The sequence below is a fragment of the Spea bombifrons genome, chromosome 3 (assembly GCF_027358695.1).
Source record: "Spea bombifrons isolate aSpeBom1 chromosome 3, aSpeBom1.2.pri, whole genome shotgun sequence".
NCBI lineage: Eukaryota > Metazoa > Chordata > Amphibia > Anura > Pelobatidae > Spea > Spea bombifrons.
This window is the reverse complement of record NC_071089.1, coordinates 25065548-25180322: the sequence shown is the minus strand read 5'-3', so window position 1 is coordinate 25180322 and position 114775 is coordinate 25065548. Positions and strand designations below refer to the sequence as shown.

The 114775-nt window shown below is 39.6% G+C and overlaps 4 protein-coding genes across 5 annotated transcripts; 2 read left to right on the top strand and 2 right to left on the bottom strand.

Moving 5' to 3' along the window:
• The first annotated feature begins 10575 nt into the window (after nt 1-10575).
• Nucleotides 10576-75425, top strand: RIN2 (Ras and Rab interactor 2). Of its 2 annotated transcripts, none has more exons than XM_053459840.1 (12): nt 10576-10782; nt 27426-27518; nt 47969-48069; nt 55540-55735; nt 57074-57185; nt 58331-58403; nt 62281-62372; nt 63898-64992; nt 71322-71627; nt 72091-72222; nt 73146-73309; nt 74290-75425. In XM_053459840.1, exons 2-12 carry the CDS (start codon nt 27471-27473, stop codon nt 74611-74613), a joined length of 2643 nt encoding a protein of 880 aa, XP_053315815.1. In that variant the 5' UTR covers nt 10576-10782; nt 27426-27470; the 3' UTR covers nt 74614-75425. The 2 variants fall into 2 exon arrangements, with proteins under 2 accessions (XP_053315815.1, XP_053315816.1); XM_053459841.1 differs by having other exon boundaries at nt 73146-73318; nt 74290-74426.
• An 8065-nt stretch (nt 75426-83490) lies between these two features.
• NAA20 (N-alpha-acetyltransferase 20, NatB catalytic subunit) lies at nt 83491-89333 on the top strand. Its single transcript, XM_053459855.1, has 6 exons — nt 83491-83623; nt 84467-84491; nt 84804-84894; nt 85636-85771; nt 88150-88295; nt 89135-89333. The coding sequence occupies exons 1-6, from the start codon at nt 83571-83573 to the stop codon at nt 89218-89220; spliced, it is 537 nt and encodes a 178-aa protein (XP_053315830.1). The 5' UTR covers nt 83491-83570; the 3' UTR covers nt 89221-89333.
• Nucleotides 89334-93645: 4312 nt separating this feature from the next.
• Nucleotides 93646-98335, bottom strand: LOC128483610 (heme-binding protein 2-like). Its single transcript, XM_053459854.1, has 4 exons — nt 98157-98335; nt 95961-96090; nt 94758-94923; nt 93646-93993 (listed from the first exon to the last, which is right to left on the bottom strand). Exons 1-4 carry the CDS (start codon nt 98301-98303, stop codon nt 93819-93821), a joined length of 618 nt encoding a protein of 205 aa, XP_053315829.1. The 5' UTR covers nt 98304-98335; the 3' UTR covers nt 93646-93818.
• Nucleotides 98336-107881: 9546 nt separating this feature from the next.
• On the bottom strand, nt 107882-112843 carry LOC128483608 (heme-binding protein 2-like). The gene is made up of 4 exons (XM_053459853.1): nt 112647-112843; nt 109571-109700; nt 108959-109130; nt 107882-108463 (listed from the first exon to the last, which is right to left on the bottom strand). The coding sequence occupies exons 1-4, from the start codon at nt 112797-112799 to the stop codon at nt 108289-108291; spliced, it is 630 nt and encodes a 209-aa protein (XP_053315828.1). The 5' UTR covers nt 112800-112843; the 3' UTR covers nt 107882-108288.
• Nucleotides 112844-114775: the final 1932 nt, after the last annotated feature.

The following is a 114775-nucleotide window of genomic DNA, read 5'->3' as shown; positions in this document are numbered from 1 at the left end:
ACTGCCCATATCAGATTCATACCGTAGTTGAAAAAAAACATGTCATCTTTAGTCAAATTGATTAAAAAAAAAAACATTAAAGTTAAGAAACTTTCAGGACCTCAGAGGTCAATTCTTCAGATGAATGCGCAACTGTAATTCTCTTTCATTGTGCTCTGTGACATGAGATCAAACCAACTCAATGGACATTTTTATATATTGTTTGTAATAGTTTATGCTCCTGATAAAGCTAGCCTTGGGTTTTTCCAGCAAACTCTGAGATTCCAGCTTCTTTTCACCCCCTGGTGCAAATGCTGATGTCTTCTGATGACAGATCAACAACAGAACTTTCTGTTGTCTTTTTCACCTTGATTTGCTGAATCAGATGGCTTCATACGTTTATTTTTTATTTTTTTTTAAATAGATCCCTTCAATCACATATGGTTTTGGTGCGGGGATAAAGTGTATAGAGTCACACCCCATGTCCCCATCCTCTGCTCATTGGGATGAGATATTAAAACATCATAAATGAAGTAACAGGAAGAAAAGGGCCCAACCCTTCCTCCTGCCCCATCTTATGCCTAGTGGGATGGAGCCATTAAAATCTAATAAAATGCCCTTACTGTAGGTGTCCCTCGTCCAACTTGTTTTAATACTTAGCCTCCTCCACCCCACAGAACAGGAAAGGGCAGGCAGAAAAGAAGCAAATGAGCTCCTTACCTTTATTCCCCAAAGAATAAAACATACTTTTCATGATGTAGGATGTAGGAGATGGGCTTTGTGTCTACCATAGGGTTTTTGGTGAGCATGTGATGTGGGTGAGGAAGGGCATAGCTTGCAGGGCGAAAGTTTTCACCCCGTATATATATATAGGTTGCGGGATTGGCTCTATCAAACCAGCGATGCAATTCTTAAGTATTTTTAGCTAGGCAAGAGACTGTTAAAAAAACATTTGAAAGCTGATAGGCCTCCAGTTGGATTAAAATGCTTAGGGCAGCATGAATAATCGTTACATGACTATGTGAATTAACTTTGCTTTACTCTAAAATTACATTACTGACACTACTAAAAGTTGAATATTCCCTGTTGGCCATCAGTACATTTGAAAAGATTTCCATGGTGCGCACCGGAGCAATGAAACATAACATGTGGAGCAATCGATGATTCTCTATCTACATGGGTTTGATGATGATGACCCTACTTCCCAGGGTTACTCCTCTGGATCTCTCAACCTCCCGCTCCTTATAAGTGGCACGAATAGCTGTGTGTGGTGGTGTGGATCCCCCGAAAAGACAAAAAACCAAGTTCCCAGGTATGAGTACTTCCGCTGCACATGATCATCAGGACTTCAGAAAGAAGCACTACCAGAGAGGACCATATTAATAAACACGTTTCAAAAAGTCTCTTGTTACATTGTTAATTGGAAACAAAAATCAGTTTGCACACATAAATATATATATATATATATATATATATATGTCTCCTCTGTCTGTTGACAAACCTGCTAAAATGTATAGGATAAAAATCAGGAAACTGCTAAACTGAAGCTTGTTAGTGGTTACCCACAGGAGATTACAAGCTGCCTTTTGTCTGACTGTATAATCAAATGGATTTCAATTTATACACTGTATCTAAAACGTTGGGAATCAGATAAAAGAATTTCTGTTCCCAATATCTGAATAGACCGAGAATGAAGAGACATTTATAGGATTGTAATAGACAATACCGAAGCTTCATTGTTTCTTAATGGGATTAACAGGAAAAGCTAGTGTATAACAGGATGCTTGTCTCGGAGAGATAATGACTACTAGGATATAAAAGTCTACAAACTACATGTCAGGGACTGGGTCCATACAGACAAATGTAATGACCCAGAGCGCCCAAAGATGGTGTTCAGGAGATATTGCGCAGTAGTGGAGTTGGACAGGGCCTGCCGCAGGGCGACTGCACTCTCCAGGGTGTTGAGCACCTAGGCTTGTGCGGCCACATACCAGGGCCCCAAAACAAAGTGATATCCTGCAGGCACCCTGGAGCAGACATGAGGCATAGCTCAACAGACGAATGTGCAGGATGCTGCAGGCTGGTAGTAGGGAAGCTAAGCAGAGTAACAGCAGAAACATAGCAAACAAGGGGGACAGAGCGAGCAAGGGGGGACAGAGCGAGGAACATGGAGACCGAGCAAGTAACATAGCCAGACAAGACATACATGTACAGGACACAACAAAGGACAGGGAACAAGGCAAGGAACGCAGTGCATGGAGTGAGGATCCGAGATGCTCAGACGCTTAGTAAGCAAGGATAGGATATCTCAACTGGGACATGGGGAGAGGAGAGAGGAACCGAGATCCTCAGGTGTACAAGGAAAAGGAGGGCAAAGGCACATAAAATACAGACACACAAGCTGTAGAGAGGAGTTCAACTCCAGGCAGACCTCTTAAAGCGGTGGCCACGCCTGGCAGTTTGCAGGGATGGGGCCGAATCCAGACACTACATTTACAAATAATATTGGATATATTAAGATATATATATTATTAATATATATTATTATTAAGATATATTATTATATATGTCAATATATGTTCAATGTTCAATGTTTTATGAGGATAAATGTACTGAACTACAGATCTGCTTAAAAACATATAACTTGACTGCAATCATTAAGTCTGCTGGGAAAGACTCAAACTTTTACCGATGCTTGGTCTTATATTGAGGATAGCCATGTGCCTATCACAAACATGTTTAAATTCCCTCATTGTATTAACCTTTACCACTTCTAATAGGAGACTGTTCCACTTATCAACAGCCCCGTTAGTGAGGTACAAGATACACATTTACATCAGCTACATTAACTAGATATAGAGGTATAGTATGCCGCTTTGTGTATCCAGCAGGTAGCTTCACACCATACTAATTGCCGTGCAGGGCTCAAAAGTATTTAACCATGGCTACGTGGGTATATCAGGTATTGGTCCACCAGTCCAGGCGTATGGAGCCACCATCAGATAATGTTCTCTACCCTGCTTGTTTGCAACGTGCACCAGCAAGAGTGCCCCTGTACACCAAGGCAGATTAAGGAAATGGCAGGGAACCCAGCCAATGATGAGGTCTACAGTATATGTATATGGCTGAGGGGGTTAGCAACCCAAAGTGAACAGAATCAGTTTCATGTTCAAACAGGAGAAGTCAGCAGGGGCCAGACAGGTCTATAACAAGATGAGTAAGGAGGAAGCAAGGGTAGGATAAGTAGCAGGACACACATGAGCACATATATAGACTGGTTGTAAGCATAAGCACAAACACAACTGGGCATCTAGCACCAAATGTCAGGAGTTTTAATAAGCTGTTAATTGGTTGGATAATGAATTAACAGGTTCCCGGTGTGGGCTACATGATGATGCTGCAGCCCAAAACTTCAACCCAGGCCAATAGGCAAAAGATGCAGTAGTCAGTCTCTGAACAAGGATGGACCAATGTTTGAATCCTAGGTGAACATGGTGTTAACACCAAAACTGATATTGTCATAAACAAAAACATTTGTAAAGTAAGATGTTAAGCCATAAACATTTTAAACCCCAGCTTCCAGAAATGGGACTTTTGGGTCTTGAACTTTGTAGCTTATTCTGTAAATGGTGTTCTACTACAAGGGATCACAGACTCAGCTGACTATGAGGGAGACTGAACTGAGGAACTCAATTATGACTGGATAACTCTTGAGGTGTGCAAATAATGCAGATTTAGTCTTAGAACAAAAACAAACAATTTTAGAAAGTAACAGTCGAGTTACTGTTGATTACCAAATCATAAAAGGTGTCAAGGATAGTGTGATCAGCTGGGCGTACAACTGAATTTGGACTTGGACTTGTTTTTGCCAATCTAAAACAAACATTTGTGTCTCAGTATGTGGTTTTAGATGGTTCATTATAACGTATACAACTACAGGCTAAAGTCCAATCCTAGAACTCTATCAGAGTTAACCATTAGTGTGATGGTGGCCCCAAAATGTATATACCGTATTGGCCCGAATATACGCCGCACTTTTTTCCCCCACTTTAAGTCTTTAAAGTGGGGGTGCGGCCTATATTCGGGGTCTAGCGCCCGACGCCCGGGACATGCAGTCCCGGGCGCCGGGCAGGCAGCGGGGTTAGGATACAGATCCCCCGCAGCGGTGCAGGGGACCTGTATCCTACTGTCTGATACGCTCAGACAGCCTCCCGTGCCAGCACTTCCCACGGGGGGGGGTACCGGCACGGGAGGTTGTCTAAGCGCATCGCCCCCGAATTACCAGGGCAGACTCCCGGGTGTCTTGCAGGGCCGGCGGAAGACATCTACGCAATACGCGTATACAACTTCCGGTACCGGCACTTCCGCTGAGTGCCGGCACCGGGAGTTGTATACACAATGTGCATAGATGTCCCCCTCCGGCCCCGTAAGACACCCGGGAGTCTGCTCTGGTAAGTCGGGGGGGGGACAGAGTGGCAGCATATCGCGGGGAGGACAGAGTGGCAGCGTATCTCGAGGGGGGGGAGGACAGAGTGGCAGCGTATCTCGAGGGGGGTGAGGACAGAGTGGCAGCGTATCTCGGGGAGGGGGTGAGGACAGAGTGGCAGCATATCTCGGGGAGGGGGTGAGGACAGAGTGGCAGCATATCTCGGAGGGGGATGACAGAGTGGCAGCATATCTCGGGGGGGAGAGGACAGAGTGGCAGCATGTTTTTTGGTGCTTTTTTAAAGAAAAAAAATTTTCTTTAAAAAAGCACCAAACTTTTAGGGTGCGGCCTATATACGGGGGCGCAGGGGCGTACCTAGAGTATTTGGCACCCGGGGCGGATCCTGTAAGTGGCACCCCCCCAAATGTAAAGACATCTACAAAATTATGTTGGCAAGAATATTTATTGCACCAATTTGTAAACTGTATGTCAACTGTAAACAACAAGAAATCTGAATAAATTAATAACTTGTAAGTAAAATAAATATGTTTAAATAACATTTACTGAACATATAATAGTGCTTTCTTTAATAACCCCCCCAAAAAAACAACAAACACAACAAGTTTCTAAGAAGACCTAACAAATGAGTGACAAACATTACAAATTAAGTACTGGCTAAGCAGCTAAAGACACTATAAACTAAAAAAAAATCTGATATTATAATCAGGAGTCACCATAACATTGTTCTCTTTTTATTTAAGCATTTGCATATATAGTGGTGTTGCCATGTCGACTCATGATTATATATACCATATGAACCAGACACTGACTGTGGTATAGCATGACACCTATCACTATATACTGAGCCAGGCAGTGACGGTGGTACAGCATAATGCCTATCACTCTATACTGAGACAGACATTGACGGTGGTGCAGCTTAAGTAATTTCATTATATATTGAGGCAAACATTACAGTGAAACAGCATAACTCCTATCACTATACACTGAGCCAGATACTACAGTGGAACAGCATAACACCTATCACTATAACTGAGCCAGATATTGATGGTGGTACAGCATAACCGCTATCTTTATATACTGAGCTAGACACTTATAGTAGTACAACATAACTATCATTATACACTGAGGCAGACATTGACAGTTGTGCAGCACAACTGCTATCATTATATACTGAGACACGCGCTGACAGTAGTACAACATAACTGTTTCCATTATATACTGAGGCACGCGCTGACGGTGGTACAACATAACTGTTAATATATACTGAGGCCCACATTGCCGGTGATACAGGATAACACCTATCACTTTATACTGAGCACACATTGACGGTGGGGCAGCGTAATCCATATCACTATACATTGAGCCTGACATTTACAATAATGCAGCATAACCCATATCACTATATACAAAGCCATTGATGTGGTGTAGGCCTACCACTTCAGTGTCTGGCTTAGTATATAGTGGTAGGGGTTATGCTGCATTATTGTAAATGTCTAGATCGATGTATAGTGATAGGGATTATGTTGTACTGCCCTCAACTGCAGATCAGGGGAAGACTGTGAGAGTCAGTACAGCCTTCCCTTCTTCTGACTGCACCGTGACATTGGGAGGTCCTCTCCCCGTAATCATCCCCAAAGTCCATTTGTCCCCTACGTCACTAAACCACAACTCTCTTTTAATTACTCCCTGTAGTTCAGGTATAGATCAAATAAACAACACATGGAAACAGCACGTGCAACTGAATAAGACATAAATATCCTGTATTTACAGGTATACATAAATAATGTATGGAAACATAGCATTGCAGGTATAAATCAACAGAACACACAAACCCAGCATTGCAGGTATAGATCAACTGGAAATCACTCAGCACTGAAGGTATAGATCAAATAAACAACACATGGAAACAGCACCCCAGGTATTGATCAACTGAATAAGACATACAAATCCTGTATTTGCAGGTAAACATAAATAATGTATAGAAACATAGCATAGCAGATATAGACCAACACATTAACACACAAACCCAGCTTTTCAGGTATTGATCAATTGGAATTCACATAAAAACTCAGCATTAAAGTTATAGATAAAACACCCTAAATTACAGGCATAGATCACAGATTGCACACCCCAAAGCCAGCGTCCACATTGCCCACATAGAACCTGACCAGCACCCTGCGGTGGGGGTGCAAGGCCTCTGTCTCCCAGCTCTGCCACTGTACGGAACAGTATAGAGTGATGGGAGTTATGATGTACTTTAGAGCATAATTATAATGAAAAAGACATTGGAAATGGTACAGCATAACACCCATCACTCTCACACATTTACCAATCAACACTTACCAATCCACAGATTCCACACATACCAATCCACAGATTCCACACATACCAATCCACAGATTCCACACATACCAATCCACACATATACCAATCCACAGATTCCACACATACCAATCCACAGATTCCACACATACCAATCCACACATACCAATCCACAGATTCCACACATACCAATCCACAGATTCCACACATACCAATCCACACATACCAATCCACAGATTCCACACATACCAATCCACAGATTCCACACATACCAATCCACAGATTCCACACATACCACACATACCAATCCACAGATTCCACACATACCAATCCACAGATTCCACACATACCAATCCACAGATTCCACACATACCAATCCACACATATACCAATCCACACATATACCAATCCACAGATTCCACACATACCATACCACAGATTCCACACATACCATACCACAGATTCCACACATACTAATCCACACATATACCAATCCACACATATACCAATCCACAGATTCCACACATACCAATCCACAGATTCCACACATACCAATCCACACATTCCACACATACCAATCCACACATATACCAATCCACAGATTCCACACATACCAATCCACTCTCACTGTCACTCAGTCTTAATGAATGATTTCCTACCTTATTTTCTCCTTCTTTTCTTCTTACAGCAGTCTTTTCTTTTTACAGCAGTCTTCCTCTTCGCTCCTCTTCTACTGTCTTCTTCCGGGTCAGAGGGCACTGTGGGCGCGGCTTCAGTGCCGCCGGGGTTTGTTGTCAGATCCCGGCGGCACTGAAGCCGCGCCCACAGTGCCCTCTGCACAGCAGCAGTTGCCGCGCGGATCGCAAGGGAGCAGAATCGGAGGTCTTTAACAGACCTCCGGCTCCCTTGAGTGATTTTAAGCCGGTTCAAGGGAACCGGCTTAAAATCACTCAAGGGAGCCGGAGGTCTGTTAAAGACCTCCGATACCGCTCTCTTGCGAGCCTGCTCCTCCAGCGGCGGACATTACTGTCCGTCTCTGGAGGGGTGCCGGGTGCCGGCAAGTTGGCACCCCCCTGATGAGCGGCACCCGGTGCGGACCGCCCCCCCCCCGCCCCCCGCTAGGTACGCTACTGCGGGGGCGGCCTATATCCGAGCCAATACGGTATATGTGAGTGTATCAAGGGATAGGTCAGAAAGGCTTTATGATTTCCTAGCAGTTCACCCATTTGAAGCATTTTTAGAACAGAGAGATTTATGTAGAAAATTATTTGCTAGGAGTCATATAACAGAAACATTAAAATGACCCCCGAACTTCAAATACCCTCCACTAGTAAAAACACCCTAAAGAAAAGAAAAAAGTCCCACATTCTGAATTAAGAACATGAGTGTCTGAACATTGCTAAACATCAGCTAAATTAACACATCTATACAATGCAGACCCGGATGTAGTAAAATAGTAAAATCTGTATAAATAAACAAAAAAACTGTTATTACAGGGAAAAAGAATTTGAGAATGTTGCTTTGTTTGGCCACAGGAAGGTATGAGGAACCAAATACGTCTGACTAGTTGTAAGCATGTGGGAAATACTATCCATTGAGACAGATTTATATGTATTAGGCGATAAATCCCTTTCAATCATGACGTTAATGTCTATTGATTTACCATCATCATCGTTATTCATGGTTTGGTGGAAATACTAGTAGATAAACATGACGGGTTAGTTTATGCGGGATAGAAAATATGCTTCAGTAAATGAAACTCGAATATTGGATTTCAGTTTTCAAGAGAAGTGCATAGCAGTAAATGTATCTACAATGGGGACTGATAAAGGTGAAAAGGATTTATCTCATTTAATAAACCTACAGCTACACTCTTTTCTAATGCAAAAACCCTACCAGTATGTAATAGTCCTGTCCCCATGGCGTAACTATTCACCATTTACATTAACTCTTATGAACACCATCCCCAAATTAGATGAAGGGTCTGTCATTTTCATGGTTCATGGTTCATTATAAAGCCATCAGAGTGGCATGGTGACTACCACATGTTTCTAGTAGTCACACCATTAACAAATAAATGGGCAACCTAAATATTTTTTTTTTGTATTAAATTTATTTATTTTTGAGGATGGGATGCCTTCTGTGAAAATGTGGTACATGTCTTGGTAGTAAAGTCCTCCATCTTTACCACATCATCTAACAGTAAAAAAGAGCATTTTTGGCCATCTAAAACGTTGGGAACCGATGGAATGGTCAAATCAGAAGGAGCATCCAACTGGTTTATATGGTAAGAAGACCATTTTCAAAATGTGCACCAAATCTCTTTTTATACGTACCCTTTGATGTTTTCAGCTGTACTGCAGGAGGGTAAAGTATGGAGGTCTAACAGAAGTCCTATCCATTCATGCATTGCTGCCAACAGTCCCGAATTTTGCCAGAATAACCAGACTTATGTCTCAACTATCGGCTGTCCTAGCAAATGTTCTGCTTATCGGACCCGCTGGCATAATTTACATGCCAGGTGCCTCAATCAGACACAATGTGTGTGGAAAGACACACTGTGATGTTATGGCTCTTTTAACAGAATAACATCATTTCTATACCGTCATACATTTCCTTTTAGCAGAGTTTGCGACTCTAGCGCAAGTCACTGGTGTGTATGGGGGTTTAAAGAATGTCCTGAAGCCTTGAGCTGTCAACCCATTGTTTTCTCACTTAATAATCATTTTATTCATCATTTAATAATTCAAGATAAGATATAGTGAGTCCAGCCAGCCTGTTATTTTGAAACTGTTAAGCCCCTCAGCTTTACTTTGCTTGTGACCGCTGTCTTTCCTTATAGACTTTTCCGACATTGCCCTGTTCTCTGTTTACACCAACGTAGTGGAACCTTTTCCTTGTTCACGGAAGAAAGGGAATTCCCCATGTTATTTTCAGAGAACTCTTTGACCCTAGTACTATTGCATCTGTCAGCTCACCTTAAGAAAATTGAATGCATTTAAACCACATGTTTTTAAATATTAATAATCAGAAGAAACCGCATTGTAAAATGAATAGCTCATGCATCACCAACAACTAATTATACTCTCAATAAGCCAATGATCCATATATTGTTCATAACCAAATATCATTCATTTTATATATACATATATATATATATATATATATATATATATATATATATATATATACACATTAGAATTCTATAGCAACTAAATTCTATAGGAACATTTGGATTTTTTTTTATTATTTAATTGCATATTTCTATGTTGCTTGTTCCTATGAGGATGTGTAAGTAACAGCTAGGACTGAATTTTGAAACTTCTTTTAAAATAATAATAATAATAATAAATAACATATATTATAATATATATAAACTAAAAATAATAATAAAAAGTAATAATAGTAATAATAATAATAAAATCAGAGACATCAGTGAATTTTATTACCACTTCATCTACCGGTACAGATAATTCTGAAAAACAATAATAAAAAAAATCCAAATTTTCCTATAGAATTCAGTTGAATACTTTTAATAGTAAGAGTTAAAAAAAATAGCAGATCAGGGACGTCAGTGAATCTTAATACTGCGTCATATACCTGTACAGATCATTCTGACTATAAACCAGAAGACTTGAGACATTTTACCCACGTCTTTAGGGAGTGGGATGTGCACGAGTGGACACACTGCTACCAGGGAGAAAAGAGACACTTAAAGTGCCTGGGACACGTGACGGGGAAACTGAAGAAAGGGCAAAGTTTGCCTTGGACCAGCAAACTGTAACCTCCTCCTTATTATCGGTATTGTCTTGCCTGGGGTGAAAGGAGTCAGCGATGCAGCAGGGGGAGGGCAGGAGAATGCACATGCGCCTTGGGATGTCTGAAAAGGGTAGCCTTCTGTCTTTAGAGGAAAGGCTTCAGTCTGCGGGGACACGGAAAGTCCAGTGTGTGGACACGCAGACATAGAAGAGTAAAGGGAAAGGGACACGGATCAGCCGTAGCCACCGGAGTCAGGACTCTCCATACAGCGCAAGGTAGGAGCCAGTGCAGTGTTGGAGTGAAGCCAGCAGCGGCTGGTGGGGTGTGCGGGTGTGTGTGTGTGCGCTGTATTGTGTGGCTGGCAAGCTGGAGATGGCTCAGGAGCCAAGTAAATTGCCCTTGTTCCATTGTCAACACAGACCATCCCTACTCAGCGATTTCATATTCTACCTGCTGAATACTGGAGGAGATCGTGTAATCACGGAATAAGGAATGTGTGTATAACCGTGTGCTGGGAATTTCAGAAAAGCACCGCAGGGGTTAGGTTACTGCATGGCTTCGGGCTTTAAACACAGCCTCTTAAGAATTGTGTGTTTGATGTTTTATTACCCAGTTTGTAAAAACTTTCACACGGTAAGGGATCTGCTTTGGTAACCACACAGGGATCCATGAGATCGAGAGTGCAGTATTGCAGCGATCTACTTAAATTGACACTATATGGACTGTGCGACTCTTCTGTAAAGGGGGTGAGACTGGCTTGCTAAGGGTTAAACCAGCATTAAATACGTTATAATCTCTCTTTGGGTTCAGGGAATCTGTTGGAGCAATTGCATAGTGAAGCTGAATGGAGGTGATGATATAATGTATCTTTTAGGTACTCCTGTATTATGCAGGTCTCCATAGGGTAACATTGTCTCTGTAACACTGATTGTTTTACAATGCCTTCTTTTTGACCATTATGTGCAGGTGGGATTTCAATGAGGCTTTGAGATGAAAGAGAATATTTTTTTTTCAGAAGTGTAAAGTCTGGCAAAAGTGTATTTCAACATCTAAAGGAAATCTCATGTCTGGTCTTGCTATATCCTGCACTTCCCATATAATTTTAGCACAATAAGTGCCTCTGACGCATTTTAATTGTGTAGAAATCAGACAGGGATGGGTATATTTGGGGTCAGTTGGTAGACATTTGGGCATATTCTGATGTTATAGTCATATTTAAAATCTGTATAGACAAATATTATATGTGTGTATGTATATATATATATATATATATATATATATATATATTATCTCATGTGGCAGCTGTTTCATGACATCATTCTACAGGTTCCTGGATTCAAAAGAAGGGATTTGTTATTTCAAGGGACAGATGGCTGTCACCATTTCATTTATATTCAAACATTCCAGGACCAAAGGTCACATGTGGACAGAGAAAAGAGATGTCCACTTGTCCTTAAAGAGAAATTCCCACCATTTTTTCTACTAGTAAAAAGAAAACCTTTTTTACTATTCTACTGTTTTCTTTTTTAAAGCAGTTCTAGTTTTTTTGTAATATGATGTCTTGAGGTTGTTGCGTTATAGCGTTGTATGCGCTTTAGCTCTGTTACCTGCTAACCTGACTATCGTTTATCATACTACCTGTGTAGTTTTTTGTCAATTCTAACCTACATCACTACATACAGCTCTCTATTTTATTCTCAAGGAGGATCTTGTTTTATGTGACACCTCCCCTTTAATAAAAGTTCGCTAGGAAATTAATATATTATGCTGTAATGAATATATATATATATATATATATATATATATATATATATCAAATCTGATCTTTTTCCTGCCATGTACTGAATGTTTTAACATGTTATTATTATTATTATTATTATTAATTGATATAGTGCCATCATCTTACAATGTAGTAGATTTTCCCCAGAAAGGTAGCAGCCACTCACCAGTATTAGTTGAACTCCACTGGAAAACACTCCAACGTGAATTACATTTTTAAACATAAAACCAGTATCCCTTTTAATAATCCTATTTTTAAGCACCGTTTAGTGAAGCAGAGATTTCGCATATTTATCCATAAATACGTACATGGGTTTAGTGTTTCATTAACAGTATTGTTAACAATATGGTTTTTTTTTATCATGACTTTTACGTGCTGTAAAACGAAAATATTACATTGAAACTTCATGTAATTTCAACACAATTCTGGCTGGAAAGGTGAATTAAACACATCTATAGTTGTTTTGGTGATCAAATGATATTATCAGTAAGTGTGAAACTATACTGCTTGTCATTAAACACTGTTGGGTTAGATGCATTCTCGGGCAAACTCATAAATACATAGAGATGGCAGAAAAGAACCAACTGGCACATCTACTCTGCCATTTTTGATTTTGGATAACTTTCTTGAATGTTCCTATAAGTCCACACTCTCTTTTACTGCCGCTGGTTAGTGTATACAGTATATTGGTTATCATACAGTAATTGAGGCAAACGGTATCACTGATTTGTGATAAGAAAGTATGCTAAGTTGCTTCCTTGACATTGCGGTATTTCTCTTATAAACAATTGTGTTAATTATGATGATGACATGATTCAAGTAGGTTTCCTTTCCTTCCTTTGAACTGCTGGTGTCTGTGCCATAGTATCCAAAACTTAGATTGCTTTGAAATCAGGAAGTGGGCGGCACATGGACAAAATACATTTGGTGTGGAAAATAAATTTGGAAAGAGCACAGGTATGATGCTAAGGAGCATTGTTTTCCTTCTTACGCCTCCAGTGAGCAACGATTTTGGCAAGCAACCAGTCTGCTTTACAGGAAATCTAACCGTACATAATTACCCAGAAAGTTTTGGCTCAAAACCGTATCACAAAAGGAGATGAGTACTATGGTTGGCCTCCCTGAAGGTACAAAAGGTAGCCATGTTGACAGTAGAATGTTTGAGAAGTCATCCTATAGGTGCTTTATGTTAGCATATCCCAGAATTCTTTATAGGAACTTTACATATCTTTTAAGATGTGCCTTGTGTGAGTTTGAGTTCCTCAACAGCTGGAGAGCTACCTGTTGGCTTAGGTCAGATTTCAATTTACATCCTAATAGTAGAAGATCTTGTGATAGCTTGTCATGGACTTCTTTCACTGGCAAACCAGCAAACTTAAGTCCAAAAGATATACGCTGGTATCTTACTGGTAACTTACTCATAAGAACAAGGTGACAGCTGGGAGGCTCAGTTAAAATGACCACTGTTGGAATCTAGTTATCTGGTTAAAAAGTGGATTATTGCTTTTATGGAAGAAATTGTGACAGCTTTCCTTTGAAGATGAATTGACAGTAAAGGAGAATTGAATTGCATGAAAGCTGTCTTCAAGGTGTGATTATGGTAAACCCCATAAACCTTTCAGTAATTACTCTATAAATACTTTTAAACAGCTAGATCCACAGTTTTCTCTCAGTTTTAGCAGGCACTGCCCGTTCATAGAAAAGTTAGTCATTGATGTAGGTTTCTTCAAAGGGTGTTGTGCATAAACCTATTCTTGTAATCGGGATGTTTCAAATGCAGAAACCATGAAAATAATCCTTCTAGATTGTAAACGCAGGGCCCTCTTTACCTGTTGTTTCTGTCAGTGAAATTGTTATGGTATATACTACTTATTTCCTGCGTATCCATTGTACAGAGCTACGGAATATGATGGCCATAAATAAATCAGAATAAGATCCAATACAGAACCAAGAAACTTGTTTTAAAACCACATTTTGTGAAATTTTAAATGATGTTTCATATAACCCTCATTTCATTCTTAACAGTTACTGTTAATTTAATCTGTTTAATCTGATAAATGCATGCAGTTCCCTTAAGGTGTATTAGTCAAGTGAGCCAAGAAGCTGAGAATTTCTCACAGCCTTCTTCGCTCCCTCGCAGCTCTTATGATAGCGATCAGCACAGGGCTTAACCTTTTACGTGTTATAATAGTTATCTTAAATATCAAAATTTAAGCATTCTGTTACCAAAATTAAGCAGCTGACTTCAATAATATCACAGTGAAACATCTTTGCTATTCTTGCCACGACAGCTTTTTTTTCAGAAGTGTTTGATGTGCAGCACAGTTACTCAATGAGTTAATATGACTCTATGAATTCCGTAGATCTGTCATCTTTCATTCCTGGAGAAATGTTTCCTATATGTTGACCTATAAGCTAGACAAAATGAGGAACAACGATTGCTTTCATCTATGACAGGACTGGCGATATTAGATCGTGATATAGGCCACCAAAGTTGGCCAGAACCCACTAAATGCTATAAAGAAAGAGCGCTAGATCCACGGCAAGCTGTTTACAAATGGTGCTGTAACCTGTGAAAAGGGAGAACATCAAGCAGACAGCAACATCAAAATCCAGGTATAAATAACATTGTTATTAATACAGTCTTTTCATATAGAAAGTCACTCACTGGAGTTTCCCCTTAGTGAAAGCGGCACTTTCTCTGGAGTTTCCAGGTATGCTCATCATAACTCAGTCTGCATATCTTACCGTAACCTTCCCATGACAGCTATGAAGTAGGTGATACTTCTTCATGGTTGTTGACGTTTCTTTTATATGAAACTCTTTAAAAAACTATGCTTTTGTGCTTCACAGTATAAATTCATTTGACACCTTGAATTATGTGGTAGTTTTGTAATGGTGGAGCTATTACATGTTTCATTATCCCTAATCCTAATTCATAAATCTGTCTATAATATTATTTTTTTTGTTCACATAAGTATTTCTAAAAATATCTGTGTAATGTTCTGGTGTGCTGTATGGGCAAGCGTTTTGCTTCCATGTGCATGGTTTCAATTGTAGCTTCACCCAAAATATTTCAGATTGTATCATGCCAGAGGAACTGCAGAATTTCTAACAGCAGCATCTATAACTTGTTCATTTGTATTTACTTAAATTAATGCATGCACATAGGCCATGATTTGCCATCTGGCTAATTGGGCAAAAGTCACTTACCTTTACTGCCACCTGTGCAAATGAATGCAAGAACATGGCGTCATCATAGCATATATCATTTATCAACCACGGGGTTAATTTGAATCCTCAGTCCAGCCCTACAGGTGGAGTAGAGCTGTCAAAGGCATTCTGTCTGTTCCTCATGCACCCACCTAGCCTCGGGTGCTCCAGTGTTGGTTTTCTCCAGCAGCAGATAGTGGAGCCTCATTGGCTGTACTTCTGGGTCGGAATGAGATCCTTGGCAGCAGGGAGAGGAAATGATTCCGCAATGAGTAGAAACATTCCAGATAGTCCCTCCGTCCTCAAAATTTACGAAAGGTAAACATAGAATACAAAACATTGTTATAACAGTGTTATCATTTTTAACGTAACTATGCCTTTAATATAAATGTAAATATAAAACTCCTCGCTATGTGAAACTGCAAAACTTTTTTTAAAATTCCAGAATCATAAAGGTTTTATCGATTACGATTGCCTTCTTGTGTGAATGTGCTCATTGTCAGTACCATGTTGTTCAATATTGCCCTGGGTTCCATGAGTTCTTTTTGGAACCTGCTTGAAACCCTCTTGCGGCCTTCAGCCACCTGTTGTCTTACACAAACCTCATACTCTGGCCCTAGAAATATCAAATTACAACATTTGTGTTTAGCCATTGCTGTTTGTTATACAAGCTTGCCCCTTGTAATCCGACAACCCAACAGTCACAGATTTTTGTATGAACTTCCTTTGTGTTAGTACCCAGCTTGGCTGACATTCCTGGGGAAAACCCCTCGCTCTAGCTTTTTTCTTAAACTACATATACATCCTTCCCTTCTTTAGCTCTGCTTTCTTTGTATCAAAATGTACCAGTTCCTCATTCCTAGCTTTTAACTGTCTTTGATTAATTTCGTTGACCTGTATCTGCCATATCTTCTCCGACACCTCCAGACCACTTACAAAACCTGCTACCACTGCTTACTAGTCTTTTAACTCTTGAGACTGTTTGCAGTGGAGAAAGTAGCATGCATTCGTCCCAGCTCCACCTTTTTGCCTTTGATCTTAGACATTTCACCATTCTAAGTAACTAGCAAGCAAACATGCATTTGTCTGACCACATCATATAACCTGGTTTTGTGCATATATATTTTATTTATTTAGTGCTAACTGATACACTCAACACTTTACAGTTTACAGTATAATAAAGGGGAGATTAGTTGAGTCTTATACGTATTCATGCAAACATTATGATTGAAACCTTTATTTGTACTCTACCACTCTCCTGTTCATTCGCTTGGTTCTCCAAGAATGCCGAAAACCAATATTTTTATTTGGTTAACTAAGAGCCCAAAACTGAGCTCCTGTACTGTTGAAGCAAACAGCTAGATATACCTAGATGATCAACCTGCCATAATATTATTATTATTTATTGTTTATATAGCGCCATCAAATTCCCTAGCGCTGTACAATTGGTAGACAGGACATAACAAGTAGTATGTAACATAACAATTTGACTTACAGAGACAGGGAACATGTTTGGTCGTTTCCAGTCCCCAACCAGGTTCTGCACACGCTAGCCATACCTGGTCGCCTACCCTGGGAAGTTCTCAGACATGATCAGGAGAGCTGTGAATTGGACTGATACCCCAAGGTAGAAATACAATTGGTATTCAGTCATCCAAAATTCATTCAACCGCATTTGTTGCTTAGCACCTAAAATAAAGAGAATCTGCTCTCCTAAATTACTTGACACATTTAAAATCATTTTGTGTCTGCTTATCTGCCGATCATTTAGATTGTAAGCTTTTCGTAAGCGAGCGTTACACTTTGTATAGTTTAAGAAGTCTGTACTTGCATATATATTAACTGGTACTTTAAATGCTTTACATAAATACAATGATTTATTCATGAATTGTGTTCTAGAATGGCATAAAAATCTCTTAATGTTCTTGTGTTATAAAAAAGCTACATAGTAAAATCCATATTTGTCGGAAGGCATTTCACTATCACGGATAATCATTTCTCACTCAGGTTACAGGCGTATCCAATTTTCCAGCTCTTTAATGTGAATTTTTCACAGAATACATTATTCAACAAATCCTTTTTAAAGAATTGTAGGTTGTAAATCACAACCAGTGTGCTGTAATTTCCTCATCCCAGCAGAAATTGCTAAAATGTCACATTACAGAAGTCTTCTTACAGTGCAATCCTTGTAATGGGGTTAGTTATAGCCCTTGGGTATAAATTACTTTTACATTCTGAGCATGTTTAATGCTGTTTGCTCTATGTTTATTTTGTTTAAATAAAGTAACCGTTATTGTTTTTATTATTGATTTTATACTTAGGCTGTGATCGTAAAAGTTAATCATTCACCAATGACTTGTCACCCATTATTAAGTCAATGATCAATCATTCTCAACAGGGCGTTCTTAGCACCATTATTGTAGGCAGGCAGTGGCAAACTCTTTCCAATGAGACAGGTCCAAGGTGGCGGTAGCCCCTGGGCTGCTCTTCCAATTGGGACCGAATTCTTCTCTGATGTTCTTCCTTATGATTCAGAATGCTAGATATGAATGTATCACAGTGTTTTACAGCCCATTGGGACCGGAATCCTTCTCTGATGTCCTTCTTTAAGGTTCAGAATGTTAGGTATGAATGTATCACAGTGTTTTACAGCCCTAAAGGTCACAATAATGTTTAGATAAAACTGCACGGCAAAGCAGAAATTGTGTTTATTAACTAAATTGTGTACACATGAAAACTAGGAAGAGAAATCAAAATGTATTTGTGCCTGAAGTGTCATTTGGTGTAGAACCAGCCATGAATCTCGAGTCATATCTCAAACAAAAAGCAAATTGTAAAAGATGTTTGGCTGATAGCCCAAGGCAGATCCAGGCAGACCTTCGAGTATCCAGCAGGTGGCCGCACACATGTCATTTAGCAGATACTGGCCTTACAATGCCAGGGCTGATTCTTATTCCCAACTTGTTCCTGCCCTGGGAGGTAGCCATTTATAATGAAACAGTCATGTAGTTTTATGTTACAACTGAAACTGCTCTTTTACGAAAAGACTTAAATCAGTAAAGCAATAACATACATCCCAAATCTTCCTTCTGTTGATGTAGAGCAGTCCGGATTTGGGGTTATAGAATCCTGCAATGAGGCAGGTCCTCCCCATCCACAGTCTTCTGGATCTCTGGTACTGAGCACCAGAGTGTGCTGGGGGCTGCTGGGAGACTGTGGATGCGCGGGGGGGGGAGGTGTTGTTTGGAGAGAATATGCCTGCGTTGGGGGTAGGAGAGGAGTGTGTACAGAGAAAGCGTGCCAGAAGCAGGTGGTTGGGGGTGGTGTGCAGGGAGGATGGTGTCTGGTTGTGTGGTGGGATATCCTGCTTTCCCTATCTGTAATGTTAGGCTGTATAGCAATAACAACTATAGACATTACTACCGCTTTAAGTATAAGAGCATATACATATATATATATATATATATATATATATATATATATCACACACACACAGTGTCTGGCTAAATTGTATGTCTGTCTGTTGAGTAATGACTGTGTATGTAGTGTATGTTTATTTCTGAGGTTATAAGACATGACCCAGAACGACATTACCACCAAGTTACTAGATTTCCTTCTTTGGGCTGTCTTATCCTAAACCCGGGTACAGATATTGTATATCATATTTCTGCTGTGTAGTTATTTCTGGCCCCAAGTTAAATATTTATGGACCTGGTGGGTAAGAAGTCTGTTTTTGTGAGATAATATTCCTCTAACAAGTGTAATTCAGGAGACGACAGCAGTGATGGATTTTTAGCAAAATGAGATGCTTGGGAATAGTTAAAGGTCTTGGACCATGAGTGAGAAAATGAAATCCATGAAGTCTAATGTATGTGGAAAATGTATGTAATGCATGCAGCTTTCTATTTTGTTGTGATAATTTTTATTTTAACTATTGGTGTTGAATCAATTGTAACATATTTAACATATCAATGAAGATACCTAAAATTTTTGTAGCGCTACATTTACCGGTAATAGATTAAAAATGGGAAATGAGTATTGCCAAACACTGGAATCTACTGGGTTAATATTTATAAAAGGAATTGGATTTGAAATTAACCCCTTTCAATCTTTCATCACATACCCTGAATAAAGAGCTCCAGCTGACCCGTGTCAGTGTTTTGTCAGGGGAGCGCTCTTTGATATCACTGGTGAGCGTGTTCTTCAGATTGCTTTGATTGAAGGCCAGTAAAAATAAACACTTGTTGGACTGTGCTTTGATAGAGTAAAAATCATTCTCACAGGGTAAGGTTAGGGGTTGGCTAAAGGGATGGATCACCATAACTTTGTGACGTAATTTAAAAGAAAATAATACTTTGTATCAACACAATTTGATTCCTGAACTTACATCTGCAGTTTTTATATACGTTGTAGCTATATTGTTATTTTTAGGGCTGCTGAACACTGTGATACTTTCTTACCTTGTAAACATTCCGAGCGCCTAGAAAAAGGAGGCCATTTTATCAGCCATTTTATTCAAGTCAATTAATACTCGATGATCAGCAACCTGTGTAAGCTTGCGATCAGGGCTCTCTCCACCTAATGTATCGGTTTGTCTTAGTCTGTCAATTCTCGTCTTGTCATGCCCCTTGAATATAGGCATTGTATTAAGCGCTGTGTAAATTGTTGGTGCTATATAAATAAAAGATAATAATAATAATAGTAAATGTTTTTGTGAAAAAATGGTCTATATGGCAATGCTAACATCAGGGAAGAGGGATAGAGGCACCTGGGTCTTTAAAAGGACAAATGGAAAATATTCAAATATTTGAATATTGGTAAATTATTGTTATAAATTGTTCAAAATAAATTTCCATGCAAAACACTGTTAAGTCTAATGGGCCGCATCGCAGGCAACAGCCTATGTTTTATGTATACATGCATGCATACATAGAGGAACCAAGTATCATTCCACTTTGAAGTATGGTTTGCATTACTGGAAAAACTGCAAATGTATTAATCAATGATTCTTTCTGGTTTCCTTTCATGCACACCATGAATAGTAAGCAATCATACAGGCTGCAGGTTCCAGCAGAACAATATGATAATACAATGTACTTGTGTGGTAGCAACAGGTTGAAAACAGGAATAGAAAGCAGGAAGCTGAGTAAAAATCATTTCTTTTTACCCCGTTGGAATCCTTTGTGTATTTAAAGGGACAGTCATTCTCATTTCTGTTCAGGAATGAAGTTGTGTTTGCTTGACTTCTTCTGTCTGTGAAATCTGAGCAGCCTTTCACTCAGAAACTGTGCTCGGTTAGATAACAAGCTGTCTGGAGAGCCTCATCTCTGATCTTTGCTTTTCACACTAGTGAGCCTACCGCTACCCCACTTTACTTGAGGGTTGTTAGCCAGCTACACAGGCTTGAGGCTTAGCAACTCTCCAAAGTGTTACCCACAGAGACATTAAGCAGCATTTGTAAAGTTAAAAAAAATAACAACTGTTTCCTTAAGAGCCAACTTTCAACCCTTCGCCTTCTAGTCATGAACTCATAACACCTGATGCTGCCTTTTGCTATTCCCAGTCTGTCAAATCATGGCGAATGTAAAGGAGAACTTATTACGCTTTCAACAGCTACAAATTAATTTTGAAACATTGTCAAATAGTCTATATGATTGCTCAGAGGTCTCTTTACATTTACAGTGTGGCCTCTTCCCCAATCCCCTACTATTTTCAGTGCGGGAGATGTATTCTACCAAACACATCCTCATGCATGTGATTTACTTGCCACCGGTCAGTTCCAGTGCTGGCTTTGTTAACGCTGCCAGCATGGTCTGTACAGACCCCCGTGCACATGCAGGGAAAGTCCTCTCATTGATTTAAATGGAAGCACTTTGCAGCTTCTGATTGGATGCTTCAAGCAGCCAATCAGTGACAAGAATCATTTTCTTGAAGATTACACACTAAATGACTTACAGAGTACTTTCATAGGCATTCTTTTGTAATGTGGCTTTTGGAGGCTGTATATTGTCCCTTTATTTTTTATATATATATATATTGTAATGTATTTTCTTATTTTTTAAGTTTTGTCTTTTTGAAATTTGAGTAATTTCATAATACGTGACATCCTGTGCCTGTCATTTCCCTAAACATTCTCACATGCTGTTATGTTTCTTTTTCTCTGGTTTTATTGCATGGAAACCAACCCCATAATTATGTGATTTAGGTCTCTGCAAACTAGAGCCAGGATTATGTTTTCCAGGCAAAGTAATACCTAAAATACACATAATATCTATAAAGATTGTGTTACTGGTCAAAGACAGATTTTGCGTTTGTTGCAGTCCTATAATCTAAATTAAATTTGCTTTTGCTGTACAGTTTGGACAGATATTGCCTGAGCAGTGATTTTTTGTTTTGTTTTGCGTGTATTTTATGGACATTTGTACCTAGAGGAAATAAATATCATTAGATACAGTACTGAGTCCTTTTTCTTTTGACAAATTCCCTTTAATGTAGGCCAACGAAGGGAAAGTGGGTTTTTACAAGAATTTGCCATTTTTCTTTTACTAGTCTTACATTCATTTCATGCTTTGCTGAGCACCACGTGTAAAATGCTACTTAAAAACATGTGGCATCCACATTGGAGTCCATTAATTATGGCATAGATCTCATAAGAACCATCATGACTAATTAATTAATTGCGTCCCTTCAATTGATTCAATAACTTGTGTAAACCTTAATTAGTGTAGACAAAGGTTGAAAGTGCAAGGTTTGTGATTGAAATCAACAGGAAAACATTTCTATATCACAATTTAACCATATTAATACCAACATATAGACTTTAGCATAAAAATGTGGCTTTAGCATAAAAAAGTGGCTTACACTACTCCTAATTATATATGCCACTGAATCAGGGGCAATGTAGACTTAATTATAACTTCACATTGTCCATTGTCACTTCCATGGGGAGAGCCTCTTATCAAGGCATATATTTTTTTCCCATTCATACCACTAGTGAAACATCGACAAACATAAGAGAACACACACTAGCATTGGCTGCAATGAGCTTCCTCTGAGGCAACAATGTTTCCTAAACAGGATTTCTTTGTTCTTATTTGTGCAGTGGTTTAGAATATAGTCACATTCTGTGATGTGACTATAACATACCGATTATAACATATTTTCACTAAATGTGTAGGCGCATTTAAGAGGTTGGCAACGTATTGTGTTATGGATTGTAGATGGTTCCTTAAATCAAGCTCATGGATACTACAGAGTGCCTTTCTGCACCATTGGAGATTGATGTCCTTTAAAAAATGGTATACTGTTCAATCTTGGCTTTCTTTTTAATAAAGCTATATATAAAAGTTTGAAAATTAGTTTAACAAAAAAAACAGTTGATCCAACCTGATCTAACAAAGATCTAACAAGTGGAATTAACCCTCTTATTATAGATGGTGGAGATCTCCCATGTAGTTCGCTTTCCTGGACTGTTAACTTTGAGAATAGGACGACGTGTTTGGGAACTTTCATGTACAGTGATCACAGCTTCCTTTTGAATGAAATATTTCCTTTTGATATTTCATTCAAAAGGACGGCGTTTCAATTCCAGGACAATGGGACTTATTCCCATTGCGGGGGACATGTGGTCACCCTACCCATGACATGCCTGGCTTAAATGAGGTTAGAAAGCAGGCCGCAGGCCTTCTCGTCCAACATCAGTGCCTGACCTCATATGTATGTGTATATATATATATATATATATATATATATATATATACTCACAAGTCCAACAGGGAAGCACTCACCTCAACTAGCATTAATTGTAAGGGAGTGCTGCTGATATATACAGTCCAAATGGATCAGCGCACTCACTTCAAACATGAGAGAGAGAGTACTATTTCCCGTTTTTACATTTCCTGATGACATCTGGTTTTGTACATGATGTTGCAATGGTAGTTTATAGAAATATTTACATTAACTACACAGAACATAGCAATGTCCTTAATTTCAACTCCACAGAACCAAATATGCTGTGTATTCTATTGTAAAAAAAATTTTTCCTTGTGGTCCAACCATAAGTGTTACTTACTACATATATTATGATGTTCCTATTTGGATACCTGGAATGTTGAAGGTATCATTGCTTCCAGTAAAAGTATAATGGTAAAAGTATATATATATATATATATATATATATATATATATATATATATATATATATATATATAGCAAAATTATTCCCCTCTTGGCACTAATATTATTTATCTTTTTATATAGTGTCGTGCTGTACATAGGGTAGACAGGACATAACAGTTAGTATATAACATAACGAGATGACATACAGAAACTTGATTACACCCTATAAAGACAGTTCTTCTGTTGAACACAGGAGAGCTTTGGAGATTTTTATTTTGTCATCTCATCAAAAGACCCCAATAGAAAATATATAAATAAAGGAAAATAAGAAAATAGTGACGGGTTGCCAGGATTTGATAAATGCAGCAGCTGAAGTGTGGCTTTGTGTTAGTGCAGCTGTACCCACAAGAAATCTCTCCCCTCTGAATCCGTACTTCCGGAAGGACTTCTATTCAGCGTTGTTCTTCATTAAACTATTTAAAATGTGTCCTGTACAGAGACAGGCTTTTCTTTCTTTATTTTGTGTCGTGTGCAATAAAATCCTTAACCTTTATGGAAATGCAAGCTATTCTGTCATTTTTATATATTTTTTTAAATACATTTCCTTAGTTAAATGCTATTTTTCATGGAAAACAAGCGCCATTAGTATGTGCAGGGCATTTGCTCCAAATAAAAACATAGAAACATAGAATAAGATGTCAGAATCATTTGGCCCATTTAGTCAGACCATTTTTTTCTGATGTAATGACGCAGACCTTAATCGGTCCATGATCTCATCTTACTTACTATCCCATGCATGTTTAAATTCCTTCACTGTATCAGCCGCTACAACATCTAATGGGAGGATAGCTGAGTTAAGAATTGACAATCCCAACAACCTGTCCATTTCATTTGGACCCTTAACCCTTTCACATTGAGCATGCTGCTCAGGTTACGGTGATGAACTAAGAAATTTCACATGGTAAAATAGGAAACATCGCCTTTAACCCCTTTGATGACAACTGACAGTCCATCATGACTTTAAACGGGTGGAAAAGGCGATCTACGGTCGCTTTCTTCACCCAAGCGGTGTTGCTGTAATGCCCCTTTAAAGTGATGGTATAAGTGTGGCAATTGTAATCACTGTTCTGTGTGTCTGAGAAAAGTATTAGAATATAGAAGTTTTATAAATAATCGTTCCACATTTGTTGTATATCTTTTAGAGTGTCCGTGTGGCCTCCAATATGTGGGAAGGACTTGTAGAATGTTTAAGAAACATATATATAAACACAGATATAATATTATGTATGTATTATTATATGATCAATATACAGTTTCTAAACATTTTAAAGAATATCACCATGAAGATGATTCAAAACTAAAAGCTTTTGCAATTGAACAAATCATTTTGGGTCCTAGGAAGGGTGATAGATTTATTATGTAACAAAAACGTGAAACATTCTGGATCCTATATATAAAAATCAAAATGACATCTAAAGAAAGCCCTTCTTGTCCTGAAAAAAACAATGTATAACCTGTGTGGGTTCAGTAAATGGGAAAGAACAAAATTATAGCTAAACACGAGCAGCGCAGAAATGTTAAAAACAGCCATTGTCACCAAGCCATTATCATGTGAGTTTGTTGTTTTGTTTTTTTGGAATTTATATTAAAATATGTAGAGTGATTTAACACGCACTCTTCGTTATGTCATGACAGTCCCTTTAATAGAAGTACTGACCTGGATGAAATAACATGTTTTGGAAGCAATTTAATGCCATAGGAACTTCAAGCAAAAATGTAATAGGGCGCTTAGGTTTAAAAGTCAGTTTATCCCAGATTTCAACTCATTTTACTAAAGTAAAGTGTTATACTCCATTAAGTGGATTAGGTATGTGGAAGGTGGCAGCACATTAACATTCTAAATTGGGCGGCACAAACCTGCCCCATAAATACCAAGCCCTAATGATACAGTAAGTAAAAGACGGAAATGAGTAATTAGCACGATTATCACATGGAAACAAGCCCAGGGAACGACAGTTTATTTTCTAAGTTTGATAAATGGTCCCTAACAGAAAAACAAGCTAAATAAAGCCCGTCTGATTAACCCTTTGAATGAAAGACCAAGTCTCATTTGCACGTAGCTGGTTCAGACTAGCATTGCCGACATCCCTCCAGTTTCCCAGAATGAAAACATTGTTTGGAGATGGTTACCGCATTACATAACAAAAACGATGACTCAACAAAACTTGGCTAAGTTCCCTAATGAGTTAACTTCTGTAGAAGCATCATAGTTTCTCACCCTGGATAAGAGTTAACCCAACACACGAAAACCAAGCGTATGAAGGAGGGATGCAGCAGCTATGGCATTTTACCTAAAGAAAACATCCTAAATGTAAAACTATTGGAGTGTATTCAACACTAACTCTGCAGTTTGCAGAAGAGTTTAGCATTTGAATTGATATTAATATTTATTATACAGGTTAAGCCCAGCCCTTCTTGCAGAAGAAGCTCACTGTGACCGGTGCTTCATAATTAATAATAATGTCATTGAGTTCAAATTGCACCTCTCCCACAAACTCCCAGGTTAGTAAATACAACAATGCATGAGTGCTGGCTACGTTCAGCCCAGAGGACAAATCCATTCAAGTGTGCCAATACTCTAGAAGTCAAACACATTTGGAATACAATACATTCCCTGAGTACCATCCAGGACTACACACCACAGATTCCCCAAGAAGAACTTCAAAGGAGACTGAAAGAGTTGCGAGTCCTTGTTTGCTCCAGGAACCCCGGTGGCTGTATGTGGAAGTGCAAGTGAAACTCACAAACAGGCATTGGCCCAAAAAATCTGAGTAGCCCAGTCGCATAATTAAATTAGTAGTAATGTCACTGTAGGTCTTATTTGTTGAAAGCTCCGAGGTTGATGCGGTGTCCTCTTTCACCGAGTTATTCAAATACTCCTCCTTTTTTCATAAGAAGAACAATATTAATGTTAATGTTAAAATCATACTTTATTTTTAAAAATAATTAGCAGGGTGTCATCGCAAAGGAGTAAGCAGCCTTGATGAAGCAACTGGTTTTTATATGGGTTAAATTCTGTTGTATAGGATTTCCCACTAGGATGACTATTGATGTGCCTATGGCCCCATGTCGGGCACCATGGGAGGCAATATGCATTTAACTTAACAGTATCACGCCTACTCACGTTACACTCCTTTTTTACCAGTTTCCCCCAGTTTGTTGTCTATATTTTTCTATTTTCTGCCTGTGCTCCTCCTACAAAGTGACGCCTGTGGCATCTGTTCCTTAGGGTGACAGGGATGTAAATTTAGCCCTGGGAATAGAGGTTGATGTCACAATGTAAAATCCATTAAAAAATGGAGCTCCGCAATGCATTTTTCCGTCGTAGCCTGGCAGAATAAAGCATGCAGAATAGTGCTTTTCAATACTTAACATTCCAAATCATTTGCAATCCAACTCCCCCCACTGCTGTTCTGGTCAGTTGCATGGTGTAGAGAATCTCACACAAAGCAGTTGTGTCTCTTTAATAGGGAAGCAGATAGAAAAATATCCTTGAGAAAATAAACAGACTTCCCACGCCATACTGTGTTGTCATCGACCATCCAGTGGTTTGGGTATAAAGCTCTTTCTGCGCACCTCACAAATAAGATGAGAAATCAGACGTTCAGAGGCTCTGGTTGGAAACAAATGGCCGGGCACTGTTGACGGAAAAGATCTTGGCTTGGTATGTGTTGTAACTGTTTTTGTAGCTTCCAGAGGAATTTCCTTACAGACTGGACTAACCATTAAATGTATTTTTTTTTTCAGAAGCACTGGAAAAATAGTACAACCTTCAGTCAGAAGACCTCTCAGATGATAATGGAAGTGACACAGCTGGAGGACCGAGGGAGCTACTTTAAGGTAAGAGAACTTTTTTAATGAGTTTTTTTTTAGTGAATTAAGGAACATGATTAAAACAGGCAATTATTCTGAGACTCTTCCACGAGCTGCTGCAGTGATCTCGTTCACAAGATCCGTGTGTCATATAATGTGGTCGTTGAGCTTTCTTGGATTAAGGGTTTGTGCTGCCTGCTGATTGATGTGATCCTGCATAGCTTGCATATTTGGCTATGAATGGTGTTTAATAATCAGGCTACTTCCAGAATGCAAGGGATGTCTTAACTCCTTGAGGAACAATGATGTGCCATGTCTGCTCAGCTCTCCAGCAGCCAAGGGGTCAAGCGAGACGCTGAATCATAGGTAAAGAATCATAAGTAAAATGCCCATTTCTACCTGTTGAGTGTCAGAGAGTGTTTAATGGATTGCTAGGCATTATATTGTCCTCTACACTGCGCTTCTTCTGGTTACCCTTGACCTAATTTGCACAATCCAAGGCATTGCCGTGCTATAAATTCTCCTCTACATACTTCATGAAGACACGAGTATGTTTCTAGATACAAAATTGTCAAGTTCAACAGAGTAGGTAGAACAGCATAGAAACATAGTTGAAAGGACTGTTGAATGCCAAGAATGCCTTTTTATAAATATAATTCTTTGTTTGCCAAAAACACTTAATTGTCACGTGACACTGAAGCAGGCTCTAAGAAATATTTACTTAACATACTATCGGTGCAGTTAATGTTTTGCCTAAGTAGAACCTTTAACCGTTTCTTAGGTAAGCATCCCAGGTGCTCTCACCTGTGTGCCGTTTTCACCACATAATATGAATCTTTGCAGAACAAAATGTATATATACTACACTCTCTCCTTTTCATGAACACGCCATTATTTATTAAAAAAAATTCGAATGATCATTTGGAGGTTGTTCTTATAGTGAAATATTAAACATATATATATATATATATATATGCTGCTTTACACGTGTAAAGTCTTCTAAAACATTCTGTCATCCTTCATAGCACTTACAGTTTTTTTCTCTCTCTCAGCCATATCTGAGGCTTATGTAGCACCTGCTATTTTTGCCACATGCTTAGAATTTTCCTCTTGCCTTTCCAACAAAATCTACAATTTCTCCAAGCTTTTTATTTTGTGGCTGCGCTGCACAAAAATACAGCCTGAATTTTCGGTGGAACGTTTCCCCCCTGTAAGATATTGTATGTCGCTTTTAATACCTCGCCAGAAAGAAATATTTCACATTATTCGCACTTTTTAGGAATATAAATCAGTGATATTTTGAACTTAGAAAGGCATATATTATGATGTGTTGTGGCCTTCCCACTTATCCACAGATTCTAATGAGGCGAAAACACAGCGTTTTAAAACAAATGGCTTCATAGGGAAAGTTCTAGTCTTGGAACGCCATTGGAATCTGCATACAGACCACTTGGCCAGCATTAAAGCATGGGTTTGTAAATTGTGGTGAAAAACTTCATCCCTTCGACCTCACTGAGCTTTGTAAATACCCGTAAACAATTGGTGGAGTTCGCCTTCTATAATGTGATTTCTTGTATTTTTTGGATGCCTTCTGCCAACAAAGCAACATCTCTCTTCAATGTTCAGTTTAAATCCAACCTCATCAAGGAGCACAAGAAGATATTTCTTGATGATACATTGAAAGCCTTAAACTGAAAGCTATTAATGGTAGAGTGCTTTTATTGGTATGCTGGTGCATGCATTGTATAGCAATTATTTAATCTGTCTGCTGAATTAGAATTGTAAAACAAAAATACATATTTTCCTAACTGGCGCAAAAGGAGAAGAGAGGCCTGCTTTTGCAAGCTTACAGTCTAGTCAGTTGAGGGGGAAGTGAAACACTAGAGGAGGACTACTTGGATGAGGATGAGTTGGTCGAGTCAGGATGAGCTGTCAAGATTGTTGGATGCTCAGATGGTGTAGACAGGATGCTCGCTGAGAGTGTTATGAGGAAAGGTTTACACTACTTGAAAGAAGTGGGTTTTCAGAGAGCTTTTGAAATTTTCATATGGAGGTGCAAGTAGGGGTACAGCACAGGCCAAATCCTGGATGCGTAAGTGGGAAGAGGTAATGGTGGTAGAAGAGATACGAAGGTCATGAGAGGAACTAAGAGGGTGATTAGGGGTGTATGCGGATAGGAGGGTAGAGATATATATAAGGGCTCTGAAGGTCAGGAGTTTGACTCTGAAGTGTATGGGGAGTTAGTGGAGGGATTGGCACAGAGGAGCAGCAGATGAGGAACGATGACAGAGGAAGATTAATCTAGCTGCAGTGATGAGGACGGATTAGCAGGGTGAAAGGTGGGAGAGGGGTTACCAGTTAGTAGGGAGTTGCAATAATACAGGCGGGAGACCACAAGGGAGTGGATTACTGTTTTGGTAGTTTTTCTTGAGTGAAGAATGGGTGGATTTGGGAGATGTTTTTCTGGTGTTTTTCAATGTTAGTTAATCATTTCAAATTAGCTTGTTTTTTTCTCTGCAAAACACATTAAAAGCTTAGTCTCATTTTGTTGCTTTGCTTCTCCATAGCGACATTTGTGGAAATTGTAACCCTTAAAAACAAGTTGCTCATTGTACTCAGAATTTGTGGATAACAATGCAAATAAAAATCTGATGTGTTTTGTTCATGGAATTTTCATTTTTATTAAACCCAACACTGGTGTTAAACTAAAAAGAATCATTTTACAATTTATGTTGTTGCGCTAACTTTGTTAAAATGACATTGTCCCTTTAATTGTCTTCTAGTAATATGGTCCTGAGCGACCTCATTTAGGATCCTTGAATACTATTTCATGTAAAAGGACTACATCTCAATGCAAGTATATGCAGCTTTATATCAGCTTATATCAGCTTTTTGTAATGCTTGATCCAACATAGACATAGAATATCAGTTTTATTAATACCTGTTTAAGTCCCTAATTTATTATATTAAAATTCAAAGGTTTTGGACTGACAAACAGCTGGACAAACACAGCATGGTAATTCAAGAGGAGTGGGCAAAGGAAGCAAGACTAACTTCAGCAAGAGCTTCATTGGCTGGCATGTCTCCATCTAGTACACTCCATTTATGTGTCTCTAACGTCTGGCATTTCAATTATAGGGGTGTGGTGACATGCTACAGAATAGAGAGCCAACCTCCAGGACTTGGCAACTTTCTCGGTGAATTAAATAACACTAGGGAAAGTTTCAGCTCCCGCTGGCAAACCCTCTCGAAACATGACTGATGGCTTTTCTCAGTGGGTCGAGACACATTTTTGTTGTGCTAGCTCTGAAGCAGAAGAATGTCTATAAGAACGAGGCGCATCAGGTGCCTAAAATACATTTCCAGAATATTGCACCATTGGTCCATAGATTACAGGAAAAAACACACGTATCAATGCCTCAAAGGGTTAATGATGTTACTGTAACAGAAGGAAGAAGAGAATTCCATGTCGCTATATTTACTTACTTGTGATAAGTAAGAAAATTTAGTAGACATTTGTCATGAATAACACTTTTTTTCCTGTTCTAGTAACTTCTGCTGGCTCTTAAATGTTGGTTGACGTTTTTCCAATTGTATAGAGCAAATGGTTATAACAGGGAATTTACATCCTATGCAGTATTCTTTACTCACAAAAGTAACCACTGTGTTATATATTTTTTTTTATTCTCTATTAGAAATGATCCATCTATCTATTTTCCTTTGTTTTCTAGTCATTCCTTGAAAACCATGTTTTCCATTAAATAATATTATTTTTTAATCTTCCAATCTTACTCTGTAGCATGTTAAGCAAATAACCAAAATCAGACCTTCTTTAAGAAGTCTATGGCAATAGCTTGCTTGGTTGAAGAATTCTTTCTTAAAAGGGTTTGGACGTTCAGCAGCACTAGCAATGACATTTCTAATGCTGCCTTTAATGGATTTAATTACAACGCCTCTAATAATGGATTTTGATGTCCTGAGAAAGTTAACCTAAACTTTGTAGGACTTTTTTTTTCTGGATATAATACCAAATCTCGCTCCCATGCAGAGCTGATTTTCTAAATTAACGGCAGTGCTGGATAGATCTCTATCACCACATTAGGTCGATTAGCTTTGGCAAAGTATATAACTCCATCCTCTGACAAAGAACCCATTTTCTTTTCAGGTGGGTGAGATTACTTAGACTGACGACAAAAATTGGGCTCAAATGTTTCTAAGTGGAATATGTATTTCATAAGCCAAAAGTTTTCCTTTCAAAGTTTTTTTTTTTGCAACTTTACCTTCGATTCTCTGCCAAGACTATGTTCCTTTGTTTCTGATCTGAAACAATGCTGGTCTCATGCTGAGAAGCCTGTGGATCATTCAAGGACATTGGCTTTTAACAGGGTGAAGCTGGCATTTCTGCTCAAGCTGTGCCTGGTCATTTAACATGGGAATAGTTGACTTAGCCAGCCAATTAATTATGTTGGCATCTTATGTGGAGCCGAACTGTAGTGCATGGGATGACATCTGTCGCCAGTGATTTGACACAACATTCACTCATAGACTGTTAAACAAATGAAATAAGAAATTAATTAAGATATGTTATTTATGGAAACATACATTGTATGTGATTGTCCATTAATAATGGGCTGGCATCATTTGGGAAAGGCAGAAACCCGGGTAGGTGGACCATTAGACCAGCAGATCGGAAAAAGCCTGAATATAAGACTACCCTATAGGAAAAAAGTTTTACTAGTTAATATCCCCATAATTGCCACTCTGCCCCCGTAAAAAACCTGAGTACCCGGCAAATGGCGAAAATTAAGGGAAGGGATTGGCGGGAAAATGCACTTTAAAATAATTGCCCATATAGTGCAAGGCCCTTCAATATATACCCCTCAGGGAGGGTAATTACCCCCTCCCATCTGGCCCCGCACGTGCCACTAATTTAACACTTTCAGTGCCCAAATTTTGCTTAGTCATCCCTTAACCCCTTAACCAGCCTTGACAATGGGTACCTCGTCCGGCACTTCATTCATGGGGCCCCTCTGTCCAATTCTTTCCCTCCGGGGCTGTTCTTGTAGGTTTGTACAACCTTTTCTGGAATGTGCCATGATGCCCCCTCGCCTCCGGTGTCTTGGCATCAGGAACATTAATGTTGGTTTATTTGCCCTTCAGAGCCAATGAGTGATTATCTTATCTTATCTTATTTTGCCCAATCATCAGGTTATTAAAAAGGTTTGATTCACAGCCCATTTTCTGCACCCAAAATACTTATGAATCCAGTCTAGATGAATCTCAAGTGATTCAACTATTTAGTGGTATGGAAAGGAGGTAAGAGTGGAAGAGTTAGGGAGGTAATTAAAGCATCAAATTTGTATTAATGCACTCATACTAATGTAGGTAGTTTTTTTAGCCTAAAGACCCCATTAACCATCTAACAGCTGGGAGCGCCTTCATGGCATATAAACCCCCAAGCGCAAAAGGAAAAAAAATGCAAAATTCATCAAAAATCCATTTTAATCTAAATTAGATTAAAATGGATTTTTGATTAATTTTGCTATTTATCTTTTCCTTTTGCGCTTGGGGGTTCACGTGCGCATGTGCTCCTATTGAGGAGCCTCCACTGCCCCTGACACTTTAAAATGTAAAGACACCCCCCAAAAAAATAATGTTGGCAAGAATAGATTATTTTGTCCACAAATTTCTAAACTGTATGTGAACTGGAAAAAATAAACTATTAACATAAATAAATTACGTTTAAATAAATACCATTTACTGAACAGATATGGTGGTAATGCATAACCCCATCACTATATACTAAAGCAACTCACACAGAAGACAATTAAACATTTAACTCTTTATTAATTACTAATTCTAAGTCATCTAAATATCCAATACAATCCACAAGAGATGTATTTCTTTCACTAGAATAGATGTTATTATTCCCTCTAGCCAGGGGAGCCAAGTTTTGGTTGCCGCAGTCCAGGTCTAGTAGCGGCCCTGGTTGTTGTTGGTGGGGTAACTGTTTTACATAAGATGTTATCAGGGAGGCAGAAGTTGGATCTCTGAAGTCCAGGTGGTGCGAGGTTATTATACAAACAGCAAAGGCCTCCTTCTGATGGTGGTGGGGAGATAAATGGTTCTTGCAACGGCTCTGCTTCCTTTCCTACGCTCACAATATCTTTCTCTGCATTATTTACATCATTCCTGTTGACAACCAGCTCTTTTTGAATAGTAATGAGAGTATTCCAGGTGGTATTCTGCTCTTCTCGTAACTTTTCATTTTCGATTTCAGCGCTCTGAGCCCTTTCATTCGAGATGTTTAATTCTGATTTTAGATGTTCAATCATCTCCTCAGAGGCCTTGTGATCCTCTTTCAAATCGTTGTAATCTTTGGTTATAGCTAGGCTATACGAAGCTAGATCTAAAAATGCTTCCGGTCCTGTCCCCATTTGTGTCACCACCATCTGTACCTCCACTGTCTGCGATTCCAGCAGCGTCTCTATGTTCTTTCCAGATGTAATCTCCTTTCTATATCTCTCAAGCTCCTCCATGTTTGCTTTCAATTCTTTCTGTTGTTCTTCAATAAACCGCTGTTGTTCTTGCAGTTGGGAAGTCAGTTGGTCGACTTCCCTCTTTAAAGATTCTGGATCAAGAGCAGGACCATCCTGCTCTCCCACATCAAAATATAATTTTTCAAGAAAACATTTGCTGCTTTTCAGCTCCTTTCTGCACCGTGGGCACGATACTTTCGGGCTAGTGCAGAACCACTGCATGATGCACTTCTGATGGAAAGTGTGCCCGCAACAAATCGCTGCCACGTCACAACTATTGTCTAAATAGTCCATGCAAATACTGCATGTTGCCCAAAGGGGCATGGCTGCAGCTTTCTGTAATCTCTCTCTAGTCACGTTATTCGCCTCTATTCACCTCTGCACTGTGAAGAAAAATGTGCACACGGAACTCTTGGATCCCTGCTATGACTCTCCTCATGTTTCTGATGTCATAGAGCAGCCATGACTGAGAAAGTTTAACCTCTAAACTGCTAATCAGTGAGTGTTCATGCTTTAAAGTGTGTCTGTTGTTGCAAAAATGACAAAGTGACATTGTTTTGTGGAGCATTAATTCCCACTTACACATTGTGCTATATATTAAACATTTTTAAAAACAGTGTTGGCATCTATTTATTCTCACAACAGAAGGGTTAAATTGTCTGTGTCAACCCCTTAAGGACCAGGACATTTTTTACAATATAGAACCAGAGCATTTTTCTGTGTCTTTTGATCATTTCCCTCCTTTTTATTTAGTGTACACACAGTATATATCTATCAAATGTTCATGGAAAACAAGTACATTTCTACCTGTGCTAACAGGATTAGCTCCTGTACCATTGGAACACAGGAGGGATCAACAGCAATTAACAGATGTGGGAAAGGCTGAACTTTATGATGAGTGTCTTTTTTCAGCCTGTGTAACTACATATATGTAACAATGTAACTCTTGGGTTTTTCATTTTCCCTTTTGAGTAATATTTCTCACTGTAGAATGAATATATAATGAATGAATAACCCTTTGCAGATTGATGGATCAACAATTGCTTCTCTTAGATCCTGTAAACCCGTTGAGCAGGGCCCTCCTTGCCTGTTGTCTCTGTAAGTCAAATTGTTATGTTACATACTACTTGTTGTGTCCTGTCCACCCATTGTACAGCACTACAGAATTTGATGGCACTATGTTAAACAACAAATAATAATAATAATAATAATAATCATTGCTGATGTCTTTCCTCCTTGGCATTGTGTAAACACCTGAATGCTCCAGACCAGCAAACTGCTAAAACTGCAGCTTTTATAGGGTCGGTCACAATTATTATTATTATTATTATTATTATTATTATTATTATTATGTCCTTATATGTAAAAGCAAAAAATTCAAAGAGCTTGTACTTTCTTTTACACACAACTGTACATAATAAACCCGGTCATCATCTTCACTATATGGTGCCGGGATATCACATTGTATCCCAATGTTCCATGTCTTAAAGTCATGCAGCGCCTTTTAAGCGCAGTCTCGTTAAATGGGCTGCTTGGCACCTGGGGGGCTGATCACCTAAGTGAGAGATCTATATTGCAGTTGGACAGCAGAAGGACCCCCCGCCGGTCCTGCCCCCCTAATCCTAGGCGGTTTAGGCCAGTATACAACCCAACATAAAAAATAAAATTATTGTATACAGACGTGTGGATATTGAAATAGTTGAATCGATAAGGCAATGGTTGAGTGACAAGAAAATAAGGTTGTAGTTAATGTGTATATTCCGCAGAAGCTTTTTAACATGTTTATCACCGATATTACAAAAGGTGTTATAGGAAAGCCATGGCCTTTTGCAGCTGATTTAAATCAAGAAGGAAAAATCGAACACGAAGTCTGTACACGAATATTTCCCCGAACCGATTACAGGGACGGTGAATATTCGTGGAATACGAAGATTTTTTTTTCCCCTACAATGAACACGAAAACTAACATGAAGAGTCGGCCGGCACCCAAGTGTAGTAAATAGTTTACAGGATAAAAATGATCAGAAGAAATGTAAGGATCTGAATATGTAAAGCTTGGAGGAAGGAAGAGAGAGGAGGGATGTGATAGAAACAAGACACTTAAAGGAGGGATGTTTATTTCAGAGGACAAGTAGTAGAAAGTGGCCAAGTCTAAAAGCAGACGGTAAGAGATTAAGATGTAAGAAAGTTTTTACTTTATCAATGGTTTTTAGATCAGTTTAACTGTGATTTAGATTTTGTATAGATATTGATTTAATTCACTTTGCATTTTGTTAACAAAGTAGGGTGACCACGTGGCCATATTTCTTTCTTACGCAAATACACTGCATTTCTGTAGTCTAATAAATATAGATTTACCCTTTTCTATTTTACCCACTGTTAAGTCATTTTAGTTTTTATTATTTAGAAGAGATTACTCTGATCTTATCTGTAGGTTTCTAGGAAAAATCAAATTGGCAAAATCAAATTGGACTGAAATGGATATTAGGTATACTTCACAGAGCATTCAAGACAATATATATATTGTATATATAAATATAAAAGTAAGGAACCCCATGACCTTTACACCAACAGGGACTTTTGTGAAATTGCATTCTGAATACATCCTAAATGCATAGAATTAATACATAGTTGGTTCCCCCCCTTTGCAGCTATAACAGCTTCCACTCTTCTGGGAAGGCTTTCCACATGTTTTTGGAGGGTTTCTGTGGGAATTTTTGCCCATTCACCCAGTAGAGCGTTCGTGAGGTCAGGCACTGATGTTGGATGAGAAGGCCTGACTCACTATCACTGTTCCAGTTCATCCCAAAGATGTTTGATGGGGTTGAGGTCAGGGCTCTGTGCGGCCAGTCCAGTTCTTCCACACCAAACTCATCCAACCATGTCTTTTTGGACCTTGCATTGTGCTTTTAGATAATGCTACATTTCCAACTTTGTGAGAACAGTTTAAGGAAGGCCCTTTTCTATTCTAGCATGACTGTGCCCCACAGCACAAAACAAGGTCCATAAAGGTTCCTCAAGTGAGGGCTTTTATATTAGACATATTAATCTCTACTCTGCATATACGCTTTTGGGAGTCTAGGCTCATTGTTACTGTATACTTTTGCCATTGATGTGTTTTGAGAATCCCTTCCTTATCTATTTATTGTGTTATAAAATGGAAGGTAGATAGTTAAATGCATGTAAAACTATTAGGTAAATGGGTTCACTCGGCAAATGATTTTAACTATGTATTATTAAAAATAACTTTTTATATTCTCTAGAGGGGGTTCCCATTTTGGTATCAAATCTTTTACTTAAAAATGCCATCTGTCATGTCATCTGTCTGGTCAGCCAAATAATAAAGACATCTGCCTTTTATTATCGTTAGCAAGAGCGACAAATTCTGTCCTAGGTATCAGTTTTATTAAAATGCATTCTATCAGATTCATATATTCATTAAACTGTTACGTTTGAGGTTTGCATACATGTATATTTTCATTATTAAGTAAAGTGCCCATAGTACTTATTTTTAGTATCCATATGTGTGCATGGATTGGTTGCATTTGCACCCTTTGCCAGCTCTCCCCTGAATTCTACCCAAAGGAACAATGGGGATTATTCTGGCTTCTATGGTGAGCATAACAATTTCACTACTACAGTTTCACTATAACTTCACACCAGAATATCTCTTTATTCTCGCCTTGCCTGTGATTTTCAGCGATTGATTTGCAGGTGTCACAGACACCCCCTGCAGCTCGTCCAGGGCCGGACTGGCCCACCGGGATACCGGGAAATTTCCCGGTGGGCCGGAAGGTCCGTGGGCTGGGCGGCCATGAAGACAGCCGCTGAGCTGCCCCCCAGGCTGCCCGAAATATAATCAAATCGGCCGCTGGGTGCTGATGCGGCCGGCCGGCCGGCATCAGCACCCAGCAGCCGTGTGCGATGGCCGTCTAGTGATGGGAGCAGCGTGAGGGGTGAAAGCTCCGCCCCCTCGCACTGACCTTTCACCCCTCACGCTGCTCCCATCACTATGCGGCCATCAGATTGCTGGGAATGTAATCTGAACGGCCGATGCGTGCTGATGCCGCCGGCCGGCGCTGCTTTAATACTTTTTTTTTTACTTTATATGGCAAGCCGATCCAGCTTACCATATAAATAAAAAAAAAGTGTTAAAGCAGCTCCGGCCGGCGGCATCAGCACGCACCGGCCGTTTAGTTTACATTCCCAGCAGTCTGATGGCTGCATAGTGATGGGAGCCGCGTGAGGTGGAAGCTCCGCCCCCTCGCGCTCAGACTGCTGCAGCACCGGATGTCAGGTCAGTGGCATCCTGGCTGTCAGCATAGAGGAGAACAGTGTGCAGCTACCAGGAAGTCAAGAGAAGTAGAAGGTGAGTAAAATAATGTATTTTTTGTACTGTATAATGTTTTTTGTATTTGTTAAAATACAGGCATGTGTGTGTATGTAAGTGTGTCCCCCTATATGCCACTCTGCCTCCAGAAATGCCTTATACCCCCCTATATGCCACTCTGTCCCATGATATGCCTTTTAACCTCCTATATGCCAGAGTTGCATATAGGGGTATAAGGCTTTTCTGGATGCAGAGTGACATATAGGGGGTCAAAAGGCATATCTGGAGGCAGAGTGGCATAAAGGGGGTTAAAAGGTATATCATGGGGCAGAGGAGCATATAGGAGGGTATAAAGCATATCGGGGAGGCAGAGTGGCATATAGGGGGCATAAGGCTTTTCTGGAGGCAGAGTGCCCCATGATATGCCTTTTAACCCCCTTCATGCCACTCTGCCTCCAGAAATGCCTTATACCCCCTATATGCCACTCTGTCCCATGATATGCCTTTTAACCCCCTATATGGCAGAGTGGCATATAGGGGGTTAGAAGGCATATCATGGGACAGAGTGGCATATATTATTTTTTATTTAATATGGCAAGCTGGATCGGCTTGCCATATAAAGTAAACAAAAATGTCCCATGATATGCCTTTTAACCTCCTATATGGCAGAGTGGCATATAGGGGGTTAGAAGGCATATCATGGGACAGAGTGGCATATAGGAGGGTTGAGGCATATCAGGGAGGCAGAGTGGCATATAGGGGGGTATAAGGCTTTTCTGGAGGCAGAGTGCCCCATGATATGCCTTTTCACCCCCTTTATGCCACTCTGCCTCCAGAAATGCCTTATACCCCCCTATATGCCACTCTGTCCCATGATATGCCTTTTAACCCCCTATATGCCAGAGTGGCATATAGGGGTATAAGGCATTTCTGGATGCAGAGTGACATATAGGGGGTCAACGGCACATCTGGAGGCAGAGTGGCATAAAGGGAGTTAAAAGGGATGTCATGGGGCAGAGGGGCATATAGGAGGACATAAAGCATATTGGGGAGGCAGAGTGGCATATAGGGGGCATAAGGCTTTTCTGTAGGCAGAGTGCCCCATGATATGCCTTTTAACCCCCTTTATGCCACTCTGCCTCCAGAAATGCCTTATACCCCCCTATATGCCACTCTGTCCCATGATATGCCTTTTTAACCCCCTATATGGCAGAGTGGCATATAGGAGGTTAGAAGGCATATCATAGGACAGAGTGGCATATAGGGTATAAGGCATTTCTGGATGCAGAGTGACATATAGGGGGTCAAAAGGCATATCTGGAGGTGGAGTGGCAAAAAGGGGGTTAAAAGGCATATCACGGGGCAGAGGGACATATAGGAGGGTTGAGGCATATCAGGGAGGCAGAGTGGCATATGGGGGGTATAAGGCATTTCTGGAGGCAGAGTGACATAGGGAGTAAAAGGCATTTCTGGAGGCAGAGTGGCATATAGGGGATTAAAAGGCATATTATGGGGCAGAGTGGAACACAGTGTGTTTCTCGGGTGTGTATAAGGGGTGCGTGTGGGTATAAGAGCTTCACCGTGAGATAAACTATATGGGGCTGGTCTCCAAATTTTTCCAGGGCTGCTTCTCAGTCCCAGTCCGGCCCTGAGCTCGTCCTCATTCTTTTAGACTCAAAGTGAAGATAATTGATATCTGATTTGGAAAATGGTGGGTTTTTAGAAACAGAACTGTAGTATACTCTAAAAAATGCTATTTATACAATGAAGGTGGTATCAAAAGTGCTCCAGCATCCAGATCCATAGATGTTGTTTGTATAATTGAGTCACAGACAACGTGTAATACAATTAACAAACTCAGACTGCATGTAGGTTTGTACAGCCTTTTCTGGAATGTGCCATGATGCCCCCTCGCCTCCGGTGTCTTGGCATCAGGAACATTAATGTTGGTTTATTTGCCCTTCAGAGCCAACGAGTGATTATCTTATGACAGTGGTGCCCAATCATCAGGTTATTAAAAAGGTTTGATTCACAGCCCATTTTCTGCACCCAAAATACTTATGAATCCAGTCTAGAAGTATCTCAACTGATTCAACTATTTAGTGGTATGGAAAGGAGGTAATTATTAAAGAGCGTCACATTTGTATTAATGTACTCATATTAATGTAGATAGTTTTAGCTGTGCCGTTATCTAAAGCTTTACAAATCATTTGACTTGACTACAATTTAGTTTGTGAACCAAAGATACAATGCTTCATATGACTACAAGTGAAGGTTTTTTTGAATGACCCTACTTTTATCTCCAACACTCTATAGGATCTTATATCCACGAAAAGAAATGTGTTGTCATACCCAGGGTCCGACAAACCCCTGACGAAAGGTCGGATAACTTTCTCATATTCATCGCATTGCTAAATTGCGTTCATTGATGAAGTCTTACTTCAGTTTTACCTATTTACCTATGTTGTATGCTGTCACCATTTTACTATTAACAACAATATTTTCACACATTGGTTGTGTAGACATCAGTCTGCATCTGTACTGCAACCATCGTATTGGGACCAAACAAGTATATTGTCCTGATGCAACTCACACAAATAACTACAAGACTTTTATATATTTACTTATTTATTACTAATTGTAAGGCTTCTCCTCATACCCAGGAGTGATTCAGCTGTTTCAGTACAGATTTTCATAATAAGGGAAGCCTCTCAGATACTCAAGGACTGATAGCTGCAGCGGTGGCTGGTGGGTAATTCCAATGGGGGTTCACAATATATACATTTGGAAAATGAAATGTACATTTACGACGTAATGTACAGGTTAAAATACATTTCCCTAAATTAACCTTAAAGACACCATCAACCATAACTGCCCCTAAATTAACCCTAAAGACCCTATTATCCATAACTGCCCCTGAATTAACCCTGAACACCCCATCAACCATAACTACCCCTAAATTGACCCTAAACACCCCATCAACCATAATTGCCCCTAAATTAACCCTAAACATCCCATCATCCATAACTGCCACTAAATTAACACTAAAGACCCTATTAACCATAACTGCCCCTAAATTAACCCTAAAGATCCCATTAATCAGCTAACGGCCGGGAGCTCCTCCTCCACTCGCACAGCCTTTACTGTGCGAACAGAGCTCAAATGGGCGGCTGAACTGGCGCTTTAGCAAGCAAGGCAGTAATTGTTAAATTATTAATAAATTGCGTTTAAATAAATACTATTTACTGAACAGATATGGTGGTAAATCATAACCCCATCACTATATACTAAAGCAACTCACACAGAAGACGATTATACATTTAACTATTTATTAATTACTAATTCTAAGGCATCTAAATATCCTATACAATCCACAAGAGATTGTTATTTCACTAGAATAGATGTTATTATTCCCTCTAGCCAGGGGAGCCAAGCTTTGGTTGCCGCAGTCCAGGTCTAGTAGCGGCCCTGGTTGTTGTTGGTGGGGTAACTGTTTTACGCAAGATGTTATCAGGGAGGCAGAGGTTGGATCTCTGAAGTCCAGGTGGTGCGAGGTTATTATACAAACGGCAACGGCCTCCTTCTGATGGTGGTGGGGAGATAAATGGTTCCTCCAACGGCTCTGCTTCCTTTACTGCGCTCACAATATCTTCCTCTGCATCATCCCTGTTGACAACCAGCTCTTTTTGAATAGTAATAAGAGTATTCCAGGTGGTGTTCTGCTCTTCCCGTAGCTTTTCAAATTCTTTTACAGCGCTCTGAGCCCTTTCATTCGAGATGTTTAATTCTGATTTTAAATTTTCAATCATCTCCACAGCGGCCTTGTGATCCTCCTTCAAATTGTTGTAATCTTTGGTTATAGCTAGGCTGTACGAAGCTAGGTCTAAAAATGCTTCCGGTCCTGTCCCCATTTGTGTCACCACCATCTGTACCTCCACTGTCTGCGATTCCAGCAGCGTCTCCATGTTCTTTCCAGATTTAATCTCCCTTCTATATCTCTCAAGCTCCTCCATGTTTGCTTCCAATTCTCTCTGTTGTTCTTCAATGCGCTGCTGTTGTTCCTGCAGTTGGGAAGTCAGTTGGTCGACTTCCCTCTTTAAAGATTCTGGGTCAAGAGCAGGACCATCCTGCTCTCCCACATCAAAATATAACTTTTCGAGGAAACATTTGCTGCTTTTCAGCTCCTTTCTGCATCGTGGGCACGATACTTTGGGGCTAGTGCAGAACCACTGCATGATGCACTTCTGATGGAAAGTGTGCCCGCAACAAATCGCTGCCACGTCACAACTATTGTCTAAATAGTCCATGCAAATACTGCATGTTGCCCAAAGGGGCATGGCTGCAGCTTTCTGTAATCTCTCTAGTCAAGTTATTCGCCTCTATTCACCTCTACACTGTGAAGAAAAATGTGCACACGGAACTCTTGGATCCCTGCTATGACTCTTCTCATGTTTCTGATGTCATAGGGCAGCCATGACTGAGAAAGTTTAACCTCTAAACTGCTAGTGAGTGTTCATGTGATTGAGATGGCAGTTAAGGATTCTGTTTAAAAACATCGTGCAATGATGGATATTATTTTGCTTTAAAGTGTGTCTGCTGTTGCAAAAATGACAAAGTGACATTGTTTTGTAGAGTATCAATTCCTACACATTGTGCTAGCCAATCAGTAAATTTAATATTTACATTAAATATTAAATATTTTTAAAAACAGTGTTGGCACCTATTTATTCTCACAACAGATGGGTTAAATTGTCTGCCTTAACCCCTTAAGGACCAGGACATTTTTTACAAGAACCAGAGCATTTTCTCTGTGTCTTTTGATCATTTTCCTCCTTTTTATTTAGTGTACACACAGTATATATATCAAATGTTCATGGAAACAAGTAAATTTCTACCTGTGCTAACAGGATTAGCTCCTGTACCATTGGAACATAGGAGTGATCAACAGCAATTAAGAGATATGGGAAAGGCTGAATTTTATGATGAGTGTCTTTTTTCAGCCTGTGTAACTACATATATGTAACAATGTAATTCTTGGTTTTTTTTTTCATTTTCCCTTTTGAATAATATTTCTCACTGTATAATGAATATATAATGAATGAATAACCCTTTGCAGATTGATGGGCAGCACCAATTGCCTCTCTTAGATCCTGTAAACCCGTTAAGCAGGGCCTGTTGCCTGTTGTCTCTGTAAGTCAAATTGTTATGTTACATACTACTTGCATGGACTTGCATTCTGAATACATCCTAAATACATAGAATTAATATGTAGTTGGTCCCCCCCTTTGCAGCTATAACAGCTGCGACTCTTCTGGGAAGGCTTTCCACAAGTTTTTGGATTGTTTCTGTGGGGATTTTTGCCCATTCATCCAGTAGAGCGTATGTGAGGTCAGTCACTGATGTTGGTAGAGAAGGCCTGACTCGCTATCACTGTTTAGATAATGCTACATTTCCAACTTTGTGAGAACAGTTTAAGGAAGGCCCTTTTCTATTCTAGCATGACTGTGCCCCACAGCACAAAACAAGGTCCATAAAGGTTCCTCAAGTGAGGGCTTTTATATTAGACATATTAATCTCTACTCTGCATATACGCTTTTGGGAGTCTAGGCTCATTGTTACTGTATACTTTTACCATTGATGTGTTTTGAGAATCCCTTCCTTATCTATTTATTGTGTTATAAAATAGAAGGTAGATAGTTAAATGTATGTAAAACTATTAGGTAAATGGGTTCCCTCGGGAAATGATTTTGACTATGTATTATTAAAAATAACTTTTTATAGTCTCTAGAGGGGGTTGCCATTTTGGTATCAAATCTTTTACTTAAAAATGCCATCTGTCAGGTCAGCCAAATAATAAAGACATCTGCCTTTAATTATAGTTAGCAAGAGCGACAAATTCTGTCCTAGGTATCATTTTTAATAAAATGCATTCTATCAGATTCATATATTCATTAAACTGTTAAGTTTGAGGTTTGCATACATGTGTATTTTCATTTTTAAGTAAAGTGCCCATAGTACTTATTTTTAGTATCCATACGTGTGCAGTGGTAGAATTAATGGTTTATAGCTTACCAAGTTGAGTAAGCCCCAGACCAATTTCTCTTTTAGTAGTCTCGTATCAAAGGGAACAGAAATTGTAATTTTTTTACAAAATATGTACAACTTTGGAAGTGTTTTCAAACCATCTAGGCTGTGACGTATATTGTCTTAGGGTGACAGGCTCAGGGCAGCAGGTCCAGGGGAGCAGCAGTCCTCCTGCTGCAAAGCCAGGGGATGAACTTGGATGATCAGATCCCCTCGGACTGCTGATCAATGGGAGATTTACAGATCCTTGATCTTCTCAACCAGCAAATTTACACTATGGCACAGCCTCCACAGACTGCATTAAAAGGTGGCTTTAAGACACAGCCAAGACATCATGTGCTGGCACCCTGTAGTGAAGACAGTCACCATGGAGGGGTGGCGGGGGGCACAGAGCTGGGTCAGGCCTAGGGCAGTGCCAAAGTTATATACACCGCTAAGTGTAGGTTAGTGTTGACTAAATCTGGTTCCAATAAACTTCCTTTTTCTCCGTACCTGAAGACTGGCATTGTCAGTCATGTAATATTTTAATTGTCTTTTCCTGCTCAAACACCACTCTGATCTAAGTGTTTATGCCAATGCTAATAGTGTGTTGCTACTTTCATTAGTGAAGCTGGGTGGCTAATTGTTTAGCAGAAGTAGTCAGGGTGTTTGTCTATTAGATTGGAGCTGTCTGAAAATATATTACTCTAAAGTAAAGCTATATAAGGAAGAAAAGTATTTTTATAGCGGGAGTTCCTCTTTAAGTTCCCACTCTTCAATGTTGAGTGTTTTGAAGCCACAGGACCAGGGCATGTAGATGTTTCTCTTCAGGATATCAGAATGGCTGGAGGGGGAGCACATCTTCTATGGGTCAAACAGGTAGAGCAGCATATACAATGCTGTACTTTTCTGGTGGCTTTCTGATCCTAGTGTAGCTGTAAGAAATTGAAAATTCCATTCCTCATTCCTCCTCATTCATTCATCTACAAAATTAGCTTATTAGAAACTATACATAGAAACACAGAATATGAAGAAAAGATGAGGACCATTTTGATCTAATATTTCTCATATAAACTTTGAACTTTATTTGGCCTCTTATATTGCCTTCTATTCAAAGTATGCATGTTTAAGTTTCCTCATTGTATTAACCTCTAGTCCTTCTGATACCAAAATTAGAACTTGTTTTATGTGAAATGCACTGAAATCTGCATCCGATACAACCTGGCAAGTTAACACTTACATCCGTTCATTATTTTCTGTAAAAGGCAGAGCTTATTCATCTAGTTTTTTTTTTCTTGGCCAGTTTCCCAAGAAAACCATTTGTACAGTAGCAGGAAGGATGTGAGGTTCTCTGGTTCCCCCACTTAAATGTTTTTATCAGTAAATATTAGAGTATTATATTACTAAATTGCTACTTATTTTTACTAAAATTGAATTCAAGGAGTATTGCACCAAGTATATATTTCAGCATGCAATTCTCTATCCCATGCAATATTTGTTTGAACATGCCTTAATTGTTACATTGTACATGTCCTGTAATCTCGTGACTTTGGCCCTAAAAAGTATCAACTCCGACAAAAGATTCCATGTTCCTTTGGGCCAATATGGTTATATTCATGTTCCTTGTTCAAATACCCGTGTCCTGTTGGTATTGTAGACAATGTACTATGTTTCACTTTTGGTTTTATTCTTTATAACCAATATGTATCAAAAAAATAAAAATATATTTGAAAATAATGTAAAAACAACACAAATAGGTCTGTTGAAGCAAAGAACAAATTCTTTATTAATTGAACCTAAGTGTTCCTCCCTCTGCTTACTTACATGAGTTAAATGTTTAGTACACTTAAATGACTTTTCTTCTAGCATTAGATTTCATTCATTTAAAAATAGTCATGAAATATGAATCTAAAAAGCGCCCGTTTCCTTATACTGGACAGAAGGAAATACATTTGGATAGTAAATTGTGAAAACAATTGCCCATATGGCAGACAGGAAATTTATGTCTCTAAATAACAATCTTGAACTTATACAGATAAGGTTAAAGGAGCTTTTCCACCTACCCTGCTCAATGTAGCACCCAAATAGATGATTTTCTCGAAGATATGTCACAGTTGAATCTAGATAGGCAAAGATTTTCGAATAGAACATTTTTAGAACCGTTTGGTTGACACAGTTAGTGACCCTCTACAATAGATTCCCTGTTGCAGACTATTAAAGGGATATTACGTTTGTGTCAGTATGTATATGTAAGGTCTATGTTCCTTGACATAACTTCAAGGTGAGGGACGTGCTTGAGTTGCCTGGTAGTAGAATGGGGCAAATGTGACTTCAGCACAGGGTGGGACCTCTGATCCTACCCAAGACACCAGGAGCTCTCGTTCATCTTAAAAAGCCATGCATTGCTGATTAATTATTTGTGAAATGGCTGAAAGAACTTAAGTGAATGCCTGGGGTCAAAATCTCAAGACTATTTGGCTTAAGGACCATAACGCGCATTCCTATCAGCTTTCACAGATAATACAAACGTTTAATCTATTTTTTCAGGCATAATACATATATTAGACTAAATTCCATTAAAATATACCACTGCCACAAGAACTGGACCATGTTATCAAAACTATTTCAAATAAAAATAATATACTGAGGGCTGTTACATGATAATTTCAAGATAAAATGATATTGTGTTACATATTGCATAATGTTTCGTTAACTCAAAATTCAAAGGAAATGTGTGACCAACAAGTTTTTTAGAAGTTTGTTTGTCTCTCCAGTGTAGAATTCTGTTTTATAACCTCTCATAAATCATAGGTTTATGGCCTACATTACACAGTAAACTTTTCAATGGGAGCTTTCTACATCGCTCATTCCTATATAAATAAATCTTTATGTAATGTCATTTTATTGTGATTGCAAAAATGTGGGTGATTATATGACAGATATAGAGATTAATTTATTGTGTTGATCTTTCTGTACATCAAATAATATTTTTGACAATATTAACCTGAATAAGACACATGGTTGACACATGGTTGACCAAGGTCACAAGATACACTTGGTTTTCCCTAAACAATCCTCCGATAAATACTCCAGTTTTCCTTAAAAAAGGTTAAATAAAAAGCTCTAGAAGCGATCAGATCTTCTCTTATTCTCCATAATTTAAGTGTAATTGTTTTAAGCCAATATCCCTCCTTAAACTTAGATTGGGTCCAACCCATTGTTTTGGTGAATTAACAGATAATCAGATAATATCACAGGGAATCCTGGCATACGTATTGTTGGATTTAGATGTTTATAGTAATACTGGTCTTGTATCTGGGTTGGTTCCAACACATGTTGAACAGTGAGAGATGTTTCCTCTGCATCCTGTAGCAAAGCTTTTCTCCGATTCACTTTTATCTCTGCCTCTGTTGGTCTGGGGAAGCCCGGTGAACGCAGATTATATATTAAAAGACAAACACTCCTATAGTAGTGACTAAACCAGCTTGGAGTAAGCAAACACGCCCCTTCCACCAACTAATGTCACAATGTGTTCTCCTTCCTTAGCTCATTGACACGATTGCCTCTGAGATCGGTGAACTGAAACTGGAGATGGTGCAAACAGAATTCCGTGTCAGAGAAGACCTGGAGCCCACCGATTGCCCGAGGTGATTAAAGCTTATCTATATCACTTCTTTGTGTTACCTGTTTGAATTAACCACATTTTTTAAGCTATGTCCTTTGGAACTTGGCTGCCACACCTATACACTTGTTAACAGTTTGGATTTCTTGTGTGGACTAACTTCAGCGGGGTTCTTTCTTTGGTAAGTGTAGAAATGTAGACTATATTTTAATTGCATTATTCGCTCACTCATTTTGTGCTACATTTATTACTTTTTGGGTGGAATAATCAGCTTAGTCGGTATAACTCACTTAAAGTTCTGCGTTTGTGCTGGCTGAGATCCATCAATGATCGACTTAGGTAAATGTTAACACGGCCAGTTACCTGAATAGTAATGTTAATGCATATCTCCACAATAAGTAAAGGTTAGAGATCGTGACAATTTATCCAGCACTTCTCTAGAGATTTTTTGTTATTTCTTTGTGACTTGGACGACCAAGGGGGTCATACCATAGATTTTGTCAAATACTATATATAAATATTTGGATTTTTGTGCCATTAAACCAAAGTAAATGAACTGCCACCCTAAATAAAACATTTTCTATAACCTAATAAAGGCTGATAGTTGCATTTATACTAGCCATTATGTCCCAAGAGCTATAATAGGTATTGCATCTATGGTACGCTTATGACACTATTACATACGTAACCTTGTAAGCACAATTATAGGCATTACGTCTGTGGTTCGTTTACGACGCCTTTATATTTATATATAACCCCTGTTGTGTAGGTTTCTGATCATGATGCTTTGTTGCCGGTTGAATAATTAAATATCCACCTGTACTAAAATTGCATTTCAGTGTGGATCATTAATAACACATGAAATTATACAGTATGTTTATAAAGCAACTGAACAGGTTACTCCAGAAGGTGTGTTTTGAACAGAAACCTATGTTTGGCCAATGTCTATTACACCATATTAAATTATATTTGCACTTGTTTACCGATGAAGCTATTGGGACTTATTAAATATATTTTACTTAACAATACAAACTATACATTATATATATGTGTATATATATATATATATATATATATATATATATATATATATATATTACATACTCTTTTATATATTCTATTTATTTGGAGCCTTCTAAGTTATGGTAAGCTATGCCAATATTTTACTTCTTCAACGAACGCTGTCTCGACAGTATGCGTTGGTTATTTGGCAATGAGGTTACCCAGCAACACTTTTAAAATCCAGATCAAATATTTCTTCCTGGATATTAATTTGCTTTCCTTGTCAACAGTCAGTAACAAAACGCAAAACTGTGTTAGACTGCTCTACTAGGATAGCCAGAACTCTACAGGCATGCCTGGCGCAAGAATACTTCCTCAAAGCCTGTGTCCATAAAATAAATACAGAATGAAGACGTTTGACCTCTTAGTGGACCTAAGTAGCTTAAATAAATTGATGTTTACCTTTTCTAATTGTTTCACCTTTACTGACCATGATTAGGCCCAAGGGGATATTGCCATGTAGATCCTTAGAAAGTGTTTCACATATCTGTTAGATCGCATATATATGAATATTCATGTAAACAATGACTGTTATTCTTCATTTCTGATCTCAGTATTTCACTTTAGTTATTCCTCCCTGTAGAAAGAGAGTTAGAAAACATCAGGAGGTAAAATTAATTGGTATGTTAGCTCTGTCACAGGTCTGAACTTCAATGAGATAATGTTGCCCATTCCTTGTAAAGTTAATTACAATTATACTGGTTGGAAATCAAAAAGCACACGCTAACGGTAATTCATTCCTACTAAAAATGTTCTAGTTGATGATTTCTCTTTCAATATTGATTCGGCTCAGATATATATATATATTGAAAGTAAATCTTCCCGTTTTAATAGGTTTCGCAGATCTTTTCCTTTTTTTTATTCCTCCAGTGGTTTAGTCGCCAAAGCAACATTTTTACAATTGTCTGCAGTTATCAAAAGCCATACAGGATGTGCAGTTCTTGAATTCCAGGAAGCCTAATAAACACGCACACAATACAGATCTTTCGACATAAGATTGTTCATATGAAAACGTAGCTGGACTTCTGTAGATCTTTTTGCTCAGTAACCTTGCCATTTACCATGTGCAAGATGGACAGTGATTCTGCCAGGCTGGAGCCCCGCTGACCTTCCTTGAGTTTTCGCATATACTTGGGAGGAACTTTAATAGCAAATGTTTTAACAGTTTAACCCACCACATGATAATTATTAATTACCAATATGCAGATTAGAAAACCTTGACCATTGGTATACTTTGAGGACTAGATTGGGAACTACTGGTCTAAGCACTGGCTGAGCTGCCAACTCATTCTGTAATGTTCACTTGTCAAGGGTAGGAAAGTTGAAGCCAAGTTTAGATTAATAAATCAACATGTGCATAATTCCCAATGCAGGATTAGTCTTAAAACTTCTCGAGGTGTGATATCTCATGTGGTGGCTGGGTATCAGTATCTTAATCATTGGGAGTGGAGGAGTGGTGTTTATCCCAACCCAATTTCTGGGCAGATCCATCCATTCCCGCCTGTCTCACAACCTCTAGACTAGTGTTCTACTGGCACCAGTGGATCGGATCTGGGTTCAGTCTTAAACCGAGGGTTTGGCAAGAATGCTCCGGGGGATCATAAACAACTGCCCTCGAAGGCTATGCATGCATCACATGTACAGAAAGGAAAAGGGTGCTCCAGGTCATAAATGTGGCACCAACCACCAGTAATGAAGCCAAACAACTTTTCTAATTGAGTCAGGGACCGGAGAAGCTGACAATGTTTGCTTCTTTGAACCCTGCAAATATATATTTGGGCATGGCTCTTTAAACACTGGAAACCCTCATATCACATTAATCAGTTACCAGTCAACCTCACAATCAGCTCTTCATTTTTTCCTATGGATGTTTACTTCTTGTGATTTCCATATGTGTATCCTGCAGATTAGCAAACACCCCCACTGCCAAATTTAGGTAAGGAAGGACATTAAAAAGTGTATGAATGGAGTCAATGAAATGGTTGCAGGATATTTGTCAGTCTATGTGTTTGTGTATTGTAATGTTGATATTGTTTTACTAACACAAGAGATACTTGAGTAATTTATAGAAATGCATGGAAAGCAAACATTTTTTCCTTTCATTCGTGTTGATAGGATGAAACAGCAATACTATATGACACATGAAGCACAGTGCACAAAATAAATAATATATAATAAATATATAAATGCAGACCAGGCAATAAAGTTGTCATACCCAGGGCCGGCCTTTGGGGTGTGCGACCTGTGCGACCGCACAGGGCGCCACACTCCAGGGGGCGCCGCCGCCGGGTCCGCCGCCGCTGCCACCGCCACGGGGTCCTCCGCCGCCACGGGGTCCTCCGCCGTCGCCGCCGCGGGGTCCTCCTCCGCTGCCGCCGCCGCGGGGTCCTCCTCCTCCGCTGCCGCCGCCGCGGGGTCCTCCTCCTCCGCCGCCCCCTCTGCACCTAAATGAAAACGTTGTTTTTTTTGTTGTTGGTTTTTTTTAACTTTATTTAACATGGAGGATGTTAAATAAAGTTAAAAAAACCAACAACAAAAAAAACAACGTTTTCATTTAGGTGCAGAGGGGGCGGCGGAGGAGGAGGACCCCGCGGCGGCGGCAGCGGAGGAGGACCCCCGCGGCGGCGGCGGCGGCGCCCCCTGGAGTGTGGCGCCCTGTGCGGTTTGAAGGGGCAGAGGGGGGGTAGTTTGAAGGGGCAGAGGGGGGGGTAGTTTGAAGGGGCAGAGGGGGGGGTAGTTTGAAGGGGCATAGGGGGGGTAGTTTGAAGGGGCATAGGGGGGGGTAGTTTGAAGGGGCATAGGGGGGGGGTAGTTTGAAGGGGCAGAGGGGGGGGTAGTTTGAAGGGGCAGAGGGGGGGTAGTTTGAAGGGGCAGAGGGGGGGGGTAGTTTGAAGGGGCAGAGGGGGGGGGTAGTTTGAAGGGGGGGCGCCAGAGGAGTAGTTCGCACAGGGCGCCGGAACACCTAAGGCCGGCTCTGGTCATACCTAATGTAGAACTTTAGAGGTCTACCACTACAACTGCCTCACCAATAACAAAAGCATAATAAAGTATTTACTTTACTTTACTATGCATTCTTTACCTGTTCCACCTACTAACTGATTGAAGAGGCTATAGCTCCAGAGCAACTTTGTATTAACCCTCTCCTGTTTCTGAGATGCTAGAAACAACCAATCACTGGCAGTAAAGCTCTCAGCTCAGAGCACTCTCTTCACATGTGCACAGGGGGTCTCATTGGTCCATCTAGAAATCTAGAGTGTCCAACTGTCCACACATGCGCACTGTCAAGTGCACTGATTATGGTTCACATAAGTGTCTCTCAACCTTTAATCAACCAAGTACCACTTGTTGCCGATACTCAAATAGTATATCTAATTTTAATCTTCAATCATCACTAATGACAAATTATATACCATGCTGCATTACCTTACTTATTGTCTACTTATCCACCTGATCAGCCAACCTTTTTCATAAATAAACATGTGTCTATTTATACAGAATGGGAGAGGCATTCATGTTTTTATATGTTATACATTTTATAGATGGAGAAAGACAATACCTTCGCCACATTATACAAACCATTTGTTTTATGGATATCTACCAAACAATTGGGAATAATCGGATTTCTGGTCTGACGATTCTATTTTATTTACTAATGAAGTTTTAGTCTAAACGTTTCCATTATCGCACTTTATTTATGGAAGAAAATTACTGTATCCCAGGAATTTGGGAGTTGTATATTTCTGGCACAGCTTAACATTCTATTATCAGTAATTGGGTCATGGATATAGTTGTTATCTTTTCATGTCTGTGATGTGGAAAATGTTGTGGTGTGTTGTGCTAGCAGGAGCCCATCGTGCATACTTCCTCTATCAGTTTCAATTTGATGATTAGAATTCTTTATGTTGGTTAGACCATCTAATTCCTTTTAGGCCAGTTCTGATGACTGTTTGGATCACCTTTGCCATATCATGTATTCAATCTAAAGCGAGAGGAAGCATTAATTAAGGCATAGTCTTAAATATTATTACATGCGCAGCTTTTTGTACAGCAGTTCGTTAACCAATGATGTCGGGAGGTAATATCCAAGAGAAACGGGTGAGCAGCTGTTTGACCGTCCATTGTCCCACTGATGTCATTAGAGCGACACTGCTTATCATAACCAAGTTCAACATATACCTCCAATTGGACATGATATGAGAGCAAGGTGCTGCCTGAGAAGTTGGAGAAAATTTACAACTGGGAAAGAGGCTTTCCAATTCTTAAATAATTCCATGAAGTTGTTCTAGGATTAAAAAAGAAATAACAAAACTCCTGTACATAGGCTCAATGCATAACAAGAAGAGGCTAAGTGAAGTACGGGTCTAAAAAGTTCTGTAGTTTTAACAACACATACGTATAGGAAGTTAAGCATTCCCTTTATAGTCTTTAGGTGATCACGATCTATGTGGTTCAGCAATTAAACTTCAAAATTATAACTGCAGTAGGTTATTCCAGTATTGAATGTTTCATATGAGATTGTATTGTAGGAAGACAGTAGAAAAACCGCTGCTACCTCACTGGCCAAAAGACACTTTTTATGTTGACCTGGCAGCAACTGAGGTGGCAAATGAAATACAAACCATTCACTCAGATACAGGTTTATAGACAGGGTCTTCCTCTTCTGGGGTTAATACTTGTCATCAGATCTTCAGATTATATATATATAACTGATAAGAGTGTAACCAATGCTTTAATGACCAACTCTATACCATTATTAGAAAGGAGTTGGGGTTCTAACTCTAGTGTCACTGTTCATTATGAAGTCCAAAACTAGTGAGTTTCTTCTGCATGAATGGCCGAGCCAGTTGCTTAGAATGCATGATTCAATGTGTTAGCATTATACAAGGCCTGCTAGGCTCTTTCTATAACAAAAGCTCACTTTATAATGTAAAGTTAAGAAACCTCAATATTAAAAGGATATTAAAAGGAAAGACATTATAAAACTGAGCACTACTGATAATATCCAGTAGAGGACTCTAAATGTTTGATTTTTGGTTCAGTTATTGCACAGGGCCTTAGACTGGGAGAGAGCTGAACAAAGAATTACAAATTAGATTTAGTTTGTGGGCTGCAGGTTGTCAACAACAGTGTAATGACACACTTCAGCTGGGGGAAAATGTATATCTTTTGTGTTTTATTTACAGTCTGAGATAGTTCAGAGGGTATAAACCTCAAGTTTCTACCCAGTCTGGTACTTAAACCAAGGGCTTAATGAACGCAGACCTAACAAATTAAAGTTTGTACAATGACATAGTATTTCATTTTATAACCCTTCTACCTTACAGTTCATCATCCCAAATGTAAAGATTACCTTTTAGGTAACATTTAGGTATCTCGATGGGTTCCATGATTTCTGCAGCTGACTCTTCTCTTTGTATTTGGTTATTTGTAAAGGATTTATTCACAATAGTGAATTGCAGTGAGATGGAATCGTTCATCTCATCACTTCATACTGCCCTAGCGTCCCTCTGTAAGAGAAACAGTGCCTAACTTACCTTCATGCAGCTTTTTTTCTAGGAGGTCACAATGTTTGCTGAGTATAACTAATTATAACAAAGCAATGTAGGGCAGCTGCACCTCTTCCCAAGAACTGACTAAGCAAGTCGGAGAAATTTTGTTGAAGGCTATACAAATGTACGCACTACTGACACATGTACACAGTGACCTAGACACACATACAATGCCTAAGTTATGCGAATGCAGCTTTCCAAGTGTGGCCTGTTCAGGAGACACAGTTCCTCTTTCGGGACCCAAATTCATCGATCCCTCTTTGCTTCACAGATATCATTAGATTCTATGAGTATTTGGTGGGGTGTATCACAGCGCTCTGCGCTATGTATATAATCGGCAGAAGATATGATTATAAATTTAATTTATATGAGTAAAATACATTAGTTTTCTTCTAAACATCTTAGTTTCATAAATAGTGATCACTGGATCACAAAGCCACACCAAACGTCTCGGTAATGGACTACACACTAGCCATGGCTTTAACCACCCTCCGTAAAACATAAGTGCCCCTCCTTGACCATTAAAAATGTTCTGAGCTATGCTACATCAACTATACAGTATATGTGTTATGTGTGGAAATATTGGGAGGTATACCATAACAATTTTGTATGATTAATGCAACATTAATTATATGGTACTAGTTTCTGATGAAAGATCCGGATGTTTGTCCTCCATAACAGTAAATCCAGTGATGTGAAATTTTTAATCCCTCCTTAATTTACAAACAGAATGCCGTTTATTGATCAAACTTCACAGTTATGGGTATTATTCCAAAAATAAGAGCACTCGGTACTGGTGATTGCATTCTATTCTGTTTTATCAACGATAACAATTTAGAAAACAACTCTAAAAAGGACTTTTGCACTATTTTTGTGTATTGCAGTATCAAAAAAGACATGGAAAACAATATTTTGTCAGAAAAAAGTGATAAGAAAGATACCCTTCGGGATTCTGGATATGAGAGTGTCTCCTACAAACCTAGCATCCTTGATAAGCTTCTTCACACTCACCCCGTGTGGCTGCAGCTTTCACTAACTGATGATAAAGTACTGGACATCCTACAAGATCAACCACTTGGGGTATGTACCATTGAAATCCTACAAAAGTTCTTAAAACAATCCAAAATTAAAACTTGAGGTTAGGGTAGATATGTCATAAATTCTTCTAAAGTATTATAAAAGTACTAGCTAAAGAACTGTTGCTATCTCGGAGATGTTTCTCTACTTTGAAATGTTGGATAGGATATCAATTTGCATTTTTTTCTTAAATTTTACAGTATTTTCTTCAATTTTAGCTTTATGTACAACTTAAGAGCTAATATAACATTATAGCGACTATGTTCATGGCACATTATATTCTACAGTAAGCTACCCAGCAGAACATACATGATGCCTGAAAGTTAACTTTTAGGGATGTGTCATCTTCAGGTAACCTGTCATTCATAGTGATAGCCTGCCCAGCCATTAGTGGGTGAGAGGGAGGTGGACAGTATATGTTGCCAATTAACGCTCCCCTACCAAGAGAAATAAGAAACTTGCAAAGAGCCCTTGGGCTTAACCTGGAGACTCTGGGCCAAACATGGACGTCTGGTCACTTATAAAGCATATGTGTGCTCCTCAAGGACCACCACCAGCCTAGTGTTCCTCTGTGTCCCTGTTACAGTTGGACAGTTACCAAACCCAATGCGTTTAGTGTTCTTTGACAATCTAAGAAACCACAACTAACATTATGCATGGTCTCTGTCTATTTCTGTGTAGCGGAAACAAAAACGTCTCACTAACAAACATCATCCAGTTACATGTAATGTTCCGCCATTCCTGCCAAGGACTAACACGGGCTGTGTATTATGATAGTTGCAGTCCAATAACAGCTGAAAGGTGACAACTGTCCAGCATCGCTGTATGGTATCTCTGAACAGTTGAAGTGAAAGCATATTTTGACTGCCAGTTGGCCTTTTCTATTTCTGTACATTGCAATTGTTCCTCGAAAGAGTCTTCTCAGTCAGCTCAGTTTTGCAATCTTACATAGTTTTTGTAAACACGGATTGCCGTATCCATTCCCATAATCATTTTTACAGAGTTTTGTTGGAACTAAAAACATACTAAACTGTGGGAGTTAAAAATATGCTGATGTTTTGATGGTAAAGCTGAGCTTGGCTAGCTTACTTCTTGTAGGAGCCAGGGTTGGGTTGGAGAAACGCCATGTATTTTTAGTTTCTCCACCCTTCTTCGTGGACAGTCTTGCTACATTATCATGAACAAGTGGTGGCAGGTTGAAATAAAATATTAGAGACAGGATATATTGCCTTAGCTGGAAGTATAGTTTGTAATTTAATCACATATGAATCAAATCAATATATGAAAAGCAATTAAGTCATTCTTTGTTTACATCGTCTTCTTTTATATTTTGCTTCACAGACATTTCTGGTTAGAAAATCAACAAAGCTTCAAAAGAAAGTAATCTCGCTTCGAGTTCCAAATGAGTCTGAGTCCTGTTTGCAGGAATTTGTAATAAAAGAGAGTTCGTACAGTAAGTAAATTGCTTCTCCGTACACTGTCTGCTGGTTCGATTAGATATGTTATGAGCAGTTTAATCATTTTGGTAGTGCGTTGCCGCGTTATGGAACAATGTATGACTCACGGGCTCCGTCCATTAAAGAGTCCGTCATGATATTCCACATAAACCTGCTAAACAGGTTATGGTGTCTGAGAAAGGTACGAGGAAGAGCTTAGTGATATAGGAAAGGTAGATGTAAGTTGTTTATACAAACGCATACCTCCCATATGTCTGTCATAGTAAAGTAATATTTCCCGGTAAACTTTTGCCCCACTAACTTTATTTAATTCTGGGAGTTTTTCTTCTTTTTGAATAAACTCTCCTTCTGTATCTTGTTGATTCCCTTTATGTGTTTAAATGTTTCTATCGTATCCCCCCCTGTCGTGTCTTCCCAAGCATTACATGCTGAGATCCTTTCACCTTTCATTGTAAGTTATAGGGCGGACAGTCCATATTTCCCTGATCTTTCTAGGAGGTCAGAATTGTTAGTGGGCATTTGGTTATCTCCAGGCCCATCATTTATGACACCCCACTCAACCCCCCCCCCACATCCGCTAATACCATTACTTGTTTTAAGTTGTAACCTTAATCTTTATACACTCTAGAAGAAACCGCTATTTACACCAAAGCGTATTGTGTGTCTATATAATAACTCGCAGAGTATTTTTTATAAATTACTAGACATGGACTTGAAACTTTACAAAAGAAAATCAATAACAATTTGGCCATTGTCTTCTTTTCCACCAATGTAGTAAAGATTAACCCCCGGGGCCAGCAGTAGAGTGGGCTGCAAGTCATGTCAGAACTTTGTTTTGATACTTGTGCATTGCGCAATCCAGATCTGTTTTGACCCATTTGTTGTGGATGAGAGCATGGTCCTGGAATGAGGAAAACAGACATAACTTCCAGGCTCCGAAAATTTCGCAGAACTGCTTTCTTGGCGTAGAGAGTCCTACCCGGCACAGTTGTTTTCAATTAGAAGCACACTACTTTGTTTGATAGTTGCAAAACATTACTGCTTACTCGGTTCAGAAAAACACCAGAGTTGGAATTAACCGTATAATGCTCATTTTCTAATCTTGCGTCCTTTTTCTCTCTTTCCTCTCTTTCCTCCTCAGCTTTTTCTTTGGAAGGCTCTGGAATCAGTTTTGCGGATGTATTTAGGCTTATTGCCTTTTATTGTATCAGCAGGTAAGAGATGAGTAGAACATGCACATTATTAGCCAACACAAACTACATATCTTCTAATATCAAGGAAAGGAAACAAAACACATAGGGTGGGCACATTTAGAACGAGAAGTACAGACTCAAAACATTTGCGTACCTTTTGTGCACATCTAACTAAGTAGGTGGCATAATAGCACCCCAAATTCTGTGGAGTGTGTGGTACATTTTTATTTGAGATCATATTTTACAGTGGGCCAACAGTGACTGTGGCTTTCTACACATGCTAAGCAATGAAGGGTATTTCTTTCCATGAGTACTTTTCTATATCATTTCGAATACTTCCCTTTATCTGCTGTCCCAAAAGTTTCAGCCACGACAATTGGAAACCCAGAATTTCAGCAATGGGTTTTAATATACTAACCAAGTTTTGCTTGCAGTTACAGTTTTACCAAATTATGGCAAGTAGGCTTATCGGTCAACTGTTGTTTCATCAGAGTTCCATAAATTATGAAATAATTGTATTGTTTCTTGAAGAATGTGACAACTTTGAAATGACGAGAAACAAACACATGAAGTCAGATATGTGGCGCACTTGTCTTTTGTATGCAGAACCCTAATAAACCCATAGATTAGCATTACTAGACCATTTAATATCAGGAACAGTATGTTGGAGTATCCAGTCTACAGGCCCATTGGGTTTAGTGCTATTTCTTTGGTATTGGGATGTAAAACTTCATGGAATAGTCTCCTGTGGAGTATGCAGCGTGATTCACTAGGTAGGAATCACCATACAGGGTAGTTGTGAATTACTGAAATACCAAGTATCATTTCAGATATTGTCAGCTGTTGCTCTCTGAAGCTGTTGCCTCCAGGAAAAACAAATGGCCAGAGCAATGAGCGGCGTGCGAGAAGGACCCATCTCTTTAGTCATCACACCTTGAGAAACTGTGTTTTGGAAAGACTAACATTGCACGCTAAGAGGAGGTTGGATATCCATATTTTGGCTGATGCCGCAGTAGATTACACATAGCTTTCTGACACAGTGATGTAACTTGAATGCTTCTGCTTGAATGCTTACCCTACCTCCTCTTAGCCTTCACAGTGGCAGAGGCCAATCATTTGTTTAATCTGACTCACAATTTAAGTAATAAGTTAGTAAGGAAGATAGTCTTGAAGCTAGAATACGGACCCCCTGGCATATGTCCATCTCACTTCTGGACTGTATAGGGAGTATACCAGATACAAGCAAGAGGGCAAGTTGCCCATGATGTGGCAAAGCTCCAAGGAGTAGGACAGAGGACCTCACTGCATCTTTATTATCATTGTTTTGTTTTTTTTTGCGCCATCATATTCCGTAGCACTGTACAATGGGTAGACAGGACATAACATGTAGTATAACATAACAATTTGACTTACAGAAACAAAAGGTAAGGTGGGCCCTGAACACACAAGCTTACAATCTATAATCAAATATATAGTGGGCACAGTTTAAAAATGAAGCCTAGGATGTACAGCTCCCAGAGCACATTTAATTAAATACCATAACACGCATGGTATGTTTTTAGTGTTTAAGGCAATGGATATACATTTTAGAATAATAACTCCCAGAAGCTATATTGTATATTCAAATATGTTATATCTACAGTGGAACCTTTTGTTGACGTTGATACCTTTTTTTTTGGCCCGACATAGAAGATGATGGGTTCCAACTTTACATCCATTTCTATGTTGTCCCAATAAAAGGTATTAACTAAAGATTCCATTTTCCCTTGGCATAATACAGCTATATTCATTTTTAGGCAAACAAATGTTTGCCGGGCTATAGACCACCCTTCCAATGCATATCCCCCAGCTTCCCTATACATTTTACCAGCTTTCCAGTGTGTATTATCCCTTCTGCTTAATACAATTACTGTTACATGTCTGTAGTTATCAGTTCAATTGTAGTAAACACCCTTAGCTTATCATCTAAAAGATAAGTGGATTTTATGGAAAGCTTGTTTATGAATGACTACTTCCGAAATGAATAATGGACAGCAGTCATTGAGGATCATGTATATCTGGGCCAGTGGCCAGGGACAAGTGAGATAATATGCATGTCTGTGTAAGGAGCCAAAGTGGGGGCATGTGAACCCAATGCCCCCGTACACTGACTGAATAGATTCGCCTAATGATGGGCTAATGCCACCTTTCTGCACGGCTCGGTTGCCACCTCACAAGGGACTTTCCTTCGCCGTAAAAAAGCAGAAGCACATGCGCAAATTGAGCTATTTTAATGGAATGATGAATCACTGCAAGATAAACTCATTGCACGTTAGTTACTTAGTTCCTTTCCCTATTTTAGGAAGTTGTGGATGTGTAATAAATATATCAGTGTTGGAGATAAAAAAAAAAAACATGAACGTCTCGAGTAGTTTTAACTAACATGCTAGGGGATCGTTAAACCTTTTATTTCTCTCTCTCTCCTCCCTCTGAAGAGCCTGAACTCTTTACACAACAAAATAAGATAAAACCAGTGCCATCCTGGCTGGTCTATTATTTAAAAAGCTGAGAGATGACCTTGACGCATTTTCTCCTGTTTATATGGCGGGTGAGCTTTGGGTGTGCTCTAGGCAGAGCTGGTAACGCACATTTTTTGTTTCGGTGCAAATTCCCAGAACTTTAAAAGTGTTTGTAGCTTTTTAGTTGTTTTTAGGTATTCAGCCACCCTGGCCCCCAGCTCTTAAAAGCTTCTCTTGCATAATAGGAAATGTGGTCTCCTCAAGAGATTTTCAGGGTAAAGCGATGTTAACGTTGGCCGCTCGCTTCATTGATTCATTTGTGCGGATTTTTTTTAAGGCTCCTGGATGGCTTCCAGCGCTGGTGTATACAATGGTTGTCCTGCTCTGTACTTTGCAGAAAACCTCAAATAAACTCCAGTAGATTAGTATTTCATGCTAAGGAGGAAACTTGTATTTGTTGTTCGCAGGCAACCTTAATGCAATTCACATCTAAAAACCCATAAGGGATTTTCAGGCGTGTTTAGGAGAATTTTTATATAAAGAATTCCAGCTGCCTTTACTCCATTCTTTAACAAATCAGCAACACTAAGCAGTCTTCATTAAAACTGCTAGTGTACACTATAACCAAGGACGGCAACAGGCTAGTGTGCCGGGTGCTGTGAACTACAACTCCTAGAATACTCAGCCTAAAGGCTAGCAGAGCATCATGGGATTTGTAAAAAAAACATAAACCTAAGGCACCTCTGCCGTTTGACATGGCTTTTTCATTTTCCTCATACATTTGCATCATGCTCATTGCATTTAATGGTGCCCTAATAGCACCTAAGTGAATACCAAACAAGCACATGCATCCCAAGACACTTTATTGTTGAATGGAACTGGGATACATACATTAGCCCCTTAATGACAAAGCCCGTACATGTAGGGGCTCAAAATACATTGTTTTCCATGGGTTTAGGGACCGCCCATTGTCCTTAAGGGGTTAAAAGTTGAATATAGCTTGCAGGGGGCAACAGCATTTTGTGTTACGCCACTATATGTGGCCTGTTCCTCAAAAGGCATGAACAATGAAGGAGTAGATCAAGGACCTTGCCCCTTCTAGAGTTATGTTTGCTGTTTAATGCAGAAATTATCATTATTATTATTAATAAAAATATTATATTTTATTTATGAAGCGCCAACAAATTACGCAGGGCTTTACAAGTTAAATGGGGCAGTTTACTCATACATATACGTTAATACATACAGACACAACAGGATTTGAGAACCGTGCCCCTGAGCTTGTCATCTAGCCTTATTCCAGTCAGGGATGGTGGGCTTTTGAGGGCCCTGCTAGTGAACTTACGATCTAAAGTGAATTCGTGCCCGTGACAATGTTCTTTTTTATCCTTTGCTGACAGGGATGTGCTGCCTTTTACTTTGAAGTTGCCGCACGCCATTGCAAAGGCCAAGAGCGAAGCTGAACTCGAAGAGATCGCCCAACTCGGAGTCGGTTAGTAGAAATCACAAATCATTTGAAACGGTTGGGATTGAAGTCTACTTCCCACTGTCCAAGCCACAAAATGGTTAAACTGTATGGAAAAAAAAATTGCTGACCCATAAAATTCATAGAATATATAGTTTTTTCAATACTGAATTCTACACTTTCCTTCCGGTATTATGTCAGCTTTGTGGTTGTATTAAAACAGGCAAATATTAGACATTCGACAGAAAATGCTGACACAGAAACCTTTAGTTTGGCCAAGCTCGTAAACTACTCCCGGTCTTAAAGCAGATTTGTCAAAAACACAACCAGAAAAGACTTTTCATTTCCACTTCCCAGTGCATAGATTCCCCCCCCCCACTGGTAATAATAAACACTTTCTGTTGAATGTGTTATTAACTGTGTTTTTTTTTTTTCGTGGATGGTTTATATTAAATGTAGCTCCAGAAATCCACAACAAAAATATTTTCTATCGGCCTACTCGGCATCTTGTAGTGTTTATGTCCGCTCCTCTCTCGTGCGATCATATTCTTGAACCATAGACAAGTGGGACAGACATATGTTAGACTCCTCAGCGGTATTTCCTGTTACTCATGAAAAGCACAGCACATGCCATTTTTTGTCCTTTTTTTTTAGTTATTTTTTTACCAATGAACATTTAAAAACTTCAGGTTTTGCAATCGCCACAGCTGTGTGTTTACTAGCTAAGGGAGAGTAAAAGAACAAAAAAAAGCAGCTGATCTGCAGAAAAAAAGAGGATGTTTCAATGTCTTATGCTTTACTACGTTGCTTTTTTCCTGCAAAGATATCTGGGTCGCATCTTATCATTATTTTTGGAACAGTCTTGTAGGAGCAAATCTAATTTCTATTACTAAACCATAAAATGTTATTTTTTTTTACGTTGGCAAATGCCATTTGTTTTGAAGATGATGAATACAATCTATATAAAGGGATATAATATAATATATAGAGGGATGTCTTCAAAATGCAGAAAGAACAATTTAAGTGATCGCTGACAGCATTACCGCCCCAGCAACCCTGCTTTACATGAATTACCAATTTTTCAAAAGGGTATTAAATAGAACAGAATATTATAAGAGTTCTAATAGGATTAAATATTGCTTGTCCATGCAATGTGCAAGTGGTTTCCAAATTATTTATTTCTATTAATTATATATATATATACACGTATATCAGGTATGCCGGACTGCCTTCTTAAAATAATTAAATATGGTTTCATGTAGAAACACACAAATATATATAAGTACCTTTGCATAGTGTTGGTAAGCAACTGTTTTGCACAGCAACGCTGACCTCCTGTGGCTCTGGTGTGTGTGAAAGACACCGTGTGAGTTGGATTGCTGTTGTTTTTGACTTGTTGGAAACCACAAGGACCAAAAGTTTTGAAACGTTTGTTTGGAATGACTAGGATTGTTAATTGTTTTTAAAAGCCATATGCCTTTCCTCCAGCGTATTTTGTTCAAAAAGCACATTCGGCATGTTCAAAATTCTGTATTTTTTATATTTTTTTCAGGCTTTTGGAGGTCGTCTGTAAACAGCAGACCAAAATATTCTCCACCTTCCCCCAGGCCTCTCCCCCATGAATACGTCAACAAGGAGTCCTATCAACTACCTCTTATAAATGGAGTGCATTCTCTCCGCACCAGAACGCCCTCAGAATTGGAATGCAGCCAGACCAACGGAGCTCTGTGTTTCATTAACCCACTATTCTTAAAAATACACAGCCAGGATTCAGGGGGAAGTTTGAAGAGGGAGAGCACAAGAACCCAAGGGACAAATGGCATAGAGAGTGCGAGATCACCACCTCCCAGACCCCCTCCCCCTTCCATTAATAGTCATCGTTCAAGTCTTCAGCTGTCTAGTGCTGTGAAGCAAGAGGCAAGCATGCCAGAAACAGTCATCCAGACTAGGCACGGGAGCTTAGATTCTCCTGCTAAAAACGCCGTTCCCATTCCTCCTCCCCGCCTAAAGAAGCAGGCCACCATTAACAGGTGGCAAAGTAACGACAAGAACTCCATCTTTAACGGATCTTCTTCTCCGGACTCTCAGTCTGAGGAATCACCACCACAAAATACAATGCAGAACATAAACCTAAGTGAGAATCGCGATATACCAGCCCGGGCCACCTTGCGCACTCAACGTTTGAGCGACATGAGCATCTCAACCTCTTCTTCGGACTCCTTCGAGTACGATCGAGCGGTGCCCGCCTTCTACGAGGGGGACAGCTTAGAGTACTGCGAAGAGGAAAGTGATCAAGAAAGTATGGCACCACCGTTAAAATCACGGACAAAAAGAAGTACATCCCTGGGCTTCTCCAGAATCATGAAGACTCACCTGCGTAAAGTGAGCGGCGTTTTCAACTCTCTCATGACACCTGAGAAGAAAATGGTGAAGAAGATAGCAGCCATGTCTAAGGACAAGCGTACTTATTTTGGTTGTCTTGTCCAGGACTACATCAGTTTTCTGCAGGAGAATAAAGAGTGCCACGTTTCCAGCACCGACATGCTCCACACCATCCGACAATTCATGACTCAAGTAAAAAATTACTTATCCCAAAGTTCTGAACTGGACCCTCCGATTGAATCGCTAATACCTGAAGACCAGATAGGTAAGAGCACATACTATTCATAATAATAACATGTGTAGCTACACTTCACATTGGAGATAATCCTATCTATTTATCTGGAGTACATTTTAAAGACAGACAAGAAAATATTGCACAAAGGGGTTCAGGTGAGGTGATTTCGGTGCAGAATGCAAAATATGGAAATTAACGCAATAACTGCATAAAATGTAACTTTTTCTGTTCAGATATAACGCAATCACTTAGCTTCAAAGTTACTTTAGCTTTATCGTAAACCGCATAAGTTATAATAACGAGTTTAAGAATTAAAGTTGATTCTTATGCATTTTCCATAAGCTCAGCCTTGGAAGTTATCTGATCCTTAGTGGACGCCAGCTGTTATATTTTTACAGATGAAAGGCATTGGCCGTGGTGGTGGTGGTGGGGCGGTGAAAGCATATGCAGTTTATTATTTTGCATCGTTAGCATCAATGAAAATGTATCGTTGGGGTTACGTGGGTCTACAACAAAGACAGGCAGGCTGTTGTTCTTAAGATGTTAATGAACTACGTATCCCATGATTCTCCATCAGCCCCCAAGGCATACATTGTCCTTAGTTGGCTGTAGGGGGTTTGTGGATGTTGTAGTTTATAAACAGCCGCAGAGAGAAGGGTCACCTTTCTCGTCGTAGATAATTATAAAAGCAAATTTTCATCCTTTATATTTGTTAACGATTATATATTTTGTTCTGCAATGTTCTTAAAAGAAGTGTTTTATGATAGTTGTTGTTCGACTATTGTGGCATTTAAAAAGTTAACAGGATCATATGCAAGCACTGCACAAACATGGCTCGGATGTAGGGAATGCCATGTTAACCCCTCTTGAGCTGGTGTCTGTTTTACATATCTCAATGACTTTGTTCAGCCTGGAAAAAGTTAAGCCCTGCCTCAGTTTTCCATGCTAGGAATTTCCATTTTCCAGTTTCCACCTCGTTTTCCTTGGCTCCTAACAAAAAAAGGTATTTGGCAAAGTTACCCAAAGCTCTGATCTTCAAATGAAAAAAATTCAATCTACTCCAAAAGGTCACCCCAGCTTGGCACAAGTAATGCTAATTAAAACAACTCTCCGTTCATCTGCTCTGGGGAGCGCACGTAACTATTTCACCCTAGAACACAGTGTAACCGAGAAACCCTTTAGTAACGAGTGCCAAAAGAAAAATGACCAGAACCTTCAGCATATATAAACTTGGAGGGGTTAAAAAGGTAGGGGGTACAGCGATGTCTTTAGTGCCAAGGTAAAACGGTTTAAGGTTCGCTATTTCCGTCCACAGCTGATGCAATCCGATCTTCTGTCATTTTTGGCGCGTGTGACTTGAAGTTAACCCTTTTAGTGTCTTAACTAGATCTCCCCATCATAAACGTTTCTCTTCTAGTTTTCAGTAGGTCTTTAAAATGCCAGTGGGGTGATCAATGTATGACATTTGGCAAGCAATTCTGGAAGCGTGTTTTACCACTTTTTTCATATTGTTGTGGAATATTTGTGTAACTTTTTTTTTTAGTTTGTATTAAAATGGAGCAACGTTAACATCTACAAGGCTATATGGTTGCGACATATCGGGCACCCGTCTCATAAAGCGATTTGTTAAAAGTAAAAGGGAACACCTGTTAAGACGTGCCGAGGATCTTCATGCAGGCACCAAGCAGCTGTTTAATAATCCAGGCAGAAACTCATGACTAATACGTGAAACTGGCTGCGGTTTTACATCACAAGCAAGCAGAATTAAACATAAAGACCATTGATTTAGTAAAGTTTGCAGCGTAGGTGGACTGTGAATAAACGACCGTGCACTGTAACAATGTTAAGTTTCTATTTAAAACTGAAGTGGGTAAATTATTAGCCCCTAGCTATTTTGGGAAAGGAAACCTTGGCAGCAGCAATCAGGAAAAGCATTCTGTTCGTTGCTATAGCAATTGCACCACATTTTATCATTTTGCACCAGAACTACACTTTATACCCGCACCTAAAATCCATCTATGTTTCTCAGCTGCTGCACTTTGTATATTGAGATGAGACTCATGTAATGTCGGTTTTCCAGAATTGCACAGAATTTCATAGAATTTTAATAGAATTCATCATTTTGACATACATTGAGATAAGTAAATTTAAGGGTCTAACATAAGAAGAAAGTACATTATTAAACTTCTTAAACTGTATTTGGCCAAGGGTTCTGAACCAATACTTTTCAGTCGCTAGTAACGGATTGTCCATATAGCTCAATTCCTTTCCAAGCACCATTAATTTTTCGAAATTGAATAGAAATTAAAGTACTGTTTGGCCTTGTTTCATTCAGGATATAGAAGTAACATCATGGTTTCTCTGTACGTGATGTGCCCTAGTTGGCTGTCCTCTTGTGGATTACTAAAAAGTGATATCATTAACATCTGGATTGTTGCACCCTATTTTGGGAAGACAAAGTTTGGCAAAGACGGTGATCCGGAACGCACTCCATCCTTTGCCTTAAGTATCATTATACTAGACAGCGCGGCTAAGCAGGATAGACCATCGTCAATATGTCTGGGGATATCTAAATGCCACCATTGGTGTTTCTCAGCCTTCTTGACACCCGGGGAGTTAAACATTTCTGTTCTGTTTCAGTGTCATGTTATGTGTTTCTGCTGTAACCTTTTATTCCTAAGGGGAGTATAAACCACAGCTGGATTTTCAGTAAATTGTATATTCTGGATGTGTACAGTTCTCCAATGTACCAGATGAGGCGCAGTGGATGCCTTGACCATGTTTACATGGCATTTCAATGGCATTTTACAGTATTGTAGTAAACAAAGAAACTCTATGAACAAAGACATCATTGTGTTGCACAGTCGTCTGCCGCCGACTGGGCCATGCTATGTACTGCGCTCTTTGTGGATTCCCGCTGACCAATACTGGTAGGACAGTCCTGTCTTTAATTATTCTTCATTACACATTAGGGGGATCTGTCGCCTAAACCATGTGTAACCGAATGTATGAAGGGTAAGCAGAATCTTCACCGGGCAGGCACCATTGCTAGTTAAGGTGCAGGGGAAACAGCAAATTGAGAGTTAATTTTCCCAAAGTACAACAAGTGATTTGTGTATTGGGCTGCATGACAAGAATGCAAATGGTGACTGGAGCCAGAAGACTACTTTGTGCACTACTAGCGGAGTGTTCTTTTAAAGTAGGTGAATGCATTTTTCTTGAGCTCTTTAAGCTCTATGTCTGTTTCATTTATCCCGGTAACAATATATAAAAAACATTTGGTAGACTAAAAAAAAAAACTAAGATGAAGCTTGTGCTTTTTAAATAGGATAATTGCTTGAATATGTGGAGTGGCTGCTTTTTTTTATAGTCCTTGATATTTTAAATCCTCTAGAAGTTATGCTCTGGCAAGAGTGGATTTCAACATGCCTGATCAGAGCATGTCCTGAAATAACTTTGCAGACAGGGTAGGTCTATGAATAGCAGTTTGTATCGCTGTTCAGTACGGAAGACCCTTAGGTTAGTTACCAAGAGAAAAGTACGGTATCTTAGCCTCAAGAATAACAAATCCTAATATTTAAATAAATGCATTTGCTCAGGACCCACCGGCAATGTTTCTGCCGCTTTTGGACAGCAGCCTAAGGCACCATGTAGCAGGAGGTACCACATCAAAATCTTTTCGTCTTCTCCAAAAAACGAGCAGATGGTAACTTCTAAGGTCTTGAAATGTCGCACAGACAGCTTTCGCCAAGTACACTGGTCCATTAAATGGTATCACAATATGCCTTTGGCTATCTCCTAGGGGACTAATTGGCAATGTCCATTTTAACATCAAAACATAGAATTCTGGACTCTCTCAGCTTAAAGTTGACCGCCTTAGGTAGTTAATCATTTAAGTCCCGTTTCACCTCATCCAACATCCCTTATTCTGACTCTTCCCATTTAATTTTCTCTCTTGATCATACCATCCATTTATAAAGTTGCCATCTTTTTAAGTAAAATACCCCAAAAATTCAGCATTTATTTGGGGTTTTATTTTATTAAGATTCTTCTAAATAAAATATACACAAAGGATTTTTTTTAATATTTTTTGAGTTTAGCACAAAAGATAATTAATAGTTTCCCAACTTACATAAAAATTGATTTGCTCTGTGCAATGGCAATTAAAGTCTATTTACCAGGGAATTGATTTCATGGAATTACACAAAGCAGCCTCTATCAAAGAAGTCCTCTGTATAAAAATGATTTTTATATGAATAATGTCACTGTCTAAACTGTGTAATTTTACAATTAATTATAAAATCATACACTTTCTGTCATTTTTAGTCCTCAAGAAGCTGCCCACAGTGCCTGCTGGATAAAGGGGCCTAGTCCTCATGAAAATTCTAATCATATTCACATATTATTTCAGTACAATTGCTGCAGTCTTTATTCTTGGGCAGATATTTAACTTGCAGATTGTATATTTTTCCAAGTGCATTAGAAGTGGCCGAAGAAGGGCGCTTTTGTTGTAGGGGTTGAAAGAGTTATAACCAAGAAATGGGGTTTAAGCAACATTTTGGATGAGACTTTTTAGTTTACGTATTGACAGTTTTTTGAAGAAGAATGTACTGCCTTTTAATTTAAAAGCATTTTTTCTGTTGTTTCCATACACATTACTGTGAGTTTTAGGGTTGTAGAACAGGGGTATCAGGGAGAAGAAAGAGGCACAGAGGGATTTTGGGTATCAAATGACTGTGTCTCCTGTGTCAGGGACAATGGGGAGGAATACATTGCTATTGCTTGAGCGCTCTATCTGTGTCAAGGTCATCGTGTACATGCGTCAGCACAGCATTCATTTTAATAGCCTCCGGCAAGGTATCCCTGGCATGTTTAGTAGGGGTAGAGGTGGGGCTGTCCCACTTTGTTCCAGTAAATGTAGCGCCGTTAACTGAGCAATAACCTCATTGTGTAGGTTATATAATAGTGAGACACTTGATAATATTTAGAATGTGTCAATATACAGTAGGATATATTACATGTGTTTTATATATATATATATATATATATATATATATATATATATATATATATATATATATATATATATATATAAAGAAGTGTTAAATAACTAGCACCAAGGCATGCCTAATGCTTATTGCTGTTTTAGCCCTGGAGGTGAACTCTGAAATCTTCAAATGAGCTTTTTATAGAGTATTGAAATACTTAAATAGTCAACAGTCACCACCCAAATAACATTAATATTGTAATTGTCCCAAACCTCCTATGTAAGAAAATAGATTTTCTGTTAATCTCTACTGTATCGAGAACTTTCACCATGTTCCATGTTGTGGTGGATCCATAGCATTGATGAGCTATATGTTTAGTTACAGTATATCAAAAATACTGCAATACTATAAAAAAAAGTATTGAAAGAGCACATGCAATACAAATACTAGGGGTACATGGATTTACATCTCAGAGGTGGACACAGGTCTTTAAAATCTGTAAATTTAGCAATCCCCAATGCTTACGGCGTATATATATTTTGAAAATGTTTAACCAGGAAGACTACATTGCGATGTCATTCATTTTCAAGTATGTTCTGGAGGTCATTGACATGTACAGTTACAAAAGACAAAAAATATGTACAAAAGGTGTAAAACAAAAATAACATTAATGGTGATCTGGTTATTGCACCTCTTACACGAGTTTTGTCTAAAGGCTGTCTTGTACAGCGGGCAGTTACTTTCAAGGGATCCATGTGTAAAGTGGATATAGAGGCAAAAGGTGATTATTGTTGACCTTATTTGCATGCGCCTACCCAGAATCCTTTGTGGTTGTGGCAGCACCATGAGATTTCTGAGGGAAAAAACAAGCCTTCTGGCTTGTCTGGTGTCTGTAGCTGTTTAATAATGCTTCTATTACCCCCTTATTTTTAAGTGGAAGGGTTTTCCATCACCTTTACCCACCATAACCTTTTGTTATTGGTTAATACAATGGCATTCTGATGCTAAATACAACCAGGCATCTAATGCCTCCAGACAAATATTTTGGCTTACCCGATATTTATGAAGTAAAGCTCTGCGCATCCTAAATTGCCAGTTTCTGCTTTACTAATACCTTTAACTTTATGCTTGTACTTATTAAACAATATATTCAAGAACTGTGCAGTTGGATACCTGGGGTCAAATGCAGCACTTCTTGGCCTTCTTTGATGTAGCCAGTCCATAAAAACTGTAAGTTCCTCCTGAATTATCAATATGACTTAGACAAGGGCTATCCCTCCCCTATGAAACACACAAACAGCAGGTTTCTTGAATAAATGCATTTTCTGGTTACATGTGCTGAATAGTGACAGGTTTTCATTTCTGTTTCAGATGTTGTCCTGGAGAAGGCAATGCACAAATGTATCTTAAAGCCCCTGAAGAGCTACATTGAGTCAATGCTGAAGGAGTTCCGTACGTCAGATGGGTCATGGAGGCAACTGAAGGAGAATTTGCAGTTAGTAAGACAAAGAACCCCTCAGGAGCTGGGTGTATTCACACCAACACCCGAACCAATGGATGTGGAGAAGATTCGAGTCAAGTTCTTGACCATGCAGAAAATGTACTCACCTGAGAAGAAAGTCATGCTACTTTTGAGGGTCTGCAAACTCATTTATACATGCATGGAAAATAATTCAGGTCTGTTATTGAGCATATATATATATATAATTTTATATTGTTAATGTCTCTTTAGCATTGAAGGTAATCTTGATGATTGAACGTTATCCGAAGATTCGGGGATTAGAATCAGTTACATATAAAACATGTATTCCGGTGAAGTTTGAAAGTGGATTTATCACCATAGTAGCCATTGGAATGGTCTAATCAGCAAAACAAATTCCAATGGTTGCTAAGCCATAAACACTTTTTTGTAACTTTGCCTTTCAAAGGATTTACTGTGCAAAGGGATAGTAAAAGGTACTGCAACAATTGATGGATAAAGGAGTTAAACTACCCCCACCCCAGCTTTCCAGAGAATAGACAAACAATTATTTTGTAGGAAAGTGTGTTTTGATCAGTAGAACATTGTGAACTATTTTGTTTTTTTAATACGTATGTATGTTCTCATGTGGTTTGTGACTCTTGTACGTTTATCTTCTAGGGAGGATGTACGGAGCAGATGACTTTTTACCCGTGCTGACGTATGTCATTGCTCAATGTGACATGCTGGAGATAGACACAGAAATTGAATATATGATGGAGCTGCTGGACCCGGTTCTGCTACATGGAGAAGGTACCGTTTTTCTGAAATTCTCTTTACCTGATGAGGATCACCAAAAGCCACGTTACACTGATCAGTCAAGAACAAAAATAAGAATACTACAATCATTTATAAAGCAAGGTGTAGGAAAAAATAACACAATAAAACACAGAATTCATTTTTTATGAATATGATGCTGAATTGTTGCGATTCACGTCTATTCAAATATTTACATTTCTACGTGCCAGGGATACACAGCAAAATATTTCAGTGAGTGTTTCTGAGCCACCCGGAACATTTTATATGCGGTTCTATTGTGCGAAAGTCTTACAGCAGTTTTTTTCCATAGCTAAATTCCTGTGTTGTTATGGTCATGCTGAGCTAAATCCTTCCGTCCTGTTGAGTGAGTGGTATGTCTCAGATAACCGAGAGTCCCATCTCCACCCTTCCTGAACTTGTCTACATCAAGTCTTCAAATAGAAATCTAACCGTGGCACAGTGTACCGGGATATTTCCAAGTCAAAATACTTCACAATCTAAAGCGAGATTAGTAGGTTTGTGCCTTGTAGAGGAAGTAACATTTAGTTTTATACACATTTACCCACACGCACGCAAGAAAAGTCAAAATATTTTAGGCTCTTGCGTTATCATTATTAAATTGACTTCCTTGGATTGTATCACAGCCGTGTGACATTGGCAACAGTCATATTGCTTGTGGAATGATTGAAGGGAACACAGAATGGGAAAGAACACTTTAGAATGTACATACTTGTACACCTTTTATATTTAATTTGTAAGAAATATAATGAAAGGACCCAGTTTATTATTAACTTTTATCATTTTAAATAAAGGTTTGAAAAAATGTAATTTAAATACCTTAACTCAGTCCCTCAGGATGTAACATAAGATTAATATATAAATATATGTAAAAATATATCTGTTACTGTTTCTCACAGGAGGTTACTACTTGACAAGTGTGTATGGAGCGCTTTCATTAATAAAGAATTTCCAGGAAGAACAAGCGGCACGTCTACTTAACTCAGAGACCAGGGATACCCTGAAACAGTGGCACAAGAGACGGACAGCCAACAGGACCATCCCATCTATTGATGATTTCCAGGTATGATGGGTAAGCCTGGAGGACTGTAGAGTGTCTGACGTGTCAAATTCTTCCACAGGCCAAAACCAAAGGCGTAAGTCTTTTCCTCACCAGGCCAAACACCATTTAAAATTGTAAATTGCATCTCCAGCAGACACTGATCGGTCAATGATAGCACCTTTATGATTTATTTATTTTTTTAGAACTAAGTTAATCTAAAAAAAGCTACAGTCAATGTGTGTTCCTCTGGATTCTAATTTATGAAATTAAAACAGCTTTAAAATCCTTGTGTTAAAGTAATATTAATGCAATTAAATAAAAAACATTTTTATATTTTTTGTTAACATTTTCTACGGCAACAACCTATGAGTACACTACTCTCTGTCTATCTATCATGAGAAACACTTAGGGGGTGGTCACCCTTTTCATTAAATAGCCAACAAACAACTAAATGTGTCTTCCAAAAATATAATGTTAAATACAATTTATTCTAATAATAATAATAATTCTAAAGTATACAGTATATACCCGCAACCCAAAAAGAAAACGGCTATCATTGAGGAGCAGTTTGTTTAAACTGCGCTGAACCGTTAACCTAATCTGAGCATATTGCGATTAACAAAATCCCCTTTCCGATTCACTATACTGAACCACGGATATGACACACGGGAGCCACCAGAAACCAATTACTCACACTAACACCAAAATTCCCTAAACTAATTATATCTCAAAATCTGCTCAATTAAAGCAAGGGATCATTTTGAAAAACCAACCGTAGGCCCAACGCTTGTTTCAATACACCAGTTTTGTCAGCAGCCCAAAAGTTTTTTGTGTCACACGACAATTATTGCCGGCAAAAAAAAAGTAATTTTTTAAGTTATTATATATTGCATTGTTTGGTTTGAAATTTTTGCAAATATAATTTCAAATCGGCATGTGCAAAATTGTTAAGTGTTGCATCATGTTTTTGATATTTAATGTATTTATTTTTTATCGAACAGAACTATCTGAGAGTGGCTCTGCAGGAAGTTGATACGGGATGCACGGGGAAGACGTTAATAGTGAAGCCTTACACAACCACAGAAGACGTTTGCCAGATGTGTGCAAAGAGGTTTAACGTGCAAGACCCCTCAAGTTACGGACTTTTTCTTTACATTGATGACACGTGTCAGCAACTTAGCGAAGACACGTACCCTCAGAAAATCAAAGCCGAGCTGCATAGCCGTCCACAGCTCCAAGTCTTCCACTTTGTGTACAAACGCATTAACAGTGACTTTCAGGGTGTTATCACCTACGATAACGAAGATGAAGACGACAGACTTTAGGAATGGTATTCTCTCTGGTAGAGGTTCATTTTTGCACTTGAAATGGCTGCCAAGAGCTGAAGACTGGATGAAATGGAAGCCTTACTGTACTGGGCATTCTGTATATGTTTAAACACCCACACCAGCCAGACGATGGTGGCAGAATGTGGTGAAAGTATAACGGGTGATTAGTTTCAAGCTTTTGTTAAACTGTTTAGCAAACACATCACCTGTGTAAGCAGACTGTGTCTGAGAGGACATGTAGAGTAGGCTGTCTGGTGGTAAAATACTTTACCAATGAGTTATATAGTGTTCATTTGTGTGGCACTAATTACTGTGGGCAGCCATCTTGGATGGACAATGAAATGAATTGGGGGGGATTAATTGTGCCTATGTGGGTTCTTTTTTTTTTTACTCTAAACGGGTTCTTTATCAAGGAGGAAATACTATTGGCAACTGTGGCTAAATTTCCTTGTTTACGTCATTTTTGGCACTGAAATTTTCGAATATCTTTTAACACCAGTCACATGGAAGGATAAGTGTGTGGAGGTACAAAGAGTTATTTAACTGTTTCATTGTACTGTTGTATTTTCTTAATTTTCAGGAAATGGGGTCATCACACGTTTTGTATTATGTATATATAATGCAGTTTTATATGGTATTATTAGTTTATATTTTTCGCTGTTGGAATTAGAACCATACAGTAAGCCTGATGCTCATTGGCTGTTTTTAAGCTACTCTAGATGAATGTGTGATGTCACGAGACAAAGCCAGCTGTGCTGATGCAAATTTCAAAATGCCTTCAAGGCTTATTAACACTTCGAGTACACCCACTTTATTCTCAAAGCTTTAAATATATTAGCAACGCCTTGCTTTTATATTGTACAGATTTTTTTTATTACAGAGAGCAAATTATGATGAATAAACCTATAGGCTACTTCATATGTGCCATTAAGAGGACAACTGGGGCCATATTTATCAACACAAAATTGGTAGCGTGTCTGCTTATTGCTTTAAATCTAGGCCACAGAATTGGTCTAGGTTTTGATAAAAAGGACAAACCCAAATGAAAAAAGGCATATATAACCTCAATTTACAAAGATTTTTTTTTGCTGGGGGATCTTCTTTTGCCAAAATTTTAAAAAAGCACAATTGATTAAGTGTAATTCATGCCTTGGATGCAGTGTTCCAGCCAAGCTACTTCTTGCCTTTCCAACCTAACCACCAGGAATACATTTGATATTTATATATTGATTCTCATGCACAGGCCACAAATAATGACTTTACTTCATTAATAAAAAAACAAATAAAAAACAAATACAACAAAGATATTGGTCTCAGCAACTGGAGTTACCCCTGAGAGTGCATACTCCACTATATGATACGTGATCCCTCTTGAGTTTAGAAGTTGAATTTGCATTATCCACAGGAAAGCTAAACTCCAGTCTCCTATGGGACTCTGTGGTGCCCCCTTATCATACTGTCTCCTCACTCAAAAGCAAGGATTCATAGATTATCTTAGGAAGTGTAGGGCTCTATCGCTTATAATGCATATTTCTCTACTTAGGTAACATATCAGAATCTTAAAAGAATGTTGCCTTACTTTGAGAAGTATCTTTTTTTGAAAATTAAGCCAATACTGCACAGCAGGCCTCGTGGTGTCAACAAGGGGAGGAAGATTACCAAATGATGACATAATATAACTCACGTTGTTAAAAATGGTCATGTTATTCCATGGAGCCTGTTCATTTTCTTGATGACAGGGCTTTATAGAATAATAATATAATATAGGCTTTTTACCAATATATATCTCCTTCAGCTTGCCTTTTTTTTGCCTTGTGCTTGCTGTAGGTCAACTAGTAGCCATACTGTGGCTATAACTCAATCTGTATTTTACTCCCACTTAACTGCATTTACACAGGCATCACTATGGCCTTTTTACTCCAGGCAGCACAAATGAGATATTTCAGCTGTGATTGATCTTTAAAATGTCAATGATCCTCTTAACCAGCCTAGTGCTAGAGGAGAATCCTAGGAGATGGAGTTAAAATGTTGGAGGTCCTAGTATTGGGAAAGCAATGGGGTCTATTCACTAAAGGAAGAGTTGGCTGGGGAATTTGCATGAGTTGAGTTGCGGTTTCAACTCACTCACATTCCCTATTCATTATGAAGGGCCAACACTTTTCAAGCATGAAGGCCGATCTGGCAATGCATTATGTATCCTTCAAAGGGTGAGGGGATTTTGTAGAAATGTTGCCGATTTAACCATTCATTATTAAGGACCAGCCAAGCTTTTCCAGCAGCAGAAGCTTTCTCGGGCTGGGCCTCCGTAATGTATAGTAAAGTCAACGAGTTTAAAGACGCCTTTCCCTTTAGTAAATAGACTGTAATGACATTTACATATATATACGGTATATTGTATATGTTTATTGCTATGTAATCTGATGACGCTCTAGAAACAAAACATAATGTAATTAATATGGCAATGGGAGAGGTTGTATAGTGGTTAAGCAAGAAGCTATGGTTTCCCTTAGCCACTACAGACTACTTTTCTAAAATATACAGAGAAACTGCTGGAATTGCCTCAAATATTACTTTTTTTGACAACACTGTTTGATGCAGTGCATCACTGTAACAGCTTCATAAACATGAAAAGGTTATTTAAAATTTGTGTGTAGTCTGTAATGGAAAAAAAAGTAAAAACAACAAAAAACATTTTTATATCTATTTCATAGAGATTTCTATGGCAGTTTCGGGTAAACTGTATCTTCCTTCTTTTTTAAGGTGTTATTTTTGTGCATGTGACTTAACGTTTAATATATAGTGAACATGTATATCTCTTGCTGGCTGTAGAGAATTTCACCTATATATATGTTAGTGTTTATTTTTTTTTGTCGCACAGATTGTTAGGATTTTGGAAAGCAGATTCTTGGTTTTTCCGTAAATACATGGGATTTTTGTGTATGTTTTAAAGCTTTGGCTGCCGTAAGGGTCTGTTATATATAATGCAGTTCCTTACAGCAAATGTGCAAAAGTAAGAGTTTAAGTAAGTGAAATAACTCAGAAGGGAACTGGATGCCAAGCTAACATGGCCTGACCAAGTCAAGATGCTGATCATCGGTAACTGTGATCTATTACATTGCCCCCTTGCCATCTGCGGGTTGTTAAAGTATTCTGTTAAGGCTGTACCGATATGGATAGGTCCTCAGAACAAATCCATACATGTTCTATGATCTATCAACTGAATGTCTACAGATTGCTTCTTACCAATTAGAAACTAAACTACCATTAAAGCGTGGTTGCTCAAACCTTAAATTGCTTACGCTCTGCAGGTACAGAAGCTGTGACGTTGGTCAGGCCATGGAAAATTAAGATGTAAGTGCATGTGGCTGTTGAAATGTCAAATTCATGAAGGTAATGAAAGATCTAGTACATTCAGCACAGAATAGAATTTAGTGATAAAAAGAAGAAAACCTGTATTGTTGCAGGAAAATAATTGATCGTTACACAGTAACTGCCTAATAGAGGATCCCTCATTCCTGTCCCGTAACAGAGACGTGTTAGAAGTTGTAAAAGAACTTTGAGGAGCTCATTGAGAAAACATTCCCTGATTATTCGTTATTCTGCGGGGCACAGCTCTATATATATATATAACAACAAGTAGAGGTGTTTAAAGAAGAGTTTCTTCACCTTTTCCCTAACAAGTAAAACAGACTATTTCAAGCAAATGCTTGCATTTTGTCTGTAATAGTTAGTAATTCTGTTTAAACAGCCACCAATGTACCCTCTGGATCCATCAAAAGAACGCATGGAACCATGTTTTGCTAGTAATAATTATGGCTACTGTTAAGTTGTGGGATAGTCCCTGTCCCAAAAATCCAGTTCTAGCATAATACCTATATTTGAAATCTGAAGTACAGGAACATTAATATTACCTTTTTTAAATTTTGGTCCATCTGATTGTGGTTATATCCGAGGTAATGGTTAAAGTGAGACAGATTTAGTAAGACACTTGTGAGACACGGGGAAAGTAATGCCGTCTAACATAGGATTTGAAACAGTACTGTAATGGTCTGCTGGTTCAGACACTAGACATGCAGGTAAACGAGGAGTTCTTGGTTGGAAATGATTGTTTTAACCAACCCGAATGTGCTGGCACATGCTTTTACTATTATCTTAGGTGGTACACATTTATATGTATTAAGAGAATAAAAAAAAACACTAATTATTTAAAGCAATTTTGTGTTATAAAGGTTGGTATTAGAAGACAAATGGATTAAAACAAGAATTTGTTTCGATAAGAATAAAACTGGGTAGTTTTAATAACGGTTGCATTTGTACAATGAAATGTGGGCATGTTTGTATAGAAATTGTATTCTTATAGATAAATGGGGATTTGTAACAATCACATTTTTAAATAGATAAGACTCCTCTGCATATGCCTGTGTTTTATCATATGTGTTTTGCACATAATAAATGGCAAAATTGTTTGATAACTTTGTTGATTTTGTTTTTTATTTCTTTTATTTGGGGTTTTAATTGAACGTATATACAGTACTGTACATACCATAGAGCAGTGGTGGCTTGGCTGAGGATCCTAGCATTTATAGTTCAGCTGCAGCAAGGCAGGCATGGTTGGCCCCCGTTTTTAATGCAATCAATCATGTCACTGGGCCTTACCTGGAAAACAATAGAAAGGACCACAATAGTGTAAAACCTGTTATAGCTCATTTAAAAAGTAAGCCAATAGTTCAGGTGGCAAATGTAATGAAGTAGTGTGCAGTGGTGTGCTGGATATGCTCTGACACAGGCTATACTTCTCCACCTAGGCTGGTGTTAAAGACATGCATATGGGCAAGTATCCATTTTATGTCCCAAAAAGTGGGTTCTCAACTTAATTCTGAGTGTCCAGTGCATTATTTGGTCATTGAATGACATAATGACGCTGCAGTGTAATACGGGTGAAGACTTGGATGACCAGATGTAACTGTTTTCCCATCTTGGTTGACACTCCTGTAGTTGGTCCCCTTCTTGTGCCCAACAATAAAGAACGGATGCAGGGCGCTTAGCCGGGTTATATAATATGCTTTAAAAGGAAATACCGTATTGGCTCGAATATAGGCCGCACTTTTTTCCCCCACTTTAAGTTTTTAAAGTGGGGGTGCGGCCTATATTCGGGGTCTAGCGCCCGACGCCCGGGACATGCAGTCCCGGGCGCCGGGCAGGCAGCGGGGTTAAGATACAGATCCCCCGCAGCGGTGCAGGGGACCTGCATCCTTCTCCCCGATACGCTCAGACAGCCTCCCCTGCCAGCACTTCCCACGGGGGGGGGGGGGGTGCCGGCACGGGAGGTTATCTAAGCGTTTTACCTCTGCCCACCCCCGACTTACCGGAGCAGACTCCCGGGTGTCTTGCGGGGCCGGCGGGAGACATTTACGCAATACGCAAATGCAACTTCCGGTAACGGTACCGGAAGTTGCATACGCGTATTGCGTAGATGTCCCTCGCCGGCCCTGAAGACACCCGGGAGTCTGCTCCGGTAAGTCGAGGAGGGGGGGCAGAGGAGGACAGCGGCAGCGTATCGCGGGGAGGGAGGACAGCGGCAGCGTATCGCGGGGAGGGAGGACAGCGGCAGCGTATCGCGGGGAGGGAGGGCAGCGGCAGCGTATCGCGGGGAGGGAGGGCAGCGTATCGCGGGGAGGGAGGGCAGCGTATCGCGGGGAGGGAGGGCAGCGGATCTCGGGGAGGGAGGGCAGCGGATCTCGGGGAGGGAGGGCAGCGGATCTCGGGGAGGGAGGGCAGCGGATCTCGGGGAGGGAGGGCAGCGGATCGCGGGGAGGGAGGACAGCGGCAGCGTATCGCGGGGAGGGAGGACAGTGGCAGCATATCTCGGGGAGGGAGGACAGTGGCAGCATATCTCGGGGAGGGAGGACAGTGGCAGCATGTTTTTTTTGGTGCTTTTTTAAAGAAAAAAAACTTTTTCTTTAAAAAAGCACCAAACTTTTAGGGTGCGGCCTATATACGGGGGCGGCCTATATCCGAGCCAATACGGTATTTAGTTGGCACATCATTTTAATAGTGTGCATATACATTAGTACATATTGGAATGGTATGAAATCTTTACACTGAGGAATCCATTTTGTCTCTGTTACAGCCTCTCCTTTGGTAAGTCCTATGTGTTCTCTTTTTTGTTCTCTGTACAAGTCAAACTCTGGGTGACGACATTCAACTGAATAAACACAGGCTCAGCTGTAGAACTGGCAGTCCCGTAAGCCAGATGGTTAGTAACATGCTACAACTATTGTTTCCACTTCTGGCGACTCCATCTTTAGAGGGATATTGACATATTGGAAAGTGTTCAGAGCAGGGCCACAAAAATGGTGAATATTTTGCAGGATAAAAATTATCATTAAAATACATTTAAATATTTAAAGGGATTTAATAAAGTACAGAATGGAAGTTTATCTCAAAGGAGTAGAAATGTTAGAACAAGAGGCCATCGACTAAGTCATGACACGGAGTAATTTGTCATGTTGTCACGACCACCCGCACAATGGCACTCACCGCAGGAGTTATTCTGCCCAGTCCTCCGTTACCAAGAGAGGGGCCCTTAGTAGCAGACAACCAGGACTTAGAGGATCCCAACAGCATGGAGGCCAAGTGCTGGCAGGTAGATATAGGTACTGAGTAAATAAGGTGAAGGAATCTCCAGACAAACCCCACAGGTAGAACAGAGCTGAAGGGTTAAACACGGATGGGATATTTGAACAGGAAAGCCGAGTCGGTACACGGATCAGGTAGTCGTACAAGCCAGAGGGATAGCTGGGCAGAGGTACAGAGTCAAAATCCAAAGAGTAGTCAGGCAGACAAAGGGTCAATGGCAACGAAGATCAGGAACACAGCAGCAATACAGAGTATAGGACCACAACAGGGTGCTGGAGAAACGGATTTCCGGCCTTTTAAAACCAGCGCCAGTCTAAAACCCCGCCCCCACGATGACATCACAGCCAAGCCTCCAGCCGTCCATCACCGCCCCGATACCAGCCACGCGGCTTAGCCGGACCCCTAGAGTTCCTGCAGGCGACGCCAGGAGGAGAGGTAAGTCCTCTGTCAGGGGAATCTCCAGACTAAACCCCTCGAGTAACCCCTGCCGGCGACTGAGCTCCGGGACAGACTCTTGGGTTTCCGGCGTCCGCGGACCGCAGTCTGCTCACTGGTACCTGGAGGAACCCGGCGTCCACGAGCGGCAATCCGCCAGCCGGTGCTGGGAACCGAGACATCGGATACCCGACATCGGATACCAATCTCTCGTTCCACCACATCCCAAAGGTGCTCTATTGGATTGAGATCTGGTGACTGGGGAGGCCATTGGAGTGCAGCAAACTCATTGTCATGTTCAAGAAACCAGTTTGAGATTATGATGTTTGTGACATGGTGCATTATTCTGCTGGAAGTAGCCATCAGAGGATGGGTACGCTGTGGTCATAAAGTGATGGACATGGTTAGCAACAATACTCAGGTAGGCTGTCGTGTTTAAACGATGCTCAATTGGTACTAAGGGGCCCAAAGTGTGCCATGAAAATATCCCCCCCACACACACACACACACCATTAATCACCACCAGCCTGAACGGCTGATACAAGGCAGGATGGATCCATGCTTTCATGTTGTTTATGCCAACATCTGACCCTGCCATCTGAATGTCGCAGCTGGAATCGAGACTCATCAGACTAGGCAATGTTCTTCCAGTCTTCCATTGCCCAATTTTGGTGAGCCTGTGATAATTGTAGCCTCAGTTTCCTGTTCTTAGCTGACAGGAGTGGCACACAGTTTAGTCTTCTGCTGCTGTACCCCGTTTTATTCAAGGTTTGACATGTTGCGCGTTCAGAGATGGTATTCTGCATACTTTGGTTGTAACGAGTGGTTATTTGAGTTACTGTTGCCTTTTTTGTCATCTTGAACCAGTCTGCCACTTCTCCTCTGACATCAACAAGGCATTTTCATTGGAGGTAGAGCATCACTGCCAGAGCTGCGCATATGTACAAGTTCCGCACATGCGCAATATGCAGTCTACTAGTTCTAGAAACCTGAGCATATACACATTAAACTTAGTGCACCCTCCACATCCCTCCTGTATGATCATTGTGGCCTTCAGTTCCCTCAATGAGCGGCAATCCGATCGAGTCCCTTGACATACAGTGCACTGGCACTGCACAACGAGAAGTGATGCCATTTTCGGGAGTGCGGTGTCAGCGAGGGAGGATGATTGCTGCAGATCGAGTTTTGGTTTTACCATACACCTCTCTGTTAGAACTTTTTATGGTCTGCGGATTATTTTTATCTTAAACAACCATTTTCCTCTAACTGTAGATTCCTTTTTTAACTCAACACTCGACTGCTGCTCCCCACTGCTTGGCTACACTACTTGACCATCTGAAATAATGCCATATTGCGTTCACTAAGCATAAGCATGTTTTTTTGTTAGATTTGTGCCAATAATACTTCTCACCACCCAACACACAGCAGCTGACTTTTTATTCTTCTGGATTTGAAATGCTATTTTAACCCATTTAACTCCAAGGCAATCTTGGAACCCCAAAGCCTTAATCATCTACCATGTCACCATTTCTGGCCATAAAATCAAAAAAAAAACCCGTAGTGGCATCACCATAGCAACCCATGGACGCTTCCTGTTGAACGGGCCATTCCATTGGTTGCTACGTCCACATGACCTCTTCAGTCTTTTTAATCGGATCGCACTTTATACACACCCCGCACTATGTTTATAGTTCAGGAAACGACGAATAGCAACTATTAGTCAGACCAAGACCGCTAGTGTATCGCAATAGGAACACATTACCATGACTTGGCATGGCGCTTCTGAAGTCTGCCAATAAATCGCGTCACTTCCGTGTAGCAGGACCTCAGCTTCCCCGCTTCCGGTGGTGTTCTGCCGATGTTCCCTGTTGGATGAGGGGATGACTTCGCTGAGAGCCTTCACGTGCGACGATCTCTTTCGGTTCAATAACGTGTGAGCACTGACGAGAATAGCATGTTCCGTAATGGCTGGGTTTATAAAGCAATTGGGATCCCGTTTACACGGAGATTAAGTCATTCATAAAACGAGTTTGCTTAGGCCGGGGAGTGGAAGCACAGGTCCGGGTACCTGATGTGCACATCGACTTACTATATTTTATTAACCATTTACACGGAAATGCTCTTGGCGAGATCTCCATTAGTATTTGCAGGGTTATATGACGTAATGTATTGTTTTGTATAGTGTTATATACGTCTGCGGGGTGCTGCGTGTGCTTTGCTTTTAAGGCTTGTATTGCCCTTTTAACCCTTTCAGTGACAGGTGTGGGACAGTAAGAGGCATATGCCCCCTGCCTCCCCCAGACGCTTGGTGTTTGTATTATGCTATTAGGTGGCTGTGAGGTTAAGTCAGTAATTGCCCCTTCTTTATATTTTAGGTATTTCCTTTTTAATGTTTCTCTTCCTTTGTGTCAGAAGTGCTGAAGTCTCTTCCTATGCGTGCGCCAGCGGCTTATATGCAGGAGTTTATAGTCTGCAGGAGAGTTATGGTTTTTACTCTTTGCTATTCATGATGGAGGGCCAACATTGGCTCGTTTCTCCACTGTGAAGGGCTGACCTGGCCCTGTATAATGTGTAATTCACTTGTACTAGATATTTCACTGATTTAACTATAGGGTCTAACTATAAGCTCTTCCTGCAAAAGCTCGCTGAGGTTGGAGCTTTATAATGTGTAGTGATGTCTCTAGTGCCTCTGTTCTCTTAATCCAATTTTTGCTTTAATCAAATCTTTGTATCTACCGTATGTATAATATGTGATTTAATGTTTTGTTTTTTACAGAAATTTGGACCCCCTCACAGAGACTGTATCCTAATGGAATGTTTCTAAAACCATATTCCTGCAGTACATTATCATTAAGCAACATCTGCTCGTGTAACGTTGGGATGAGTTCTAAAAGTTGTGTTCTTTTCATCGCGGCTGCTATACAGAATTGTGGGGCCAGGTTTTTGTTGCATGCATTAGCACTATATATTCATTAACATTGAAATGAGTTATGGTGTGTAACAATCAAGCCTGAAATTCTCTAAGTGTAAATGGTTCTCAGTAGGAACTGTTTACATCATGATATTTCTTTTATTATTTTTCTTGTGTTGCGCACCTTGACTAAACCTCTCAGTATGGAATACCCTTTTACCTGCAGTATTTGGCACACTGGCCGGAATATTTTATTGTTGCTGAAGCTCCTGGAGGAGAGATTATGGGTTATAGTAAGTATTCTTGGTACTGGAGGCCATCTACCTGGTAAACTGATATACCCTCAAATAACACATTATTTAGTAATATCTACAAAGCAATGTGAAATGATTTATTTAAAAAAAATCTTTATTGATGTTGGTGAGGGAGCGTTACATGTATAACCTTCATGGCCTATCTACGCAATATTATACCTTATCTGTATGTTCAGCAGCCACTTATGGATGTGCATAATTCAGGTGCTCTATGGAAGCTGAATGCATATATTCTTTCCTACTGGGCAGTTTAAACCGTGTTTGTACAGGTTGGGTCGGAGTGTAAAAAGGAGCAATGAAAGAATTGAGACTGAAAGAAAATGGGGGGGGGGCTTTAAGATAAGGCTGGGCATCAGTGTAAATATGTGATCTAGTTACTTTTGAGGCATCTTGGAACCCTCCAATAAAAAATTCACATTTTATTAGTCATTATATAAAGAAAATGTAGATTTTGGTACAAAGCAGGTTCTGTTTAAACTTTTATTTATTATCAATAATTTCAAGATCATGTGTCAGTTATTCTCTTTAATCACTGGCTATTACAAGGCTTTCATATGTGGAAATGCAGAGGAAAACATACAACATGTGCTTCAGCCCTTTCTGATTTGGCATCTTCGCTGCTGTTTATAGTCATCAGGTTGACGCATGCTAGGGGTAACATTTAAACTAACTTGTCTGTGCTTTCGGATCACCTTTATTTGCCTATGTCTGCCTTTGCAGTAATGGGGAAAGCAGAGGGCTCCGTAGCTCGGGAGGAATGGCACGGCCACGTCACGGCTCTCTCGGTTGCACCTGAATTCAGACGCCTTGGTTTAGCAGCGAAATTGATGGACTTGCTAGAAGAGATTTCAGAAAGGTAAAAATAGCATGTCTTTATATGGCAAATGGTTATATGTTGTGCTAGTGTCTACTAATAAGGGTTGTGTAATAAATACCGTATGTGCTCAATTATAAGACGAGGTTTTTTTCAGAGCAAATGAATCTTATAATCAGACCTCAAATAGGTCTGACTATGAGACTGAGATCCAGATTCGCTGCAGTGCTGCAGGGGACCTGGATCCTCCTGTCTTATGCCCCCCCCCAACTTACCGGTGTTTGAGTCCCTGGTGTGTAGCCGGGGCAGCGTATAGACGTCTACGCAATTCGCAGCGGGGGTTGTCTGCGTCCATCGTGCAGACCTTCCCCGGCTGTCAGAGGGGAGAGTTCCCTGCACCGGTGCGGGGAATTCTCTCTCACAGCCGGATCAGAGTTCCCGCACCGGTGTCTCTGACAGTCGGAGGGTGTATGCGCGATGGACGTAGACAACCCCCGCTACTAACCGCACCTCCTTCCGGCTGCAGCAGAAGTTGCCTACGCAAATCACGTAGATGTCTACCTGCTGCCCGGACAACACGCCGGGAGTCAGAAGCACCGGTAAGTTGGGGGGTGTTAAATGGGGGGCATAAGGCATTTCTGTAGGCAGAGTGCTGTATGAAATGCCTTTTAACCCCCTTAATGCCATTCTGCCTTCAGAAATGCCTTTTAACCCTCTATACGCTACTCTGCCTCCTGAAATGGCTTATACTTCCCTATATGCCACTCTGGCATAAAGGGGTATAAGGCATTTCTGGTGGCACATAGAGAGTTAAAAGGCATATCATGGGGCACAGTGGCATTTAGAGGGTTAAAAGGCATATCATGGGGCACAGTGGCATTTAGAGGGTTAAAAGGCATATCATGGGGCACAGTGGCATTTAGAGGGTTAAAAGGCATATCATGGGGCACAGTGCCATTTAGAGGGTTAAAAGGCATATCATGGGGCACAGTGGCATTTAGAGGGTTAAAAGGCATTTCTGGGGCAGAGTGGCAAGCCTGGGGGCAGATGTGCATAACTGGGGGGGCAGGTTGGAAAATAAAAGGAAATAAAAACAAAATATTTTTCTCAATCATAGCTTTTATAAAAAAAAAAATAGTTTACATGAATTAACATTTACTGGTAAAAGTTTTTTCCTATAGGGTCATCTTATATTCAGGCTTTTTCTTTTGTTTTTTTTTCCCTCAATTAATATTCAGATTTTGGGGGGTCGTCTTATACTGGAGCAAATATGGTACTGCAGTTCAATAGGCAGGTAAAAAGCATACCTTTTAGTTTCAATGATGATGAAAAATACAGCTTTTCTAAAAACTATAATGTGTTGGGTTAGTGTGCTAAAGCCTAGCCTCTCTCCTCATAATATATCTGATCTCAGTCCCCAAAGCTGTAATTCTTGCCTGTAATAACTTGGCAGCACTCGACAGCCACCCTTTCAAATAAAATCCAGAAACCAGGGTCAAAAACAACTGGTACCCTGTTTATTTATCGTTGATAGTAAAACAGAGCTGGACATGCTTAACAAGTTTCGTAGAGAGTGCTTACTCAAGCTTATGAGTAAGCATGCTGAACAAAACTCGTTAAGCATGTCTGGCTCTGAGTCCTGTTTTACTATCTACGATAAATAAGATATCAGTAATTTTTTCAGCCTCGTTTTCTTTATTTGAAGAGGTGGCTATCAAGTGCTGCTGACTTGTCTTGCCGTGGAAACGAATACACCTAGTGCCAGGATTGCTCTTTATAGATAAAGTCCTTGTAGCTTTTTATACATTTTTATTCTTGAATGCGTTCTCAGTAAATTGGAACAAATTACTTAAAAGTAAAGTGGTTGTTTTTTTTCCCTACCCTGTGAAACTATTTTTGTAATCATCCATTTTGCAGATTATATTCTGCCATAACGATTGCTTGTATGACGATCAACGCTAAATAACTGCTTGTCCAGAGAGTCTACAGACCACACCTGTTCAAAACAAAATAATCTTATTTGGTCAAATTAGCCTTTATGCGGTTTCATTTAAAGAGCGATCCCTCTTATTTTTTTCTTTTCTCCGTATAAAAAGTATCCTCTTGTACTTCAGTAACTTATTTTTTCTCTCTCTACCAAATCTCAGTAATTCCCACTAAATCCACACGAACACTTGCGATTGCTCAGGCCCTGTCCGTTTACACCCTCACAGAGGTATAGTGATCAACTGGCATCGCAACGACAGCTCTGTATTCTAAATCACTGCTTACTAAAATTTACTTTAAATGTATCCCTCATGCCTCACAGAGAAGTATGGGATAAATAATAAGGAAGAGGATCCAAATGAAATGCTGTTAAGGAAAAAATAAGAATAAACACTTCGCAGCAAATTTTATCGTCTTTCTTTTTCTCCACTCAGAAAAGGAGGATTCTTTGTGGATCTGTTTGTGAGAGTTTCCAACCAAGTAGCCGTAAACATGTATAAACAGCTCGGTTACAGCGTATACAGGACTGTGATAGAGTATTACTCGGCCAGCAACGGAGAGCCGGATGAGGACGCCTATGGTATGAAAAAGTTTTAGAACCTTACTTCAATTGTAGGTTTTTTGTAAGCATGTTCCCCTTTTGGTATGTTAATCCTGAGTTTTCACATAAACCTTCATGATCCTTAAATTGCACAGATCCATATGCCTTCTTAATTTTAACCTCCAATATCTGTCTTCTAAGCCATGGTATCTCCAATATTCCCCAAATCCCCTCATAATATGCTGATATTGCAGATTTCTGCTTACACACCAGCAGACCCAGGTAAAGACTGTTCTATAATAAAGAAAATGTGGGATCAGTGCTAACGTAATATTGTATAATAATGACCAAAAAGCTGTGTAGTGAAACACTAAATCACAAAATAAATGATGTCCAATAAAGCACAATATAACATAAATGGTATGGTATTCCCATAAAACAAATGTCGGTTGTTATTGCATGATAAACACTTCTACCACAGTCAGTCATGGCCAGTGTGAGGAAAAAGGGATTGCTCCGATTCGAGTGAAAGAGACTACTTGGATATACATCTTAATCTATAGTTCAAATATAATTAACATTATAAAAATAATAGTGAAGTATTGATGCAATTTATTACTCACAAACATATGTCGCCCCCTATGGCTCATCTTCCATTAAAATATTTCTGTATTCCAATATCTCTAAAGCAGTTGCAAAATAAAAAGCATACACTATAATACTGAATAAATTAATTTAGTCATGTTAAAAGCTCAGACATTGATAGCTCTGAAATATAGTATATGTCTCAAATTGTATTCAAAGTATAGTCTCAATCTAATGAAACTATACCTATGTTGCCTAAAGTCATTTTTGTGTTTTTATTTTTTATTTTACAGACATGAGGAAAGCATTATCACGAGACACTGAGAAAAAATCCATCATCCCCTTACAGCACCCTGTCAGACCAGAAGATATCGAATAACCTTTGCTGTGGTTCTTGGGCAAAATTGCAAGCAAACTGCGGTGCTTTTATATATTCTTTATAATAATCCCATGGCAAAAATCAAGATTAAATTGGCTCGGTGCCAGACAGAACACACCCAGCAAGCTAGTCTAATCTTTACATCGTAATTTTCTTAGTTGCCATTCATATATATATATATATATATCTCATGTATTAGTCAGTTTTTACTATTAGTTTGGGCATATTCAAATTTAAAAATGTATAAATTAAATTATATTCAGAGCTTAAGACTTATTGATGAACGATTAGTGCATTGTGGGTAGCTAAATAAGTTGTGAGCTTGTGTATATATATGACATTTCTAAGTGAACATCAGTTATACATATACAGGAAAAAGTAATGTGGGTGGATCAAATCTTTCTTTGGAATCTATTTTTGAAAGAACAAAACCAGAAAAGTATGCATTTTGTATTTGGGGAGGGGTTATACAGTTGAACTATATTTTCTCTAACACACTGGAGGTTTGTACAGTTACTACAGTCATACGTAATCTAGTTTATAGACATACACTTGTACCCTTTGCCCAAGAACCTGGAACCATGTATAAATAAACCTAATCTAGGGGGATTCAGTATACTTTTGAGCACGAGGAGTCAATGAAGCTTTAAGAGGCTGATGTGAAGAATTTGTGCATTGGTTAAATAAATATTGCTGCTATTCTAAACTTGAATTTTAATTCTTTACTTTTTTTCTTTTGCAGCATTTTGCTAGTTAAAACCCAGTAGCATTTTGGTGGGTTTTTCATGTACATATGCATGATATTTGCAGTGGTAATTATATAAATTTGTTGTATTATTGCAGTGAATTTTATTTATTTAAGACTACCGTTCTGCTATTATTAAACCAGGATGGGAGACATATCATTATTATTAGCAGTAGTAGTAGACCATTCATGGCTGCGTGTGTTAAATAAGACTGGGAAATTGGAACCGATTAGCATCTCCGTTCAATAGACCAGCGTATGCAAAACAATGAACAGGCATGGAGTCCATGACAGGACGCTATGGAGGAAGGGTATCCAAAAAATCATTGCTACCTGTTGCAAAAGAGCACACTGACACTACTGAAATTTTTTTTGTGGATTGATTAAACTGGAGCATTATGAGTTTGGGCTGCTTTGGTGTCTCAGGGTTTGGACAGCTTGCCAACACACAATAAGTTCTAGACTTGTGCATTCGTACAAGCTTTGTTTGTAACCTAAACTGAATTGATTTGCACATTCCTACGAAAACGAATTGCAAAAGTGCTGAAACTATCGTGATTCATCCGTTCCTCCCCACTTGTAGCCGCAACTATTAATCGGTTTTGATGCTCGTTGATGAGGTAAGGAGGGGGGGACTGTGTATAGGAGGATACATATCAATGACGGATAGGTAGAAGTAGCCCCAAAAAGCAGGGATGGTCTCATTAACGGTATTGGCTGTGGTTGATGAGTCCAACAACCTGTAGGAGTTTTCCCCTTGCTTTTCCTAACTCTAGCCAATCAGCATTTACAAGGCTAAGGGACAGGGGAGTAACTAGAAACCACAGGGCCCTGATGTGAAAATTACCCCAGGGACCCCAACTTCAACAGCTGGTCTGTGCCACCATTGTCCCAAAACAAACCTTCCTTGCCCCCCCCCCCCTCCAACATAGACTCTGGAACACATACGTAACCACACTTACAAATTGCACTCAACACGCGTACACATTCATTCTAATACACACTCCATCTTACCCATTCATGCTCACATACATACATACATACATACGTACATACATACATATATACAAACACATATACATACATTCCACCTTCCACCCCCACTTTGGGTGGCATTCAGCGCTTTCAACTTCTGTTACAGCCTTCTGAGCCCTTTTCATTTGAAATATGTAATTCTCTATTTACATTTTTGATCAGCTCCACAGATTTTTTCTGCCTCTTTCAAATTGTTGTATTCCAGACTATGTGAAACTCGTTCCAACAGTAAATCTAGTCCTTACCCCATTTCTCTTATCACTAGCTGCGCCTCTTGTGCCTGAGATTTCAGCAGGATCGCCGTGTCCTCCATATTTTTCCATCTCTTCTTTATTTGCTCAAGCCCAGCAGCAGCTTCTCTCAGCCAGTCAGGTGATTGGGGCACCCATGCTGCACATGGAAGTCCCAGTTAAGTCAGATTTTATTTTGAGAAACTGTAGATGGTTAACTCATCCTGACCAGTATGGACATAACATAAAATCAGATAATACAGGCTGAAAGGCCAAAATCGTATCATCAAATTCTATTAAACAAAGCCATAAGAGATGAATGACACTTGGTAACCAAAATTCCCTTCTGAAAGGGACCATAAGAAAGTAGTAACCTGAACGCATGTAAGCCAAACCGCCACCCAATACCCAGGAAGGGAGAGATGGGCACTGCTGCTAGGTGGTTATGCTTATCCCTTAGAGAAAGTTTGGAGATCATAGATTCCTGTAACCGCTATGTCTCCTGGATGGACAAAATAACCACCTAGCAACAGTGAGTAAACTAGCAGATATCTGGTGGTGAGCCTTAAAATCTGTAATTGCGCCACCTCTGACAGCCTTCAGTAAAATAGAACAAATAAGAAGGGGAAGGCCTTTAGCTGCTGCTTTTGAGGCCGAAGCCCTTCTAATTGAGTGACTTTCACCAGGCTAAAGGGTTGGCTTGAAGTAACTGATTGATATCCTTTCTGACTGAAGCAGACATAAAGATAAGACTGCAACAAATCAGATGCAAGTGTGAGAAATCCTAACGCCAAAAATATAGAATCAGCTTCTCCTGAAATGGAACTTCCCACGCATCAACCATTTTTCTACATCTTACTCTAGTCCGAAGTCTTAGGGATAAATTCATTCAATCCACAACCTGATCCGATAATAGGAGATGGGTTAGCAACCTACCAGGGATGCTATACACATTAACGGCAGGAGTGTTACTAGGAAATCCTTGGTCTCTTTGAATCAGGGAATACCAAGGTCTGGATGTCAAACAACAACCTCACCTAAGAGAACTATTCGGCTGATCCTGTGATTTGTCTCACGTCTTGAGGTATCCCAACGTCATTGCAGTGGTGTTCTGAATGAAACCCAGGAAAGGAATATTGTGAGTGGGAGATAAGATGGACTTCTGAAGACACAGTGGATACCAGATCATCTCTGCCAAGATACAACCGAAGCATCCGAGTTCATTAACAGAATATTGTCTCCATAGGAAATGGTTTTGTCTGATATGCGCCATCAGAGCTTTCATAATTCTGAAAAAAGGTGTAGTGCATTGGAGAGGCCAAACACAATAACCATCCACTGGTAAATTTGACCTTTCCAGTGGAACTTCAGAATATTCAGAATATGTCTTCTGGCATTAGGAATTAGATCTAATTTGATTCTGTAAACATTCTTCTGTACTAGGCCTGGAAGGTCTGAAAGAACTATTAAAGCCTATATGTCTGGGATGCTGATATGGTTCCTAAGGAGTAGATCTTTAGTAGGTCCTCAACCAGAGATGCGCTAAAGGACAGTTTAGCAAAATCGCTGACCTAACAAAATAACTCTGGCCATCTGAATATTACTCAGCTATGCAACAAGTCCTCTGACTCCCAGTCTACCTCAGGAGAACCTTATTGTGAACCGGATGGACTACGTGAAGGTACCTGAGCAAACGCTCCAAAAGAGGTAGCTGACTGAACACTTAAACTCAGAGTTTTGTCACTGTGGCGCGAGTCATGTTTAGGCAGCTTAAACAAGGAACACTTCACTTTATGGGGTCTTGTCCCTTTAATTGTATGTCTCGAAACCAGCATTAGAGGATGATGGACCTGCAACTTGTTCCTCAGAGGATGAGAAGGATAGTTCCCTGGCAAAAAAGGCGCTTATGGAAAATGGGGGCTTTAGGAGAGGCATCCATCTTATCCATGGCAGGCACAGAGAGAGCCCTCCATTAAAGTTACCATTTTACGATCTGAGATAATTGGAACTTCCACACGCAGCACAGCTATCCTAGTTACCAGATCAGCTTAGAAACGCTGCTGGTGTGCTTGAGCTGGCGAAAAATAAATACTACTAGGAAGGCCAATTAACCTGCCAAGGCCAGAAGGTTAATTGTTACTCGTAGTAGTATTAATAGGCACACAAGTTACTAACCCTTTAAATGGAAGTCTGTCCCATTGTACTTTTGGCCAACATGTTTTTCATTTTTATAGGCTGGAATCAAGCAATCACGATTGACCTTGACCTGCGAGCACTTTGTACCTACCAAGCAATGCTATCCTTTCAAACATAATAACTCGCTTGTGATTTCAGCACACTGGTATGTTTAAGTTACCCGGTTTTCCCGAATTGTTTGGTTTAAAATAAACACATTCTAGAGTGAATGATGAACTTGCAGTGTTGTTACATGGAAGTTTATTGAAAATATAAAACAAATGTTATTCGATATAGTTCACACATTCATATATTTTAAAGATGCTTGAATAAAACAAGGCACTGAGGCTGATATCTTCTAACCCTAGAAATCACATGTTGTTTTAATACACAACAGAGCTACCCATGTTTATTTAATTGGCAGTGTACCAAACCTCATTGTGCCTATTAAACAGTGTAAAGGGGTCATTGTAGCCAGCACGTACATAGAATGAGTTATCAAACGGAATGCCCAGGGAAGTCAGCTCCTCTGCCAGCTTCTTAGATTGGCGTGCATATTCATAGTCAAATGCATAGCCACCAAAAGACCTGCAGGAACAAAAATAAAACTTACATTACCACTAAGCCCCTGACCCGCTTATTTTAAGACTATGACCACTTGTTCTAACATTGCTCCTCCTTTCAAAAAAAAAAGCTTCCCTCATGTATTTTGTTAAATTCATTTAAGTATTTAAAACTTTTCTATTCCATCTCCCCTCCCTCTCCTTTCCTCCAAGGTATCACATACATCTATTAGTCTTTCTTGAAAATCTTTATGCTGCAAACCGCTTAACCATTTTTGTAGCTCTCATCTGAATTCTACAATGTGTCAATATCCATTCCTTCTGGAGATCGGGTCTCCAGAACTGCACAGTCTAGATAAGGCCTATATCCTATTACCTTTCATTAGAGCTTTCCTTTAGTGGTTTTTCTGATTTGAATCCCAATAACTAGTTTTACATTCAATCATCTGTCAAAAGTCATTAAGATTTAGAGGGGGTTACCAATTCAGGCTTTTGTTAACCTCAGTGGGAGAGTTATTTTGTTGCAGGAGAGGTAGGCAAGTTCACAATTGAGTGATTGAGGACATTCTAGAATGTGGACTTAGGCAGGATATCACTCATGGAACTGCTCTTACCCTTTCTAACATCAGGACACCAAGGAAGATTTACCCCCAAGTCAGAACTAGTAGACATCCTTAACAGATGTCTACACACCTGCTCTACAGACTTACCAACGATCATCTGTCATCTGAGGTCCCCAATTATACTATGTCGCCTTTGCCAAACCTGCTATAGGATTCAGTCACTTACTTGACGTATACAGATTTGGCAGGAAAACTTTCCAAGTAAACCTCTGGATCCAAGGGACGGGGAGGACTCAGCTCCGGAGACACAAAGAAAGACATCGTTGCATTTGCAGAAGGTACGTTTACTGGAACATAGATCGCTACGGGGACAGTCATGTTAATCTTCTGACCTAAAACAGGGGAGCCACAGATCAGCATTTGAAGATATATGATGTGTATTTATTGAATCATTTGATTAAGTGCAAGATAGAAGAGAAGGTATGTCACAATAGTCAAGCAATGTACAGTTTGTTAAACAGTCTATGATCAAGTTAAAAGTGTGGTGATTGTGTAGTAAAAGTCACTCAAAATATCGCATGACTCACAACGGCAGCCTCTGAGTCTGCAGATAAAGCAAGTTTATTGGAACAAAATTAGACGATTTTTACTTCCCCGAGTGACAGGAGTTTGACATTTTTACCAATTTCAATTTTCTATATTTAGTGTACCCATATAAATGTATATTAGTACAAATTAAAAGGAAACTGTTTTATTATTATTATTTTGAACTTTGGATTGAGGGCAGGAAGTACCCGTGATTAGTCTGCAGGGGGAGCTCAGATGTTTCAGGAGGCCCTGGAAAGACCCTCTGGAAAGCTTTTTTACATTTAAATATGGTTTCCAGTGGGGCCTGTTCAGGCAGTCAGTTATTCCAGTGTAACCAGTGCTCGCAATGAGCACCGTTACACTGGATCAGTCAGCAGGACGCTGGCTCCTATTGATTGGGGGTAGACCTTGGTTGTCTAATGACAGTCTGATCTCCCGTGTACCAGGAGATCCCCATGCAAAAAAAAAAAGAAAAAAAAAAAGGATGATTTAGTGCATGTTTTAGCGGTTGCAATAGTACGTCCTGTGCTACTAAAGAGTTACTTTGTTTTTTAAAAAAAATGCTAAGCTACTTAAATATATGCAAAACTAAATGTGCTCAAGAAGAATATTTGACCATGGGACTTCTCCTTTGAAGACTATTTAGGGTTTTTTTTTTTTTTTTTTTAAATGTTGATGGCCTCATATAATAAATAAAAAAAACTGTGCCAAATGTGTTTAACAGAGATATAATACAATGAGTAGCAATAATGTATCTATCCAGGAGCATTACTGGACCTGGAAGCTAATCGATGTATTCCAAAGCAAAACAAAACCCCAAAACAGACAACTTTCTACTCACTCTCAATATTGCCGCCAGAGATATACTTAAAAAGACGTCTGAAACTTTTAACCATTCCGAAGCCAAGCAGATCTACTTTCATTGTTGTCGATACCCACTGGGTTGGTTCATAAGCACGTAGCTCAAAATCCTGGATCAAAAAACAAAAAGTTAATGAAACCAATTGTAAACATTTTAACATGCTTTACACTGCCCTTTAAATTTGTGTGGCGTCTCCCTTTATCTGCCCAATAGACACATTATGACCTATATGAGATTTGGGCATCCCATTCCAAAGCCATGCACGTATGGAGTCTGCAGCTGTAACAGCCTTCACGCTTCTGGGAAGATTTTGATGAGTCTCTGGGAATTTGTGCCCATTCAGCCAGAAGAGCATCTGTGAGGTCAGGCACTGATGTTTGACAAGAAGATCTTGTTGGCAGTCTGCATTCAAATTCATCCCAAAGTTTTAAAATAGAGATAAGGCCAATGCTCTGTGCAGGCCACTGGAGTGCCTCCACCCAAAACCGATTCATCCATCAGACTTCTAGATAGTGAAACATAATTCCACAGAACACGTTTCCACTGCTCCATGGTCAATTGGCAACTCCAGTTGACACCTGGCATTGCAAATAGGAATCTTCAGCTTGTGTGCCAATGCTTCAGCTTGTTGGCCACGGAAGCCCGTTTTATTAACCTCCCAACGCACAGGACTTGTGCCGACGTTGCTTCCTGTGGCAATTTGGAACCCTGTAGAGAGTTATTCTACAGAGGACATTTCCTCACTTTGTGGCCCCCTCTGCGAGTAGCTCTATTGCTTTGTGCGAGTAGTTACTCCTAGGCGCTTCCACTTCACAATAACAGCACTTACACTGGGCCTGCGCAGATCCAGTAGGACAGAAACTTCATGAACTGACTTGGCAAAGGTGGCATGCGATGACAGCTTAAAATGACTAAGCGTCTAAATACAACACAACTACTGACAATGTTTGTCTATGGAGCCTGCTGCCTATGCTTGATTTTATATGCGTGTTAGCAATGGATGAGGCTAAAACCACACAATCATACTATACATTCATCATACACTGCATATGCTATTCCACTTGACACTTCTTACATCCTGTAGATGCAATTCAAAGCCGGATGCAAGGCATCACGGCACCCACTTAGGGGTAACATTATTTGGAGTTTTAAGACAAACATTTTTACAGCACATTATATTCTGAAAAATACAGTATATGCTTTAGTCAATGGCACCCCACCCCACCCCACCCCACCCCACTTTACCTTACTGACTAGGACGCTTAAAAACATAAGCTACACAAATTCATTTTGCTTAAAAGGATTTATAGCTACAGTTTGGGCAAAACAGGTTTATGTTGACTTTGAAGTAAACTTATTTTGTTATGGAAACATCTTTTTCATTCCAAGTACAATGTAAACGTTCAGCATGGGTTATAACATATTGCAATCAGATAAACAAAAGCATCAAGGTGTCCTTGGATGTCAGGCAGAGACAAGTTTGTGATCTCAAGGTAGCCCTGGCACTTTAAGTGCAGTGGCTGCCTGATCACAAGGGGCGCAGGTGCCAATGGCCAGTAGCCCACCAAGTATTTGCCCGGCGTGCCATATGGCTGGTCTTACCTGATGTCAGGATAAGCTGGGGGTCCTGTGTAGCTTAAAGGGGACAGATAGCTTTGTGAAACATTTGTGTTCTCCATATACAACAATGTATTCGTCATATGTGGAATTTCAGGGAATCCAATGATCAGTAAAGCGGGGGATCTTTAAGAACTCACAAACAATTAAAAAAGATCTTCAATAACATTGTTTCAGGCGGCAAGTGCAGCATTACTTTCGGTTATCTCAACTGCAAGCACCCCAGGAACAGAAATAAATGAGTGCTGTTACAGCTGAGAATCCTGGAAGGCGTAGCAGTAAACCGATCTCCTATCCTACATTTACCTATACATGATTAGTAAGGATTCCAAGAGTCGCACACTCCCATTAGCGCTTACTAAATTAACCCTTTAAGGGATTATGCACCATAAAATCAGTGCCGTATACCACAGGATTGAATGGGTTACAGAAGTTGGCATCCACACGTTAATAAAAATGGATATCCATATAGTATTGTTGTATATCCTTTCCTAAAGAAATAAACGAGCTTATGATGTGATATATCCATACACCCAGAACCAGGCTACCGTCACTGACCTCGTACTTTTTCACCACCTGATACTTGGGACATTCGAGATTGCGACAAAACGCAGGCGTCGCGTCAGAAGCCTCATCCTCAGCAGTCACCGCGCTGCTGCAGAGGCAGACAACCGCCAGCACTAGCAGAGCCCCGGCACCCATCATTACTGCATGCGTTCTTCAAGCTCACTTCAAGGAATGCGAGGGCGCTATGCGTCCCGTTGCTTTAAATACTGGGAGTGTCATGGGTTAACCTCTTTGTTGCTAGGCGACACTTTAGACATGCAATAACCGCACGCTGTAGACTGCTTTTAGGGTTAAATAGGATTTTTTGTGTTTCCTCCCCTCACCCACCTCACGTGTTACACATTTCTGGTTGTATAACATGAGTTACATAGCCACTAATTTACATTCTGTCTGGGTGGGAGGGAGGCGACCATGTTTCCCATTTGAGCAGTACAAGAAAACAATCTATATTTAGAAGCATCTGTTGTACAAAGTAAAACAAGAACGTGTTGGAAGTTTTATAGGTCAAGGTTGTTTGAGAATAATAACAATAATAATAATAATAAGTTAAGAGGACTCTTGGTCCTTGCTTGCAATAATGTAATGTAAATAAGTTTTTCTTTACAGAGAGGGTAGTAGATAAGTGTAACATCCTCCCAGCAGAAGGGATAGAGGCTAATACATTGAGGGATTTTAAACATGCATGCTACCCTCCAGTATGTGGGTTATATAAACTCAAAGAAGACATTTTATTACTTAATCAAGTTCACAGCACTTTATAGGTGGTGGTCAGCAATAAAAAAAAGGGACTAAATGGCCAGTTTGACAAACCTATGCGAGGGATTTTATGGAAGTACATTGGGGCTAGCATCAGAATCTTCCTTGGCCTGTAGGCATAAATACCTTTTCATTTGAAAGCACTGTATTATTTGGTAAGTTAGTACTGGAAATAATTTTAGTCTAATTACAGCATCCCATGTCAATACCCGGTCAGTAAATCAGTAGAAAACTACTGGTTAATTAGTTTTATATTAAGTATCCTTAAAAATGTCCCTCTTTCCTTCCCTGAGTTAGGAGGTCAGAGTGAATGCTGTGTATGAATGTATCACAATGTTTTACAGCCTGAAAAGTCACAATGATGTGTGTCAATCTCATAAAATGTGTTTATAAGTTAACTTGATTAAATTACATAAAACTATTTTCTTCAACACGCCTTAATTGCGTAAGTATCAATAGGTTACAAAACCACCTAAAACAAAGCGCCCCTTTCTCCTCTAGCCGCACCCCTAACCAGGGCCGGACTGGGACTGAAAAGCAGCCTTGGAAACATTTGGAGAGCAGCCCCATATAGTTTATCTCGCGGTCGAGCTCTTATACCCACAGGCACCCCTTATACATACCCGGTTCACACAAATAACTATAAAACATTATTTTTATCACATTATTTGTATTAAAATGCCAGAAAGCAAAAATGTTAAAAGGCCCTGATAAATGAAATACATTACACATAATGGGATCAAAACATTTACTACTGCAAACATTTTTAGATGAAAAAGTTCAATTTTATTCAGTGGAACAAAACAGTGAACACATTATTCTTCACGATATTCTTGTAAGAAACTTTTATTTCTTTATTAATTCATGTAAACAATTTTTTCAGTAAACCTGCCCCCCTGTTATGAACATCAGCCCCAGGCTTGCCACTCTGCCCCCAGAAATGTCTTATACCACCCTATATGCCACTCTGTCCCATGATATGCCTTTTAACCCTCTATATGCCACTCTGCCCCATGATATGTCTTTTTACACCCTATATGCCACTCTGCCTCCAGAACTGCCTTTTAACCCCCTATATGCCACTCTGCCTCCCAACTTCACCTACATGTCCTACATTGCCACCTTTGCCCTAAACAGTTTGTGAGTGCCACCTTTTGCCCAAACAGCTTATCTTTGCCATCCTAACCCCCAAACAACTTGTCTGTGCCTTCTTTGCCCCTCCAACACACATATGTAAACACACAAATTACACACACTTACTCATAATCACTAACACACATGCACACATTAATTCTAACACACGCATTTCCTCTCACACCACTCGTGGTAACACACACTCCATCTCACACCATACACCGATCGTCCATAACATTATGACCACTGACAGGTGAAGTGAATAACACTAATAATCTTGTTATCATGGCACCTGCCAGTGGGTGGGATATATTAGGCAGCAAGTGAACAAGCGTAAGGATCTGACCGACTTTGACATGGGCCACATTGTGATGGCTAGCCAACTGGATCAGAGCATCTCTGAAACAGCACCTCTTGTGGGGTATTCCATTTCTGCAGTGTTCAGTACCAAAAGTGGTCCAAGGAAGGAAAAGCGGTGAACCAACGACAGGGTCATGGGTGGTCAAGGGTCATTGATGCACGTGGGAAGCGAAGGCCAGCCCGTGTAGTCAAATCCAGCTACTGTAGCTCAAATTGCTGAAAAAGTTAATGCTGGTCCTAATAGACAGGTGTCACACAGTGCATTGCTGTGTAGCCACATACTAGTCAGGGTGCTCATGCTGACCCTTTTCCAGTGCCTACAATGGGCACGTGAGCATAAGAATTGGACCACAGAACAATGGAAGAAGATGGCCTGGTCTGATGAATCACGTTTTCATTTACACCACGTGGATGGCTGGGTGCGTGCGCCTCGCTTACCTTAAGAACACATGGGAAGAAGGCAAGCCAGCAGAGGCAGTGTGATGCTTTGCGCAATGTTCTGCTGGTAAACCTTGGGTCCTGCCATTCATGTGGATGTTGCTTTGACACGTACATAAGCAACACCTACATAAGCATTGTTGCACACCATGTATACCCTTTAATGGACACGGTTTTCCCTGATGGCATTGGCCTCTTTCAGCAGGATAACGCGCCCTGCCACAAAGCAAAAATGGTTCAGGAACAAATTGTAAAGGTTAACAAAGTAATTTAATACTTAAGCATTGTATGAAGTTGAGAAACAAACTTCTTGAAATCAACCTTGGAGATCACAAGATAATAGACAGGGTGTGCCTCACCACGTCATGCTTTCCGTCAACATTAAGGCTTTTTGAAGTGAACAGCAGACTGGTAAATGACACCAGGCATTATGGAATAAACATCTTCCTTTTCTTTTATATATAAATATATATTTAGGTTCCTGTCATGTGTTTGAAAATGAAGCTAAATACATAGGTACTTGTACCTCGAATACATATTATTATTTTTTTAAATTTACAGTAAATTAAATCAGAGCTTATTTTTCTGGCAGAATCCCTTAAACTCTTAAAGTGTATACATTTTATATCCTGCAGGTCTGCACTTGTTAAAGACTGGCCTACAAATATACATTTTTTAAGTCTAATGACATGCAACCAACAACGTATTTCACTTTCGCACTGCCCTAGGCCCCTTTTCTGCATACTTTGGTGTCATATTTAGGATGCTCTACGACTGGGAACAGAAGGATGGAGGTCATGCTAGATAGGCAAAGTCCTCCATGGTCAACAAAATCTCACACATAACTAGCCCATTGAGTAGCAACACGCCAAGGGGCCTGATACCCATTATGGCGATCTGTATGTGTTTCGATTGCAGTGAGGTTGCCACTTTCTTCTGGATGTGCCAGCCTCCAGGCTCAGTCATCCTAGGCCAGAATATGTCTCTGCTTGCTGCTCAAGAATAATGTGCATTTTTCTTTGTTTTTTATTATTATGAAAAATATTATACACCTGAAAGATGTCATGATATGCAGATACAAAATGTGTATTATTAGTTCCTGGGAAGGTGCAGTGATTGAACCATTCAATATATGTTGATGGGCTGTACAAATGCTGCAGGAGAAATCCAGGGGTTGACTTTTGTCTCCATTGAGTCTAGTGGCTGCAGACACCTAGCCATACATACATCTTTTGGAAAAAAAACAAGGGACAGGTCACATTTACCACATGGGAAGAACCAAGAGCATGCAGCTACCCTGGAGATTGGGAGATCTTGCTGGGAGTCATAACCCCCCACTCACATAATGCTAGAGGTGGTGCAATGAAGGAGAACCATAACAACTGATAATAATGACTTCTCTTGTCTACTGCGGATTTTAGATTATTTATGGCAGAATTGTGCACTTCTTGCAAGTGTTCTACTTTTTACACCTCCACACGGCAGGCGAAAGTTTTAATATAAAAATCCTTGTTCTCCAAATACGGTACATCCCATGGAACAACTGTGGCCCTCTTTCACTATATGAAATTTTGGGAGATAAATGCACTTTTCTCACAGCAGGGAGGGGACTTCTTTCACATTTGACCCAACATACCTCTGTTCTTCTGTACCGCATGTGCTAATGCAGACACAGACCCATATCTCTGTGTAGTTAACACAGGTGAAGAGTGGAAAATAAACTTTTGTAGATGCACAATTCATAAGTTGACAATTAGTAGGATCAAGTCAGGTTTACAAATTACTTTCAACTTGATGTCCTTCATTGAGAACCTGACATGGGTTACATTGGGAGGATATCACTATCTTTGTCTGCCACCCATGTAGAGACTTATGTGTAGTTTTATTTTTGAGCATGAATCCGTGTACATGGGCCACCAGACACCAATAGGGGCAGGTGCATGCTGTGCAGACCAACATCTTTAAATTAGGTGACCTGGTAGCTTTTATTTTAGTGAATCAGTCCTGGTAAATTGATTTCCATAATGTAGTAAGAAACATAACATCTTATACTATATTTATTAATATAAAGCGGTGAAAAGTTTAATTCCAAAACCAATGATATGACTTATTGTATGTATTTATTGAGATTGACACTGAGTGGATTTTTTTCTTTTCAAGTCGATAATTTGGATGGGTAAATGCAGTCAGAAACATTAGTCACTACATTAGAGGTTTAATTTACTAGAAATGTGTTTTCTAGACCCACCTATCGATACATCATGGTAAACGTATCATTATTAAAAGGAAGTGCACGCACATTCAACATGAAAGAGTAAAAAAAAACAAGTGTTATGTGATGATACAGGATAGGATTACCTATAATACATTTAAGTAGTCATTAGTACTGACACCATTCACCTTAACGTGGAACTACCACCTTCTCAGATTTATGCATAACTAAACAAAATTATTAAAAGTACTTTTTTGGGATATTTAGTATACATGTAAGGGACAATGTTACTTCAACGAAGCTCACATCAGTGTCTAGATGTAGCAAAAACAACTTGTTTAATAATTTTACGATATCTTTCCTCTACTCGCCCCCTCTACAAACAGTCAACAACAGCCAGTGACCTCATAATAGGGGGTAGATAATTTAATGGGAAGGAATAATCATGTAGATCACGAGCACCGAAAGTTACAGTCGTATAAAAAAGAAAGTACGCCTGAATTCTATAGTTTTACATATCAGCACATAATAACAATAATCTGTTTATTAGCAGGTCTAAAAATTAGGTAAACACAACCTCAGATGAACAACAACACATGACATATTACACGTGTCATGATTTATTCAACAATAATAAAGCCAACATAGAGAAGCCATGTGTGTAAAACTAAGTACGCTCTAACAGTTTCCATAGTAATTAAGATGCTTAGTAGCAGACAGGTGCTGTTAATCAAATGCCTTTGTTAATTGATCAACAGCATCTATAAAAGCCGAAGTGGTCTGAATTCCGAAACACATAGCTGTAAGTGTATTGGTAATACTCTAGAACAATGACATAAGAGACTAACAATGGCAACTCTTCTGAAACATTGATGACTCCACCATAGAGACATACAGGCACTGGCCTGGCCATTCATATCCAGCCGGCGGGTGCATTTACATAATTTGGTGGCCACTGTCCGTAACGTGCCAGGGCCGCCTCATTATCTCTAGCCAGCCTTGGAGGAACATTAGAGTTTGTTCGTGTAGATGGTCGCTTTGACAATTTCAGACATTGCCACAATGCATCATAAGCACTTTACCGTAAATTGACATCTGTGGTTCTGGTTGGTGAGACTGTTTCTTGTTCATCGTCTATGTGACAATGTATTGCTGTTTGTCGCTTAGCACTCATTTGGATGATCTTAATATAGGTATGATGGGTTGGGTTGCTGTATTTACTAGATTGTTATACTAGATTGTTATAAAGGATTTTCTTTTTCAATTTTACAGGGGGGGCATAGCATGAAAATGGCATTAGTGAACAATTAAAACTGAAATAGAGTGGCAGAGTTCTAGCTACCTTTTGAGTGTGGCATATCTGCATATTCTCTATGTCTCGATAATAAAAGATTGCTAGTAAATCATTTTAAGGGTTTTATCAGTATCAGTTCATACTATGCAACCTTGGAAACTATGGAGAATATGCATACTTTGTGCTTTTCAGTTATCTTACAAGACAAGTTGGCGCAAGTACAAACAGAGAATTCTTAACTTGAGTAATCAACAATTTTAGCTCTGCTCCAGCTTGGCCTGACGTGCAGTTGTGGTCAGGGCCGGCCCAAGGCAAAATGCCGCCTGGGGCGAATTTTAAAATAACGCCCCCCCTTATCTACCCTTCCTCTCCCTCCGTCCCTGCCGCCCCCCCATTATCTACCCTTCCTCTCCCTCCCTCCCTATTATCTACCCTTACCCCCCCTTGTAATTACCTTTCAGCAGTCCTGCGGCGAGTCTCCCGGGGAGACTCGCCGCAGAGGAGAGAGAGGGGCGCCGAGCGGGTACTGACAGCTTGGTAAGCGAAAACCACTCGGTGGCCCTTTCTCTCTCTTTCACTTGAAAAAAAAAAAAAGCTCGGGACGGCAAAGTGCCGCCCCTTCAAAAGTTCCGCCTGGAGCGTTTGCCCCACTCGGCTCCATTGTCGGGCCGGCCCTGGTTGTGGTCTTCATGTCTGGGAAGTTTCCAACAAGGCTATCATTGCTCTGTTGAGCAGGACCTGCTTCATGCCCTGCTTGAAGAGTTTGAGCCACAAGAGTGTTCTACATATGACCACTAGGTGGCAATTTGAACTACGTGAAATCATTTCTGACAGTAGATGGCAAAGCTCCTACTGTTTGATGAGTCAAATGTTGAATGTGCTTTGAGAATATCCAAGTTATTCCAAGTGATAGAATTCTGGACCGTACTGCTAGAAGTCACAGATACTAAGCTGAAATGGACAAAGTGTGGTCAATCTCACATAACCACTGACAACCACATCATTCTGTCTAAAAGCTGCTATTAGAGCCGACTCAGCAATTAAAAAAAACACAACTTTTTATAAACTGAAAACTTGCGGGTCTGAATGACTTGTAAGAAGCTTATAAAAAGCTTAAAAGCAGCTTTTCCAGACGTAAATACAACAGTAATCCGGTTAAAGAAAAAGCAGTTTTAACCCTGTAAGCATCAGTTGGTCATAGCCCAGAATGTTCTATTTGCTATTACTTAATTACTTATTCATGATGTGTTTGAAAAAAATCAGTAATTAAAAAAGTGCTTATGAGCCCCTAGGCTATTTCAATAAAGAAACGCAAAGAATTCTATGTTTTGTATCACTTTTTACTTCTGTGTTGTGTCATCTGTGAGAGATATCTGAACTACCAACCAACCAACCCCCATTCTATGTATTTTATGAATAAATAGCGCCTGCCAGTAAGATACACTGTATGGACAAAAATTTTGGGACACCTGACCATTACACCAACAAGGACTTTTAAGGCATTGCATTCTAAATAAATAGACATTAATTTATAGTTACTACCCCCTTTGCAGCCTTTGCAGCACTGCCAGAGCTGTAGCTAGCTCCTTTTGCACCCGAGGCAAGAATGGCAAAAATTGGGCCCCCAGCTATTTTTATTTTTTACAGCGGTTGTTTTATTTACACTGCCCTTACACACACCTGTCGATTAACACACATATACACATACACATTGCCTTTACACACACCTGTCTAGTAACACACATATATGCATACACTGCCCTTACACACAACTGCCCATAAACACGCATATACACATACACTGCCCTTACACACACCTGCCCATAAACACGCATATACACATACACTGCCCTTACACACACCTGCCCATTAATATGCATATACACATACATGTATTTTACACATGACTGCCTTTACATACATATACACACACACCAGCTTACAAACATACAAATACTTGCACTGCCCTTACACACACACTGTCCATACACATCCCAGCTTACACTCATATATACACATACACTGCCTTTACACACACCTGTCCATAAATACACAAACACGCTGCCTTTACCCACTAACACGCATATAGGCATACACTGCCCTTACACACGACTGCCCACTATGCGCCGGCTATTGATGCAGAGTGCCAGGGTGACAGACCTCTCGCTCACTAATGTTAGGCCGGTTGGGGGGGGATTGTGATACCCCCAACCAGCCCTGCTCATCGGGCACCTCCACCCCAGACCAGCGCTGATGGTGCCTGGGTGCACACTGCCCATAGGGGCGTCTGATAAGCAGGGCTGGTTGGGGAGAGCACAATTGTGCAGCTGCCTCGGCAGTCCCCTGAAGACCGGCCCAGGGGAGGCGACCTTTCCGCTCGCCCCCTCCCCTATAGAATCGCTACTGTTTTTTTAGGGGCTTCGTGGTAAACCACATTGCTGGCAGGAATGTCATTTGAGAGTATTTGAGAGGTCAGGCACTGATGCTGGAAGAGAAGGCCTGGCTCGCAATCTCCATTCTAGTTCATCCCAAAGGTGTTTGATGGTGTTGAGGTCAGGGCTCTGTGCAGGCCGGTCAAGTTCTTTCACACCAAACTCATTGATTTAGTGAAGTTTGATCGATCACTGCAGAGAACACACTTCCACTGATCCGGAGTCCAGTGGTGATGTGCTTTACACCTCTCCAGCCGACGCTTGGTATTGCACATAGTGATCTTTAGCTTGTGTGCATCTGCTCAGCCATGGAAACCCATTTTATGAAGCTCCTGACACACAGCGTTTGTGCTGATGTTGCTCCCAGAGACAGTTTGGGACCCTGTATGAGTTTTTACGCAATATTCTCTTCAGCACGTGTCAGCCCTGCTCTGTTGCTAAGCTGTTGCTACTAGACATTTCTACTTCACAATAAAACCACTTACAGTGGACCGGGGCAGATCTACCAAGGCAGAAATTTTACAAACTGGCAATGGTGTGTTAGCAATGGCTGAAATGCCTAAATTCAACACCTTGGAGGGGTGTCACCAAAATCTAAACTCGTAAACCTGGCTATATTACAGAATGGCCCAAAACTAAATCTTCATTTCCTCATCTATAATTTTGAGTCTGGCTCTTCTTAAATTGGCAAGCTCCTTTATTGCTCTTCACTTGTATATTTTTATAGATCTAGGTCATCTTATGCGCCACGGATAAAACTCTGACATTCATCTATCATGATTTTATATCCCCCCTCTATACCTTTCTTTATACACCTCATCACCTATAGATTATAAGCTTGCAAGGAGTGACCTTTTAAAAAAAAATGTATTAGTTTATTTTAGTCTCTCATTCTAATCATACTCTTTGAATGCATGCACTGTAAGGTGTGATGCATAAAATGTTGGTGCTATATAAATGAAATATAATAATAATAATAACGTTTGAATCGCTACCACAATAAAATTCCTTTTGATGCCCAATACTTTCTAGCCAACAGGACTATACGATTATAGAGGACATCATCAAATATTATAAATGGCAAAATTAATTCCAGAGTAAAATTCCACAAAGTTTATTACAATAGATTTGTTTGTGTTGTGCAATTTCGTGGTACCATCAGACCCATCTAAATATAACAAGCAATGAGAAAGTGATTACATTAGTATGTACTGAAAATATACAACACTAAGAAATTTATATTACCGTATATAATAACGTCCAAATTCATAAATTCATAATTACTGTGAAACTTGGTATGTAGAGTACTTCAAGGGATATATGGTTTTTTTTGCATTTGAAGCTCAATGTCATATTATGAAAGGTGCACTTATAAATGTGTACGTTTTGTGCTTCAATAAAGTGTCCTGAATATTATTTAGGTTACAGAGTCCCTTTAACTGTTTTCGGATTATGAATAGTCAATAGGGAAACAATGATGTATAATCATCTTTCAAATTACAAAGCATTGTACCACACTTCATTGTGCCTGTTAAATAACGTAAGAGGATCATTATAGGCAGCAGCTGCTCCAAATGTATCATCAAATGGTAACCTTAGGCCATTCAGTTCTTCCGACAGAAATTTGGATTTTTTCTCAAAGTCTGATTTAACTGCAAAGCCACCGAAAGACCTGGGAAAAATAAAGAACTGTATTAGACGTCTTTTCAATAAATATAACACAAAAGGTTGATCGTTGAGGAAAGCCACCAAACTCTGTTTGGAATCAGCCTAGGATACTAAATATAAAGTAGTTGAAGGTGGCAAAGAATCAGAAAACCTCACTCAAGGTTCCTCACTAAAATGTCAGATTCCTTGTTCAGTGTAAGCCCAAGGGCTGAAGTGGCCTCCAAGCCTTCTGAGGAATTACCCGGTTGCAGGTGGCCACACACAATATTACATCACCCACGTTAATAGCCATTTGTGTGTGGTTTGTAGGATGGTCCTCTGAGCAGGTAGCTTGTTTAATTTATTGTTTATTTATTTATTTATTTATTTATTTATATATTTTATTTATTTATTTTTTTTTCATTTTTGAGGGCTTTTACTTTTGATGTGCACTCCGGTTCTCCATTTTTTTCATGATTCAGGAAAAATGTGTGGTAGTGTGTACTAGGATGGCACTTACTTGACGTAAACATACATCGGTGGAATGTTTTCAAGGTAAACATCTGCCCTCAACGGTTGGGGTGGAGTAGACAGTGTTGACGGCACAAAGAAAGACATGGTGGCATTTTTATCCGATGGGTTTATTAATGGAACATATATCCGCACAGGGACGGCCATCTTAATTGTTATGCCTTAAAGAGAAACAGAGCTGGTTAAAAAAAACTGGTTATGTTTTTCTGCTATACAATCATTTTTAATAGATAACCCAATTTTAAAGGCTTAATCATTTATTCTAAAGTCCCTTATCTTAACCTAGACACTTTTAAGTTATTCCTTCATATTAGATCACCCACACCTGCTTGGAATAGTACATTTATATTTACTTTCTTCTTTTCCTATCTGACCCATCTACATATTCTGAGATATTCTGTGAGTCAAAATGAAGAGTTTGGCCCTAGAAAGGAAAGTTTTGCATTTCTTCCAAATAAATGTCTGTGTTGTGACTTAGATTTGTACACCCTAGAACTATGTCAGGTAAAACCATCCTGTTTGATGCGGAAGAATGCGTGATGGTACATAAAATTCACTTTAAGTAAAAATGACTATTATTAGAAAAGGTCTGATACCGAACCTTCTGAGTTCTGTCCATTGATATAATCAAACAATCGTCGGAAACTTTTATAGATTCCAAGGCCAAAGAAATCGAGCTCTAGTTGAGTTGTCACCCATCTGGATTGTTCATATAACCGTTTTTCAAAAGTCTAAAGAATTGCACAGAAAGACATTGTGTTTAGGGTTAGAGGTAAAGCAAGGTCAAGCAAGGTCAAATGTGTCATCTCCAGGGGCTGTATCAAAGTTGTGGTCAGTGTACAGTGATCTGCCTTAAATGTTAATGGGAATACATCTATAATGAATGCACCCTGCGGTGTTCCATCAATTTTAATCTAATCTTGGATTCATTTTTATTGCATACAGTATTATAGATATGTATATGCATATAGACTTTGGAGTTTATAGAATATCTTTACATTTCCTTTTGCAATAATTAGCACCATTTGAAATTCTTTATGCAAGTTTATGGAAGCTCAATAGATATTATGTATGTGGTAATTGTTAACTGAACAAGTAGAACATAAGTTAATCAGTAAAAGGAGTGCCCTAGTCTAAGAGGTTTAAGTGAAGATGAGTGTATGGAAAATGTAAATGCCTCTTCTCTAACTTGTTTCATTTTGATGTAGGTTGTGTGCTTCAGCCGGACAGTCCAGCATCCCATTTAGCACCGGCAATAAAGAAAACATATACTCTGTATGCAGGGGTGTAACTAGAAACCACAGGGCCCCGGGGCTTGCCAACTTCACAAGCAACATGTCCCACAGTGCCATCTTAGCCCCCAAACAGTTCTGAGTGCTACATTGCCCCCAAAACAGCTTGTCTGTGCCATCTTCGCCCCAAAACAGCATGTCCCCAAACAGTCTGCTGTGCCATCTTTGACCCTGAAACACCTATACATCCATGCTAACAAACACTTACACATTCATGCTCACATACGCATTCATGTTAATACACACTTATACATACATTCTCATTCTAACATACATTCTAACATGCATTCACAATACTCCATCCTAACTCTGCCACACACTAGCTTGCTCGCTCCCTCACCCTACCTGCACCCGTTTACCTCAGCTTTCTCTTTGGCGCTTGCCCGCTTGTTTTTACAGTGGATTCTGCTGAATCCCTCCATATGTTTGCAAGGGGAGCAAATGGTAATTCAAAGGGGACACAGCTACCATATGCATTAAAGTGTGGAGTGTCCATTTAATCAATGCTTTATATGTTGTGCCTAGTCCACAAACAGTATATGTATGGCATTATTCTAGGGCGTACATCTACGACAGATGGCTTCCTGCATCAACCAAGGGAATTAGTCCATTAGTGTCTATAACGATAGGAACATTTTGCACACTTTCTAAACTGACACTGGGCAATAATGTCTATTTTTTCCGCTGCATATACTGATTATCAATTCAAATATTTGTCAAACAATTGCACAACTACCAGCTATCTATAAGCCAGGGCTCAAAGGTCGAAGAAAAGCGTGATTGTGCTTAATCACATTATATAGCTAATCAAGAGATGCCTATCAGAGCACTCTGTAGCCCTTGGTGTTTAACCATTTAAAATGAGTTTACATGTATAATTAGTGCAGATCATTTGTTATATAGTGCAAATTTGATAACTATGAAACCCCACTCACTGGCATATATTGTGGTTTTTACTCCAGTCTAAGGTTCTAAGATGAAGAGCCAGATTCTTGGAACTGTAACTATTTGGTGAATAAACCCTTTTATTATAAAAAAAGAGAAGCGACAGAGACTAAGGCCTGATGAAGCTGATATAGATTGTGATATGCATCCTAAAACATAACAAATGGGGTTTATTCACTTAAGGGGGCATCTGTAAGGGAGTTCACAATGCAGCGTGTCCTGCATAAAGAACATGGTGGGCTCTGTATAATGCAATGTTACCGGGACAGTTTAGTGCCCCACCAATGATAAATGCATAACAAAATTCTATATAAGCATTATTTACCTGTGAAAAACAATAATAAAAAATGGTGAATAAACTGAAGCTCTAGAGCTAAAGCATACTTTGGCTACTTGAAGCAGCCAATCATTAGCAGGAAAGCACTCCAATTCAAATCAATAGCAGTGACATATGCATGAGTGGGGGTCTTTTTTGAACCCCTGAATGTCATGCGCAAGAAATTTCTAGAGCATCCCGCGATAAAATGCAATCCTGGAAGGCAAGAACCCTATCTCCTAATTATCTAAACGCAGCGATCAGTACGTAACGTTACTTTATAAAAAAAATAAATTTAAAAAGAGGTCTTGCGGTTAACAGTAAATACGCGGTTTTAATGGAAGTCTCAAGCGTGCTGTTAAATGTGCAATGTGTCTCTGGGACCCGGTGAGATATCTGCCGGTCAGCAACAGAAATCTTTTCTTTCACTGAAAGGGGACAGTACGTGGCTCCTGGTGTCCACTTTGCCGCATGTATCACACATGTAGTTGACACGCAATATCAAATGAACCATGCATTATCCAGGGCCAGCTTCTTTTTACAAGAGAAGCTTACGGGGGTTGACCCTTCATAATGCACAACTCTTTTAGTGAAATGAAACTGCAACTAACCTTCAAACTGTGGCTTCAAACATATCCGCCCTTCCTATTACTGGACATTAGCGGGCAGAGGAGAACATTTAGGAACAGTAAAAGAAACACAACTGAAACCAGTATCTTATATTTGCTATTTCTAAGGAATGTTACAGAAATATTGAAGGCTACTTGTTATTTTCGGGAGAGAGGTACGTGTTCCCCCCAGGTATTTGGACTGTATACATTACATATACGGTAAAGCTCAGATTTATAATTCATCAGACTGGTCTTCATACATTGGGTTCAAATTATTATATACATAATCTGGGTGTTATTCAATCCCATTCATTTATCCCATAGTGATATCTGTTTTTTGTTGTGGAATTGCATTGTTGTTTATAGAGCAAAGTAGCAACTTTTTAACAGTGTTTTAAGTGAAATATATTTAGATTGTGGATTGTAACGTTATCATGTAACTTCAAAGATTACATATTGCTACACCGATTGATAAAATGTATTAAAAAAACTTCTATGCCCCCCAAATCTTACCTCATACTGCTTCACCGTTTTATACTTGGGACATTCATAGTGTCGACAAAACGCAGGCGTTGCGTACGCCTCAGACGCTTCTTCCTCAGCAGTCACCGCGCTGCTGCACAGGCAGACAAAACCCAGCAGTAGCAGAGCCCCGGCACCCATCATCACTGTCAGGGTACAGCAAGCCCACTGGAAGAAATGGGCACTGGCTTTGTTGTTACATACAGACTGGTGGGGAGTGGCAGACGGGAGTTAACCTATCACGTGCTGGAGCCGGTGGCGAGGAACTGCAACACATAATACCACTAAGCAGACCTTCCACTGTTAAGGGTTAAGTTGCATGGATGTCTCCTGACTCGCGTCTTCTCCTCCCCTTTATATTGTGCTGACTGAGAGTTTCCTCTACTTCACATGGCAATAGAATAACTTGCACTTTCACCCACAATCAAGCATTGCGTTACTGCTGCCTGCTGAAGGACTACTCTCTCATGGACAGTATAAAGGAGGAGGACTAGTCTTATCCCTCTCCTAAAACCCCTTATTAACCCCCACAACCACCACAGTCGCCTCACCACCCCATTTCCCCAGGTCTGTTTCCAATGTGTCAAACCGTACTTTGATATGGAAATATACTCCTCCATTACTGGAATCTTGTCGTTAACAACTACAAATTAGGAGTTCGTACTTTACGTAAAATACCCTTCTGCAGGATTTACTAATTTATGTAAAAATGTAAATGATTAATAAAAAAATTCATTACAACAAAAACAAAAAAAACACTGTATTTGGGATCTCAAATTGGGAAGTACCTGTTCTGATAACTAAAACAGGTTTAGATTTAATGTTATATTGTTTGAGTAGCGTGTAGAAGGAGGTGTGAGAATGCCTGTTTATTTTGTATCATACATAACATAAAAAAAGATTTTTGCTATTTATTAAACTTTTTAGGTTTTAGGTGTTTTTGCTGCGATCAATATTGATCTAATTATTTTTTTCTAATGTGATAGGTATAAAATCGGTGAGCTGATATTTAAGAGGCAGATTGTACACTGTGTGGAACAATAATCCTTATTACTGCAAGAAAATTTGTTTTTTGGTTCGTTTTTGGCCCATTCATTTTTGGACAATGAATTACGCTCCCGCCCATTTCGTTCAGATGATAATTCTGGAGCATTTTTAATTCAATCTCACTCTCACTGCCTTTTGGCAGAAATTCATGCCAGGTTATGTCCGCGGAGATGCGGATGAAGATAAAAAAGACACAATCAAAGAGAGAAGATTAGGAAAATGCGGAAGTGGAAGCAAGGGGAAAGTGTTCGGCGGGGAAGTTAGGGAAACATTTGGAAAGTATGAGAGGGAGAGTGGACAGGAATGAGAGTGTGAGAGAATGAAATTGTGAGAGGCTGTGAGTGAAAAGGCTCATGAGTTTTGGATGAAAATTCTGAGCATTTTGCTTTATTTTGTCCTATTCATGGAGGCCCAGGTATGGTAATGGTGAGCAAAGAAGGCTAAAAAGAGCACTCTCACAATGCTTAAAGTAGCTGAATGATAAGCAATTAAAGCTATGATGGAATTGGATATATGGAAGGAATAGAATTCAGGTTTGACCATTTGAAAGTATACTTTGACCTTTTAGGTGAATGATTCTCAACGTTTATTTTTTATTTTATTTTTTATATATATATGCAGGCGGTGCATGGTAATACATCTCTTATTGATTACTACATGATGCACGGGGTGTTACGGGGATTACTCCCTACCTCTGAATAAGCTCTATAGCCTGCAATCCCACAATGACATGTTAAGTAGGTTGCACTTGGTTGACAGATGGCTGTCTGAACCGAGATGGGACCGATTATTGATCTGTCTGCGATTTGCTGAGCAAACAGATGTGCTGTGAAATGAACAGACAAGGCAGGGAGCTTCTCAACAAGAGATTTTCGGTTATGTATAAACAAGAGATTTCAGCTAGAGAACCCTGTGTAATCTTCACAAAGATCCAAGAGAATGTACCGAATTTCTTCTTTAATTAACACATATTTTTTTTTAAAATATAGTGGAGCGGGTAGTGATCCAGTAATGACTGGTCTGGTACAATCATTGGAGTCTCCAGAGCATCCAAGGCCATGCACTTGTTCTAT

Excerpts from the sequence above, each read along its gene's own strand:
- RIN2 (XM_053459840.1), top strand. The coding sequence starts at position 27,471 with ATGATAATGGAAGTGACACAGCTGGAGGACCGAGGGAGCTACTTTAAG. Across the intron at positions 58,404-62,280 it reads GCCTTTTATTGTATCAGCAG|GGATGTGCTGCCTTTTACTT; the intron begins GTAAGAGATGAG and ends CTTTGCTGACAG. Across the intron at positions 62,373-63,897 it reads GATCGCCCAACTCGGAGTCG|GCTTTTGGAGGTCGTCTGTA; the intron begins GTTAGTAGAAAT and ends TATTTTTTTCAG.
- NAA20 (XM_053459855.1), top strand. The coding sequence starts at position 83,571 with ATGACTTCGCTGAGAGCCTTCACGTGCGACGATCTCTTTCGGTTCAAT. Across the intron at positions 83,624-84,466 it reads CTCTTTCGGTTCAATAACGT|AAATTTGGACCCCCTCACAG; the intron begins GTGAGCACTGAC and ends TGTTTTTTACAG. Across the intron at positions 85,772-88,149 it reads CTAGAAGAGATTTCAGAAAG|AAAAGGAGGATTCTTTGTGG; the intron begins GTAAAAATAGCA and ends TTCTCCACTCAG.
- LOC128483610 (XM_053459854.1), bottom strand. The coding sequence starts at position 98,303 with ATGATGGGTGCCGGGGCTCTGCTAGTGCTGGCGGTTGTCTGCCTCTGC. Across the intron at positions 96,091-98,156 it reads AGGTGGTGAAAAAGTACGAG|GATTTTGAGCTACGTGCTTA; the intron begins GTCAGTGACGGT and ends TTTTTGATCCAG. Across the intron at positions 94,924-95,960 it reads CTCTGGCGGCAATATTGAGA|GTCAGAAGATTAACATGACT; the intron begins GTGAGTAGAAAG and ends CCCCTGTTTTAG.
- LOC128483608 (XM_053459853.1), bottom strand. The coding sequence starts at position 112,799 with ATGATGGGTGCCGGGGCTCTGCTACTGCTGGGTTTTGTCTGCCTGTGC. Across the intron at positions 109,131-109,570 it reads CAATGGACAGAACTCAGAAG|GCATAACAATTAAGATGGCC; the intron begins GTTCGGTATCAG and ends TTTCTCTTTAAG. Across the intron at positions 108,464-108,958 it reads CCGATGTATGTTTACGTCAA|GTCTTTCGGTGGCTTTGCAG; the intron begins GTAAGTGCCATC and ends TATTTTTCCCAG.